This window comes from Diplotaxodon limnothrissa, linkage group LG1 (assembly GCF_057381915.1).
Source record: "Diplotaxodon limnothrissa isolate DT_005_m linkage group LG1, D_limnothrissa_male_GT1.1, whole genome shotgun sequence".
Lineage (NCBI taxonomy): Eukaryota > Metazoa > Chordata > Actinopteri > Cichliformes > Cichlidae > Diplotaxodon > Diplotaxodon limnothrissa.
Genome location: NC_140596.1, coordinates 25573373 through 25713546, shown reverse-complemented (window position 1 = coordinate 25713546; position 140174 = coordinate 25573373). Strand labels below are relative to the sequence as shown.

General features: G+C 42.1%; 14 protein-coding genes across 16 annotated transcripts in view; 7 read left to right on the top strand and 7 right to left on the bottom strand.

The window, feature by feature from the left end:
• The window catches only part of pros1 (protein S), an 18900-nt gene extending 12407 nt beyond the window's left edge, over window positions 1-6493 (bottom strand). The window contains exons 1-8 of one of the 2 annotated variants that reach the window (XM_085347206.1): window positions 6261-6493; window positions 5573-5730; window positions 4670-4694; window positions 4499-4582; window positions 4294-4416; window positions 4035-4160; window positions 908-1036; window positions 590-830 (exon numbers count right to left, since the gene is read on the bottom strand). In XM_085347206.1, coding sequence (XP_085203332.1) covers window positions 590-830; window positions 908-1036; window positions 4035-4160; window positions 4294-4416; window positions 4499-4582; window positions 4670-4694; window positions 5573-5730; window positions 6261-6339 — 965 coding nt within the window. In that variant the 5' untranslated portion in view covers window positions 6340-6493. The remainder of the gene's footprint in view (window positions 1-589; window positions 831-907; window positions 1037-4034; window positions 4161-4293; window positions 4417-4498; window positions 4583-4669; window positions 4695-5572; window positions 5731-6260) is intronic. The other variant, XM_085347129.1, reaches the window with a different exon arrangement.
• Window positions 6494-7990: 1497 nt separating this feature from the next.
• rasa3 (RAS p21 protein activator 3) lies at window positions 7991-47386 on the bottom strand. Its single transcript, XM_085355936.1, has 24 exons — window positions 47199-47386; window positions 33702-33819; window positions 31822-31925; window positions 29805-29899; window positions 26775-26851; window positions 21603-21683; window positions 21407-21479; window positions 19712-19785; window positions 19505-19609; window positions 19218-19374; window positions 18973-19121; window positions 18779-18893; window positions 18605-18679; window positions 18405-18528; window positions 17919-18025; window positions 17295-17372; window positions 17080-17157; window positions 16735-16808; window positions 12163-12269; window positions 11083-11165; window positions 10748-10956; window positions 10554-10657; window positions 10277-10460; window positions 7991-10145 (listed from the first exon to the last, which is right to left on the bottom strand). Exons 1-24 carry the CDS (start codon window positions 47251-47253, stop codon window positions 10070-10072), a joined length of 2502 nt encoding a protein of 833 aa, XP_085212062.1. The 5' UTR covers window positions 47254-47386; the 3' UTR covers window positions 7991-10069.
• Window positions 47387-58063: 10677 nt separating this feature from the next.
• Window positions 58064-71787, top strand: tpp2 (tripeptidyl peptidase 2). Of its 2 annotated transcripts, XM_085346822.1 has the most exons (29): window positions 58064-58295; window positions 59180-59308; window positions 59413-59508; window positions 60013-60117; window positions 60495-60619; window positions 60757-60920; window positions 61008-61162; window positions 61255-61331; window positions 61416-61543; window positions 61680-61928; window positions 62025-62140; window positions 62232-62403; window positions 62511-62668; window positions 62757-62833; window positions 62917-63023; window positions 66675-66829; window positions 66934-67050; window positions 67151-67251; window positions 67327-67423; window positions 67520-67657; window positions 67792-68036; window positions 68427-68505; window positions 69452-69490; window positions 69905-70056; window positions 70146-70242; window positions 70344-70474; window positions 70987-71236; window positions 71358-71477; window positions 71572-71787. In XM_085346822.1, exons 1-29 carry the CDS (start codon window positions 58131-58133, stop codon window positions 71659-71661), a joined length of 3834 nt encoding a protein of 1277 aa, XP_085202948.1. In that variant the 5' UTR covers window positions 58064-58130; the 3' UTR covers window positions 71662-71787. The 2 variants fall into 2 exon arrangements, with proteins under 2 accessions (XP_085202948.1, XP_085203023.1); XM_085346897.1 differs by lacking the exon at window positions 69452-69490.
• Window positions 71788-73637: 1850 nt separating this feature from the next.
• mettl21ca (methyltransferase 21C, AARS1 lysine a) lies at window positions 73638-78586 on the bottom strand. Its single transcript, XM_085347066.1, has 5 exons — window positions 78503-78586; window positions 78308-78414; window positions 78075-78235; window positions 76502-76619; window positions 73638-76430 (listed from the first exon to the last, which is right to left on the bottom strand). Exons 2-5 carry the CDS (start codon window positions 78402-78404, stop codon window positions 76045-76047), a joined length of 762 nt encoding a protein of 253 aa, XP_085203192.1. The 5' UTR covers window positions 78405-78414; window positions 78503-78586; the 3' UTR covers window positions 73638-76044.
• A 2211-nt stretch (window positions 78587-80797) lies between these two features.
• mettl21e (methyltransferase like 21e) lies at window positions 80798-84270 on the bottom strand. The gene is made up of 5 exons (XM_085346969.1): window positions 83960-84270; window positions 82136-82308; window positions 81922-82039; window positions 81728-81825; window positions 80798-81627 (listed from the first exon to the last, which is right to left on the bottom strand). Exons 1-5 carry the CDS (start codon window positions 84009-84011, stop codon window positions 81298-81300), a joined length of 771 nt encoding a protein of 256 aa, XP_085203095.1. The 5' UTR covers window positions 84012-84270; the 3' UTR covers window positions 80798-81297.
• Window positions 84271-84338: 68 nt separating this feature from the next.
• ercc5 (excision repair cross-complementation group 5) lies at window positions 84339-94669 on the bottom strand. The gene is made up of 15 exons (XM_085346706.1): window positions 94472-94669; window positions 94168-94343; window positions 93961-94076; window positions 93686-93787; window positions 93304-93370; window positions 92945-93088; window positions 92606-92810; window positions 91412-92293; window positions 90449-90723; window positions 88527-88646; window positions 87734-87947; window positions 87104-87248; window positions 86394-86594; window positions 86232-86316; window positions 84339-85287 (listed from the first exon to the last, which is right to left on the bottom strand). The coding sequence occupies exons 1-15, from the start codon at window positions 94557-94559 to the stop codon at window positions 84763-84765; spliced, it is 3345 nt and encodes a 1114-aa protein (XP_085202832.1). The 5' UTR covers window positions 94560-94669; the 3' UTR covers window positions 84339-84762.
• A 484-nt stretch (window positions 94670-95153) lies between these two features.
• On the top strand, window positions 95154-98995 carry blzf1 (basic leucine zipper nuclear factor 1). Its single transcript, XM_085355926.1, has 7 exons — window positions 95154-95219; window positions 95517-95615; window positions 95924-96384; window positions 96617-96816; window positions 96926-97054; window positions 97204-97441; window positions 97544-98995. The coding sequence occupies exons 2-7, from the start codon at window positions 95597-95599 to the stop codon at window positions 97727-97729; spliced, it is 1233 nt and encodes a 410-aa protein (XP_085212052.1). The 5' UTR covers window positions 95154-95219; window positions 95517-95596; the 3' UTR covers window positions 97730-98995.
• A 324-nt stretch (window positions 98996-99319) lies between these two features.
• On the bottom strand, window positions 99320-101071 carry trmt10c (tRNA methyltransferase 10C, mitochondrial RNase P subunit). Its single transcript, XM_085355914.1, has one exon. The coding sequence runs from the start codon at window positions 100899-100901 to the stop codon at window positions 99384-99386; it is 1518 nt and encodes a 505-aa protein (XP_085212040.1). The 5' UTR covers window positions 100902-101071; the 3' UTR covers window positions 99320-99383.
• Window positions 101072-101353: 282 nt separating this feature from the next.
• Window positions 101354-104766, top strand: txnl4b (thioredoxin-like 4B). Its single transcript, XM_085355903.1, has 3 exons — window positions 101354-101529; window positions 101614-101765; window positions 103930-104766. The coding sequence occupies exons 1-3, from the start codon at window positions 101398-101400 to the stop codon at window positions 104093-104095; spliced, it is 450 nt and encodes a 149-aa protein (XP_085212029.1). The 5' UTR covers window positions 101354-101397; the 3' UTR covers window positions 104096-104766.
• Window positions 104767-105474: 708 nt separating this feature from the next.
• Window positions 105475-109569, top strand: mrpl16 (mitochondrial ribosomal protein L16). Its single transcript, XM_085355891.1, has 5 exons — window positions 105475-105688; window positions 106803-106874; window positions 108098-108246; window positions 108809-109102; window positions 109241-109569. The coding sequence occupies exons 1-5, from the start codon at window positions 105619-105621 to the stop codon at window positions 109430-109432; spliced, it is 777 nt and encodes a 258-aa protein (XP_085212017.1). The 5' UTR covers window positions 105475-105618; the 3' UTR covers window positions 109433-109569.
• Window positions 109570-113512: 3943 nt separating this feature from the next.
• Window positions 113513-123619, top strand: cenpq (centromere protein Q). The gene is made up of 8 exons (XM_085355885.1): window positions 113513-113596; window positions 113688-113730; window positions 113819-113930; window positions 114076-114144; window positions 116945-117074; window positions 120803-120922; window positions 122685-122756; window positions 123428-123619. Exons 1-8 carry the CDS (start codon window positions 113513-113515, stop codon window positions 123617-123619), a joined length of 822 nt encoding a protein of 273 aa, XP_085212011.1.
• Window positions 123620-124820: 1201 nt separating this feature from the next.
• Window positions 124821-127192, bottom strand: LOC146639851 (C5a anaphylatoxin chemotactic receptor 1). Its single transcript, XM_085355872.1, has 3 exons — window positions 127185-127192; window positions 126123-126256; window positions 124821-125776 (listed from the first exon to the last, which is right to left on the bottom strand). Exons 2-3 carry the CDS (start codon window positions 126234-126236, stop codon window positions 124844-124846), a joined length of 1047 nt encoding a protein of 348 aa, XP_085211998.1. The 5' UTR covers window positions 126237-126256; window positions 127185-127192; the 3' UTR covers window positions 124821-124843.
• A 3550-nt stretch (window positions 127193-130742) lies between these two features.
• LOC146639850 (uncharacterized) lies at window positions 130743-133298 on the top strand. Its single transcript, XM_085346605.1, has one exon. It carries the CDS (start codon window positions 131039-131041, stop codon window positions 133244-133246), a length of 2208 nt encoding a protein of 735 aa, XP_085202731.1. The 5' UTR covers window positions 130743-131038; the 3' UTR covers window positions 133247-133298.
• A 4404-nt stretch (window positions 133299-137702) lies between these two features.
• Window positions 137703-139808, top strand: LOC146639849 (uncharacterized). The gene has a single exon (XM_085361841.1). It carries the CDS (start codon window positions 137703-137705, stop codon window positions 139806-139808), a length of 2106 nt encoding a protein of 701 aa, XP_085217967.1.
• The last annotated feature ends 366 nt before the right edge of the window (window positions 139809-140174 follow it).

Here is a 140174-nt window from a genome sequence, read left to right as displayed (position 1 = left end):
TTGCTTATCATGACTCTGGTTTTACGCACAATTTAAAAACTGGTATATATCACCTTGTTGGTTTGTCATCTTAAGTGTCATCTAACCACGACTACTTTATTCTTCCTCAGTCAAACACCAGCACTCATGCGATTGTTTTGCCCCCTAGCTCCAGGTGTTGCGGCAATCACTGCTAGAAAGTGATTGCCCCGCGCGGGAGCGTGCGCAGCTGCTTAAAGCTGTAGCGTCCAGATTACTTATGTAGGCAGCTACTTCCGTGCAACTGATATAAGATGCAGTAAGCTGAACACAGCTTCAACCGTCTGTTTGTTGAAAAATAGTAACCGCATTTTCTTGTTAGTAACGCTAACGGCGTTGTAACGACAGAAATAGTAAGTAGTTAGATTACTCGTTACTAAAAAAAAGTAACGCTGTTACTTGTAACGCCGTTATTTCCATCACTGGCTATGAGACCCTGTTGATTCAGGGCTGAGACAACAGTGAAAACCTTTAGCATAAAAAAGTAACATCTTTGCACTACATGTATTGTGACTCTTGGTCCTCTACATTAATACGTGTGTGTGTTTCTGTGTGTGTGACAAACACCTACTTTGTGTTCTCCGGCAGGCGGAAGCGCAGGTAGATGACAGGAAGGCCTGCGAACTGCTCTCCCAAGTAAAGCATCTCAGGGTGTTTTTCCTCAAGCAGGTTGAGACACACGGGGATCCTCTTGCAGTTCTGCCTATCCTGTGCCAGATGCAAACCCTGGCGACCATCGCAGTAGCACAAATAGCTGCCCTGAGTGTTTATACAAACCCCCTTGCACACGTTCATCTCACACTCGTTCATGTCTGCAATGACAGGTTGGGAAGACTTTATTAGCAGTGACCCTTGATTCTGCGTCTGGGTGATAAATTTGAAAGCTTACCATCACATGTCCTGGAGGTGAAGTTATATTTATATCCCACAGGACATCTGCAGTCGTAAGTGCCTGGTATGTTGACACATTCAGCTTGCCTTCCACAGATGCTGTGGTATAGCAGGCATTCATTGACATCTGGAAGGTGTGATGGGAAAAGTGACGATGAGCAAACAGAGTGGTTGGAATCTGAACTTCAGAATAAGGAAGTAAAGTGTCATTTTTGCTACTCGGATGAAGTACAATTAATACACATAAAAGACAATCTGATTTCTTTTAATGTTTCAAATGAAAAACACACTTTAATGAATTGCCTTACTGTAGTGCAAGCAGAGATACAGACAGGTGAAAAAGAAGGATTTCGTAGGTCTCTGTGCAGTCGTTTAGTAGAAATAACTTGTAGTAATTGTTTTCTGTGTTTATCAGTTTCTCACATTGCTGTGAAGGAATTTGGGCCATCTCTTCTTTACATCATTGCCTCAGTTCATTCAGGTTTGTGAGCTTTTCTCTTAAGGTCCCGCAGCAGCATTTAGTTAGGTTGAAGTCTGCACTTTGACTGGGCCATGGCAGCACCTTGAGTCTTTTTAAAAAAAAAAAACATGCTGTTGTTGATTTGCTGCTCTGCTTGGGATCATTTCCCTGTTGCATGACCCAATTTGGACCAAACAGTCCCACATTTAACTCCAGATTACTTTGGTACACAGAGGAGTTCAGAGCAGACTTAACGTCTGCCAGGTGCCCAAATCATCTCCCCTCCACAACCGTGCTTGACAGATGGTGTGAGGTGTTTGTGCTGATATGCTGTGTTTGGTTTTCTCCAAACATGATAGATAGATAGCATAAAGAATAAAAATAGTATACAGTAAATTCTGGCCAATGATCACTCCAGCCTTGTGAATATTTTTTTTGATCCTGAAACAGAGTGCTCTCTGCCAATGCAAACTGAACACTCTCTGAGAGATAGTCAGCAATCCAGGAGACAGTGTCAAGGTCCCTGGGTCTTTGACACAGGTTCTGGGCTAGTTGCTGTTTTCTGGTTTTGTATTTCGATTATTTTGTATTTCAGTTTTTACATTAGTTGATAAGTTTATTAATCACCTTTTAGTTTTCCTATTCTGTCTTTCCAGTCGTGTCTCTGTTTCCTATCTTCTGTCTTTGTGTCAAATGTATATATCTTAGTCCTGGTCTCAGCATTAGTTATTTTCTGTTTTATTTTGATAATGTACATGGGATGAGAGAATATGCTAAATTTTGCTTCTCTTTTCTCATTATCCCTGATCAGCGTCATCTGTGCCACGTTTCCTCATTATCCTCAGTGTGTATATTTTGTCTAAGTCTCAATCCAGTTAGTTAGTTAGCTGTTTTTCTCTGTCAGGTTTCCAGCATTAAATAAGACTCTGATTTTTAGGGGGGGGGGGGGGTTCTGTTGAATAATGCACTTTGGATCATGCCTCCCTCATGTGACAGACAGTAGATGATGTGACACTCATCCTAAAAAGTGTCTGACTCAGGAGAGATGGTTAAATGGTATTAAAGAAACTGGAAATATCAAACAACATGATTCTCCCAATGCCAGTGGAAGTGAGCATGCTACAGCAGGTAAATAACAACATCCTCCATATGAGGCTGGTAAACAAACTGAAAAGGCTCAAACGCATATTTCACTTGAGAGCTAAGCCGGGCCAGAACCAGTTCTCCAGCATTTTCATAACATGTGACATCAAGGTACATGGTCTGATGTTGTTAAGCCCTGATGGAGCAGCTTTCATTGGTACTAGTACTACACATGGCGTCTTTCTTCCACGGCACTAGAACCTTTTGAAGAGGTGAAGAGATGCTGCAGGATGCCAGACAGCCAGACAGCACAGTGCATCAGGATCCTGGGATTGATGCCATCGGAGTCTGCAACCTCGCCTTGATGTAGCTGTTCCAGCAGTGGGGTCAGTTTCTCTGAGCGTTGCACGGTCTGAACTTGGGTTGAATTTGGTCACATTGTGCCAAACGTCTGCTTTTACAGAGTTTTCATAAAACTGCACAGAGTCCTTTGAAAACTTCCATTTTCACATAGCTGTATGCGCACAAAAGCTGCTTTCACAGATGTACTGGTTACTTTGGGAGGTTAACAATACACTTCCACATGCACACTTCCATTACATACTTATTTATTCTATATTTGCTACAACGACTATTGAGTATTAATGCAAATTAAAGACAGTCTGAAAATCTCATCATGGTTTCTCAGAAAGGGTAGACAGTGACCCCTGTGACACTATTTTACAGGAATATAAACATTTTCTAAACAAAAACGTAGACTGTGCTCAAGTATGGGAAATCTTATCACAGTGGTGATAAGATTTCTCTCTGGGGAGCTCAAAGATTCTTTTGGCATCTCCGGAAAAATGGAATCCAAAAATTATCAAAAATTTAATGCATATAAGTAAATAATTTCTAGTTATCGTAACTGGCAGATTGATTTTGATAAAATATCTTGAATCCCTAAATAATAGGTTATAATAACTGATTTCTACTGACAGGCTGTGTTATCTAACAGTCCATCAAAAAATAAATAAATAAAGAGGGCAAATTTATCAGTCTGACTCAGTACATGTTTGTGAAGACTTTGAACTCAACATGCAGTGGTCAGCCTGAAAGACTAACAGTGACTAGATTGCCCACACACACCAAAACAAGATGCAGAGAAATCAGGCAACGATAAGCACGGACAGTTTAAGCATGTTTTTACAGCTCTGAGCTACGAGCCTGCTGGTGTGTTTACAACAATCAGGATGAACCATCTTTTCAGATGTTAAAAGCTTTCCCCTTCCTCTTACATAAGGAGTCACCTCAGGTCAGCTTTGCAAAAAACAAGTGGTGTGGCCCCAGAGGGTAACAGCTGGAGGAGCTGATCTTTTTTTAAAATTTGTTTTGCAATGCATCCATATGAATAAATAAAAAAGAAAGTAATTAGAATTATATCCTGTATGCTCAGCTGCCATGTAAAACTCTGCTGGTGACGTGTCTCCAACAGAGGGACCGTAAAAAACAGAGCTGGCACACACGTGACACAAACAAGTGTATATAAGGAAAATCAGTTAAGCCTAATTATTATTAAAATGACCATCCAGTAGAGTCTTACCCATGCAGTTGATGTTGTCGGTGAGTATGTAGCCTTCTTCACACATGCAATGGAAGCTACCTGGGATATTCTGACATATTTGATTACATCCGGCATGAAGTTCAGGATCTGAACACTCATCGACGTCTGCCCAATCGATACGCCGCACAAAAATAACAGCAGCAGGTTCCATAGATTAGGAATGAATGATTGCTGGATGTATTTTGGTAAAAAATGATGAAAAATGTTTAAAATGCCAAAAGACTAAATGAGAACTCACCTTCCTCACAGCGCAGCCCCTTCCAGCCCTGCTTGCACACACATGTGAAGGCAGCCATGCCGTCCTCGCAGCGCTCTGAACCCTCCTTGTAGCATGGAAACGGCGTGCACTGATTACTGATCTCTGGTTTTGGAAACAGAGCATTTGACAGCTACAGAGAAGTGTAACAGGCATATAAAAAGCTTAGTTTGAGGTTTAAGCTCACCTTTCACACAGGCACGTAGGTTAGAGGGGATGCCGGCATCTGAGTGCTGGCTATTTATGCCGACACGGTGTGAACCCAGACACGCTGCAGAAAAAAATGAGCGTTTATTTGAGACAAACAGTTCAAAATAGACAAAAATATTAAGAAATGTGATTCATTTAGCAGACTTACCAACATATTTAGGGTAAAAGTATTCCTGCAAAAAAGAAAAAAGGAAAAAAAAAGGCTGTTGATAGTTTGGTATTTACTGATAAGGACAGAAAGGAGAAAATGCAGCTGCATCTTTAGCTTTTACTATTTTACAGCAAGAGCCCAAACAGATGAGACGGAGACATTTAGAGACAAAATCAGAGCAAGAGATAAGGCTGAGATGGTTTGGACATCTGCAGAGAAGGTATGGTGGATATTTTGGCAAAAAAAAATAATGACTAGGGAGCTGCAGGACAGGATTAAAAACACAGAGAGGATTTATGGATGCAGTGAAGGAGGGTTGATGTGACAGGGGAGGATGCTAGGGATAGGGTGAGATAGAGGTACATGATCCTCTGTGGTGCCCCCTAAAAGGAGCTGAAGATGAAGAAGCAGTAAATACTTGCAGTACATATCTTTTTTCCCCTACTATAACTGAGCTTTTTCTTTCTATTTTGTACAGTATTTTATTCTATTTTGTTGGTACTTTATTCTATTGTATATAGTATCTCGTTCTTGCTGTATAGTATGTTATTCTATTTAATCTTCTCCTATTCTATTGAGTTTTTCTTAACTTTTACTGCTCTTAAACTTGTACTTTCTGTCGTGACCAAAAAAATTCCCACGTGTGGGACTAATAAAGGTTTATCTTATCTCTTATCTTAAACGACTTGGAGCTCCCTAACCACCGATTACACACCCTCGTTACTGTGTTACTAATCACGTTCATTAAAGCTCTGTGCCTTCATAATGTCATTAGTAACACATGCTGGATAACAGCCAAAAATCCAATCCACTGTTATAATTTTTGCTGCTTATTTCATCTTCTTCTTCACTGCCATCTAGTCACTTCAGTTTGACCTGGCTTTCCCTGTCAGCTCTCACCGTCTCCGGTTGGTTCTCAAAGATCTCCCTGGCCTCCTCCTTGTTGCACAGCTCCTCGATGCACTCCCTTTCCAGGTTGCCCTTCTTGCTCTCCTCAAACATTGAGTAGGCCCTCCTGTGCCTGCTCAGGAACTGCGAGGCTGTGCTCTGGCTCAAGACTATGGGAGACACAAACACTTATGTGTACAGCGCATGCATGTAGCACATCTTTTAACTGTGAGCTCTGTTTTGAGTCCAACAAACCTATTGCTGGTTAATATAAACACCTGTAACAACATTACAATAAAAAGAAATGACTGATGCCCGTAGGAATTAAAGCCTCCTCTGTCATGACAGCTCTCCCGAGGCTTCTGCCTAAATGGATGAAGAGGGCAGCTTAATTTCATTTAGATGAATTGGCCCGAAAAGAGGTAGGGAGTGTTATTGCGAAACCGCCATTTCTCAGAAATGACCCCTAGTTGCTGTAACAAGCACTTCACGTTGTTTTCCAAGCATTGTTTCATGGTGAACAACGGAGCCATGTGACCCTCACATATGCTAAAAGTGATTACAAAAATATTGAAGTCCTGAAACGGTTCCCAGCTGGTCTCATCCAGTCTGTGAACTGCTCTCTTCAAACTGGGACATTCTGACTAAACACTACAATCCAGCTCAACACGTAAAACCGCAAAACCTCAAGCGTACTTACACCGATAAGCATCGACCAGCGTCACCAGTAACACGAGACAAGCCAGGGGTTCCCCAAGAGCCCTCTTCTTTCTCCACATAGTCGAGCCGTTCCTCCTGCTAGGCCACGGTTTGGATGCGAGTAGAGACTGGCTGAGCGGCAGGTCCGTTAGGGAAAAAACTTTATTCTTCCCGAAAGTGTTTTTCGTCGGGTGAGATGGGGGGAGCACAGGCAGCTGCCAGCAGAGCGGGACACGGAGGGGTTATGTGTGTGTGTGTGTGTGGAGCGTGAGGAGAGGGGAGGCAGCTAGGGAACGCTGCACGCACGCTCACGCGCTCTGTGCCGTTATTTTTTCCCCCGAGCGTGCGCGTGCGGCTCGGCTCAGGCTGAACTCATGCAGAAAATAGGTTTACTAAAGGAGGCCCGGGACACACTGTGTAGGTAAATAACCACAAAACTCTGTGCTGAACAGGCTGCTCTAGTATCAGGAATAGTTATAATACTTTTAATTATTCTTAAAGTCCAAATTATCATTAATACCCCCCCCCCCCCCCCACCGCGCGCACACACACACACACAAACGTCACGCCAAAAAAGACGAGAAAAAAATGGCGCAAATGTCTCGCCGTTGCTAAGCATCCAAGAAAAGATGGCACTGCTAAACTACTATAAATGTTTTTTTACTTATTATTATATTATTTCACTAGATTATGATAGATTATAATTTTGTAGATTATAATATGTAGTAGATTTTTTAAAAAAAAGCTGTATATTAGGTTTCACATTGCCACTTACCTCACTTTATAATTTCACGTGTAACATTAAAATTATCTGTTATGGCATCAGGTGAAAGATTCCTACTTCGTGTTTAAGGTGGGCCTTTTTTGGAGTGTAATGTGCTCTGAGTGCTAATAATGATAGCAATAACGTCTTTATCAGTGAGATGCTACAAGATTGGCATACTTAGGCAGGGCAATTCTAACAAAACAATATAAATCTGCTAATGTGAGTTTGTACAGTAGACTTTACTGATAAGTAATAAATGACACAGACACCAGATTTGCATTAATAATTGTTTCATTTGGTTACTCGGGGGAAAACACATCACATTTTCACCATTCATTCAATTGTTTTATGTACACAAATAACAGGCTTATTTTAATACTTTTAAAATATTTGTACAAAATACACTGTTCTCCCTTTTATAATATGTGTTTATCTGAAGAGGCATCTGACTGCAAAACATCAGCAGATGTGCATTGTTAATTTGTGATCACTTGACAGGCTTATCGAGGGCTTGTTAATATTATTGCATGCTGAAACACCGTTATTGCATAATTCATTCCTTTTATGGGTATCGGGGTTGGAGGAGTCATACCCACACCAACTTCGCTGGGAATTCTGGGAAGGTTTGAATGAAAGTTATAATAAATATGAGTTTCATAAACCTGTAGGGGGAGGAAAACCTGAAAGAGATTAAACCCAGGCTGCTCTCTTAATATTTTTTTACTGTTCATAAGACATCTGGGGAGAATAGATTGGCAAAATCTTCTTGAAAAGAAACAGTGATTGTATATGAGAGGAAAGAGGGGATACGCTACGTCAGGCCAAGAGTGAAGTAACAGTGTCTTCAGTATAATTACAGGCAGTGATCTGCCTTTCCTGACCTGTAACACTGTTTGATCAATTGGCAACACAACCCATCATGTCAGTCACATGTGTCCACACTGACAAAAACAAGCACACACCCACATAACAGACACACACACACCTCATCCAGCTCAGATACACAGCAAAATTTCCGTATGACAAGATAGAAAACAGAGTCAAATTGTTGAGTCAAATTGTTGTCCTTATTTGACCCACCCAAAAAACAAAAACATATAATTGGATTAGTTGCTCAGCTGTTTTACAAACAGTACAGTTATTTATTTTTTTAATATATTTATATATATATTTCAAAAATGAACTTTAGAAAAGTGATAACTGGCACTGTTTGGGATCCTGTGACCATGGGGGCGAACACCCGCGAGGCTACATAAGCACATACTTGGATTCGGAAAATACAAAAGTCGTGGTTTGTAGTCGCTTGCAGAGGCTGCTGTCTACACTTCACATGCACTGTCGGAGTGAAAGACAAAAAATGCGTCCGCCTTTGCGAAAGCGTGGGACAACACAACACAGCTGGCTAGCAACAATAAATCCTGTACCTTCAATAGATGGTGAGGCGCTTCACAGCAGGTAGCTTTTCAGTGGAATGCATATAAATAAGAGTTCAAACGACAAGGTATGGAGGGAGTGGGAGGCTAACTCACAGAAACAAAAGAACCACATTATTATTAGGTAACCAGCGGGGCAACACAATCAGTCACACTCTATCCATTTCACAATTACAAACTAAGACAGGTTAAAATGTTAGTTTGTGTAATAATTAGAAGTGTATCTGAAAATAAAACATCCCTGTTAATGATCTCATTTGTGATAGCTGAAGGGGGTAGACTGGCTTTTACTTATTTTCCTGCTTACACAGGAGTGAAACAGGCCTCTGAGTTAATGTCAAGCTGTGGGGCCTTAGCCCAGCGCTGTGTGTCGGGGAAAAGTGTCTTTCCATTTCATCATTAAAGCTGCTTTTCTGACATTAATTATATTTATCCACCATAAATGGACAGTGAGTGATGAAAATTGTGTCTTATGACACAAAACAGTTGCTCTGCTGTAGTTATTAAAGCCAGTTTTGTACTGGACTACACTGTACTCAGCGTTCTCTAATATTCTGTCTCCCTTTCTGTTTGTATCAGTATAACATACAGTAGTCCACTACACTGTACAGCTGTACCTGTAAAAGGACTTGTTCTGTCACGTGCACATTTTCTGCATCTAAAGAAACTGGTTTTGAATGATGTAATTTAAAGCATAACCTGTGCGGGCAAGGGGAGGGGGAAATGCCAACCTGGGTACTGGTTACATGACGACCAAATGACAGACCAAAGCTTTAAAAACAAAACGTGGAAAACTCTTTTAAAAGGGTTTAAAATGTGGGCTAAAACTGTGTGTGGAGAGATTTTCGGTAGCTTAAATGAAGTCACTTGGACTGTGAATGGGCCCGACGATCCCTTTGTTTGTTTTTTTGTGGCTCTCCCTGAACTTGTATCCCGAAGACGCTGGGGGGAGAAGCTTGAAAGTGAAAGGTACACAGGTATAACATCACCCGCAGAGGGGATAAGCTGCAGTCATTCCTTCTCGTCTGGAGCTTCGTCCGTCAGACGGCATATGAAAGGTAACAATTTCAACAACATTTAAAATAACCGCACACAAATCAAAGAGGTAAAAGTCGCTTTCTGAAAACTGTGCTGTGAGGCTTGTTCGTCCGAAGATTTGGAGGCGATTAAAGTGCGTGCTGGTCACTGTCAGAACTGTCCAGTGAAAACCTTTGTTCTCTCGTCACGTCATGTAAAGGAGACGGTTACCTCTTCACTCATATCCCTCCTTTCCTCCACAAGTGCTCCTCTTTTTTCTCCTCTCTCTCTTCTAAAAGTGAGGTCTGTTTGTCCGAATGTGGAGCGATGCACTTTGAGAAACTGCAGGTAGGTCCATATACGCGGCTCTTGGAGTTTGGCAACGAGTCGTAAAGTTGTCATTTTCTCAAAACACGATCAGATCGGGGTGAAAGGTTGCTTTGCTTCCACAAGCGTCTTAAGGAAGTTATTTTAGACAAGGGAAATGCTTCAAAACTCAATACCAGACACAGAGCTCAGTTTCAGTGGATTTTTCTGCAGTAGAGAAAAATATGCTGGTTTTGTCCATCACAGAAACCGGATCCAGGGCTGTGGCTAGATGGAGTAGGTGGAGCTCTCAGACTGCTGGCGGATGTAGCACTGGAAACTCTTGTCTCCAATCGGATGCTCTCTGAGGACAAAGAAAAGGGAAAAAAAATGTGACTGCAGTGTTCTGAACTAGCGCCTCCACTTTGTTAAAGATACAATAAATGCATTCATCTATAACTTAACCTCCTAATACAACACAAGCAGTGCACGTACTGGCTGCCTATCTTTGTCTTCTTGAACTTGTCGCGTTTGTACTTGGTGTGCTGCTGTTCCAGCGTCTGCACGGCTGAAATGATCTGCTTCAGGGTTTTGTAGGTCTCCTGGGGGTCGTCTATGACGAAGGTGGAGTACTCCTCCTGCTCGGGGCCGTCATATACCGACTTACTGCCGCAGGCCTCTGCAGCGGGAAACGGAATGAGAGACGGAAATGTGAAAAAACACAAATGTGGGAAGTTTGAAAAAAAAAAAAAACATGCGCTTGGCATTTAACCTTGCATCTTGATCAGTTTGGTCATGTATGTGCTGAACAGAGAGTAAATCCTCTCGGTCTCTCTGTCACCATCTACATCCAGCTGGATGTTTGCCGGGAGGCCGCTGAAAAAAACGAAGCGTGCATGGAATGAGAGAGAGCGGAAACAAAGCACAGGAATGTGAAGCTGCGCAGATGTTAGCAACTTTATGTACCCGGTGCAGGGCGTACACCCGGGAGCCGTGTCTGCTGAGAGCTTGCAGCACAGCCAGTGGCCGTTGAGGTAGGCTGAGGGGTGGTAGGTGCTCAGGCGTTTGCGGTTGCACTGGCTGACTTTGGTCAGGATGTCGATCCAGTCGCGCGCCTCTACGCAGTTATTGGCCTGGATGTAGAGCGCCCGCTCTGGCTGAATGACCTGGAACATCTGAAGGAGGAGTGTGGGAAGAAAAGAGTGCAAGTTAGGTAAGAAAGTAAACACTTGTAGGAGAGATTTGGGCCCAAATGCTCAAACCCTCAAATATTTCACAAGGGCTCACAGGGGGTTCCTTACATTTTTCATTTTGAAAGACTCCTCCTCCAGCCGCTCTACAGCCAGAATGTTCTCTATGGGAATGCTGCAAAGAGCTCCCTCACCTGGTGGGAACAGGAACAACATCAGACATGGAACTGTTGAGGTAATAACAAACTGGATTGTTATGACTGTCATTGAGATGCGTAGTATGGTGTAAATACACATTTTATTTGACCTGTTCCGTCCAGCTTCTTTTCTTGTTAGGCTTTCTGCTTTGTGGCAAATTGTCGTGATAAGGAGTTGTAGTATTTTCATATGGACTTTTTTTTTTAAAGAAAAAAAATTGTTTTACTCATATCGTAAGTTTTTAATCTAACAGTTAAAAGAGACAATTGGCTACCATTTCTAAGATGTTTAATTTGTTACACTTTACACCCATGCAGATTGTTGAGATCAGTTTTAACATCAATTATAAGCTTGTGACTTCTCTTTGTAGGATGATATTTCACCTTTCTTCATTACGTAACCATTTAAAAATCAGAAAGAGATCTACATATGTGGAAGATCTAATACAAAAGATGATATTAGAAAGCACAGCTGGTTTATTCCACATCAGTTCATGAAATGAGTTCAGCCTGCCAGGCCATGTCAAGATGTTGTCTAGGTATGAATGTGAGAGTGAATGAATAGTGGTATTGTAAAGCGCTTTGAGGGGTTCCGAAAAGCGCTATATAAATGCAATCCATTATTATTATTATTAGGTAGGATGATGTTTGAGCAGCTCCCAGAAGATAATTTTAAGCTATATTTCCAAATCTCTATCTCTATTTTTATGGCCTTTATAGACTTTTATCAGCAGGATGCACTCATAGGAAGTCATATGGTTTAACAAAGGAAGTTGATAACCACCATTGTGATTCCCATTTTTCTAAGTAGTATAGCCCTCTGCTTAAGGAATTTGAAAACTGCTCATGTATGTGTGTTCAGTAACCTAATATCCTCCACATATGTTGGATGATGAGTATGCAGATTTTGTCCCATGTCCCCACCATCCTGATGATACACAATCAGGTGAGTAAACAACGTTACTGGGATCACGAGCAGATCACAAGAGCGCACCTTTCGTTCTGTGGTAGGTGAATTCGTGGTTGGTGAGACGAAACCATCTCTTCTTGAAGTTTTTCATTCCAAACCGGTTTCTCCCCTGGGCTCTCTTTATCATGAACCTGTACAAAAATGGGAAAGAAAAATACGAGATGAGCATTTTTATTTCTTCACGCCGGAAAGTGTGCTACCTAAATGTGTAAGACGAAAAGCTATTTGTAAATGCCATTTTATTCACTTAAAAGGGATCGGCTGCAGTCCTCTATTAATCATTCCAGTTACATGCTGGCAGTTATTTGAATTAACTGCTGCTGTACATGTTTTTTTTTTTTTTTAAGTACAGTACAGCTCTCATAGATCATGAGCCTATGAGTCAAAAAATGAGATGGGTCAGCAGGTAAAGGTACCAGTGTTTTTGCATATTTTACCCCAGTACCAACAAATTGTGCATAAATCACTGACTAAAACAGGATTCTAGTGATTTATTTCCAGCCTTCCATATAACCACTGATTTCTCTTTATTCCATTTCATTATGAAAATATACATGCTAGAGATGAAATGCAAGAAAAATGATGCATGACATCATCAGCACTCATTTTTTAGGGAATAAGCCAATCAATTTCTTAGTTGTTTAAAAGTTATTGTATTTTTTAAAGTTTTGTAAAACTGTGTTTACATGTCACTCTCTTTTGCGCCTTAATGCCATCAATATGATGTAAATATCCAATATAATGGATTAGATATCTTCAAGGATGTATTCTGATTTCTATAAACTGACATTCACATTCAATTAAAGGAACCAGTGGTTGCCTGTTGCTTGAAATCATTGTATTAAAATGTTTCTAATGTTTTGTGAAAGACACAATTCATTGTTAAAACATGTAAAACCACTGGTATGCTCCTTTTAAGGATAGTAAACAGCAGAAGGTTTTCATTTTTGCGTTTTAGGGGCCAAAGGTCATGTGAAATACAAAAGCACCAACACTTTCCCACAACACAATTCGAACTCTTTACTACAGAGTGAAGAACATGCTGGTCTCACACCTGCTGCAAGCTGTGTTGGAAACTCAGTTGTGTTTAGTAGCGATATGGTCACAGTCTAGACTCTAGAGTAAGGACATAAAGGGTCAGGATGGGGGCAGATATGTGATCCAAGAAATGCTCACACAGTAGTCCACCTGACAGACATGTCAGGTGGAGTCAAAACCCCTTTGTCATCAACAACTCAAATTTTAAGTCAGTCTTTACTATTTACTTGCCATTTATCAGTCAGCTAATACATTTATCAGTTATTGGTCACTATGTCTAGTAATGAATTTTAGCTGTTTGTTGTGTTTAACAACAAACTGTGTTTACTTATTTGCACTGTTAGCAAACAATTAAGTTATATTTAGCTATTTTGACTGTAAATTCATACTTTTAGTTAACAATTTCAACAACTAACCATATTTTTAGTTAATAATTTCTAACCATTTGGTCATAATTTAAGCTAACACCCAATTTAATAGCTGTTCATTATGTTTAGTGACCAATATTATCTTTTTGTTTCATGTTTATCCATACCATTAGCTAATAATTAATTTTTATTGAGCTAATTTTATAAAGTTATTGCAATTTTAAATCCGGTTTTAATTAACACTTTCATCATGAATCATTTTAGTCAAAATTTAACCATGATTCTATTTAACAGCTATTTAGTTTAGTACCAGTGTTTACCAAAAGCTGTGCTTGTTAATCTGTACCATTTAGCTAACAATTGACCTTTAGTTTAACTGTTTAGCATGCTTAACCATAAACTGTGGTAACTTCATATTGTTAGCTAGCGTTTAACTTAAACTGAGGCATTTTAACTGTAAAGCCATAGTTTTCGCTAACGATTTTAACTGCTAACCTTTTTTTTTTAAACGAATCATTCCCAACCTTTTAGTTATAGATTTAGCTATGACTCTATTTACCAGCTACGTATTGTGTTTAGTGACCAGTGTTTGACTAGAAGCTGTGCTTGTTTAACCATATAATTAGCTGACAACTAACTTTTATTGAGCTAACTTCACTATAAATCAAATTTTTAGCTAACAATTTAAATTGCTAACCACATTTTTAACGACTGACTTGACTACCTTTTTAGTCATATTTTAGCTCACTCCATTCAACAGCTATTGATTATATTTAGTGACCAATTTTAACAGTTTTTCATGTTTAATTGGAAACTTTGCCTTTTTATCTGTAATGTTAAGTCAGAGTCTTACTCAGTTGTAGCTTGCTATTTTAACTGTAAATGCATATGTATAGCTAATAAATAAAATTGCTTAATCTTAATTTTGTCATATCCAAAGTTTCATCATTTTATAGCAGTATCCGGTTGTTCAGTCTGACGTCACTAGCCGTGTCTGGACCTAAACTCCGCTGCAGGTCCATATATCAATCGATCACTATGGCATTACTGAGAGTTGAAAAACTGTCTAAAGTCTTTCATCTTTAATAAAATGATCAGCGTTCTGCTCTACCAGGTGTAACAATTGAGTTTAACATCCAGGCATCCATGAAAACGGAATTTATGACATTTAACGGAGTTAGAAGTTAGCAGGGAGTTAGCTCGCTAGCTTCTAAATACAATATAGCATGTCCTGACTGCGGGGTTTTGGAAACAAATTAAAACGTACAGCTCTGCTATCACTTCCAACATAAATGAAGACAGAAAACTAAACAGCTAGCCCAACTGAAGTTGGGCTAGCTGGTATATAATGATGTGCTACGTGACCGCTAGCGACACAGCTATGTTAGCATAATATAAACAAGCTAACTTTTTTCCACTCGATAAAAGTTAACGTGAGCGTTCTCGGTGGTCAGGAACAAATGTAATCGCATGGCAGGATGCTGTAAAAGGACCAAACTTCAGCCAGGAGAACAACTGAGATAATCCATCCATAATACGAGGTTAGTCATTCATATACTGCTGCATGGGCTGGGCTGTAGTTACATCCTAAGGTTTTAAAAACTGAGCTTAAATAAATGATTAGCGGTAATAAAAGCTGAGGGAGGTCAACAGTGATCACTGACTGTTTTAGGAGCTTTTTGAGATTAAATAGAAGAAAATACATAACATTAAACATGTTAACAACACAAAAGCCATATTAAACGCAGACTACTTTAGGCCCGGAAGTAGGATTCATCGCGTCATCACTGAACAACCGGATAGCATTTGCCAATTTATACTTTTTGCAATTATTTTAGCTAGCTATTTCCCCTTTTGACAATTACTTTGAATTATTTTTTACTATTTTACTATAAACTTTTAACTAAATGAAATATAAAATATAATTTTTGTTTTGTTTGCGTTTTAACTTTAATAAAATACACCCTCTCGTGACATACTGTACCCTTGGTTAACAATCACTGCAGTAACCCACCCCTGCGGTCACACTAAGCATGTCTGGCATTTGGAGGAACAACAAATTATGGCCATCAACACTGGTTACACTTCCTAAGTAAGCAGGCTTAAATGTGTACACTTTACTTTATACCATTACAGCCAGTGTATTCGTCGGTCTACTGCCATGTAAATGCAGAAAGATTAAAATCCAGAGCAGATAATAGTTTCAGATAGTACAACAAGACAGACCACTTGTATACAGGTCAGATATAAAGTAAAGTGCAGCAGCATCTACCACAGCGCATGATGTTGGTGGGAGAAAAAAAAATACCCGGACTGATTTAGGTGGGGACACAGTGCACAAACAGTAGGGGGGTCTCAAGGGGCAAAGCCTTTATATAGAGAATCTCTTACCTGCCCTTCGTGCCTTTTGACCCCTTCCCATCAACCCTCTTTATAGTGAGTTTTACACTCCTACGCACAGTTGCAGAAACAAAAGAGGGTGGGGATGCTGGTGAGTGAATTGCTGGCACAACTAATGTCAAATGGAAACTCTCCTCCTCTTTAATGCCTCATTAGAAACATCAGAACAGCCAACGTGTCAGCACAAAAGAATCTGTTTACTACCTCAGATGGAGCTTTTCCGGAAATGTTTACTTTAAGGAGTCAGGTATGTAAAGGCTGAATCTGCTTCACTGTAACGCAAAGGTCTAGTCTGACAGTCAGATTAGGTTAGTTTTGCATAAAGACGGGAAATGGGGGATCAGACTTATCGGCTGCACATCCATGATGTGATCTCACGTTCCACCACACCCCAAAGACGGATTGAGATCCAGGGAGGGTGGAGGGCATTTTAATATAGTTTAATACAGTGAACCCATTGTCATGTTAAAGAAACTAATGATGATTTGAGCTTCATTACATGGTCAAATATGGGCAGCAGCCTCCAGCAGTCATCAGAAGATGGTCAGATCAATGTTTGATGTATTGTGTGTTTAGAGACGCTCTTTTGCATGCCTTGATGTTGCCGTTCCATTGGCTTAAATTAGTTCTTGATTAGATATTTGCTTTAATGGACAGTTAAACTGGTATACCTAATAAAGTGGCCACTGTGGATATGACCACCTATCTAACGAAGAAGAATCTCGGAGGAGAAGTATTGGAGCTGTTTATAGTCTGCATCTTAAAAAGTTTTAGAAAGCAGGCTCCTTACCCCTCTTTGAGCATGATTGGCGTCTCAATGCTCTTTTGATCCCATTTTCCAGACGTGGAGATCAGATCCAAGAACTGTGGAGGTTAAGCGTAAGAAGGCCATCAATCAAAACGTTTATTGCTGTGGTAAAAGTCTGGGTCGGGCTCATGTGCCATCCCAGTTTTTTTATATCTGTAAAATGAATGCTTTCACATCATTTTATTCACTCATTTATTATCTGTTCATCTGTGTTTATTCTACTTGTGACACGCAAGACTAAAAGACTATTTGATCGTGTGTGTGCTGACAGGCAAAAATTCACTGAATGCAAGAAACGTGAAAGAAAATCAAAGATCAAACACTCACATTCTTCACAGCGTCTGCATATTTCTGCTCGTTGAAGTAGTCGTAAAAAGCAGCCATGTAAGACTCTTTGAAATTGGCCTTGAAGGACACAAAAAAAAGTATGTAAAGAGACAAGAGGTCAGCATTTTTGAACACTTAGACTGAAATACAAAGGAAGTCCAGCTCAGAGACAGGAACGAAAACAGAAAAACTGCACGCTGAGCTGAGAAACTCACAGATTTTGACTTGGCAAGACTCCCCAGGGTCTGGATCGTCTTAGATATGAGGGTGAGGGTTCTCGAAGTGGCAGGGTCCTGAGGGCAGGAAAGGGCGAATAAAATAAAATTCTCAAGCAGGACCAGAGCACAAAAAAGTAAAGCAGGAATGTTTAAACTTGGTTAGCTCTGAATCATGAAATAATTGCCAAAAAAAATATTTTGTTCTTTATTAAACTTTTATTACATTAATAAAAATGAATAATATTTGCTATATCTGGCTCATAAATATAAATAAATATGGCAAATAATAAATCTGTCAGCACAAATAAAAGTGTAAAGCTCCAGAAAAAGATCTGGTATCTCACTGCAAACTTTTCTGTGTTTTAATTGTTATTGTTTATCTACAACTTAGTTATTTTTGTGTACTATAAAGGCAGTGGTGGAGGTCTTTATTAGTAGGAAAGGCTGTAAAAACTATTAAAAAAAAACACAGTTAAAAGGTCCAAATCCATGCCTCCCCTTCCCATTTTCCAAAGCCGTCCAGTGGGTCAGACTGGGGTCTTTGCTGGACCGATTCTGGCCCCCAGGCCTTATTTATGACACCCCTGCACTAGGCGTTAAAGGGTTAACCATCAAACTCACCGGATGGTGCGGTCGTAGATGGAACAGGTTTGGAGAGAGGATGGCTGGAGCGAAAAAACGGAGGAAGATGAAACTGCTCACTGCTGTGTATCGGACGTCTTGGTCAACTAGAGAGCAGAAAACAGAAAGTTTTGATTAGACCTGTTCTGAAAGTCCACAACTTCACAAAAACAGGACTGATGCAGGATATCCACACAAAGAAAACATGTAAAAGCTTCTTCGTTCTGAATGAATGCAGTGCCATGTAATGGCCAACAGGAGGCAGCACAGTATAAGAGACACAGTTCATAATGTGTTACAGATGACCTTAAGGGTTGTAAAGGAGGTTTAAGTGTTTAACAGAGCATAAAAAGCCTTTCTGTTTCTGAGTGAATAGGAAAAAAAAGTGTCCTTGGACATCTTGCACATCCTTTACCATCCTTTATTTCCTGTTTCATATTAGCAGCTTTTTTCATCCCCCTCTAAGCCATTCATTCTCCAGGTTACCTTGGAAACGAGTGGCAGCAGACTCTCGCAGAGAGAAGAAGATATCACACATGACGGTGGGACAGCGAACACCAGAGGTTGTGATAACGTTGAAGATGCGGTCTACATAGTGACGAAGGTTTTCCTGAGGTGTGAAGAGCAGGAGTCAGAAAACACGCACCGGCACAAACTAACAGACTTCTTTGGTTTCTCCTTCTTACCCTGTTCGTCTCCAGGTTTTCTGACTCTTTGAGCTTGACGGGGTCGATTTCACAGGGCTTGTGTTCAGTGCAGATCTGCGGCGAGTTAGAAAAGCGTGCGATTATTATTTCATGAGAGATTTTTCAAACGTAACTCGGGGAAATGAAAAACGTGTTGACATCAAAGTGTCACACCTCATCTATAATTGGCTTGAGCGTGACTTGGAGATAGTGCATTCCTGCCAGCTTCATGGTCTCATCGATGCACTTAGAAGTCAGCGAGTTTCCCCTGAAAATGGTGTTTGGATCCCTGCGAAAAGAACAAAAAAGTGAGAATTTGGAGTGAAAACAAACAAATACTGGTCTAAAAGTTGTAATGAGTCACTCACTGTGTGCGGTTAATTTCAGCATGAGCAATGGCGCTGATGAAAGGCACTATTTTGCCGTAATGAAGAAAGAGACGCACGAGAGGGATGGCGGCTTCTTGCTTCTCTCGACACACCTCCCCGAGAGTATGAGCTGTGGACGCTGAAACGGGCTGAACACAGAGGAGGGGGGTTGAGAAACGGCGGTTAGCAGCACGATTAACAGTACTTGAGTGGGGGGGAGGGGTTAGCAGAGCAGGTGCACACACCTCGACATTAGCGGAGTGCAGCAGCAGATCTCTGAGCGGAGTGTAGTGTTCGGAGGGGAAGACGTGGTCCTCGGTGTAAACGATGTTCAGACGCAGAGAGCCGAGCTCATCAACCTTCACAGACTTCCCCCCGTTCTCCCTGGGCTGCAGAAAGTACCTGCACAGGAAAAAGTGTCGTTTTATAACATCTTTAAAACTAGACTGGATTAAAAACGGACAGTTGTAACATGTAATCCTAAAGCAAGGACTGGGTGGAGGGTGGAATGTGTGCCCTGTTTTTTTCTCACCATGCGTCGTGTACTCCGGCCTGACCCAGGACCCGCAGGGGCACACGCACACCTCCCAGAAACTCATCCCCAAACTTCAGATTGCTGGCGTTCCACAGGTCCACCCTGAACACAAAGAGCATGGAACCGATCAAACACCAGAGAGGCTTGACGCCATGCCAAGTTCAGCGCTGATCCCGGCACAGACAAGACAGCAAACTGACTCACCTCAGCGCCAGTTTGTCAACATCCTCCTCTTCAACGTCAAACTGCCGCTTTGTGTAGCTCAATGGCCGCGTTACCTAGAAATGGAGAAAGTTTCAATTTGTTTACATCCTATTTAAAAAAAACAATTTTAAATCATTTTGGGTGCAAAAGAGGATCTCGCTCACGCTGGTTTGGGGCAGTAAGAAAAGACATTTTGAAGCAATGAAACAAAAAATCTGATCACATGACAGAAATATGATGGATGGGCTATGTTAGAGCGAGGGGGGAGGTGCTGCCAGCTGAAAGCATGACAGGCAATGCACAGTTGTGTTCATGTGGTGGTTAGGAATAAATAGGACGTTCTTGTCGGCTAGAAATCAATGGGCCAGATTGTTTGGTTTGTCTGAATCAATCACAGTCTTGTCCTGCTGTCTGCTGGTGCTGCAACGAGGAGGCCACGGCAGAGTAAGTTCCTCAGCGAGAAGGAGGAGCAAACACAAAAATGTCAGAGTGAGCGAGGGTTAACGGGGTCAGTGTGATAGGGGGTGTATGAAAAATATCTTTACATATAAGCTAATGCAAAGAGAGTGTTTTTTTTTCCAAAGAACATTTTTCTAATTTGTTCACATGTAACGTTGCTAAGCTGTGCTGCCATGTTTTTTTTTCTCTCTAAAAAAAGCTTTTTTCCTCTTGGATCATTGCAACACTCTGACCTTGGGGTGAATTTGCTGGGACGTCCACTCTTATAAAGATCGTGGCATTGTGCAAACATAGATTTTCCAGAAAGGCAAACAGCTAAAACTTCTGCTTTTAAAGAGGTGATCACACTTGCTGATGATCAGTTAATTGAGTGGATTTAATTAACGGCACCTTGATGATACTGACCGAGAAGTAAGGTTGTACTTAGTCTTTCACATGAGTGCACGAAATCCCGTGAAAACTTTCTGTTTCACATGACTGTAGCTTGTTGATACTAACTATACATTAGCTTGTTAGCATTTGTTTATTAGCCACGCTTGTTTTTGTAAAAGTTACAATGTCTGCTTTATTTCTACAATTAGTAATCACAGCTCAAACCCCCCCGCCCCCAATTATTTATCTTATGCCTCCCCTCAGTTCCTGTCTTTTTAATGCCTCGCTGCCTGAAAGCCCACTTTGGAAGCAAACCTGCTCCTAAACTTCCAGCAAACATGCCCGAGTGAGCTAACAGGATATTATGTCAAAAACAGAGTGATAGCAAACACCTGGCATTGCCACACTGCCCCAAAGCCTTGGAGTCAATAGCTATGAGGGCTCTACGTAGTTATGCTCTTCATACAGACCACAATTTACTATCTTAGATTCTAAAAATCAATAATTCAGCTCGTGTTTAATGTATGTGAAGCCTGTGCAAATACCACTGCTCATTCAGTGGGAGGAACATATGAGGTTCGAGGTTTTTCACTAGCCATGAAAACCTCTAACTTGATACAAAAATGAGGTGTTGTTCACGAATAGTTATCAGTAATTTGGGAATAACCCCTCCCCAAGTAAAACACAATAGTTTAACTCATCAATAACCTCGTTCAAGTGTAATAAAGAGAATTATAAGGTCAATGGCCTTTCAGAGGAACTGGGATTGTGAATCAGGCCACATTTTACATGAAACTGGAAAATTGACAATTACACTTATTTGTATTGTTAATATATATATTTTTTCATTTCTTGACACACTACCTCAAAATAGAAAACCTCCTCAAACTGTGGATTGTTGGTTTTTCTCTTCACCTTAGTCTTCTTGGCTTCTGACCTGAGCGGTAAAGAAAAGCAGATGGAGATAAATCATCCACATCCATGTATATTCAAAGCTAAACGTGATAAAGTTGTACATGCTGACTTCTAAAATCACACTTAATTGTGTAAGATCTCACACCTTGAAGGACCTAGCAAGGACACGGCAGCGTAGGGGTCACATTGGCCGTTGACAATCGGAAGACCTTGGCACTCCAGTACTCTGCAGAAACAGACCAAGTGAACATCAGCGAATGAGCACACACACACACACACACACACACACACACACACACACACACACACACACACACACACACACACACACACACATCATAGTCCTACAAGTTGTGTCACAATAACAGCTGTAAAAACCCAGATGTTCTTTACAATATACTAATTATTTTAAGTTCAGGTGTTCTAATCTCCAATCCTTAATAAAAGAGGAGTTGGCTCAACTGTTTCCTTCATTTAAAAATAGCAGCAAAAGAAAAAAAAGGTGAAGGATGAAGAGATCGCCAAATACCAATGGTAAAACAAAACCGTCTGAATATACTCCTGGAGGACTCTTAAAGCCCCATTACACTTTACATAATCAGTTAATGATATTACTCGTAATAGGGTCATGAGTACTGTCAAGATCATTGAGAGCTGACACCCAATCTCCCAGCCCTGCACACCCAGTAAGAGCCTCAGACCTCTAGTCAACCCGCCTATAGGATAAGAACAAAAAAGAAGCTATTATCAACACAGAAATAATTGCTATTGTGCACGTAGCATCCGACCACATATGCAAGTTTCTGTGGAGGTAAACAACCAGCAAACAACCTGCATGCAAAAAGTAGATGACTGTGCTTTTGTGATTATTTGAGTTTATTCTGGAGGTTCTCAGTATCTTAGTGCTAAAAAAAAGACTCAATACAGCTCAAAATTCATTTAAGAATCAATTTTTTCTAATTTGAAGACATTAAAGAAATTTACCTGAATACACCTGCATATACTTTTTGAGATAATTGGTGACATCTGAAGCCTTTGTGAGAATTTAAGGATGTTTTTCCTGCTGGTCAGGCTAAATACAGTTTAACCCATGATTAATGTCTTTAAATCACTCCTGTGCCTTTCCTGGAGAAAACGTCCATTCAGCTTTACCCACGGACTATTTAACAACAGACAATGTGTCACCACTTCCTGTCATTGTGCAAAGAAAAAGCGAGGCCAACACATCTCAGAAATGGGTGCTGACATCTTGGGCTGGTGATGTCATTTGAAACAAGAGTTTTCTGGGCATACACGTTCCCTGTAGACTTGTTTTGCTCTTAGCTTGGTTTGCACCAGCGCAAAGTGGCGACTTCAGGTCCACCTGTCAAGAATGTGTGGCTTTACCAGGTTGAAAAAAAATCCCTCAACATCTTAAAATAATACAAAACCAATTACATACATGAATAAAACTATTCTTTTTTTAAAAAATTCCAATCATTGCCATCATTCTGTGTGAACGTTTCATTTAGAAAAATAGTTTGAATGCCAGCAGCTGGCACACAGTGACCATCGAGGCATTCTGGGACAAATCCCCCACCGGGCTGTGCTGAGAAACACATGAAAAAAAAAAGATGTAAGAAAGTAATTCCCTCTGAGCTGTTTGGCAAGTGCCTGTGCCAGTTTTAAATCCAGCGCCATTCAGCAACTACAGTCACGACCCAAGCGTCACTTGTGAGAAGTTACAGGAAAATAAGATCACATTAAAACCATCAAAACTGTATCTTTAGGGAAATAGACAAAGATTTAGTTTAGAGGAAACTAAACACAGGAAGGCTTTTGGTCCATAAGTGACACCCAAGAATTGTGATTTTTCTAAAAAATATGACATTTATTTCACTTCTTTCATTATAAATAAACACACTGCATTTTAAAGTAGATAATATAAAGATTGTTTACACTTTATAGTATAAAAATCTATGATCGCCACATTTTATTAAGTTATTGACATCTTGCATATTCTAATTTCTCCCCTATGGTATAATGTAAGTATATTTTTCATCTTATTTGTGTGACGTGGACAGTTTATATGCTACAAAAAGCAAGCTGTTAAAAAGTTCCCTTTTAAAGCACAAAGAACTAAAAACTAACCGAACGCTGGCTGAGTACACTAAAAAAAAGGTCAGGACGAAGCGGTAAAATGATGTTTCAGAGTGATTCACTGTAATCTATGTCTATGTGTCACCGCTGTCCTCCTACCCCATGACATCATGCTGTAAGGAGATTAGCATCCAAACAGGACACCCAGCGGGACGAATCACTTCCTGTGTGTCACCACTTGTGATGCACCACTAGTCACAACACATGATGAACCACACGGCAAATCACAGAAGCGCTGCCCGCAATTGAATAGACACACATGTATGCACACAGATGCGCGTGCACACGCAGGTCCCCTAATAAGGAATAAGAAGTGGGCTGGGTTAAGCATCACTAATGCCAGAGCACTTCCTGGCCAGTAAGCTTGTTTATATAACCCTTGTTTGGCCTACAATCCTGGCCCCACGCTACCTCATCACTGCTGTGAGCTCTGGCATGCCAGACAGCGGTGGAGATCCGGACTTTTTTTTGGTTGTTTTAGTCCACATTACTCATATTAGGTTAATGTGCTTCACCGCTGCACCCATGCTTCCTGTCAAAAACAATATCACTCAAATAAAAGAGAAACTAATTACATCACAGCCCAGACAAATAGAGTGGATGTGATTATGAGTCAGTGTCTCTGATGGCTACACCACTGCGATATATGAGAGCAGGGACGTTATAAGGCACTTGTTATCTCCTGATGTCCCCCATGGTTTTACACGACCAGCTCCAATCTGCCTGTCAGTGTCTCGAGTCATCAGTTTTCTCAGCATTTTGTTTACCTGTCTGTTTCCAAACAGGGCCCACAAGGAGCCTGCATGAACTCTGATACACTGCCTCAGGGGACTCTGAGTCAGTGATATTTGCGGTTGCAAGCTGAGAGAAAAAAGAAAGAGAAATGGGGAAAAGAAATACTGAAGGTGGAAATTAGAAACAAGCGAGCACTACAAACCGTTACTGATCCCTAAAGGCTCGAGGCTACATGTAGCACTACATGTAGATATTACTGAGAGGTCAGATTGAGGCATCTAGAATACAGCAGTCAAGATCGACTAGGGACAAGCTAGAGACATAAGCAGTACGCTAAAGTTGGAACAATTTGTGAAGGCAAATTTTAATTCATATTTGCGCCTTTAGACTGAAGCCGTGAAGGATCATAGATATGTTTTATCACCTGAAAATGGGTCTTTTTAAAAATAAGTTTGTCCTACAGTGGCCACCGTAGCTAGGGTTATGCACTTGAATTAAGTGGGGTAAAAAACAGAATTCGGTTAACTGAATCTGCAATCTACTGACATCTAGTGGTGAGATTTTCCCCACTGTACCTTTAAGTCTAGCAATAACCTCTGGGACTAAAAAGTGTCAAAAACTGCAGTTCCTCTAATCACCACTTGAGGCTGAGTCCCACATTGAAATGTCAACTCTACATTAATATACTTGTATCTCAATACTTAATAGTATGTATTAAGCATGTATTAAGATGCATTTTTATAGCCCGATATTAAAACACAAAAAAAAGATTTTATTGTCTCAGTGCAAATGTTCCCCACTCATAAATACAGTGGGAATTTATTCTTATAACTCTCAAGTCTAAATATTGTTATCTAGACAGCTGTTAAGTCTTAGAGTTAAGGGCATAGTCCGTTTGACTGACAGGCAGCTTCCAGTTACTCCAGTCACGCTTGACCTCTCGGTTTGTGGTGTTGGTGCCTTTTGGAGCATTTATAATTAAATTACCTGACAAATGATATGGTTCGCTTGGCATTAATTAGCTGGTATCTGTTTCTGTGAAACCGACCTGCAGAGTGTACAGATACAGCTTACCAAACAAGCTTGTTTTTACTAGCTTATACGTCAACTCACCAACCTCTAGTTATTAAAAAAGTACACAAAATTAACATGCTGACACTGAGGCATTAAAATGCAGAGTTCAGAAACCAATGCATGATGTCATGGTGGCTATGTCTGTTTTTATATCCTACTTTCAGCTTTCAGCTCTACCTAATTCACAAGGACTTGCCACTGTTACATTTTTACACACTATGTCCTTCCTGATACAACTCCCAAGGGATTTGTGTCCCCTAGAGTCAAACTCAGGGCTATGGAGCCACTCTGTCTGACTTCATATAAATTCAGACAAGATAAGAAGAGATCTTAACTCTGGGAATACTCTAAAGTAATAAGACTAAAAACTTTGAAGCCTTCTTCTTATTTTGTTTATACTTTTGCAGTAATTTTAATAAAACGTAATACAGCCTGCTGCTTCTGCTTCTTTTTTTGGGTGATAGTGGTTTCTTAAAATAGTTTAAACACCACTTGAATTGAGGAATTCATTCAGTATAAATCAGCAGGCTACACACTTACTTCATAGTTGTAGTCCTAAACCCTCGGGGGGTGTGGAGTTCAATCAGAAACATATCTGACTTTGTGTTTGAGGTATTCTGCTGTAAAATGAGTACTAACGTCTGCCAGCATGTCATGTTTTTCCCTTTGAGAGATGGGAAGGGGGTTTAAATTGATATAACCATCATCTGTGTTTTTGTGATTTATGGAAACTGAAACTAGCTATGTACTTGCTTTTAAAAAAAGCCCCCTGTGTGTAGCATCAAACAAAAACTACACAAGACAACAACGTGCTTAAAATGTAACTCTTAGTAAAAAACCCACACGGGACTCAACTCTGAAGACGTGAATGAAGCTGGGTCTCCAGTTTACAACACTTTAACGGTAAATTAATAATGGCTAAGACTTTTTTGCTTAATGGACAAGGCTCTCCCCGTCTCTGCCGTACACGTGTCTTTCTAGAGAAATCTGACTAGATGACCTGCTGCTTTCCACTCTAAGCTCCTTACCCACGATGTGCACTGGGAACAGAGCCACGCTGGCTCGTCATCAGCCTGTACTGCTACACGCTACAAAGGCTGAAAAACCAACAAGCGCACACAGTCGTAAGCGTAATAATTCATCCATGAGCACAATTATCATTATTCATCGCTTAAGTTTACCAGTCACATGTGAATACAGTCACATTTTCAAACAACAAAGGGCCATGTACAAAAAAAGTGTCTTTGTCACCGCCTGTTAGCACCATAGTGGTACAAAGAAAGATGGTATGGCAATGCGGGTAAAAAATGTACATTAAATCCAAGCATTTTTTGCGTGTTTACGTGTTTGTGTGTATGAGTGGCCTCACCGTGTGGCCAGTTTATGGCTGATGACGCCACTGTCCGTGATGACTTCACTCAGACGAAGCTCCAGGTGCACTTTTCCCTGCATGACACAAAAACAGAGACACCTGTTATTAGCCCATTGTTTGTCCACTGAGAACACAGCATAAAATTCAGCCCTCTGCAGATTTTTACCCTGATGTGTGTACAGGAAATACAGTTGGTTTGTGTAACAAGACAAATTTCTGCTAAATCTGAAACTGAAACCGACATGCAATCTGGTGCAAACTTGGTGTTTCTTAATCTTATCTAAGGCGTGAAACAGTTTCTCAGAATAGGACCGATCCATGGAGAGGGAGTTTCATTCAACACACACAGAAATACGGAGTAATTTATCTCTAATAAATCCCCACACAAAACAAAAACACACAATCATGAACAAGTGGAATTCCTTCAGTAACAGAGACACTGTGAAAATAGCTGAGCCTGAACATCATGCTGAAGTTATTCTTCCTCTGAAGTGATTGGATTAATGACATGATGACAGTGCAGCGATGCAGCTGTCTAGAAAAACTTCATTAATTAACAGCATCAGTATGCAAACCTACAGGCGTTGGCTCTTTCTGCACGATTCAAGCTGAGAGAACAAACACACGCACACTTTACACACACATGTGCACACAGGCAAAACAATGTGTCCTCTATTGAAAAGAGAAGAGAGACACTCTATCTTCCTACTTCATCTGATCCATCACATTCACTTTTCTCTCTCTTGTCTCATTCTCTCACACATCCTTCCTCTCCCCAGCTCCTCGCATGAATGTCTCTCTGTTTCAGACCACTGCTCTAGGGCTACACACACCCATCTGTCTGCAGATGTTACTGTTCACTGTTCACTGTGTCTCACACTCTGTGTGTGCATGTGTGTGGGTGAGTGACACTGCTGAATAGTGAATAGTAGAGAATACTGCACATGTAATAAATAAGTATGGTGGACAAGTGCTATAAAACGAAATCTGTACATATCATAACAACAAGTTGAAGACCCTACAATATTAAAACGAAAGAAACCCCAACAATCACACAACCCCTCTGCGAGCAAGCACTTGGTAAATGTGGGAAGGAAAAACTCCCTTTTAACAGGAAGTAACCTCCAGCAGAACCAAGCTCAAAGAGAGTCATCTGCCGCGACTGGCTGTGAGCGAGGGGAAAGAGGACAAAGCAACTGACAGACACATCAGTGGTAACAGAGAGACTGCAAACAGTGCTACACTGAACATTAAAACGACCCTTTCATACAGCGCTGTCCTTTAATCTTCCCGCAAACACTTCTTTTATCTTTGTCATACAAGATGAGTCAATGAAAACAAAAACCTGCAGTCCAAACATAAGCTCTCACATCTGTCAATCAGCTGACATTTAGCCATTAATTTCATTCATTCATGGCAAATAGAGAGCATAGAGTAATATTATAAAAGCTGCACGTTAACTCTTAGAGGTGAACAAATGTTTTTTATGTAGACACAGAGACGCAGGTGACTTTGACCCTCCAGTCTCAAATGTTTCAGGTGCACACACAGTCTGTTTGTTTGGGTTCTGCCCCAATTCAGACACAAACACACAGATGCACTACATCTATACATGGTGGAGGGAAGGTGTAATATTTAAAAGTTTTGATATGAGTACATTTAAAACACTTGTATTTCCGTACCAAAACAGTGCTGTTTAGTACCTTATCTTCAGGAATATGATTTTTAAGCAGGGCCCTTTTCCCTTAAACCAAACAGCTTATTAAAAGAGGATTTACTGTATGAATAAGTAAAGTGACACAAGTTCTTAACATTAGGTACCCTAATTGATATTAGATTAAGGACAGACCTAAGCTAGTGTTTGCCACTATAGCTCACAGGCAACCCATGTATCAAAAACTAGTGTCTGCTAATGTTGGCTAAAGGCAACTAATATTAGCTGAGGTGCCACTATAGCTCACCGGGTTGATCAGGTGACCCATGTACTGAAGGCTAATGTTTGAAAATGTCAGCTAATGTTAAAAAACTTCAGCTAGTGTTAGATAAAGTTAGCTAACATTAGCTGGGCTATCAACACATAAAATGAAGACTGGTAAGTAATGTAAATTCATGTTTGCTAAGTTTAGCTTGAGGTACTGTTAGCGAAAGTTAGCTAACATTAGCTGGGGTACCACTGTGGCGCACCTGGTTGAGAAGGTGACCTTAGCCTAGTATTCAGTATTGAAGGCTAATCAGAATTGATTCTGATTAGCAAGCACTAGCTAATGTCAGCTAGCCTATTCTTTCAGGTGCTCTGTTATTCACAGGGGCGGTCGCCACAGCAGCAGGAACTACATATTTGATTTGTCAGATTTTTTACACCAGATCCCCTTCCTGATCCAACCCTACCAGAGATTTGTCTCTATACCTGGTCTCGAATTGGGGCTCTTTCATGTGCTGGGTTAAAATTTTAAGACTTTGAGACTTTAAGATTTTACCTGACAATGTGTTTGCCACCAAGTGTTTAGTTTATATTAAAAATCAAAAGGAATAAACTCACATCGAAACAACAGTGGCACCAACAAATAAAAGGAGGGTGATAATGAAGCAATGTGGGCTTACAATAATCTAATACAATGTCTTTTTTCACACTATGTTTTTTTGTGAAAATTTTCAAAGAAGCTTATCAGTGTACGGGGAAAAAAGGGGAACATGACTGTGCAGCTGTGTGATGGGATTAATGCTGTGAACTGTTAAATTTACATTAAGTGGAGAAATTAGAAATGCTATTATAAGACTGACCCAAATAAAGGGTTTCTCTTACCAGTGATGATTTATGGTTTAGGTTTGCTTTGAATGTTGACTGACATTAAAAGTATTTAATGCCAGCTTTCAATTTTAACTGTACACATTTTTAGGGGAGATATAAAAACCCTTTAAAGCTGTAGAAAAAAACAACAACTAGAGATTGTACAAAAAGAGAGGAAGAGATGAAAAGTGCACACTTAGTTTTGTTATAAAAGTATGTCTCCGTGTCTTTGTACTGACCTGCACCTCTGAGTCAGCGCTGACAGGTTGTAGCTGGAACCAGGTGTCTTTCCCGTGATATTTCTGCAGGTCCTCTTTCTTCACGGCAACCTTGCCTACGCACATGTTAGCACACAAAGATAAATGAGCTGAAAAACACAACTCACTTCATGCATCCCAAAAAGCCTGCGTACTTCAGTGTGACGTAGATCGTGAATGCTTGACAAACTCTTACACAAATACTTACATGTCTGCTCATGTACTGTAAAACCACATGCCAATTGCTTTTTAATGCACACAGTCACCTGGCACAGAAATACAACAACGTGCATTTCAGTACCCTGGAAATGACTCCAGTCATTTCTTTTCTGAAATCAGTCAGAGCAGGGGTTTGCAACACCCACAGACATTAACACACATACCCACACACACATAAATTTTTCCATTTGTGTGTGTGGTGCTTGAGACCTCACACACACCCACGCTGCATATCCAAACCCACCAGTACACACTGACACACCCAATGATAGAAACATCCGCCCACACAAACAAACACACACCTTTGACACGTATTTGTAGCCAAAACATTGTTCTGCGATAAAGCAGTCATACCCACTATACAGATACACATATATGATGGTGTATATATATACATATATATATATATATATATATATATATGCAGTTGTGGTCACAAGTTTACATACCATAATCGTGGGCATCAATGTTTCACGATAATTTGGGGGCTTTTAACGATTTGTTTGAACTGTAACGATCATGTTTGACTTTAGCTGGTAGTTTGTCTTTGCCAGCAATAAAGGATTTGTTTGACAGCACTCATTGGATTGATCAATACTGAGAACAATGGAAATGTCCAAGGAACTCAGTGAAGATCTAAGGAGAACTCAAGATTTACACAAGTTGGGAAGGTCTCTTGGAGTAATTTCCAAACAAGTGCAAATTCCAAGAACATCAGTTTAAAAACTGAATGTCAGTACAAGTTATTCTGATGTTTCACCTCAAAATCCAAACTGCCAACCTCAGATGAGAGGTTTTGGGCAGAAAAAAAATAACATTTTAAAAAGGAAATAATGCATCCTTAGCTGTTGCTGTAATTGATGGTGTTTGAAAAGGTGTCCCAACCCAGAACAGAGAGATCCTGGATCGTGGGAAAAACATCAATGAAACATCAATGAGTCTGTACGTTGCCATGGAGACAGACACTGGTACCTATTGATGGTTCTGTAGAAATAAGTATGAGAGACCAGTCGCCCACGATTGCAAATCAAAACACAGGAAGTGAAGCGTGGTTGAGTCTGCGGTAGGTGCTGGACTGGATCAGTGGGAGGGACGCTCTTGTTCCGCTCTGACTGGCTGTTTCCCTTTCATTTAACAGCTGATGTGCTGAGCATGGAAAAAGGTTAAGTCAGCTAAATGTCAGCTGTGACCTTCACTAAGGTGCTATTTTTGATTTTACACCCTCAGCACAAATGAATGGTTTCACCAGGTGCGTGCATCCACCTAAACAAACTTCCTTGCAAAAAGAATAACGACACCACCGCCATGCTTGCATCGTTCTGCATTATGCTCTCATGCAGCTGTTTTTGTTTATTTAAACCTGTAAAAATCTCGAGTTGTGACTCTGTCACTTATCTGGCTCTGCCTGCCTACGATGGAAGCGCCTAATCAGATACGGCTAACAATTTAACATCCAATCACAGGACAATGCCTAAAAACAGTGGGAGGTTTGAGTAAGAACAGTAAAAACCTGTGGTGAGTATATTTACCATGGCCCCCCACGCAACATATAACTTGTTTGTCTGTGTTTACACTTATACACTGAGCTGCTGCACTGAGGTTTGTCTCAGCATGCCTGCTCTGGGACAGAGGACAGAGAGCTCAACAGTTGAAGCAAAGGGTGGGTGGGTGGGGTGGGTTTCACACTACAGAATTTTGCCTTGGTTTCAGAATCGTTACGCCCGTAGCGAGAGGTGAAACGGTGAGGTTTTTTTATCGAGAGGAGCAGTTGCCTACTCACCGATACTGGAGTCCCTTCTGAAGACATCCCTGTCGAAAATGTAAAAGGAGAGGTGCCTGAAGCTACGCGGGATCTCGCAGTAGAAGTCCTCCCCGTAGAACGGACTGCAGGAGAGAAGAGAGGAACTGTGATCAGTCTGATAAAGCAAGCTGCACGACTAACACAGATGGCGAGATTTTGAAAGTTGAGAGAAGAAATTCAGGTCACATGTCTGCAACATGTTCTGGACAAAGAGATATAGCAAAATGCAGATTCAAGTCACGAATGCAATGAAAGGCTTTGGAATTATTCAAAGAAAAAATGATCGGATCTTTCATTATCGTGAGAAACTATTGGTTTAGATAGAGAAGTCATACTGAGAAAGACAGTGTGCAAGTTTTTCTTGGTATTGTGAAGGCAGTGGGTTTCAGTACCACTGTACCCCTTTACAGCCTGTTGTGAACCATGCCATTTAAGTGGTGCTGCATTATCTTCGACACCAAATAACTGCCTTTTAATTCATTTATTTCATCTTTGTCTGGAAACAGCGTCATATTTTAAAGTAATACTTTCACTACTATAGCAGTATTTCAATGTAAAGTATTCTATGAAATACAAGATGTCGTGCTTGGAAAGTAACAAAGCAGCCTATCAAGTTTAAAGTGAGCTAATTGATGGACTGGTTGGTTAATCTGCAAACTATTCGTGCCTCCACAGTATTTTTCAGTGTTGTCTGAACTGGTGTGTCTTAGTTGGGGTAAGGTAAGGGTACATTCCCCTCTGTGTAAACATCACAGCCACATTTATTTTTCTTTCCTTGTTCAGCAGTGATTGATTTTGTCAATGAATCACATGAGACAATGAAAATAAAGCCCTCGCGGGCTAAGTACATTTCGACTCCATCGATTTAGTCTCTGCTTTCCCTCAAGTGTGAGCAACAGCGCAGATATCATAAAGTGAAAATAATAGTAGTTTATTGGTCTGAGGAACACCGGCTTAGTCTGTTTAGATGGCTCATTTTCTCCCTTGGCGTTGGTCGTATGTGAAGATGTGACAACCGTAATCCCACTCAGATGGTCTCAGTCTGATGCCAAAAAAATACAAATATTAGGACATCTTTCCTATATTTTATCTTGTTCTCCTGCCCTAGATGCATCTTGACAACAAGCAGACTGAATGTTTTCACGTCGTTTGTAGTGACGCGTTTCGGTTGGCTTGGAGTTTTCTCTGCGTGAACAGAAACCAAACCACAGGAAAAAGCTACAGATTACAAACTCATCCACTGGTTGAGACCAGAACAAACTATAGGTCATATATATGTCAAAACATCTTTAGGCCGTACTGAGGTTTTGCAGACATGTGACCACTAACCACATGTAACCATGTAAACGTCTGATATTTTAGATATGTAACAGTCATTGTGACAGTATAGGTTTAAGTTAACAAGTCACACAGGTCTGGAGACTGGTCTGCAACCGGCAACAACTGTCGCTAGGGACAAATGGACAATATTTCCTGAACGGCTGACTTAAAACTTTTTGTGATTTCTTTTGTGATGGACACTGCACAGCTACTCTCGGAGCTGTAGTGAAACTGTGCAGCAAACCTGGAAATGGAGGAGGTTCGCCTTCAAAATAAAAGTTGTGCCTTTTAAAACATGTTGTCTTTGAACCATCTCCACTATGGTGGACACGCTGACATCAGGTGAGACACCTCAATCGTTTTCCCTTTCCAGCTGCCATTTTTAATACTCTGGTGCTTCTTTTTGTTTAAATTCATGATCAGCTTTGCCTTTAGGTATTATTTAAATGTCGCAACTGCATATTTCTGTAACTACACACCAAAAAGTTTAGAAGCAAAGTTAAAAAGACAGAAGTAAAAATGGACAGGTGGGCCTGTACCAAAGTGACTTCTCCACAATCTTGGTCCTGAAGACTTCCTCTTGGTCCAGGTTGACTGTGCAGTAACAGTCCCTCATCTTGTTTGGCCCCGGGTACGGAGGGATGTTTTTTGCTTCTCCTGCACAATGAAAAGAACAAAGGAGGCATATTAAGTAGGAAAAAAACAATGTGTTTATTCAGGCTACAGGTCATTATTTATTAAAGAACTAGGAAAGGGTTGAAAAGAAACATTATGTAAAGTTTGTTGTTTTAGAGATGAGTGTATAATAATGGATTGGATTTATATAGCGCTTTTCAAGGCACCCAAAGCGCTTTACAATACCACTATTCATTCATTCATATGAAGGAGGGAGGAGGGGTCCAGAGCTGGTACAGTGTCCCAACGCGCACTCTCATTGTCATTACCTAACCACATCCGACACCATGTATAATGAGCTTAGCTCTGCCAGGGCGGCTGTTTTTATGTGCAGATATATAAAACCGTGGCCTCAGAAAACAATGTGCGACATGTGAACGCCGTGTCCGCGAGCATGCCTGTGTCTGTGATGTAACATCTGTGAATGAATGAATCTGCGTGGGACACTTCCTGTATGTCAAACATGTGTGTCAGCACTCCCTTTAACAAAAATGTGATCCAGCCACCCACCGAGACACACAAACACACAAACCGGAGAGGTGGTACTCTGGTCCCGCAGGGCATATTTATTCTCATTTATGAAGACGTGCATCCACTTTAGCCATTACCCTCTTTACCCTGGGGGGGACTCACAGTGTTAACCATCATTGTGAACGTCTGCTTGAGTAACGCTTCATTGTCTGTGTGGTTATCTGACACTGCTAGCATACGCTGCTCTGTTATTTCTGGCTTTAAAACGTCTTCACAGTAAGAAGCATTAGTTTAAAGGGCGGGTGATGCTATTTGATAAATTGACACTTTCTCTTTAAGGCAGTACTTCTCTTTATCCACATTTCTGCCTTTTACATTACCTTACCTCATATTTAGCATGTCTCCTTATGTTTTTATCCTTTAAAGAGGATCCTATTAAAGATTTCTAGAGCCCCGATGAGGAACTCCTCCATCATCCTGCGTCACTTTGTATTTATCTTGGGAGTGAATCCACACATTAGGAACCACTGCCTTATCATATGATACATAACAATATAAACTTTGATTACATTTACTGCACCAGGAAACACATCAGAGATACTAAGCCAGAAATCTCCACTGCCGGGTTTCCGACCCTGCGGCTGACCCTAGGGGGGAGGGGAGAGAGTTGACATTTGACACCAAATAGCCGGGCGTGAAACTGCAAAGCAGATGGCTATCTTCAAATTATTTTTCCTGTTTGTCAGTATGGCTGCACATTAATGCAGCAGCCCCACTAAAGTTCCACTCAATCAGCCCTACCATAAATACTAAAACATAATTCCCCTGCTGGCATTATATAATCAAGACTTCCCGATAACCGCATCTTATCACAGAACCAGGAAGGTGGGGCAAGATGTTCCACATTTCCTTCAACGAATCCCACAAGGAAAATTCAAAACAATCAGTCAAATCAATGATTTGCTGACAATGCAAAACACAAGATGTGTCCTTTGAGCGTTTTCACAATGCGCTGTTGTTACTCCCACTCGTTTTTTGTAAAATAGATAGCAGGCAAGCAGCCAGCTGCAAGGAAGATACGATCTGGTGCCTCCACCTTCAGTCCGTGACGCTGGATAAACCTTAAACCCTCGCTGAGACAAACAAAGATGGTGAAGTGCACCCTGTGGGGTCTGTAATACAACACGGTGTTATGACTGCTTCTCTGGAGGCTGATTCGTACACTGCGTGATTCGTGCACTCAACAATTCACAATAACAACATTCATTCACAAATTAAGACGACACCTGAGCTCTGGAACAGGACACACGCAGCACCGCTTTGACGTATTGATGCAAACTATACAGCTCCATCTGCCTTTCAAGATGATGTAACTGCCTCTCATCTCTGTCTTTATCCCTTTACTTCCTACTGTCATTAGAGCTCCCTTGCTTCCGCAGCTCTCATTTATTTTCTCATATTTACTTTATCGCCGTCCCGTAATCCTCCTCATTCACCCCGAGCACCCAAATTCCCTCCAATCTCCGTTTTCCACCTGCTTTCATTCACGAACTGCAAGATTGCAGATTGCACTCATCCTGGTGACCAGAAACATCATGGGATTACCACAGCGTTCCCAGTGAGCGTGCTTAAAGCGTGCAAATGTGTTTAATGACTCAACTTAGTAAAAACAAAAACAAAACCAGCACAGATTAAATCAATTTTTTTTAAATCAGTCTTGAGATAATTCAAGGGGTTAAAAGTTTCAAATCATGAGGTCTTACAAGTAGCTTGTAAACAGTGTTTTTTTTTTTTTACAGTAAAGTTAGTAACTTTACATAGATGACTCAATATAAGCAGGGCAAAGTCTCATTTTTATTTTTAAGTTCCCACAATAACCAACAGGATGTGCAAAATGATTTTGGTGACACTACTCTGCCCAAATTGCATGTTTTTGCAGTATCTAAGTGTTGCACTTTGTAAACAGACTGTGCAAAGTGATCTAACAGCGAGTCTTTCCAGCGCTAGATGGTGGGTAACAACCATTTTAATCAAAATGATGCAGTAAGTGGAGAACTGAAATCGTCCCACAGCAGCTAAACCACCAAAGATATATCATCCACTTTCAACTATTTATGGTTATTCTGGACAGAAGCTGCCAACACCTTTTGAATCTGATTGTGGGTTGAAAGATTGAAATGATGGTTTGAAGCTATATGTAATATGTGGACTGTATATGTAGACAATCTGGGAACATTAGGTAAAAACACAAAACTTAATCACTTGTGCGGTCAAGTTATTTAGAATAGAGTTTAATGTTCATACAAATTAGAAACAGCATAATGGGGGTGTTGACACCTATGAGTTCAACATAAAGAATATAGTTCTACGACTGCCAATGTGTCGTATCTCCTGCACATATTCAGGTCAGGTGATTACTGAAGCCTCTAAATGCAGCTGTTGTGATTTGGCGCTATATAACTAAAACTAAATTGAACTGAATTTAATTAAATGAAGGCAAGTTCGAAGTGTTCCTCATACAGCCATCTGAAACTGGCACCAAAAGTGAGTTAATAATATTTTAGTGTGAAAACGCACATCTTTTTAAGTTGGCATAAAAAACTGTTTTCGACGCACTTTAGCTAGCTAGCTAGCTTACTAAGCTTACTAGCTTCACTTTGGTAATATTCCAATGAAAGTTGGAGCCAGTCTAAAGGTGTGATTCTAGGATTTGCAAGCTTAGCTACCTGCACATTGGCTTCATTTTCCAGACCCTGATTGATTAGTAGAGCCTACACATTCCTGAGGAGCAGCCTGTCAGATTAAACATGATACAACCACCAGTCTCTAGAAAAAAAGCGTCCACTCCTGGACTGGTTAGCGAGTGGCTGCTGAGAGAAATCGGTCACAGTGAGGGTGGTCACTAGCAGATTGTCACAGTCACCCATAGTTTACATGGAAGACGCTGGCTTGTCTGCAAACGCTCACTAACTACTAGCCAAGCAGTAGCATAATTTGAAAAACTGTGTTGCAAACCTGAAACTGAGAAGACCTTGCTTCAAAGTAAAAAGGTGTGCCTCGATGCAAAATCCAACATGCTTCACAAGGCACAACTTCTACTTTGAAGGTGAACTGGCAGTTTCACTATAGTTCTGGGTCTTGGCTCATTCATGGTCTTCCATGAAAAACATGACAACCACGACAATCCACTAGTGAACAAAGCAATCTGAGGTTTTCCCCAACAGGAAATACACATTTTTACCCAGCAACCTGTGGTTGCCAGGGAACAATGGCCAGTCTCCAGGCCTCTGTGGCAGGAGCTTGAGCAATCGACTTCAGAGCAACTTCCTCCAACCTCGAGCAAACACTCCCCAACTGTTTGTCAGATGGTCGGGAACCAGTCTCTATCCCTTTGTGACTGGCGCTTTTATCACTTGATCCTACGCTGTCACACCCATAATGTCCAAACCTAGCATCTCATGATTAGCGGTCACTCGACTTCAACATCTCGATACTTAACACTGTGCAAGCAAGCAAACACACAACATCAGAATCAAGCTTGAAGAAGAATCTTCTTGATTTCCCACCTTCGGCCTTGCATACTGAACAGCCTGAATACACTGTGCTCGAGTGCCTGTAAGCACATCAGAACAGTTACTGCTTCCAGCTGCGTTACTGTGCAATTTACAAGCTAAAATAAAGGCAGCTACAATAAAGGATCACAGTGTTTCCATGCTGTGCTTTACTGAGGAACTAAATGAAACTGGCTGCTGCCTCAATGCTCAGAAAATGATCGTATGCTCTATAAAGACGACATGATCTGTAGTAAATACGCCAAACCATCTGTCTTTACCACAATTAGAAGTACAGTGTGACAGTTTCCTGTTCAGGAGAGGAAGAAGCGATGGACCGTTTTATTTATCTGGATGATGACCAGGAGAGTTTGTCAGCCTGAGAGTGGAGCATACAAACTCCACTTTTAGATATTTGTGTGTATATGTTTGATGGCGAGTGAGTGAGCCTGTTACAAAAGAAAAGATAAGCCTCTTCAGTAACCTGCCATTCATCATGTTAGATTAAAGACTTTATTATAAAACCAGAGTCTGTAATCCACTGTCTCAGCCTGCCTATCATTTTCTTCCTTTTATCCCTTTTCTCTTTTGTTTGCGTTTTTATCAGTGCAGGACTTGTCTTTCACGCCTGCTTTCGTTTTCCCTTTCAAGATAAACTTTAACCTGATTTCACTTTCCCTACATCTCATGCTGCTTCCTTTTTTTTTTCATCTGTTCATTTTTCAACTTCTCCAGAGCTGTGTGCGCGTGTGTGTGTGTGTGTGTGTTCTCTCGCGATTCATAATAAGCAGAAAATATGGAAAGAAAACCAACAACAACAGCAGTTTTTGTTTTCTTTTCATCAAGCATCACCGCAGCTGCCCTTGGAGAATATCCTGCCCTAGTATCTGAGCAAAACAAGCAAACACACACACACACACACACTTTGCACGTGTTTCTGTGTGCACGCAAAACAGGGGGAGGCACTGAGCTGAGATGACAGGAGAAGAGTGAACAGCCGAATGAGACACTTAAAAAGAAACTTTACATTCCTGCAGAGGAAAGAAAAAAAAACAACGGAAGAAATGAGGAAACGGAAGTCGGCGAAGCCAAAGCGATGGATGCAGCGAATGTTCGGCTTTCTCCTTCTGTCGACCGGTTTCAGTCGGCCACGCTGTGGCGTACAGTTACAGACGCACCGCTCGGCTCGTTATTCTAATCCCCTCTGACACGAACACACTCGAGGATACACAGGCGCGAATGCTTTGAGTCGCCGTGGGCTCAAGTAGCAGGCCTGGGAAACGCAGGCTTTAAGAAAAGGAAGGGTGTGTGTGTGTGTGTGTGTGGGGGGGGGGGTTGTTACTGAGAAAAATACAAGCAGTGTACTCAATCAAGGGGGAGAGACGAGGAAGACTGCAGAAAGAGAGAGAGAGAGAGAGAGAAGTCAGCCAGATAGAAAACTGGAGAGCGGTTAGCTTTGGAGAGAGCGACAACAGGAAATGAGATGAGGAGAAAGGAATTTCAACTGGATCCAAGGCAAAGTTTAAAAGCGGCGAACAACCCAGTTGCCCCTGAGAGTGTGTGTGTGTGTGTGTAAGACGGAGAGAGACACCGTGAGAATGGAAAAGAGTGAAACTCATTTATATTATCGCTCTGTCTCCGCTCAGTTCCTTTGATGCTTCTGGGTAGAGAGTCAAAACGAGAACTGAAACCAAACTGTAAGACATTACAGTCTTTTCTGACTAAACATAAAAACATTACGCCCGCCCACCCACACACACCCATACGTATGCAGGCCTTTTTGGTGGATCTCCACAGCTGGCACTTTGTTCTTGCAGGAAATATTGCTTTATAATTGAAACCAGAAGCACAGCCCACATGTATTTTTAGCATCAGTTAATCTCCCAATCAACTTTTTTAGTATCTGATTAATAATTTGCCCTATAAAAATGCTCACTCTATGACTTTGCACTTTCAACGACAGAGGTTAAAGCAACAGTTGGGGGTGGGACAGTTCGGCACAAACGAGGCCCGACACTTGGCACAGTGCAACTCCAATGCTGACCGCGTCTTTCAAAGTTAACCTCAAACTGGTCCTGAGCTGTGAAGTCATTCTGCACACTGGGAGAATGACCTCATGTGATGTCCAGCAGCCTGAAAGTCCTATTCACGTGTGACAAAGAGAATAAGCAATCTTCTCTAAAACTGCATCCGTGCTTTAGCTATAACTGTCCAAGGTGAGCACTAATCAGTACGCCCAGTTCAGAGAATAAACACGGCCCAGGAGCAGATTACAGTGCAGTCAGAAATAAGCCACACAGTCAACAACAGGTAGCCACAATTACCGCTGCGAACCTGCACCAGGGCATCCTGAAACCCACAATCAGTGAAAACCTGTTAACCTTTTAAGACAGCCGTTTCGTGCTCGTGCTTCCGCCCCACCAGTTTCTTTGCGCTGCTGAAACCTCACCCACTCTGAGGTTTTTACAAAAGGAGGGGGCTGTTATAAGTCAGCACTGCTGCAGAGAGATTTACTTTCATCTAAGCATGGAAATCACACTTGAAGAATCAGCTTCAGGTAGAGGAGGCTACAAGGGGTGTGGTAGATAAGAACGGCCACTTTTTAAGCCTACGTGGGCTGAGGGTTTCATGCAAAAGTTCCACTAAACCATATAACAGATGCACTTATTTTACACTCGGCTGTAGCCACATGTATGGCTCTGAACGTGTCGTTTTATCTGCGTGAAAACATTAAAATAACATTCTCTGGGATATCGACGATGAATAACTCTCGGCTGGCCGTCTTTTGTCAACATCCAGTCATGGTTGAAAAAAAACTCCTAAATTAAGGTTGAGCCACTGTTGAGCTCATGTCTCAACGTCACCTGGACATCCAGACTTTTACAAAAAAAAGAAAAGTAACAAGTTTCTGCAAGAAAGACTCGATCGCACGAACTGTTGGCTCTGAGGTCCACACAGATATTTGCATCATAGGGTTTATTATGTAACATCAGGAGAAGACATGAGGTGGTTCTAATGAAAAACTGAGAATTCCTGGTTCTGTCTGAGAGTTCTTCCTGTTTAAAGGGAGTTTTGCTTTCACAATGTCACCAAGTGCACCCTGAACCATCCATTTATGAGGGGCAACCAATCACAAGCCTGCCTTAAAGGGAGCTGCAAGGGGGCTGGGAGTACTTGTTTCAGACAGATGGACTAAAGAGCTGCGCCAAACCCCAGTATTAGATAAATAAGTATTTCCAAACCAGGAATCATAGGTGTGGAAATGAACGTTTAAATCATGAATGAGACGATTAGTGCGAATTGAACTGTCTGTCCATTGGATGACTGTACCGCACTAGGAACTGCACTTCTTTAGGTTTGCAAAGACGTTTCGAGGTGCTTTCAAACGCACTGCAGCTTATCACAAGCTGCCTCCCATGAATCCAGCTGAGCTGTCTTATCCTGAAGTTTCCACCCAACCAGAACAGCTGCTGGAGGAGCATACATGGAACAGCATGGAAAACAAAGGGAGTTTATGGTTAAAGGCTGCACAGCACAGACTGTGTGATAAACCAGGATTCAGTTACTGATCAAACCCAATCTCTTTCTGCCGCTGCACAGAGCTAATGGTTACACAGATTCGTAAGTCTCAATGGAAAACTTGACTTGAGCGAAACAAAAATACACAACTACAAACATGCACACACACACACACACACACACACACACACACACAACTGTGCAGGGACAGTTAGGCTTAAATTAAGCTCCGATCAGAGACCTGATGCGTTCATTCGGTGTCACGTCAGCGTGTAGCTGCTGCAGAGAGCTGCTTTCACTGCTCTTTATTTCCTTTACGTTCTGGTCAGTTTAACCTCAACTCTGCCTCCGGGCTTTTTATCCGTTCACATAATTCTTAGAAATCTCTGTGTTTGTTTTTATGACTTCTAGAAAAAAAGCAATTAAACGGTGTAAAACGAGCTCTTACCCTCCCACCCGTTATTTTTCCACACACGCAGACTCACAAACAGGCTTGGCAAACACAAAGATACGTTATCTTTTGCAAGCACAGGAAGGGAGAGCGAGTTGGGTGTACGTCCCCGCATGTGGCAAGTTGACATTGCCGGTGTTGCCAGGGGAGGAAAACGCTGTTGCAAAACCAGATTTAATCAGCGTGTGTGCAGACGCCTGCCACACAAGTTCAACTTCACACGAAAGTCGTGACAAGAGGACACTCTGTGACACGGGAGTTTCTCTGTCCACTAAAAGCTTTCACGCTTAAGTCACTGCTTGCTGGTAGACATCTTCCAGTTCCACGAGGCATCTGAAGGACACGCGGGAGGAGCCGTGCTCTCCAGACCTCTATTTACCCGTGCTGACCCTGCATGCGGGGCCTACGGCAATGCTTCCACATTATTCCCCATTCTGTTTTCCCATGGAGGACACATTACAAACCGGATTATTCCACCAGCCTAAAGCCACCTACACTGTCTGCATCTGAACAGGTCAACACACACGTTTACAGCAGCAAACTTTTTTCCAACACACCTCGCCTTCTAGGACAAAATAGTGGACTGTGCTTATGCAGTGTATTAAGCATCTACTGTAGATGAATATCATGTAATAACAGCACCAAACTGATCTTGTTACTTCCATTAAACTAAATCAGATTTCAACGCTGCACGCACATGAACTGTTTCTGACCCCACACGCAGCCACCCGTCACTCCGCATCTCCTATTCAGTCTGGACAGAATGAAGTTTGGGAAACTCTGTTGGCCACCTAGCAAGAGAAAGGCAAAGCGAAGGGAGGGGAGGGACGCTCTGTCACTCCCAACCAAATTCTCCCTCCCAGCCTGAGCCTCTTGAAGTCAGCCGCACACTCCTGTTTCCTGGACCGCCACCGCTTTTTCTCCTCCAGACTCTGTGCAGTTTCTTTCACTATGTGTTTTTTTTCCCACTTCCAAAAATCACACTTGTATTGTTACGGCGCCATTAAGCAGTAACACAACAGTGCTGTGCCAACCAACATGAAGCCTATGAAAACAGTTCAGGGTGCGCAGCTTATGCGGAGAACCGATTCCAGACCAAACCGGTGACTTGCACTATGACACAATCAGCCAATGACCGCACCGTGAAAGGATTTAAACCAGGGATGTCAAACGTAAGGCCCGGGGGCCAGAATCAGCCCGGAAAAGACTCCATTCAGTTCAGGTTCAGTGCTATTAGCAACGTCTTGGTGGTTTTCAGCTAATTCTATACACCCCATAACCCACCCAGCGCTGATATGCATGCAAATTAGTATTAGTTGATGAGTACAGGAAGCACTGAACAGCTGAGGAGACAGATATTTATTAGGTGATGGGAACCAGCTCCACATAACCGTTAATGACTGTTACGCACGACCCCGGCGTGGTGGTCGAGTAATCCTCTTGTTGTGTTTTTATCGTCACTCTAGTTAACCTGCTCTCTCAATTGTCTGATTTATTCTTAGCGCCGATTGGCTGCTGAAGGCTCACCGACGAATAAAAATGTTGCCAACTGGCGTTTCGGGCGTTCGTTCCTTCCGCCTCACCTCCATCGGCTGTTTTTTTTCTGCTGCTTTTACAGCTTTGTTTGTCAGCTATAGGTTGAGTTGGGAGTTACCGGCGCTACTGTTTTCAGTTTTGTTTGTTTAGGGGACCTATTGTGTGTCACTTCACAGGTTTCTTCCTCTTTTGTTTGCTTGAGCCGGGACTCCCGGTCCCTTTTTTTCTGTTTGTCCTTTGTAGGTAACTCCATTTTCATTATTAAAAGCTTACTGAATACACGGCAGGTTTCTGTAAAACACACATTCAGGGAGAATTTTGGCAGTGCTCAAAAAAAGGCCACAAAAAAAATCTACTGTCACACTTTTAAGGATTGTTATTCCATATTTTCTTACAGAGTATTTTTGCACAAGCTTCTTCCAACGCTTTACTTATTGTGTAGATTGTAAATTGTTATTGGCTATGGTGATAACTTTCCCTGATGAAGCTGTCAGAGGTGTACGCAGGAATGCAAACTTCCAAATGAGTCAAATCGGTAGGTCGGTCCAATTGCACTGTGTTTGTCAGATTATGTTCATAGCAGCAACAGACAGGCCAAACGCACAGATGTTGTTGTTAATTAGTGCAAAGTCCCAACTCCAGCTGTGCCACTGAGAGTTCCCATCTCTCCGAGCGCCGACACAGACACAGCCGCCGACAGACGGAGCGCAGCCTGCTTCTGTACGTGAGACACCACCTCTGTCCCTTTCTCCCTGCATCTCACTACATCTGCTTTGTATTAGCTTGTTGCCATGCAGGAAAAAACACAATTCTTTTGTAGTCTAGTCCAGCCAATCAGGAAGACATTTGGGGGCAGCTTCCTATTTCCTGCCTTTCCCCAGACAGTACAGACTCGGGCCCAGTAGCCCCGTTCAGTTTCCGACATTCGCGTGTTCCTCCAGGAAACTGAGACGAGTCATCACCTGGAACAGCGTTACAATAATAAGTCCTTCTTTCTCCCTCGCTGCCTCTGGTCTTCAACTATGTGGCAAATTTTCAGCTCTGAGTCATCAGCAAAATGTCTTCTCACGCCAAAGGAGAAGACTTTGATGAAAACAATGTGATGCAAGCGTTACACAGACATTACTGGGAGCAGAGCGCCATGGGAATCGTACTGATGGCAAGTATGACTGCTGCTAGGCAACAACACAGTATAAACTCCACTGTCATCACTGTTTGATGACACAGAAGAAAAAGGACGAAGGAAACATTGGGTCAGTGCTCGGAAGTGATGAAAACGCACAGTAAATGTTCCTCATGAGTGTCAGTAATCATGCCTCACTGGCAAAAGTTTACAGGGTAACACAGCTCCACTTTAGATTACATACACTTTATACCTCTGATGGAATACATTTTGCAAGCCGATGTAATACAACTTCCAACTAATATTATTTTTATGTGTTAATTTCTGCTTTATTTTCTCAATTAAGGTTTAGAGAGCAGTTTGGTATATAAAAAGGCATGGGTAAATGGACCTCAGCACATGTAAATCCATAATAAACACATTATATTTCAGAAAAACAGTAAAAAAAAATCCAGTAACTTCCAGTCCAACAAGATGTCCAACAAACAGTCAAAAACCCTTGAGTGTAGCGAGTGTGTATCAATATCATCCAATATTTGTCTATGCAGCAGTGCTAACATTTACAAAAGTTTAAAAAAAAATAGCCAGGAGAAACACCCTTCGACTATGTTACCAGTGACCGCATGGTTTGTCCACCAGGGGGAGCTCTGCAACTTCCCTGTTAGGAACAATTGACTTTGGAATGCTACAAACAACAACCAGCTGATCTGAGGAGAGTCAGGCAAAATTTAAATATTTAAACAAATAACTATACATAACAAAATCAAGGAGAATGTGTTTTTGCTTTGTGTCTGAAAAATAAAGAAAAATATCGGCTGATATATCAGGATATCGGATTTTTAAATCGCCAAATATCGGTATGTCTAAAAGAAAGCTCATATTATACTGGCTTTTATGAAACCAACTAACAGTGAAATGCTGACTACACATTAATATTAATGCCTAAGTAGTTCTTCAGTAATAAAATACAACATGTTTGTGTATGACACTCACAGCGGTCCTGTGTCTGCATTTGTTTTCAATACTGAAGATACATTCAGGTCTGGACTTTAACTGGTAACAGTTTTCTTTTCTTGAATTAAAGGATATGAGTCTTCCACTTCTTTCTTTTCTTGCATGAGCTGTAAGCAGACGTATATCTAGGAAACACATCTGTGACGGGAAGAGTTGCTCCAGTCATTCGGTTTTCCTGAACAGGAACTCAAAGCTGCTGGCCGGCTGAACACTCATTCAGAAAGTGCAGCAAACTAATGAGACCATAGTAATTTAAATATTCCAACTCTCCCTTGAGTCTGAGCATAGTATCTCACTGGGAGTACTTCATAAACTTGACTCAGGTTCTTTCTCCAACTTTCTCCTGGGAACTCACTTGGAGGTTGGAAGCTTGGAAACAAAGCCTAACTTCAACTGAGAAGCTGACAACCGGAGAGTTTTGTGCCCAGAAATACTGGCTGGCACACAGCTTGTATGTGTGTTTATTGTAAATTTTTATCCCCCCCACCCCTCCTTCATCCCTGTTCATCCCTTCTGTTGCATGTTTGGAGTCAAAACAAAGTGGACAGCACAGACGGGATGAACTGGGTGCCAGATGTCAGTGAAAAGGACCCGTGATAACAGTTAGAGCACACAGAGGAAATGATTGTCTGCTCCCTGTGGTTTGATGTTAAAAAGGCAAACATGTGAACATGCTGTCAAACAGGTCAGACTGCTGCGGCATTTTGGACCACTTCCCCTCGCAAAACAAACGTCACAGTCTTCCCTCTGATGACACCTGAAACGTGTATTCAAAACTTGCTTTGCAAATCCAGTTTATTGTTAAGTATTTTCCAAAGTTAGCAACAGTCCCACAGATTCATTAACAAAAAAAAAAGAGCAAGTACACATATAAGACTGTTTTGCACAAACAATTAAAGAGTAATAAAAATGAAAGCAGGACTGTTGTTATAGCCGGTATTATCAATTCTTGCGCTTGATATATGCGGGCTTACATGCAGTTACTACTATATTACAGTTAGACAATTACATTAGGATACTGTCTTCTTCAATAAAGCACTCACTGCACGAGTCCTCATGGCTCCATTCACAAGATATGCGTGCACCACATACCTCCTAGAAACCGGGGTTACCCACTGGAGACTAGCTACAATTCTAAATATAGAAATCTGGGCTAACAATCAATAGCTAGACAGTCATGCATAAAGCTTTTTGGAAGGGGGCGAGTGCAGAGAAAGCAGGGATAAGGGGAGGAGGGGTGCAACAACATGACTGGCCGGCTGCAGCTTAGGCGAAATCAAGGCTTACTTGAGATACATAATACTATTATTAATAATAACAATAATAATAATAATAATAAAAACAGCCGGATGTTTGGTGTGCAGCCACACAGCTTGCTTCTAATCGGTTCAAGTCCGCATGTGGAGACTTCTATCAAACGCACATGATCTGGGTCCAAATGCCAGCTGCCAAATTCCCACAATATCCCCCAAAGCTTTGGATCTCTGGAAATGTCCCCCCCCCCCCCTTAACATTTTCATTTTTGTAATTAGCCTGTGCGCTGGGAGGAAAAAGCGTGTGATTTGAATTACAATACCAGGCTGAACAACACAGATCCGAGTCCCTCCAGCCCCTCACTGACTGCCTGCTTCACCCGTGAATACGGGGCCATCCATTGAGGCGCTCAGGCTGGGGGTAGGGATTTTTTTTCTCTTACCTATTTTTATTTTAACGCTCTGGAAAACCCGGAGACCTTCCTCTTCTACCGCCATGCTTTCGCCGTGGCACTTTCCTTTATGACGACTAAATGAAGACGGTCCTCCACGGTGGTCGGTTCTGGCCTCTCCAGCGCACGGATATTCCAGGGGTTGTGCACATCTATGCTCCCCAGACGGCGATCGCGCTCCGGCTGCTGGCTGGCTCAGCTCTAACAAGCGGACTCAACCTCAGACCAACAGCAGCAGCAGCAGCCGCGCTAGAGGGGGTGTGGTTTATACGGCTCCGCCCACTAGTATATGCTGGGTGAACAGTGCCGGGCGATTGAAGCGCAGCGGAAGCGTTTTCACCAGGAAAACTGCTGTAAACAAAAGCTTTAAATTTTACATGTAAAATAATATTAACAATAAATTTGAATCGGACATATTCCTTCTTTGGAATAAGGTCTTAAAGGGAAAATATCACATTGCCTTGCATCAAGTTAATCTCACGTGTCCCAAAGACTTTTATTTATTATTATTACATTTATCATGTTTACATTTCAGCAGTTGCCCACAGATGACACCATCTGAGAGGCATGAGCTGTGATTTTAAATTATTTTTCATATTGTATTCACTCAAGTAAAAGCATGGTGAGTATGGTGAAAACTGAAGTGCTGATTCCACTTCTTTACTCAAGTAAAAGTGAAAAGGTACAGGCTTTAAAATGTGCTAAAAGTATGAAAGAAACAAGCGGCTCCTCTGGAAGCTATTTTTGTCATATCCATAGAGCAATACAAATAAATTAATGCAAGGGAATATAAGCTTTATTTCAACTTAAGTTCTAATTCTAATGAGTTCTTGGATATATTTTATGTGGAACACACAAAGAAGAAAAAACAAAGGGAATAAAAGAGCAAAACAAAACTAACTCTGTTTGTTGCTGTCTGTGCTGCAAGCGGTGTCGCCACACCTAAACAGGAAGATGAATATCGTCAGTGGTTGAAGTGTGACTTGGCATGTAGGTTGTAGCGGTGTGGCTTGGGGAAAAGAACCACTCAGAAACAACTTAGTAATTTGTATTGTGAGCTTCAGTACATTTTGTGTATGGGCTGTAAAGAGCTGCTCACAACTGAATTCAACAAGATTTAAGGCGATGTTACAGGAAGTATTGTGGCTGATTTCCAAGACACGGTCCTAACAAACCTCTGGCAGACTGAGGCTCAGCGAGGGGCAGCCAGAAACAACACACTGTGGAGGAGAGCCAGAGATTAATAATAACTAATAATTAAATGCAAAGTGGTGTATAAAAGTAAAAAGTGAAGAAGAAGAAGAAGAACCACTCCAAAAGCCCCCAAAAGCCTAGGCCAGTGTAACTACAAGGGGAATTCAGGGTCACCTGATTCAGCTATAACTATATTCTTTATCAAAAAGGAACAGTTAGTCCTAATCTTAAAAGTAGAAAAGGTGTCTTTCTCCCAAAGCCAAACTGGGAGCTGATTTCACAGAATAGGGGCCTGAAAGCTGAAGGCTCTGCCTCCCATTCTACTTTAAATACTCTACAAACCAAAAGTAACCCTGCAGTGTCAGAGAGAAGAGCCCTAATCGGGCCTGATTATTCAAGACCTTCTGTGTGAGGAGAAGCCAAAAAGGGAGAAATATGCTCTCCTTATCCCTGTCAGTATTCTTGCTTGAGGAATTTAGATCAGCTGAAGGGTTTTTCAGGGAGTTTTTAGGGAAACCAGATAATAATGAATTAAAATTGTTCAACCGAAATGCATGAACTAGTTGTTCAGCATCACTCAGAGATTTTTTTTAAATCTTAGGAACGTTGCGCAAATGCAGGAAAGCATATTTGTTTACTAGTTTAATAATAACATGGCGTGTTATTCCTCACTTAACTCAATAACTAGTGAGAGAGATTTTCCTAATCCCGTCAAAGCTCAGAGTGCTTTGTTCTTTAATGCTAATGTAAATGTAAATCATCCAGAGGCTTACAAAGGTAAACGTATGTTTTCAGTGTTCTGGTCTGGATGTTATCAATTCATCACTCATCCAAGTGACTTCTTCAGTGTGAGGAGGTTACACAATAAAAGAAACTAGCACCGTTGCCTAACAATGACTCAGTTTCATGATTGTTAATATGCAGATCGCCATGACCACCGATCATTGGTACCATTCAGCGAGAGCTGGGGAATGGCTGCAAACACAGCATTGTAAGATGGCGAAAGATATATTTTCGCATAAATGACCTCCTTGCTTTCCAGATCAAATCAGAGCTCCTTTTTAATGCTTTTATTCAAGAAATCTGGCAAGTTTATTATTCCTCGTATCAATCTGACACATAATTTATTGAAAACCATAAAAACTTTCTGCGGGTTTACAAACACAGGAGTGACAAATAAACATTTTTACACATGCTTTGCAATTCATAGTTTTTATTTTTATTTTCCCCATTTCAGAACTTCCTTTAATTTCACATTCCTTCCTGGAGCAGCTAAAAACCCAACAATATTTCCCCCTAATCCAAATTACCCAAACTCTAAATGTTGATTACCTGAATGCTGATAGCATGGCTACTTCTCCTTCCTGTCCAGGCACATCCTCGTCACTGAAGGAGTGGCCACTGGCCCTAATATGTAAACAAACTGCAGAGTCCCGTGACATCTGATTGGAGTAGCGTGTTTCATGTGTTCTGATACTCCTGACACATAAGGCCTTACCAAAGGTTTAGGCAGAGGTTGGCCTGCAACATTATTGATGTGCCTTTGCAGCTTTTCACAAATTTTAAGCTGGGATAACCACATTTACTTCGGGCCTGGGGATGGTGCTCTGTGTTAACAGAGCCCTCTTCACCACTTCTTCCAGCTTACGAGGCTGTGATTGCAGCTATTCCCCAGCAGCACCCTTTAGGGGTCACCACAGCATTTCATCTTCCTGCATCTAACTCTATACCTTACATCCTCCTCTGCCAGACGAGCCCTCTAAATGTCCTCCATCACAACATCCATGAACCTACGCTGAGGTCTTTCTCTTTTCCTCCTGCCTGGCAGCTCCATCTTCAACATCCTTTGTGCAGTATATCAACTATCCCTCCTCTGCATATATGTAAATCATCTCACCTCGCCTCCTCAAAACTTAAAGCCAAGTATGATACACAACATTTGTGTAGACAAATTCCCTGCAGAAAACTGCACTGCCTCTTCACCTTCTGTAGGCATTAATCACTCCTCATACATTTGTGCAACACCATAAGGGTGGGTAGAATTGTAATTAACTGTGAATGGGAAATGTGAATGATTTAAAAATAAGACCAGAGCAAATCTAGGTTGCCCATGTGCACTCATGCACATCCGGCTCTGATCTGTCCCCCTTTCTCTGTTGTTAACCCATCGTCTATGAGTGTCAGCTCTGCATAGAGCAGCAGGAGCCAATAATGAATCTCTCCTGATTTTTTACTACTAAAAACAGCAAAACAATCATTTCTATAAGCAGTAAAGGACCACGGATTAACTTTTAATGACAGCACATGCTGCATATCTATGGTATTATGTTTTAAAATCAGTCACATGTATGCATAAAAATTTAAGCTTTACACAGAGTAAGTCCTCAAATATCATTTTGGCTTTCAGAGCCTGAACTGAGTGCACCGCAGTGTTTCATGCAGTTAAATATGGATTAAGTCATGGATTTCTTTTTGTCCTGTCTCTCTCCCCTCACCCCCAACCAGTCACAGCAGATGACTGCTCCTCCATGAGTCTTCTTCTGCTGGAGGTTTTGCCCTGTTAAAGGGGAGATTTTCATTCCCACTGTCGCCAAGTGCATGCTTAAAGTAATTTTTATTTTTATTTTGGGGGTTTTCTCTGTATTATTGTAGGGTCTTTACATTATAAATATAATATAAAATATTTGTAATAAATATAAAAAAGAGAAAGACCATAAATGATGAAAGAAAAATGTCCCAGTCACAGTGCATAGAGTCCGCATACACAGCATTGTTTAAAATCTGTACATACATGAATAAAATGCCATCAGCTGATCTGAATCATCACCAAAGTCTATCAAAACATAATGTAAAACATAGCCTTGACGACTGGAGACATTCAGCTGACATGGATTACGTTCACATTTTTGCCTCCAGGGCTGTTTCCTAAAGCATTTTATTCAGCGTGTAGTCCTTAAACGTTAAATACAGGTTGGGTGAAAGTTAAAGATGATCGCAGACTGGTCCTTGTTTTTCTTGTTGACTCTGACGTCAAGTTTAAATATAACAGATGGATCCGTTCAGGTGAAAGACACATCATCGGCCCACGCTTGAGCCTACTGGGCCACGCCCCTGAGATCACTTTAACCACATTCCTCAAAATAGAACGGCGCTGGCCCGCGCTGCTCTATAAACCCAGCAGCCCAGCCCAGCAGAGATGTGGGGCTGAAGAACAGAGATAAGATAAGATAAGATAAGATAAGATAAGATAAGATAAGATAAGATAGAACTTTATTAATCCCTCGGGTGGGTTCCTCTGGGAAATTCGACTTCCAAAAAAAGCACAGCAACGACCAAAGTTACAGTTACAGAACTGTTATATATATACACACACACACACACACACACACACACACACACACACACACACATATATATAAATACAGAGACAATATAAATAAAATATACAAAGGAGATAAATAGAATAAATAGGAATAAAAAATAAAAATACAAGTGAATTGCACATTTCAAGTATTGAGTCTATTGCACTGTTGACTATTTACAAAAAGTATTGCACAAGGTATTGTACAGTGAGGTGAAGAGGCACTACAGCTTAGTTGTTCCCCCCTCCTTTGTCCTCCTGTTTCCCCTCCCTCTCCCCTCCAGAGAGGAGTTAAACAGTCTGATGGCGTGTGGGACAAAGGAGTTTTTAAGTCTGTTAGTTCTTGTCTTGGGGAGAAGCAACCTGTCACTGAACAGACTCTTCTGGTTGTTTATGGCCGTGTGCAGAGGATGCCCAGCATTGTCCATAATGTCCATCAGTTTCTTTAATGTCCTTTTCTCTGCCACTGTCACCAGAGTGTCCAGCTTCATGCCGACCACAGAGCTAGCCCTCCTGATCAGTTTCTCCAGCCTGGATGAGTCCCTCTTTGCTGTGCTGCTCCCCCAGCACACCACAGCATAGAAAAGTACTCCAGCAACCACTGACTGGTAAAACATCCTCAGGAGCTTCCTGCAGATGTTAAAAGACCTCAGCCTCCTGAGGAAGTACAGTCGGCTTTGGGCTTTTTTATACAGGTGCTCTGTGTTGCATGACCAGTCGGACAGTGTCTGCAGCAGGAATAGGAACATTTAGCTGCAGTGTTTCTGCTCCTGGCCGGTGTGCTGGGATTAACTGTGACTACTTTAGAACAGCTCAAAATCTAATAAGGCTACATGTCTCATCAGCCTGTTAGCATGTTAAACCCTCATCAAGATTAGAAATTACACACACACACTGGAGTCAATTTGTACTTGAGTATTTTAATTTTAAGCTACTTAGAATTTATTTGAGTAGATTTAGATGGCAGTAGTTATTAATTTCCTACATAATTTGAAGGCTTTATTTTCCAATTACTTTGTAATACCTCTCCAGGAGGACATAGGTGTATGTGTGGAAAGATTTGGATTTCTCCAAAAAAATATACATGTTTAACTAGTTATTTCAAGACCATCACAAGTGTAGTTGTGGGTGTGTTCGTCTTTCTCTCTGTGTTAGTCCTGTATAGGGCTGCCACAAACGATTATTTTGATAGTCGACTAGTCACCGATTATTTTTGCGATTAGTCAACTAATCAGATCATCATCCATTGGACGTAAAACGTACAGATTATTGCACCAGCATGCGTCTGCTCTTATATAACTATCATTAGCTTACAGCTTGTGTTTAAGATATGTGCTAACTAAAAATAAAGACAGGATGATAGTTTATTCAATTTTAATGAAATTTGCAGATTGTTTCAGTGGAGTTTAATAAACTCAGCTGTCTGCTCCTTGCGATCTAAAATATAACAGGACACCGGAGGATATTCGAGCATCTCTTTAATCTCAGCCAAACCGATTTACTCAGGAACAAATAAAATACTAAAAAAAGCCAAACAATAACATTTTAAAGTTATCCAAGTGACTTATATATCATGTTTAACCTGAGTAGTGAAAGACGGTGGTGGGTTTGAAAACGATTTGCCCGGAGTCCGGTGTTCTCGCAGGCTCTAGTGAGCCTTGCTCCCGGCTAGCTATCAAGCTGGTAGGTAACAGACGTCTCTGAAAACGTCGGAGAGCTTTTGAAAATATGTGGTGTCTTGATAAACTGAGCAGATATTTGAGGTTTACACAGCTACATTCTCGCCTGAAAACATGTTAAACGTTTACTTTGTGGCCCAGAAAGAATACCGTAATAAGAGTAATATTAAAACTAACTAGCTGCCGCCATTGTTGAAAACTGAGCTGGGCTGCGCTATGAATTCTGGGACGCAGCTTCTTCTTCTTTGGGGTTTAACAGCAGCTGGCATCCTTGTACATGCAGTGCTGTCATCTTCTGTTTCAGTCCGTTATGACACTCTTAAATCCTGCTACTTATTCCTGCGTCTTTTGGGATCTTACAAAGCTTCAAATGACGCGTCGACTATTAAATTAGTCGTCGACGATTTTGATAGTCCACGTAATCGTGACTAGTCGACTAATCGTGGCAGCCCTAGTCCTGTAATAGACTATTTGGGGTGTAGCCCACGGCTGTAGCCTTGGAGAAGCAGTTAAAATCGATGGAAGGACTTTTCTTGACACAACACAGCAAAAATGAGGGGAAAAGTGCGAGAAATTAACACAGACTTAGTATGCAGTCGAACTTTGTTTGGTCTTTTTTCTTCACTAATAATCATCTTCAGGTTTAGTTTGTATCTTTTTGGAGCCACTGATCCCCAGCCTGGGAATATCTGGACTTTACTTCTGCCTCCATGAGGTACATGTATTAGTGGGAATACAGCAAATTGCTTACAACATGCTAATAATGTCAAAAGTACAGTACTCGTGTTGTTAGGTATACCTACTGTATGCAACTGCTTGCTTAATACAAATCAGCCAGTCACATGGTAGAAACTCAGTGCATTTCGGCTAAGTTCAAGCTGAGCATCAGAATGGGGAAGAAAGGCGATTTAAGTGACAATGAGGAAATTTTGAATGGCTGTTTTTCTGAGTATTTCAGAAACTGCTGATTTACTGGGATTTTCCACACAACCATCTCTATGGTTTACAGAGAATGGTCTGAAAAAAGAGAAAATATTCTGGGGAAAAAATACATTAAAACAGGACTATGAACTATTCCAGGTGCCACTTTGATCAGCTAAGGAGAGCAAACTGAGGCTACAGTTAAAATGGGGTCACCAAAATTGGACAATAGAAGAAGACTGAAAAAACATTGCCTTGTCTCTGTTTCTACATCGACATTCAGATAGATAATAGGGTGAGAATTTGGCATCTCAAAAATCTTTGAGAAAGGTTTCCGGCACCTTGCTGAATCTATGCCATGATGAATTAAGGCAGCTCTGAATGCAAAAGATACTAGGAAAGTGTACCTAATAAAATGCCCATTGAGTGTACATTTTAGTACAGCACTCAAAAGAGGGAGGTAGTTTTTCTTGCAACATTTTCTCTACATTTTCCTGATACCTCTGCACTTCTGCTTTAGTGAGAATTTGAATGCAGGACTATTACCAGAATATTACAGTGAAGATTTTTCTTTTCTTTAATAAACCATCATCATAATTAGCAAATACGCAATGATGCATTATTATGACACAAACCAGTCAGCATTATATAATGTCTTTAATATTAGCTCCGCCTTTATCATCTGCAACTGTATGTGCGTGTGTTTTAATGCATCAAAAACTACTGGAAAATGACTCACACGTAATGAGACTGCCCCCCCCCCCAACTCACTGAATGTACACATTGTGTCTGAGGGTGAATACCAGTGACGCAGTTTACAAGAGCATTTGCCTGCATTTGAATAGCGCCTCTAAGAGTCTGTGGCTATTTTCATAGATAATAACCATGGTATTACCCATGTTGCATAAATAACCTCTGAAGATAACTACATTGCAGGGAAACTCGCCTGCTAGCATGTGAGGTAATAAAATACAACTCCTTTAAGTTGCACATGTCCTGTCAGCTGCATTTGAGCATCTAGCGACAACGAGCGATTTGGACTCCCCAGTAATTTATCACAGCAGATAACTGGAGAACACTGATACCGTTTTATGCAAAGATGTAACAACTGAGTTTGCTCACTTTGCTCACTTAGAACGAAATGAGCAGTCTCTATTTTTTATGGTAGCTTCATTTTTATTGACGAGATATAAAATATGACTAAAGAAAAACATTATATAAAAGCTATAAATTGATTTGCATGTCGCTGAGTGAAATATGTATTGAATGCCTTCAGCAGAGACAGAATTCTGCCTGCTGCAGATTGGCTGCGTGCCCATGTGGCACACAGATTACAATTCGTCAATCAATCAATTACACATGCTCCTGATCTCATATCATTGTGTGTATGATGCACATCTGCTCACAGAATCAGTTTCTTCCATTCTACCCTCCCCACCACTGCGGGCAAGACCAAAGAGCTGTCAAAGGACGTCAGGGACACGATTGTAGAGCTGCATACGGCTGGAATGGGCTACATGACCATCAGAAAGCTTGTTGAGAAGGTGATAACTGTTGTTGGAAATGGAAGAAATATAAAATGCCCATCAACTGCTATCGAACCGGAGCTCCTTGTGAGATCTTGCCACACAGAATGAGGGTGATCATGAGAACGGTGGTGCATTACCCCAGACCTACACAGAAGGAGCTTGTTACTGATCTGAAAGCAATTGAAACACAGTCACCAAGAACACCACTGGTAACGTGCTATCGTAACTGATTATCTGTTTCTCTCTGTAAAAAACGAAACTATCATAAAAATGAGAGACTGTTCATTTCTTTATAAGTGAGCAAACTTACAAATTCAGCAGGGTATCAAATAATTATTTCCCCCACTGTAAAACTACAGTGCAAGAGTCACAGGTCGCCGCTATCAAGACATTTCATTCAAAGTTTGTGACGCATCTCCAAACCTGGAGAGGGAGAACACCGTTAGTTTGAAGCTCAATGCACGGCATCACATAGGAAAATACGACCTTAAAGATGTTTATGACGTGCATTATTTCAGTTCAGCTAAATGGTTACGCCCTTGTGGTAAACCACAAGAGCGTGTTTAACTGCAAGTGTGTGCATGTAAGTGTATGTCTCTGCAAAAGGTATAAAACTGAGAATCTTACAAACCAACGATTTTATTAACAGAAAAAAAAAGGGTGGGGGGGGGGGGGGTGGGGGGAATATATATATACAGTATATGCATCCTGTTCATGACAACAAAATATGACTGCAGGAGTGTGGTTATCTCTGTGTGTTCATATGTGACAACGATGAGCCATTGACAGAAAGAGGAAGAGAAGACAGATGCTGATTAAAGGCAGATTAGTGAAACGATCCTAAGTGTTAGTTTTTACGTGCAAACCAGGCATCATAACAGCATCTGAGGGCGTTGGCACACTTAAAATAACAAAGACTAACCCTTCCTTTTGTGGTTTTTTCTCCCCCCTTTTTTAATAACACAACCACAAAGATTAACCTACAGTCTAGATATGTGAATCGATGTGCTATAAGTTGAGAGAGAAAGACGTGATATTGAGTTGTACAGATGGCGATTGACGTGGAAGGTTAATCCTGGTATTAGAGAGAAGATTTAAAAAAAAGCTCTATGAATACAGGATGAATCAAATCTGAATGTATGTCATTTGGTATGTGAGAGGGAGACAAATAAAACTTTCATTTTGTAACTTTTAATTTCTTCCTTATTCTCAGCACTGCATGTGTCAGAAAGAAAATAGAGAGCAGCACTTTTGTTGTTGGCTAGTAACAGTGTTACATTACAGAAAAACTAATAAAGAACACGTGCAAAAATATGAATAGCCCTTAATCCATCTTTCACAAATTTAATGACTTTAAAAACAACAACTGGGTGCTGTTTCTTCAGGATTTTCTCTAATCTACGCAGGGTTAAAATTCTAAAAATGTATATGCGCATACATTGCATCCATAGCCAACAAATTACAGATTGCTGTCCATAGGCTTGTTCAGATGGTTTTGTTGCCTTCAGTTCACAAAGCAGTAAATCATTATTAAAATCGCTTGGATTGTGGTTTAGTGCAAGCCTCTACTCTCCTAAGGGTGATGTTGATGCATTAAGACTTGATTTAATAAACCCGTTTGGGAGGATAAACTGTGCAGAGTTCCTACAGAGCACAAATATTTAACTGCAGCAAACACTCAGCGGTAATACAGCACCACCCAGTGCCACTTTTCACTAATGACCCAGGATTTACAAGATGCATGTGACAGCGTACAAGTCCTGCTCACCTCTACGGGTGGCCGATGAGACCTTTGCTCAGGTTGACCTGGAGATGACGTTTCACAAACACAAAAATGATCACAGCCAAAAATCAACTTTTCTGCACACACTGCAGATGCTGATACACCTCTGAGTTTTATCAGTCAGCCACCTCTGTGTGTGTGTGTGTGTGTGTGTGTGTGTGTGTGTGTGTACGTACGGGGATGTTATGAAGGATGTGAAACCTCTTGGCTTTCATGCAGTCATACACTGCTCATTTACACATCTTGGTTTCCAGCCAGCAGACAGTTCACATGACAGTAAAAACCCAGTCCAGACTAAAGCAGATAAGTTAACAGGCTGATAAAGGCCTGCTCGTTGGCCTGGGGTTACTGGAAGTACTGCCCCTTTAACCAGCTCTCCTCCCCGTCAGTCCCACACGCGTACTGTTGCTCTCTTCCCCATTTCGCTGCTTTGTTTTCATTGTCGCTCTTCCGATCATGGCTGCTCATTCTACCGAAGAGCCATTCCCCTTCCACGGGCTGCTCCCCAAAAAAGAAACCGGCGCTGCCTCTTACCTCACCCGGTTCCCCGAGTATGACGGCCGAGGGGTGCTCATCGCCATCCTAGACACCGGCGTGGATCCCGGGGCCCCCGGCATGCAGGTAGATCTGACCGGCTGCCTCGTGTTAAGCTACGACCTAGTTGGCGGAAGCTAGCGAAGCTAAAGGGCCGACTCATTCACTTCATTGGTATACAACGGCAGCGGCTAGCTATCTAGCTAGATACTTAGCATATGTGGATACACCAGTAGTTAACTTAACGCCACAATGACAACCATATCAAGGCAAAGCAGCTAGTAGTGTGTGTTTACCCCTGCTGTCAGAGTGTATTTCCGTGCTAATCTGGCGTACAGTTAGCCAGTAAGTTAAAATGTGTGCTAGCATGACAGCCTGGAAGCTAGCCGCTGAATTATTTTCGTGGGTTTTTTTTTTGGGGTTTTTTTTACCCCTCTTTATTCCAGTGTTTACACTATTAGATTTACACGCTGACTGGATGTAGCTAGCTTAATAGTAGCAAGGCAGAGTAAATTAAGCGTATTTGGCGTTTTGATAAGTGATCCGTAAACTCTGAAACTTTATCCAAACTGCCAAGTCACAACGTAAGAAAATAAGCCGACCAACACAGTGTTAAACACTACATGTTAGTCTAAACCTGCCAGTGCACATGTGTAAGTCTAGCTGGGTAGCTTTCATAATACATTGAGCTTATTTTCTGTTCTCTTGCTTCAGTCATGCTTGAGGGGCTGAGACTGAAACTGACTGCTTCTCTGGTAGTAAACAAATCCTCATGTTAAAAAACACGAGCTTTTTCAGGTATCATTTTACCGGCTGAGTTACTTAGCTGATTTATGGATGACGATTCATTTTGTTTGCTGTCCACACACCCCTCCCCATTCAATGTAAGATACCAGTTATGATTTGCACCTTTTTCTGTCTGCATTCTAGTGGATTGCTGATTTCTTACAAATTTTTTTTTGTTCTCTTAGGTTACAACTGAGGGGAAGCCAAAGATTGTTGACATCATTGATACGACAGGCAGTGGTGACGTGAACATGACCACTGTGGTGGAGCCTAAAGATGGGACAATCACCGGCCTCTCTGGCAGAACACTCAAGGTCAGTATATAAACACCTCAACGTACACAAACATTAAAAACATTCCTTTATAGGCGCTCTTTTACATCTGTTTCACACTGCATATTTTTTTTAACATCGTCCAGATCCTTCCTGCTTGGGTCAATCCATCAGGGAAGTATCGCATTGGAGTTAAAAATGGCTACGAGTTCTTCCCCAAGGCTCTGAAAGAAAGAGTACAGGTAGGAAGAGGTGACATTATTACTTCATTTTGTCTGACACAGTGTTGAGCACAAAGCCCAGTACGCCTGACACGTGGACAATTAAGCTTGGACATGATAGCAACTGTTCAAAAGACTCATGGCATTGGAGCTTCTGGCCACCTGAGTCACAGACAGGCATTTTTTCCTGATGTTTCAACACTTCAGTCAGCTTTAGCGATAACACAGAAAAACTTGCTGAATTGTCCTCTTCCCTCTCATAGAAAATCCATCTGAAATCAGTGAACTGATAGGATTTCTGACCTTTATTCTGAATTGATTATCCATACTTGGAAAGTTTTGTAAAGAGTTTATAGCTTTTTTTCATATAATACACCCACCTGATGAATGAATGATGGGAAAAACATAATTGAAGTGTCCCTGTTGACAGCTCCTAAGCTCAGATTATTTCCTGAGTTGTATGTTAGACTGTGTGTTGTGTTGGAGAGTTATTGGATTTTTTTTTTTGTGGTTTTTGACTACTAGAAAGAGCGAAAGGAGAAGATGTGGGATCCGCCACACAGAGCAGCACTCGCTGAGGTTTGCCGCAAGACGGAAGAGTTTGACCTCGCTCATCCAAACCCCTCACAGGTCAGACCTGCTCCCTTGAGGTCATTTGAGAGAGAAAAAGGCAACGTTTATGTTAGAAAATATGTACATTTATAAATTCATAGAGCGACTTGGAGGAGAGAAAGTGAGAATGGCACAAATAATACATTTAAAGAAGTGGGATTGTGGGCTGATTATTGAACAAGAATGGTGATAAACAATTTTGAAAGATCAAAATCGGAAGTGACAAAGAAAATGGAGCAGCAAGAATAGCTGCTATCACCAAGAGGAATAAGGAGGGAATGTGAGAGGATCTAACGTATTGGGCTTCATTTCTTGCCTTTTCCAAGTGTAGTTAGGCACCCTTTACTAGCATGGGATGCCTCGACTGTATCTCTCATCTTTCAGTCTCTCCACAGATTGAGAAGTTGCAGAAAGAAGAGTTGCAGTGTCAGTCAGAGCTCCTGGCATCGCTAGAAAAGAAGTACAGTGATCCTGGGCCTGTATATGACTGTGTGCTTTGGCACGATGGCGTCACATGGAAGTACGGCCACCTTTAATTTTCTTTCCCCTTCTGTATCCTTACAGTTTTTTGTTGTTGTTGTTTTTTTTTTTTTTACCCTTTCTTTTCACAACCTTCCCTTGTTTACCAGTAATCTATTTGTGATTTGTTCCCTTTAGGGCTGTAGTTGACACTTCAGAGTGCGGAGAGCTGTCCCAGTGCACTGTGCTGAGCTCATACAGAGAGTCACATGAGTATGCCACGTTAGGAACTGTCGAGATGCTTAACTATTCTGTTAATATTTATGATGACGGCAACACGCTCTGCATAGTCACCAGCGGAGGTGAGCCATCCCAGCGCATTAGATTCCTAATATGCCTAATAGTCGGGTATTCACACATGATCTAATGCTGCTTGTGCGCTCCTAAAGGGGCTCACGGGACACATGTGGCAAGCATCGCAGCAGGCTACTTCCCAGAGGAGCCCGAACGTAATGGTGTGGCCCCGGGTGCCCAAATCCTGGCTCTGAAGATTGGAGACACCCGCCTCAGCACCATGGAAACAGGCACAGGGCTCATCCGCGCGGTATATTCCTCAAAGTCCTGAGAATATAGATTTAAAGAAAATATCTGTATATGTTTGCACCATTTTATTCTTTATTTGTCTGTCATTTAAAGATGATTGAAGTAATCAACTACAAGTGTGACCTGGTTAACTACAGTTATGGGGAGGCCACACACTGGCCCAATTCAGGGTAAGTACATGGAGAGCAGGCGCTGCCTCTGTAGCTCCTCGTTGCTTACTGTTACTCATTTGTCGCTGTCTTTTTGTCCTTCAGGAGGATTTGTGAGGTGATCACTGAAGCTGTGCAGAAACACAACGTGATCTTTGTGTCAAGCGCGGGAAATAACGGCCCCTGCCTCACTACAGTCGGCTGCCCAGGAGGAACCACCAGCAGTGTTATAGGTACACGCTCGGATGAAACCAGTGCTTCTCAAACTGTTAAGCCTGCAGTGGGTCCTGGACCACGGATTGATAACCTCTGGATCAAAACATCTGTCCAGCCATGCTTGGTTTCATTTTTGCTTTGTTCATTCTGCAGGAGTTGGCGCATACGTGACGCCAGACATGATGGTGGCAGAATACTCCCTGAGGGAGAAGCTGCCTCCGAACCAGTACACCTGGTCATCGAGGGGTCCCAGTACCGACGGGGCCCTGGGGGTCAGCATCAGCGCCCCTGGCGGTGCCATTGCATCCGTGCCCAACTGGACCCTTCGTGGTACCCAGCTGATGAACGGCACATCCATGTCATCACCTAACGCTTGTGGCGGCATCGCACTAGTCCTCTCAGGTGGGTCTAGTGAGATGTGATAATTCAGCCTGCTGTGTGTAGAGAAATGTGTGTGAATTCAAAGCTGATGCTGGTGTTTGCTGTTTTGTGAAAAAGGATTGAAACAGAACGGGATCCATCCCTCAGCTCCTGCTGTGAGAAGAGCGCTGGAAAACACTGCTCTGAAGGTTGATGACATCGAGGTGTTTGCACAGGGCCATGGAATAATCCAGGTACTGTGATTGTAAGACTTTCAACCTGATATTCTGCCATTTCTTTCCCTGATAGATGTTAAACAAATGTATCGTTTTGTCTTCCTCTCAGGTGGAAAAGGCGTTAGACTACCTCACTCAGCACGCCTCTTTACCCACAAGCCACCTAGGCTTCTCGGTAAGTGTGGGAACACAGAGAGGCATCTACCTCAGGGACCCAGCCCACGTTCTTGGACCCACTGATCACGGAGTTGGAATTGAGCCCATCTTTCCAGAGAACACAGGTACTTTCATACATCATGTTTTTATTTATTTATTTTTTTGTTCTTTTTTTTTTCTTTTTTTCTTTTTTTTTTTTTAAGAATGTAGCTATCTTCTTCTTCCATCACAGGAAACTCTGAGCGAATCAACCTGCAGCTTCACTTGGCGCTCACGTGCGCTGCCCCGTGGGTCCAGTGCCCCTCCCACCTCGAGCTCATGAACCAGTGTCGTCACATTAACGTCCGCATCGACCCCGTTGGACTGAGAGAGGGAGTCCACTACACAGAGGTGGGCACCACGTGAAGGAGAGAATGAGTCAAAAAATCGAGCTCATGTGTCTGTGTGCACTTACGTTCACTTTGAATTTGTCTTTCAGGTGTGTGGGTATGATACAGCAGCTTCTACCTGTGGGCCACTATTCAGAGTTCCAATCACAGTTGTTATCCCTGCCAAGTAAGTCAGTACATGCTTGCCCCCCGCTCCGCATAAGAGGTTTGTGTGTTTCTCTGTCTGATGGATCTTCTCTCTTCCTACAGAGTAATAGACAGTCGTAGTCATGAGGTGTGTTTCACAGACGTCCACTTTAGACCGGGCCAGATCAGACGCCACTTCATTACTGTTCCTCAGGGAGCCTCCTGGGCAGGTTGGTGTCTCTCTGTTTTCCACTGACACTGTGCTAACGCTGGGCCTGATCTGCCTCCCTTTAGAGAACTGGCCCACATTAGCCAAACCCTAAGTAGCAGAAGTTGGACTAATTTCCATGGGGAAGCATCATTGCTTGGTCTTGCGGGATCACTCCTATAGTTGGTTCCAAATTTGTGCACAGCAATTTAGTGGTGCCTTGCAGGTACCAGCTTTTTTTTTTTTTTTTTGTGCCCAGTACCATTCTATGAACGTTTCTATCATATCTATACGGTCACAGTGATGGAAGCTAATATTAAAGATGGTGAAGGTTAAAAAAATGAGATTGGGTTTGGAAATATAGTGTACACCAGTCACTCAACTACAGGGAGTGCAGAATTATTAGGCAAGTTGTATTTTTGAGGAATAATTTTATTATTGAATAACAACCATGTTCTCAATGAACCCAAAAAACTCATTAATATCAAAGCTGAATGTTTTTGGAAGTAGTTTTTAGTTTGTTTTTAGTTTTAGCTATTTTAGGGGGATATCTGTGTGTGCAGGTGACTATTACTGTGCATAATTATTAGGCAACTTAACAAAAAACAAATATATACCCATTTCAATCATTTATTTTTACCAGTGAAACCAATATAACATCTCCACATTCACAAATATACATTTCTGACATTCAAAAACAAAACAAAAACAAATCAGCGACCAATATAGCCACCTTTCTTTGCAAGGACACTCAAAAGCCTGCCATCCATGGATTCTGTCAGTGTTTTGATCTGTTCACCATCAACATTGCGTGCAGCAGCAACCACAGCCTCCCAGACACTGTTCAGAGAGGTGTACTGTTTTCCCTCCTTGTAAATCTCATATTTGATGATGGACCACAGGTTCTCAATGGGGTTCAGATCAGGTGAACAAGGTGGCCATGTCATTAGTTTTTCTTCTTTTATACCCTTTCTTGCCAGCCACGCTGTGGAGTACTTGGACGCGTGTGATGGAGCATTGTCCTGCATGAAAATCATGTTTTTCTTGAAGGATGCAGACTTCTTCCTGTACCACTGCTTGAAGAAGGTGTCTTCCAGAAACTGGCAGTAGGACTGGGAGTTGAGCTTGACTCCATCCTCAACCCGAAAAGGCCCCACAAGCTCATCTTTGATGATACCAGCCCAAACCAGTACTCTACCTCCACCTTGCTGGCGTCTGAGTCGGACTGGAGCTCTCTGCCCTTTACCAATCCAGCCACGGGCCCATCCATCTGGCCCATCAAGACTCACTCTCATTTCATCAGTCCATAAAACTTTAGAAAAAACAGTCTTGAGATATTTCTTGGCCCAGTCTTGACGTTTCAGCTTGTGTGTCTTGTTCAGTGGTGGTCGTCTTTCAGCCTTTCTTACCTTGGCCATGTCTCTGAGTATTGCACACCTTGTGCTTTTGGGCACTCCAGTGATGTTGCAGCTCTGAAATATGGCCAAACTGGTGGCAAGTGGCATCTTGGCAGCTGCACGCTTGACTTTTCTCAGTTCGTGGGCAGTTATTTTGTGCCTTGGTTTTTCCACACGCTTCTTGCGACCCTGTTGACTATTTTGAATGAAACGCTTGATTGTTCGATGATCACGCTTCAGAAGCTTTGCAATTTTGAGACTGCTGCATCCCTCTGCAAGATATCTCACTATTTTTGACTTTTCTGAGCCTGTCAAGTCCTTCTTTTGACCCATTTTGTCAAAGGAAAGGACGTTGCCTAATAATTATGCATACCTGATATAGGGTGTTGATGCCATTAGACCACACCCCTTCTCATTACAGAGATGCACATCACCTAATATGCTTAATTGGTAGTAGGCTTTCGAGCCTATACAGCTTGGAGTAAGACAACATGCATGAAGAGGATGATGTGGACAAAATACCCATTTGCCTAATAATTCTGCACTCCCTGTATTCATATCATTGAATTCAGGCGTTCCAGCCGCTTCCATGATCACAGGTGTGTAAAATCAAACACCAAGCCATGAAGGCTACTTTTACAAACAGTTATGATAGAATGAGTCGCTCTCAGGAGCTCAGTGAATTCCAGCAAGGTATGTGATAGAATGTCACCTGTGCAACAAGCCAGGCGGGAAATTTCCTCACTGTTACATATTGCACAGTCAACTGTTAATTATAGCTTAGATCCAGTGAAAAGATCTCGTAATGCTTCAGTTACTGAGTCAGCAGAGCATTGGTGACTTTTATGCACTGTGAGCCTCAGCTGTTGGTGACTGCTCTCTATAACTTTAAGCGGTCTGCCACTTCATGGCTGAGTTGGTGCGTTTCCTAAATGCTTTTACTTTGCAGCAGTACCACTCTTCGCTGATTCTGTAAAATCTAGGATGGAAGAAATTTCTGACTTGGTGCCGTGGGCCCATCCTATTACAGCACCACAGTCGAATTCAGTGAGCTCTTTAGAATGACTCATTCTTTCACAAATGTTTATAGAGGCAGACTGCATGGCTGGCTGTTTGATATTGTTTTATATATCTGTGGCAAAGGGAGTGAAAGCACCGCAACAATTAGGTGTGTAGCCCAACATGTTTGACCATATAGTGGATATCTTGATTGCGCACGCCTCAGAATAATTGAAGAATCTGATTCTTCTTGTTCTTGTTCTTCTTTGTTCTTCTTGTTTTTGTTCTTCTTCTTTGTTCTTCTTGTTCTTGCTCTTGCTCTTGTTCTTGTTCTTGTTCTTGCTCTTCTTCTTGTTCTTGCTCTTCTTCTTGTTCTTGCTCTTCTTCTTGTTCTTGCTCTTCTTCTTGTTCTTGCTCTTCTTCTTGTTCTTGCTCTTCTTCTTGTTCTTGCTCTTCTTCTTGTTCTGCTGCTGCTGCTTCTTCGGCTGTATCCCAATTCAGGGTCTGCAGCCTTAAAGTACGCAGCATCAACGATCCTCAATGGCCACGTACTCAAAGACCGCTAAGGCCGGAAGTGGGAGGCTTGTGAAATGGGATGGTCTAGCCTCCGTTGCGCTGCGCAGGTTGCCTAGCAACCATGATACTAATAGCTGGATACGTTTCATACAGCATTGTCTGACAGAAATGAAGGAGAAAATCTTTTGTTTGTTTGTTTGTTTGTTTGTTTGTTTGTACATGAGCTTTGATCATTCTCTGATTAAGATCAGCTATTGAACGGCGTATATTTTAAAGTAAAGGCTTTAAGACCAAGTTAGTACAAACGTCACTAATGTCACATAACTTTGCCGACATGTGGCCAACAGTAATGTTTTAATGTTCTTCATTATTAAACATTTGCACATAAATAAGTGACATAATATTCAGTACTTACTTAAAGTTTACTCTTCGGGCGCCCCTTATCCGCCGTTTTTTTTCCCGGCAAAATTATCCACACCACCGCCGCGCTATGCATTCTGGGATATGTTGGGCCACGAAGTCTACACCGCCACGTCCTTAAAATTCAGGGAAATGAAGGACGCATTTGAGGACCGCATTTCGAGCAGTCTTCGAATTGGGACAGCCTTCGTCGCATCGCTGTGACGTAATCGGCCTTAAAATGCGGCCTTTAAGGCTGCAGACCCTGAATTGGGATACAGCCTTCTTCTTCTGCTGCTGCTTCTTCTTCTTCTGCTTCTTCTTCTGTTTTTTTAACCTCTGTTCTTGTCTCTCTCTTGCAGAGGTCACACTGACGTCTCATTCGGGAGACGTCTCGTCAAAGTTTGTTCTCCATGCAGTGCACCTGGTCAAACAGAAAGCCTACAGAGCAAATGAGTTCTACAAGTTCTCGTCACTATTGGAGAGAGGCTCACTAACTGAGGCTTTCCCTGTTCTGGTGTGTATATTTATATTCTCTTGGCTTGGATTCAACATGTAAATTATGATGTGGAAAAACAAAACAGTGTGGATAAGCACTGTGCTTTATAATCTCTTCTCCAGTCAGGTAAAGTGGTAGAGTTCTGCATTGCACGCTGGTGGGCGAGCCTGGGTGACGTCACGGTGGACTACACCATCGCCTTCCATGGGCTCAACACGTCTCCGTCACCCCTGCACATAGTAAGAACAAAGAGAACAGCAACAGCAGGAATTAAGACGCTGCTCAGACCGTATCGGTTCTCTTCTGTCTCTTTTCTGACTCTGGTTTGTGACTGCGCAGCATGCCTCGGAGGGAGTGACGAGTTTCGAAGTGTTTTCACCACTGAGATACGAAGAAGTGTCTCCAACTATCACCCTCAAGTCGTGGGTTCAGCCTCTGAGGTGAGTGTAGGTGTGCACAATTTGGTTCTAACTTTAGTTGTAGCTCCTTTATTGAGCCCATTGTCTGTTTTGTAGGCCCTTAAGTTCAAAGATAAAAGCGTTGGGGATGAGGGATGTTCTGCCTGATAACAGACAACTCTATGAGATCGTGCTCACCTACAGCTTTCACCAGGTAAAACCACCTGCACAACATATGAAGAGGAAAACGTAGCTTTTTTTCTTTTTTTTTTTGGCCATGTGTGTATAATCTTCTCCTGCTTGTTTTCAGCCCAAGAGTGGAGAAGTTACACCCAGCTGCCCAATGCTGTGTGAGCTGCTGTACGAGTCAGAGTTTGACAGTCAGCTCTGGATGCTGTTTGACCAGAACAAGAGACTGCTGGGCTCTGGTGACGCCTATCCACACCAGGTACACATGAAGACCATGCCACAAGGAATGCCTGTACACGCATTTCTGAACCGTTCCTTCATACCTGCAGGTTGTACCTGCTTTATGATGATGGGAAAGTGGATTTTAAAAAAAGAAATGTTTTATTTTTACAGTATTCTTTAAAGCTGGAAAAGGGAGACTACACTATCCGGCTGCAGGTCCGCCACGAGCAGTCCAGTGAGCTGGAGCGACTTAAGGATCTGCCGTTCGTGGTTTCTCACCGTCTCTCCACCACCCTCAGCCTGGATGTCTACGAGACACATCGCGCTGCCCTCATGGCCAAGAAGAAGGTGAATTCTGTCACCTTGTCCCCGGGTGCCACACAGCCTTTCTACGTCACAGGCCTGCCAGATGACAAGTGAGTCAAACCCACCAAGGGGCCAGACATATTTAGTCTGCATATCCATGCTCCAAAACTCTTTATTTCCTGTGGCCTTGCACCGCAGCACCATTTTTGGTCTCTAAATAGATTTGGTTGCTCTTTACACGCAACATTTCATTTCATCCACTTCAATTACCACAGATACTCTCTGTGGTATGCAGCTGCAAGCTCGTTGGCTAATGACTGACTCGTCAGTGAGCATGTGGTGTCACAGTCAGACCAGGTTTTTGTAACCATGATGATGATCATTATCTCTAGACTTCAAAACAGGACCACAAACCAGTGTGAAAATACTTCACCTTTAAAATATGAGTCTTTATTTATAATTCTGAATTTATTCTCTTTCTTCCTTTACTTTGTTTACAGGATCCCGAAGGGAACGAGTCCAGGATGCTACCTTTCAGGCTCTCTCGTCGTGCCCAAGAGCGAGTATGGCAAGAAAGCTGTGAGTAGCTTTGTTCTTTGTAAACTTCGATACTTCAAAGAAATATGTGGTCCTGCTCATCAGGACCCAAAGTCGTGCTGGATTTCACATTTCCTGCCAAGCATTCACTTAGATGCATTTAATGTGAAGCCGGCAGGACTCGCAGTCCTGAGGATCAGAAAACACCGGTGCTCGATTGCTCCCCTCCACGCACAAACCTGTTGAAGTTGAAGCCTGATATATTTTTTTTCTCATTCATTTGGCTTCTGTTTCAATCCAGAATCAATCTAATGTGGTAAATGCGGCTCTCTCACACATTGAATACAGCTGAGTCCGATTGTTTGGAAAATTTGGAAGAATTTTAGTTGGAAAAGACAAAGATTTTTTTCCCAACTAAATTAATGTGAGGGGGATTTGCTACTTACCACTGGGCCTGGGGGCTGTTTGCAATAACCCTGCCAAAATTTGCTCTACAATTGTTTTGTTTTGTGTGCAGAGCCTGTTCTCTTGGTTTTTCTTAGTTTGCAAGCACTCACTTTAACTTCCCTAAAGACGCTTCGTGAATCAACTCTTAATGTCTTTCTTTCCCTTTTTTTTTTTTTTAATTTTTTTATTTTAAGCTTGTGTGTGTTCGTGGCTTTACTTGGTGGCTGCGGCGCAAAAGACTTCAGTTTGAACTCTAGCAGCCATTTACAGATCAGTGTTTTCCACTTATACTTATATAATTATCAGAACCTATATAGTTCTGATAATGCACTGATTGCATTCAGTTTTCCCTGCTGCAGGAATAAAGGAAATAAGTAGATCAGATGTGTTTAGATTTAAATCTAAGACCACACGTTTAGTGAGCAACAGGTAGGTGTGCGGACTCTCCGAGTCTGCCAGTGAGGATGAAATAAAGAGAGAATCCTTTTTTCTGGTGTGCTTGTGTTGTCTCTTCCTTACTGTGTGTTATTCTGACCACCAGGGGCAGGCCTCAGCAAAACGACAAGGGAAGTTTAAAAAGGTACTGGATGAGCTAGAAACACTGTACAACAGAGCGTCCACTGCTCTCCTACCATCTGGAAATGGCTTACTCTTTGCCTTAAGCTAGGATTTGTTACTTCTGCTTTATCATTTCAAAGCATGTCAGTATTTCTGTTCTTTGATGCATTGTTCGACAGAGTAGTTAGTTTTCTGGTGGTCAATACAATTATCTTTTTAGTTATAATTGAAACTTTTATAACTGGGTATTTTTTCCTTAATTTAAAAATCAGTGAAACGGGAGGATTTTGGTGCTTTAAGTTAGCAGAGGGTGAGAATTTGGGATATGATGATGGATTATGTTGAAGGTTGAATGACTTTATTTCGACTGAGCTGGTTTGTTTGTTTGTTTGTTTGTTTTGTGCGTGTGCGTGTGTGTGTGTGTACATTTATGCAGGATGTCGTTCCCGTCTTCTACCACTTAATTCCTGCTCCCAACAAAACAAAGAATGGAGGGAAGGACAAGGACAAGGAAGGAGAGAAGGAGAAGGACGTTAAGGACGAGTTTGCAGAAGCTATGAGGGATCTGAAGATTCAGTGGATGACCAAGTGTGTGCACTTTCTCATCTCTTATGTCCGCCAACGCTTCAACTCGGCTTCATTTCTCGCTCATCCGTGTGTCACCTTTTACTGTTCAGGTTAGATTCCAGCGCTGTTTATGACGAACTGATGGAAAACTACGCCGACTACCTGGCACTGCATGTGCAAAGGCTCCACCAGCTGGACTCGGAAAAGGTGAAAGAGGAACGGGGAATGTGCCAGGAGTCGTGGGACGGAGTTTAAACTGTGCGACCTTGTTGACTCACAGTCATTTTTTTCTTTTGTTTACGTTTAAGGAGCGTGTGAAACGCCTCAAGGAGGTGGTGTCAGCAGCAGACCTCGTCATCTCCCGCATCGACCAGACAGCCTTGGCTGTTTACCTCACCATGAAGACGGACCCACGGCCGGACGCCGCTTCTATCAAGAGGTATGTTGCTCCAAGGAGCAGCGTTAACACCACAAACTAGTTTTAGTAAATATTTCAGTTTAGCTTAAGCATGAACCCCTGAGAAGGTGTTCCACACATAACAAATTTTATTAGTTTAGTTTGTTTTTGGCAGCTCAAACAAGAGCTCAACTCTTCAATCCATTGAAAACCTACTAGAAAAAAACCCTTGATGTTGTTTTGTGACCTGGCTCATATTTTTCTGCAAACTCCAGGCATTCTGTTCTATAAACAGGCATTCTTTACCTTAGTTGTACATGAAGTACATTTTAGAATTTAGGCTCCTTTATTTGTTTGTTTTTTTATAAAAAAAAAAAAAAAGAACAATAATAATAATAAATTTATAAAGCGCCTTTCAAGACACCCAAGGACACGTTACAATAGGATAAAACACATAATGGAAAAATGACAAACTGAAGAACAATAAAACAAAAGCACAATTAGGCTTAACGTAGCCGTGCTGCTCTTGACCTCTGGTAATATTTGTGTATCAGCGACATGGAGAAGCAGAAGTCGTCCCTGCTCGACGCTCTGTGCAGGAAGGGCTGCGCTCTTGCCGACCAGCTCCTCCTGCCCCCCTCGTCGCAGGATGGCGCCGGGGCTGTCGCCACGGGGCAGACGGTGGCTGAAGAGCCTGCAGAGGAGGCGGCCAGCAGCTCTGATGACATCCTGCAGAACATTTCCAAAGCCCTGATGGATACATTCTGGGAGGTGCAGAAGTGGGCGGAGCTAACTGAGTCCAAGGTAAGAGAAGTCAAATTGGTGTTTGTTTGTTTTGGGTTTTTTGTTTTTTTTTGGGGTTTTTTTAAGATTTGGGGTCATGGCTAAAGTTTTCTTTCTGTGTTTCTTTGCCTTGGCTGCTCAGGTGTTGATGTTTTCATATAAACACGCTCTGGTGAACAAGATGTACGGGCGGGCTTTAAAATACGCCTCAAAGATGGTGGAGGAGAAGCCCAGCAAAGAAAACATGAAGAACTCCATCCAGGTACGGCAGCAGTGACGGCCAGCACATGATGACGTCTTTTTTCACTGCAGTGATTTTTAATTATTCTTTTTTTTTTCTGTTTCTCGTTCCTCAGCTCATGCGTCACCTCGGATGGACACACTGCGCTGCTTTCAGCGAGAACTGGCTCCCCGTCATGTACCCCGCCGACTACACGCTGTTCTAGGCAACGGCGCGCACACACCTGCATGCACGCTCGGGCAGCACAGCCACCCACGGTCCCATCACATGACAACTACGATATCATGTCCCTCAGGGTCACATGGTCTATGCATTCAACCAACCAGCTGCCTCCTCAGATTTTTTTTTTTTTTTTTTTTTTTTTAAATGTAATTGTTGATGAACACCAAATAAATGATGACGGCGAGCGTAAGTGGAGGGATCATGCTCATCCTGAAGTTACCTTTAAACATGTTGTCGAGCAGCCTCGGCTGTTCAGCAAGAAAAACAACCAATAAATGAGTTTTTAAGAGCCCTGAACTCTCTCGAGGGTGGGCTTGATCCTGCAGCTCAGTCGTCGTCCTTTATTTTGCTGTCATCCACAGATTTTTGGAGGCGTTCACATCCACCCCATTCTCAGCTGTCTGGACTTCATTTCACATGAAAAACCTCATTGTCTGGTGTAAATACTGTAAAAAAAACAAAACAAAAGGGCCACGACCCGGTTTATTAGCGAAGAAAACAAACTGACTACTCAAAGCTTGCTGTTATACTTCAGAGAGAAGACGGAGGACTCGCTGCTGCACACGTGCAGACACACGGCGCCTGATCCTTGAGTTAAAAGGGAGTCACAGACAGAGCTCAATCTCCCTTTTTTCTTTTCTTTTGATTGTCCAGCCCGCCTGGGTTAAAGCTACCATTTATTCTTGTCTGTCTCAGAACACACAACAGTTTTGAGGTGCCTTTCTTCATGTACCTTGACCTTTTCTGATGGGATGAAACACAGGTCGTAGGGGGAGGATTTGACCACAGGAGGCGCTCATCCGCTTTCACCCATCAACCTTCAGTGGTGTCGACGGATGCGTCGAAGCTCGTATCAGCAGCGCGACGAGCCGCGTGCTCGCTGCGTCACCGCCGCCTTCGACAACCACCTAAAACAGACCTCACTAACGTCACGATGCAGTCGCGGGCAGCGGTAGGATGTTCGGATCTGGTTTCATCGTAAAACTTTCACACAGTGTTAAGACGAGTTTCTGTGCAGCAGTCACGGCGTTGCACATGTACACAGTGTCATAAAATAATGTACATACACTCATAACTTACAGTATATTAAGATGCAATAGGTATATAACACAAAAATATTCTAATCGATGTGTTTTGAGTATATGCATGTCTTCTAGGATGTAAGGAAGCATAGTTTTGTGGAAGCGGATTTTCAGTTTCTATTTGAATGATTTTTAATCGCTGACTGTATCCTCTGATGTTGTTTTCATGTGTGCGTGTCTGTGAGTGAATATTATTTGTGAGGGTGTTTTTGTGTACATCGACATTTCTCCCAGCGAGACTGTAACGAAAGCCATTTAGAGGGGAGCTGAGCATAAGTTTTGTTTTTTGCTTTTGAGGACTAACACAGTGCTTTTGTCCAATTTATCTAATTTACACAGACCTTAAATTACAGCTTCTGCAAGTTGTGATTTTTGTTTTTGTTTTTTTTCTTTGAACTTAATAGGTCTGGACATTTGCCATGTGCCACATGTTTCTCTACTCAAAATAATCCAGGCGAGGTTGGTGCCTGAGTAGAGCTCAGAGTTTATGATACACAATGCTCATCTGCTGAAAAGTGCGTGTGTGAGAAGTGAGTGAGGTTTGCAGCTAATGTACATTTTATTTTCCTCTCCTCCTTACCTTGGAATGGGCGCGGCTCTGAGGCTTTGTGCATGCTTTTTCTTCATGTAGTGACGATGTGATGTGTAAATGGTCGACGCTGCCGTGTGCAAGCATAGGAAAACGGTGTAGATGGAAAAAATGCTTCTAAAAATAGACAAACCTCACAACATGCTTCTGAAAGCTGTTCAGCAAAAATTCAAAGGGTTGTATTTAAGGGTGTATCTAACATGGACAGATCTCCCCCCCCCCCCCTTTTTTTTTTCTTTAAATCCATAAAACTTAAAGTATGATTTCTGTTTCATCACTTTAACCAAAGAACGATTTTCCACGTTAAGCTGTTTAATCATCGCTGCATGTATGAAGGCATAAACCATATCGGAGAGGAGGTGGTGGTGGTGTCACGCCCCACGTGTGAAGATGAACCCTCACCCTCCGGTGTGGATTTTGTGACTGTTTATGGTCTCATCTTTCCCTGATGTTGTTTTAAGACCTCTCTCAAGTGGAAGGTCCATGCCTACGAATGTAAAAGCAGCTGCTTTCGAGCCTCTTGTCCTCAAGGGGAGCAGAAAAATCTCTTCTGGGGGTGAATCGGTGGTCACAAATCATGCTTCTGTTTTTAGCTTCTCAGCAGCAGTCTCAGGTTTCTCTGCTGGAATCCATTTTTCTTTTTTTAAATCTTCTCTTTTCTCCTTTTTCTGGAGTTTTGGATTGTTTTTCAGACAGATGTTGCGTTCAGGGCTCTGCTATCAACAATTACACGCTGCCAATGACAGTTTCACTTTTAAAATAATTTTAAAAAGGCCTTAACGTTCACCACAGGACTTTACCGTCCACTTCATGGCACCAAACAGACGTCTCATATCCGTTGCTCTCACTCTGCTGGTGTCGAGAAAGACTTCAGAAAAGCTTCTTACGGTTGTGTTTATATTTATAGTCATAAAATCTAGTAAATGCCAATATTTTATCAAATGTTACGAGATATGGTTGTATGCTCTTAGTATTATTTTATACCTATTCTTCCTTGATGACGTGGGAAAGACCCCGAGCTACTGTCACTATTTTGTGGTCACATGGAATAAGTCACAATCAGAAAAATGACACTGAATAAAAATATTTGGAAGAATTCACGTGTTCACTGAGCATCACTTGCACATACAGCAAAAGAGACTTAAAAACGGTACAGCTGACATGCCAAAAAAAGACATTTCATAGCTTCTTTATACTTACTGTGGAGGGCCGAGAGAGCCGAACATGAATAAAATAAATACTTAAAATTGGGGGAAAAAGTTCAATTTCAATTCACTTCATTTAAGCCATTTAATATTTTTTTCCTATTTTAATGACATTCTAAATATTTGACTTGTTTGACATTTGTCTACTTCCAATTTTAATTAATCACAGTTCTTTAATGGTGTGTTTAATATAATTCCTTTTGGCACTTATGGCCCTCCATACCCCACAGCCCAGTGAGTCCTGTTCAGATGATTTGTTTTATCCCAAACACAGTATATTTAAGAGAAAATCTTTACATCTGCGAAGCTGCCTCTTATACTACCATCTGAGGAAAAAGATGGCTAAAAGTCATCTTAAAAGACAGTTCAAGTCTAAACAACAACAAAACCATCTGCATTAAACTGACTATTTATAGGCCTTCAAGGATAAAAAGTCTGATTTTTTGGGGGGAAAGTGAATATGTTAGGTTGTTGGGAAGCCGATCACCCATTAAAACCAGGGTATGTAGAAGAGCATCTCTGAACACACAGCATGTCAAACCTTGAAGCAGTAGCAGAAGACCACCACTACTCCTGTTGGCTAAGAACAGGAAACTGAGGCTACTCACATGGATTCACCAAAATTGGACAACAGAAGATTGTAAAAACGTCTGGATTTCTGCTGTGATGTTTAGGGTCAAAATGAGATGTAAACAACATGAATCCTACTTTGGATCAATGGTTTAAGCTAGTGGTGGTGTAATGGTGTGGAGGATATTTTTAACAGCACAACTTAAGTATTGACTCTTTATGACCACAGTGTACCTGTCTTCTGATGTTAACTTCTATCGGGATAATCCACAATGTCCCAAAGCTCAAATAGTTGCAGAGTGGTTGTTGTTAACATGGAACAAAATCTCTGAGACGTGTTTAAATCTATCCCATGAAGAATTAAAGCAGTTCTGACGAAAAAAAAAGTGGGTCCAACCCAGTAATAAAGTGGTAGGTAAGTGTGTATTGACTCTATTTAAGTATTAATTACAAAATATGAGTATAGAGTGTTGGGGGATGTAATATAACTCTACAAAAGTGTACAGGATGTGTGTTATCAGCATGATATAGAAAATTTTCCTATATGAAGGTTATTGTCAACCAGTGTAACACGCACCCCCGAGAAAGTGTCTAATGAGTCTAGAAAGGACTGCACCATAGAAGGCAGATGATTTTCACAACACATTTTCAGCATCCTTGAATTTGGTATCCGAACATTTGTTTAGCAAACGTCACTGCCACAGCAGATCCAAACTCACACTCATCTCCTCAGATTTTTCTTTTATCCCCCACCAACATGTATAAAACAGCAGGTAACAAATTTTAGTTCAAGCTCATAGCAGCATTAGTAAACACTGGATCATTTCAATGGATCCATTTGAGTTGCTGGCAATTCGTACACTTCAATGGCTTATCCCATGGGAGTGTCTCAGGAAATCTATCCACACCTCTTTGGCCTTTCAGTCTCTACTTGTTGCCATGAAGATCTTCATCTCTCCATCCTCGGCCAATAAGCTTGTGTTAAAGGCCTTTTTAAAGTTCTCAGTGAAAGTCAAGTCAGACTCAAACCTGACCTTGTTGGCCCAGATTAGAGTTGTTCCCGGTTTGCAGAAATGCTTCATGGTGACCAGGAGCTCATCCAGGAAGTCATGATGGTAGACCACATCGGCTGCTAGCACGTAGTCGTAGCGGTAGACCGATGATGGGTAAGTGCGCTCCAGGTCATAGCCCCATGACAAAGTTGCTACCTGGGGCGTGTGTCTGCAGTGGCCCCTGGTATTCCTGCACAAATTGACCCTCAGGTTGTTCAGGACCTCTGGTAGGTCTGTGGCTGTGACCCAGCCACCTGAAAGAGAAATAACAAAACATGTAGAACCTCGCAGCTCTCTGAAAACAGCTTCATCTCTGCCTATGTACCAAGGAGTGCTGCTACGACAGACACAAGGCCGGTTCCTGCTCCGATCTCCAGGACTGCTTTATCCACGAGATTGATCTGTTCTCGATGAGTGTCCAGGTAATGACAGAGAGCCAACCCCTGAGGACATATGTACATATTTAATCTTCTCTTTATAATTAGCAAACCCTGTTCGATTTAGTTAATGTCAGCCTGTTTGACAAAGCGAAATAGACTAAAACCTCTCAAAAAGTAACACATTGACATCTACCAGACTGGAAAGGTTACAAAGCTGTTTCTAAGGCTTTAGGACTCCAGTGAGCCACAATGAGAGCCATTATCCACAAATGGAGAAAACTCGGAGCAGTGCTCAACCTTCCTAGGAGTGGCCAGCCTACCAAAATTACCCCAAGAGTGCATCAACGACTCATTCAGGAGCCCCCCACCCCCAGAACAACCGAGAGCTGCAGGCCACACTTGCCTCAGTCCAGGTCAGAGTTCTTGATTTGACAATAAGAAAGAGACTGGGCAAAGATGGCATCAATGGGAGAGCTCCAAGGAGAAATCCACTATCAACCGAAGTTTAACTTTTTACAACATTTGAATCCTGTTACCTTAAAGGTGATACAGAATTTCATAAAAGAAACATCATACCAACAGTCAAACATTCTGGTGATAGCGTGATAGTGCTTTGGAGTGTCAGGACAACTTCCTGTAACGGATAAAACCATGAATTCTGCTCTCTACCAGAAAAATCCTGAAGAAGAATGTCCAGCAATCAGTTCATGCCATAAAACACATTTCGGTTATGCAGCAGGACGATGAACTGCAAGACTCTATATCCATTACTTTTCTAAGCATCCTTTTTTGACTCCCTATATCAATTTTAAGCACTTTATATTCAAGTACAGAGTAGGATCATTCTTTCTCGATGATTCTGTCCCATATTCCTTCTGCAGCAAGCTCAAACATTCAGCCAGAGTCATTAAAAATTATTTTCAGCAACAAGAAGAACAAGGGGGACAGAGCATGTGTCTGACCCCCTTGTTCCAGCAACCAGCCTGCCAAGAACCTCAAAAATCTGTGGGCAGGGGTATCCAGAACTGGTGAGGTTGTTTTTTTGTTTTAGTGTTTACTGCAGTTGTTGAGGAGTAGAAGTACTGATGACATTTGTTTTGTATGTACCGCAAATTTCAGTGCAGCACTTCTCACAGCAGTTAATGTAAGTGATTAAAATACAAATTTCTTGCCAATATTTGAAGCACTTACATAAAAAAGTAACTAAAATTTTGACCCAATCAAATGGACTGCGTTATCTGATGAGTTCACCAAGTTTGTTGTGGAGATAATCCTTGTGAAATCTTCAGATTTCTTCACAGTTGTCACAAACACATTTCATGGATGCAAAGTCAGCTAGCTGAGCTTCTGTGTCCATCTGAGTGATGATGATGATGCAACGTGGTTGAAAACTTCACAAAAATATTTGATCAAAATGTCAAAGAAATACAGAAGGTCTGTGATACAAGACAGAAGCTGGTAATATTAGAGAAAATGATTGCATGCAAGCTTTCAAATCAGGGAAACAGTGCTACTCACTGCCGGCCATATCATGCCAGCATACGAGTCCAGAGCCTCTTGAATGATGATCTCCTGGCCGACATAGTTGTACACCTCTTTCCCAGCTCTGTAGAAGAAACATGGAGCCCAGGCTGGTCTCTGCTGCTTCCCTACAGATGACTGATCTGTTTGCGAATCATCTGAAAGATCTAAATGTCAGGTACTCTGATCTGATCTGAATCAAACACATAACCCACCAAGGGTTATCCTACCTTTGTCCTCCTCTTCACTTCCATTTGTCTCCTCATCTTCTTCTTCACTTCCCATATACATGGTTTCTTCCACAGAGGTTGTGGACAAAGTATCCATATAAAATGCTCTGCAATGTTAGACAGTTAACTGAGACATGAGTCCATGTAGGACTGTATGTTAAACAATCCTCTAAATATTGTAAGTGCCTCACATACCTTTTGCAAGCTTCAAATTTGAGAAAGATCTCAGGAGCCACCCGAATGCATCACAGAGACCTCGGACTGAGGTGTTATAGAGCATCCTCCAGGACACACCCATCATCATCACAAGGGCACGGTGATATTTTTAGAGCAGTACCCATGAGAAATAAACACAAGCAATATCCCGGAGCAGAACACACGTAGAAGCAGACTCACACAGACATGCTACAAAGACGAGCCAAAGAGGAAGCCAAAAGGAGAGAGAGAGACAGAATGATATCAGCAGGCTGAGGGTGGGGTGGGGGGGGTTTGTTGTCACCGGTACTTTTTGACTTCTCAAAGCTGGAACTTTGCAAAAACCTGCACGGTCTGTAACACCATACCCAGATGTATTAGGAATTCATGTTAAACCTGTAGAAGCTGGTATTTTTCTAACTTTTAAAGTTAAGAGATAACTTTACATTAACTTGAACACCACCGTGAGTTCAAATCAGTCCACGTATCGTTTATTGCGATAGTAAGTAGTCTAAAAAAAGTGGAGACACATGGGGCCAAGAGGGGAATCAAGGCCAATACATAATTTATGCTTGGCTTGAAGGCATCTTGGCAGAGAGCTCCCAAGTTTGTGTTGTTTCAATTAATGCCTGCTGTTAGGCAGTCAACAACTGTAACTCCTGCATAAGGAGGAAGAAAAAAGAGAGAGACCAGACATAAGAACATGAAACATGCCTGAATGGAGGACATCAGCATTATGTCCATTAAAAAGCTTTTAATAATTTTGTATACGCCTTTTAATTAGTAATTAAAGGGATGATCACCATGTTTCCTCAAGAGGTCAAAGCTCAAGCAGCACTTTTATTTCTTGATCGTTCACGTCTCCTGCAATCACCTGCTTTTGCAGATGAAAATGTGGTCTCGTCTATTTAAAAAAGTGACGTGTGTAACGTGGAACATGTCCATGTTGTGCCTGCTTTTCCTGCAATGCCCTCAACTGCTTCACCAGAGATGTAACAGGATCAGCCCCCGAGAAAAGAAGCAAGCTTCAGTAATATAAACCTCAGTTAGACCACCCTCAGTTGCATGAAGTACCACCTCCCCACCCTCCAGTTTCACCTATCGTCCAGCTAAATCCACTCACATCCTAAAACACGAATCCATCCAGGACCTTGGGATGCTTTGACACATTAATAGAAAGCATGCAGTGGTTAAGTCATTGCCCGGTTGTGCTACCGATGCCAAGCAGCCTTATTTGGATAAAAGATGGGAGTTTTTAAGCTCGATGACAGGCACCACAAGTCCACATTAATCTTCAGCTGTTGAGTATTTGTTTTTCTTAATGGTGGCTGTGACATTTACTGACACCAGCTTAGATAGCTGCTTTGTTAAACAGATCTTCACCTCTCCTCTACCTCCGCAGCCAAACTGCGCATATGCTCTGAGCTGGCAGAAAGAAGAGGAACGACCGGACAGAAATGAGCCAAGATGTGTCGGAAGATTTGGAATCAAAAATTAGGCATCAGATTTTATAGGTCACATGAATAGAAAGTGACGGGAACCTTCCTTTTCCAAAGCAGCTAATAAGGCTCATTGGGGAGTTTCCAAAACACAAAAAAATGTGTGCCTAGTATGTACTGCCCAGTATGGTTGTGATCTTTCATTTGACCTCCTGAAGTTGTTTGCTGGTGAAAAATTACCTGCAATTCACTGTAAACTTAAAAAAATAAAAAAAATGTTTAAAGTTTAATATTTAATGTTTTTGGGTGCAGGAGAAGAACCCAGAATCACCACCACCAGCCTGATACAAGACCATGCTCCAATGCTGTTCATGCCAAATTCTCATTCTCACCATCCAGCAGAAATGCAACTCATCAAACCAGGCAACATTTTTCTTCTGTTGCCCAATTTTGGAGAGCCCCTGCAAATTGTAGACTCAGTTTCCTGTTCTTAGCTGACAGGAGTGGCACTCAGTGTGATTTTCCACTGCTTCGAGGTTTGATGTGCTGTGCATTCAGAGATGCTCTTTTGCATATGCTGGTTGTAACAAGTGGTTATTGGACTTACCTACGGGTACACACCTTGGTTTCATCTGTTCAAAGGACATCGTTCATACCCAATTTTGCAAACCTAAGCTATGTTATCATGAAGAGGCTTTCTCCTGCAGTTCTTCCAAGCATACTTCTTCAGTCTTTTTTAAATTGTACTTTCATGAACTTCAACATTAAACGTGCCAGCTGAGGCCTGTAGAACCACCTTGGCTTGTTTGCAGTCTCACACACACACACAAGGTGCAGCCCCTTTCATATAGTCTTGATGAGTTCATATTTTTATTTAAATTTTCAAAGAAATAACTTTCATAGCAGCTAATTTTCAATCTAAAAAAGTTTAAAATAGAAAACATTAAAAACAAAAACAAAAAAAGGAGGTAAAGGTTGCAGTTTTCTATCATTTAATCCCAAAAATATAAAGCCTGACCCGAGGATGGTGATAGAGAACAAGTTGCATCCCCCTTCCTCATGGTCCCCAGAAGATATTTTATACAAGAACCATTAGTGTGTGTAATTTTATTAACCTTTAAACAGTCCGAGACACAGATGTGTGCTTCTCCAGTCCTTCCAGCAGTGATAAAACCTGATCGCACTGCACACATGAAGTCACATAGCAAAAGACCTCTTATTGAAAATCTCTGGGTTGTCAGAAACATTATTTCCCACATCACCAGTGCTGTGAGAAGACTGGATATGAGCAACGTGACCCTCAGAGGCTCGACTGAGCAAAAACACAAACACACACAGTAAACCCATCCAGTTCCTTCAGTGTTTAGCAGCCTCTCTGAGGTCCTTGGTCGTGCTGTCCCTCCTCCAGGCTCGGTACAGCTTGATACTCAGACTGGGAAGGTCGTACAGCTCCTCTAAGTGAAAACACTGCCGGAAGCGATCCACGAAGCTGTTCTCCGGATCCAGGCGGAAACGCATAGCCCACAAGATCTGAGTGTTTTCCTGGCACAGGTATTCAAAGGTGTCCATCAGCTCCTGTAGGTAAGGGTGGGCGTACACCACGTCAGCTGCCAGGATGTAGTCGAAGCGATGAGTGGCACATGGGAAACGCTGATCCAACTCCTGACCCCAGATCAGCTCAGTGACCTGAAAGCAGAGGTGGGTGGGTTGATTTACACACACACTTTCAATCTTTAACTCTTATGGTGATACTCCTGAATGTGACGCTTTAAAATATAAAACCCACTAGAGGGGTGTACTTGCACCGGCCCTTGGTGTTACGCGTCACATTGTACTGGAGATTCCCCAACACATCAGGTAGGTCAGTGGAGGTCACCTTAGCACCTGGAGAGACAGTAAAAGTAAAATTGAGGAATAACTATGGAGGAAGAGAAAAATAACTTAACAAGATTAAATCTAATCACTGGCTTGTGTGAGTACCTAACAGGCTGGACACGATGGTAACAAGCCCAGTTCCAGCTCCCAGTTCGATCACATTTTTGTCCAGCAGGTTGTATTTGTCTTGGTTGTTCTCCAAGAAGTGACAGAGCACCATGGCCTGTTAGAGGGAACCAAGTATATATTTTTTAAGTGACAGGGATCAAAATTATGAGCATACATCACATCTAAACTCAAGGACAATTTTTGGGCTCACTGAGGGCCAGAGCACAGCTCCATAGAGGTCTGTGGACTCTTTGATGAGGATCTCCAGACCAGAAAAGACGTATCCCTCCCAGACCTCGGGACCAGTAACAGGCGGGTGAAACTGCCGTGCCATTATGGCGCTGGCTAGTTCTGCATCCACAGCAGAACCTGCTTTGCAGGCATCTACAGAAGAGGCAGATATCATATTAACTGTGTTTATATAGAGATACTTCACAGTAAGGGAAAGCAGGATCATCAGACATGATGGACAAATTTTAGGTAAATTCTCTGATCTCATGTGTCTTTCTTCACTGGGATTACAACAGCAATTCCAAAAAAGATTAAATGCTTTGTAAAAATCCCCCAAACTCATATTGTATTCACAGTAGAACATAGAAAACATTTTAATGTTTTTTTTAGTAACATTGAACTATTCCATGAAAAATATGAGCTAATTTTGAATTTGAAAGCTACGGTACGGAGCCCCGCAAGGGACATGGGAGAAAAAAAATTACGATGAACTTTTGCGAGATCTCGCAAAACCTTTGCGAGATCCCGAGTTAGTTTTGCGAGATCTCACAAAAGTCCGGCTTAATTTTTTTTCTCCCATGTCCCTTGCGGGGCTCCGTACCGTACCGTAGAAAGCAGCATCACGTCTCAGAAAAGTGTGAATGGAGGCAACGAAAGGCTGGAAAAGCAAGTGGTACTAATAAGAAATAGATGGTGGGACATTTTGCGACTAATTAGGTGAATTTGCAACATGTTAGAAACTTTCTTAGAAAAGAAGTAAAGACGGGCCGATCACTGATTGGCAAGTGTGCAAATTTCAGATTAATGTTCCTAACATAAAATTGTGAGGACTTCTCATATCTCATCACCTGCAACATAATATTATCAAAAAAATAGTCTGAAATCTGGAGAAATCTCTGTGCGCAGGGATCAAGACTGCAAAGGCAGCACTGTGCTGGACAGTACCCTCCAGGAAATGCTAGTTTTGTTAAAGGTCACCGGTTCATCTGACCATGTGTTGCAACATCCTCTTCTATGGAAATAAGGCTGCTGTGAGGTCTATTTTTTGTCATTTCCAGTGTGTTTGTTTTTTGTTGTGACTGGTCTTTGACACAAATTACTCTTAGATGTATCCGCTTTAGGCCCGTGACCTGAAATCCCATGTTACACATTACACATTTTCTAACCCATGAAATGAAAGCCAAGGGACAGAACAAAATCACTTGAATTACAATATATTTAAACCTTTCTTTTCTCCAATGACACACACACACACACACACACACACACACACACACACACACACACAAAAAAAAAACATAAGCCAACTGCTCCATCTTTTATTCACTACAGAACTGCAGAAGCTCCAGCACAGGATGGCTGTTCTATGTGTGCAACACTGTGGCAGAGTGGGAGCAGAAATCCTACACTTTCATCTCACAGGCAATAATACAACAATAAGCAGAACTGCTGAAGTACTGGAGGTTTTTTTGTACTTTTAGCATCTCAGCTCATAATGCCTCTCTGATCCTGCTGCATTTGTTTGTAACTCCAGCCGGTGAGTCACATCTATTCAGAGCGTCTGACCCACAACTTCAGTTATGCAATGCTACTTTAGAGAAAAGGTCAGGGGAGCCCACCGAGCCACAATGCAAAGGTTGAGTGAGAACAGGGAGAGCTCAATTTAGAGCTCTGTGTGTGTAAATAGTAAGCAGATCTATCAGCAGAGCCACACTTCTTGCACGGTCTGATATCAGATTCATACTCGGTGCCACAATGCCAGCATTTATCATGTATTCTCTATATGTTTTTTTTAATGACTCACCTTTGTGTCTGTTTTTGGGATCATCCATGGTCTTGGGTTGCTGTGTCTCCATGACTAAGGGAAGAAACAGGACAGGAACGTCCAACGCAGGAGATCTGATAGCAGCCAAAGCAGTCCTTGGTTTATAATCAAGGCTGAAGTCTTTTGAATTTGGGTCACTGTGGATCCTGATCCCTAGGATTGTTAACGATTGCCTTCGGTGGTTTTAAGTTTCACACAAACAAAGTGTTTTCCAATTTCTTGTCCAGGACTCCCACACCGAGGCTCACTGTACCCGATATCTCAAGCTCTTTCTGGGCATGCTTAAACTCAAAGTGCATGAAGCAGTAACAGTGACTGACAGCAACAGCTGCACCGCCGGCTGCTGAACCGGAGCTGGAGAGGGAAGTGGAATAGAAATCTTTGATCTTATTCCAACAATTTAACTTGCAAGATTGTGAAGTTTCTTTCTCATCTGTGCAAAAGTTTAAGCGTGTTTGTTTTTTCAAGTCAGGGTAGGTAGAAGTGATAGCGCGGATAAAAAGAAGCTGAAATAAGACCTGAAAGAAGGAGTTTGAAAACCTGCATCTGTCTCAGTTTCATTGACACACGAGGGCGACAAATGACAGGTGAACATGTACCACATCTCAAAAATTTAATGCAAAATGAACTCATTGTGGTCACACAAACATCTACAAGCAGGAAAATAATTTTCTATTAATAGTTCATAGCAGTTTTTAACAAAATTCATGTTTCATAAAATGGAAACCCTGAGTTTATCAGACATGTAGACGTCAGACATTTGGGAGTACATATCAAAGTCCTCATGTCTTCTTCCCCCTGCCTTTTCCTCTCATGCTTCCTCTCCCTCTCGTGCTTTTCGCTCCGCGTCCTCTCCGGCTCCCCTCGAACACAGATCGGGCTGTAACCATAGCAACTCCAGGACCACCGTCGCTGTCCTCACCAGAGCTGCTGCTGCTCATCCTGGTTCTCTTAGGTGGAGTTTTATTAGACTGAGGAACAGACTTTACTGAGAGGGAGTCATGACTGGTGCTACTGCTATCTCTGAGAGCTGTAAGAGGAGATTCATCAGTCATCTCTGACCCTAAAAAGCCTCCTCCTGCCACAGATCTCCTCACATCTTTCTCCTCTCCTCCTTTATCCTGACTCCCTTTCTTAGACTTAGACAGGGAATGCGTATCGTCCTCACTGTCGTCCTCTTCCTCCTCGGCTCCTCCTTCCCTCTCTTTTCGCTTCAAGCAGGTGACCGCTCGGCGGAGTCGCTGACTGCGGATCGCCTGCTTCTCACGTTGCTCCATGCGGAAGAACGAGTCTATCCGCAGCTGAGTCTAAACCAAAGCAGACAAGACATGAACGATAGAAGGCTACAAGCCAGTTTAATTTATTGTTTCTATTATTGATTTTTCAAAAGTTACACAATCTAACTGGAGACATTTAACCCCTGAGACCCAGGTGGTTGTTTGATATGCACGGGTTTGAATTTACAGCATAATAGTACTGTTTAAGACTAAGACTTAACTAATGCTAGCGTGCTTACTGCTCTTAGCTCAATATGTAACCGTTCATTATTCTGATTCCTGCTATGTCAGCAATCAATAATCGTTAGCTAATAAAACATTTAGGCAATTATTTATTTTAGTTAACCTATCTTAGCTAAGCTAACATTTTGATAACATGCCAAATTATAACCAACTATCTGCACTGTTTATTGTATCTTTAGGTTTTAGCTTAACATTTAGCTAAACATTTTAGCCATTTTATGGCCATTTAATGTGTTTAACAATAATAATAAATTTTATTTTTGTTTCAAAACATTCTGGGACACCTTAAAATCAATTAAATAACAAAATCACAGTATGAATAAAATTGTTGATATGCATTTTAGAGAAAGGGCCCTAAGACAGAGCCCTGGGGAACACCACTGACAAGCTTGTAATCTGAAATGTATTTTTCCTTCTAGCTACCCATTACAATTGATCGCCTTCAGCTAACCATTTAACTGTTTACTCATTACTTTTAACTTGCAAATATTCAACCATTATGTTTAGCCTATCACTAAATTTCTTCTCACTTGAGGTTACTGAAAACTGATCTTTGGAGAAGCTGCTTCCTGAGTGAAGACTTCAAGAAACTGTTTACATGTGGAAAAAAAACACAAAGATTTTGTCTTGCATTTTCAAAGGTGTGCGCCTTTCTCTCCTTTTTTGACATTGGCCTCCGTGCCAGGTTATTGTTGCTTTGACATGCTCACATGTGGATGTAACCTGGTTACCTGCTGGGTGTTGAGCTGCTTGATCACAGGCTGAAGAGTCTCCTCTGTTTTCCGACTGCTCCAGCCAAAACGACTCAGGCAGAATGTAAAGCGCTTGTTAAGAAATATTCATACGTTCAGGAAAAGCAGGCAAACACATTCCCACAAACAGAGAAAGGATATTCTTTGATCATGTCCAGCTGTGGACGTCCCCAGCTGAAGGAGCTGCCTGACTGGTCAATAGTGGGGTGCAGGTAAGCCTGAGCCACCACAGGGTTGGGGAAACCAGGCTGCAGTTTCAGATCCCTCAGCTTCTTCTTAACTTTTGTGTCCCGAGGATCAGACGCCAGGTGCTTTTTCTCTTGAGCCTCTGACCACCAGTTACTACAGTTAAATTAAAAAAAAGAAAAGAACAAAGGCAACAACAATAAGAAAGAAAGCTCAATGCAGAAATAACATTTATATTTACTCATGGTGTTTTTTAGCACACAACCCCAATCCTAAAAAATATGTAAATGCAAAAAAAAAAAAAAAATGCAATGATTTGCAAATCTTATATAATAACATTATTCACAGTAGAACATTAAAAAAATGAGAAAAATATTGGCTCAATTTGAATTTGATGGTGGCAGCATGCTTGAAAAAATAAAAATTGGCACAGGGACATGTTTGACTCCAATGACTCCCACCCCCTCCCTAACACACTGGACAATCTGAAGAGCAGTTTCAGAAACAGGTTCCTTCAACCTCGCTTTCTGAGGGAACATTACAGGAGGTCATTTCTTCCTGTTGCTATCAGACTCTTTAATTCATCCACCTGAGTCCAAAAGATCACAGACATCCAGTACTGATTGTTGTCTTTGTCTCTTGCACACAGAAGCAATCTCACCCACCTGAACTGTATCAGTGGCTCCAGGCCTGGTCCTGGAAACTCATTCAGTATCTCCATGCCAGTCACGTAGCCGACCCCTGGCACACCCTCCGTGTAGTCACTTCCAAGCAGGTAAGCCAGATTTATCATTTTAGTCCTGTCCAGACCTGACGGAGGCGAGATTACAGGTTGTTAAGTAAACAGGAAAAATAAAGAAAAGGACAACACTGTAAGCAATAAGACTGTGCTGACAGCCTGTTACACAAGCACCTCTCCCTCATATGTACAATATTAGCTTATGAAATTCCTGTTGTGATGTGCCATCTTAGCACTATTACAACACTCCCATAAATATGACACCATTGCAGCTGCAACCACCAATAAAACTAAATCAACCATGCACGGAGCCATGTGGGTCAGTGTGCTGGTTTAAGAGAAAATAACTATAATGTGCCCATGAAAGAACATGATTGTTGTGTTTCCACAGCAATCATGTATGTAGATTTAATACATTTGATTGGAAGCAGGCTTGAATTCCATCCTTTGATATATATTTTTTCATATAACCCCACACACACACACACACACACACACACACACACACACACACACGCACACACGCACACACACACACACACACAGATTCACTGACTGAGCTGGCTCTGCAGGTCGCTGTGCTGGTAATGTTCGACATATTTGTCCTGGCTGAAGAAGTTCTTGTAAACGTGACGTCCTCCAAAGAGCCACACGTCCGAGTCGTCTGTAATGGTCCCGTGCGTGTGGTCGGCCCAATCGAGCGCCGCACACTGAGCCTCGGCCTCCATCGGAGCCACCAGATATGGGACGCCGAACAGCCGCAGCAGCTCCTGGTTTCAAACGGTCATTACTCACAAAGTACAATAAGATGATGTAGAGCGTTCTCAGTATCAGAGTTGGCGTTTAGGGGTTTAGGTCTCATTATGTCCCGAGATGTGTTAAAAGACTCTGATCTTAAAATTACAACCCTTTCAGCTCAACAGGCTGCGGATGTTTCCGTGGTCATCTGAGAGGTACTTCTGCTCTTAGCAGCTGATTACAGGAGCAGCTGACAGGATTAAAAACAGATCGCACACACTGAGCTTTTACCTCAGTGTGAATTTTATGAAGGAGAAAATGCTGACAGCATTTGGCTTTCAGGGGTGTGAGCGAGCCAGCAGACACACAGCAAAGACTGTGAGGTAGCAATGACTCTGGGAATGTCTGGCAGAGGTGATGCTGGGAAATGTATCCCTGCTGGGAGTTAACACCTGCTCTGATCTGTCAGATCCACTGTCAGCGCATTAATCTATTTACATGCTGGTTTCTATTTTTTCTAATTAAAGCGTACACATCAACTTTTTAAAAAACATATATACTTGTTTACGGTCTGCGTGTGGCTGTATGTGCTGATGTGATTTCTCTCTCACCTGGCTCTCCAGGTACATCTGCCCGGTGACTGTGTTGGCCATTCTCTCCTGCTGCTGTTTCTGCTCCCTCAGGTTGCTCTGCTCCACCTTCAGGGAGCTTTCCAGGGCCTCCAGCTCATCCTGCAGAACAAACACACACTTTTGCATGTCAACCTGCTCCTTATAGTCTTGTTTCTGTTTATGCTGAAGAATGCTTGACGTGCAAAACAACAACAAATAATTATAGATAAACCAGAAAGTCTGAAACTGTCATTTCTTCACAAACAGTAATGGATATAGCTGATAAGAAATCAAAGTACAGACATGACGTACGTGTTATTTTTGAGTTGCAAAACCTTGGTCATGACTCACTGAATGAGTGTTTGCTTAATAATATTAATACGAAAGGGTGTTAGTTGAGCATTCTCTGAACATCTGGTCTTTCCTCAGGAGACAAATCAACACCAGTTCGGTAAAACTTACTTACACGACCATCTCAAATTAATGGACTGGGTTTGGGGATATGCCCATCATAATAATTCCTTTTTTTAATGATCTGACAGTTTGATCTGAAGTGATCAGTATGATCGGAGTAGTTCTCTGTTAAAATATCAAAAGGATACCAGTCTTCTGAAAATTTCAGCACTGAAGAGCCCAAAAATGAGCCCTTAGTTTCACATAAGAAGAAAAAAGAAGAATTTTTAAACATCTTTGAAAAAACTGGTTCATCGCAAAGACAAAACTCCTAAACACAAACTTAACAACGTGGTGTATGCTGTACAGTGTAGCGAGGAATGCCCAGACCTCTACATTGGAGAGACCAAACAGCCACTTCATAAACGCATCGCACAACATAGAAGAGCCACCTCCACAGGACAAGACTCAGCTGTCCATCTGCATCTAAAGGACAAAGGTCACTATTTTGAGGACACCTGTGTTCACATTTTGGACAGAGAAGTCAGATGGTTTGAAAGAGGAGTGAAAGAAGCCATTTATGTCCACTGTGAGCGACCATCTTTGAACAGAGGTGGTGGTTTACGACACCAACTGTCTGTCATCTATAATCCAGTTTTGAGTTCCCTTCCCAGATGCCTTAACACCCACTCACATCCGGGGCCATCTGACCTCAGGAAATCACATGATAGGGTGGAGCCAGGCTTCACAGAGGGTTCACCCGAAACCCTGGTTGATTGTGACCTACACCCGTTTTCACACCTTGACTCGCATGATTAGATAGAGGATAAACAGGGGGTTCATGACCCCCTTGTAAAACATCTTCAAGTTCTTGTCCCTTCCTTGTGAGCTCCAGATAACTTGGTTTGACCAATTGAAAATGGTCAAACCAAATAGGACTTAAATCTGGGACTCTGGACCTTTTGACCATAGAACTGAAGAAGCTTCGCGGGTGAGAGGTGAAATGTCTTCAAGCAACTTAAAGAAGTCGGTGTTATTTTTGAGCTGCAAAACCTTGGTCATGAATCACTGAATGAGTGTTTGCTTAATAATATTAATACGAAAGGGTGTTAGTTGAGCATTCTCTGAACATCTGGTCTTTCCTCAGGAGACAAATCAACACCAGTTCGGTAAAACTTACTTACACGACCATCTCAAATTAATGGACTGGGTTTGGGGATATGCCCATCATAATAATTCCTTTTTTTAATGATCTGACAGTTTGATCTGAAGTGATCAGTATGATCTGAGTAGTTCTCTGTTAAAATATCAAAAGGATACCAGTCTTCTGAAAATTTCAGCACTGAAGAGCCCAAAAATGAGCCCTTAGTTTCACATAAGAAGAAAAAAGAAGAATTTTTTTACGTCTTAGAAGAAAGTAGGCCACGTGTGACTATATTTGTAGTACCGCTTGAGTACTAATGAATCATCAAGATGACTAATTTTCTGTCTATCAGAGATCAGTAAACTGCAGAATTACAGAAACTTACAACATCAAAGTGTTCCCATTCATTGATGGCTGGAGCTGATCTGGATTCTGTCTCCGTTTGCTCTTTCATCTCATTCTGTGCCTTTGTTTCTGCTTCTTCCTCTGAGTTCAGCGCAACAGTTGAGGAAATTTCTGCTAAACTTTCCTCTGAGTTTCCTTCTTCCTTTGTGTCATCTTTATGGACTTTATCTGGATGTGCTTTCTCTCCAGTTATCACGAGGGAATCATCTGCAGTCTCCTCTTTTGAGTCGTCTTCTGAGACCTCAATGAAGCTCTCTGAGAAAACAGGGAAAGAGCAGACTGAGATGACCTTTGCATTCCCATAAGAGAAAATGTGGCGTTATTTCTAACTGCAGTGACTGATATGTTCTGGGACCACGCGTATATGTGGAAAGCATCAACAACAATAGAGGATCAGGCTGGGTCGCAAAGCGGCTTGCAGCAGACACCTAATAAAGTGTCGGCAAGCAAAGGCGGCTTAATAATGTGCCTTATGGCAGATTTACCAACTAGATCAGCTGGGCCACCATCTGGCTTTTGCTGATGCATCAGGGCTGCACGACCTGAACAAACACTAACGCTGTTAGACCAAGCATGGGGTAACTGGCATAATTACACTTTAAAATCTGGTTAATACAACATTAAGCGACTGGTTTTCCTTGATGACTGAACCTACTCTGTAAGCTAGATAATTTAATCTTTACCCAAGGCACAGGACCAATTTGCAGGATGTCTATTTGACGTCCTATATGCAGCCCTGTTATTATATTATCCATACAGTGATCGGTTTTGTTCTGAGAAGTCAGGCTTTTCAGAAACCAACATGTCTCAGTTCAAAATTTTATATTAAAATGTAAAACCCTCTGCTTATTTAAACCTGTAAATCTGACATCTGGAAGCACAAACACACTACAGATTTAACACATTTTGAATGACTGCAATGTGAAAGACACCATTACTGTACCTTCTGACTCGCTTTCCTCGCTGCTCTCTGACTTCACTTCAGATCCATTTTTCTCTGGAGCTTCGGTGAACTGCTCTAAGAGTGCGGTGGGTCTTCCAGAGAGCTGAGGAGAGAGGTTTGTAGATACTGGGTTTTGACTGTTTGCAGCAGCAGACGCATCCTGAGGTGTGCGCTCTGGTTCTCGTCTATTAACTTGTTCTTGTTTCTCCACTCGTGCCCGACAGCTTGTCTTTATATCCTCAGACAGCTCTGCTTTCCTCATCTTATCTTCTGAGCTGATCTCCTTTGCTGCTAATCGAAGTGCTTTATTTCTCTCGCCAATCAATTCTTCCATCTCGTCTTCAGAGCTGCTATCTAACAACCTGTCTTTGTCACGTAAACTTTGCCCCGTGAGCTTCATATCAAGGCCTTTTTCTTTGAGTGAAGGTTTGGCCTCTTCCTCCGAGCTGCTGGTGACCGCTCTTGGGGCACGATGATGAATATTTGTTTGATTGGTGGGCGAGCTACTCTTAAATTCAGCAGCTCCACCTTCATCTTCAGCCAGAACCTGTTGGATTGCCAGCAGTGTGCGTGGAGACATGCTGCCACCATCCGTCTTAACCCGGTCGGACTTCTCCTCGTCGGAGCTGTCGTTAATCGCAGCCTGGATAGCTCTGAATGTCCGAGGTGAGGGCGGTGAGGCGTCTCCATCAGACGGTTTTGATGCTGAGGGTTTGGAGTCGCCTGAGGAGGTAGCTTGCGCTTTATCTTCTTCCTCACAGACAGGACGCCAAAGAGGCTCAGGTTTGTCTTTGGGCCGTCTTTGACAGCCTGACAGGGAGCTCCCAGCCCAGGGTGCAGCTGCAGGTTGGCTCTCGGGGGCTGTCTCACTCTTTTTGGTGCCTATGAAGGTAAAGTGGAGTGCAGTTTTATAAACTAACACAGAGGCAAGCTTGTACTTTTTCATTTCAGCCTTCTGATATGTCAAAAGAAAAGTAAAACACAATGATCCACCAATAAAAATCTGATAAAAAGAACTACATCATGATGTTTTTGAACAAAAAACTGTTTAAAATATGAACTTATATGAACATTACTTGTCTTCCAATGAACCTTTTAAATGTTCAGACATTTAAATGTGATTCGGAAAAGAAATCTGTAGCACTGATGATCTATTTTCCAGACAGTAGTGCAACAATCCACTGACTGCCTCACCTTTGATAAGGATATAGTGAGAATGGTCTTCTGAAACCAGCCGCTGTGCCTCCACGCTTTGCTGAGCTCCGTCCTGCTGGCAGACATCTGGAGCACTGCCCGCGCTCCGGTGGTTCATCTCCTTCTCCACACCCTCCAGACGCTGGTTCAGCCGGTTCCTCTGCAGCAGGCCAGCCAGCTGGTACTGTGAAAAGTCTCCGGACCGCTGAGAGAGTGAAGAAGCGTCAGGAGACACTGAAGCATGAGTGAGGAGTTATCCAGACCAAACTATTTCCATTTTAAAACATTTAAAAATAAAAAAAGCCTTAGCAATAACTGTAGCCTGAGAGTGAGATGTACCTCTGGAGGTTTGTGAAACATGGTCCGCCGTCTTTTAGAAAACTCTTTCATGTCTTTGAGGATCTCATGTTTCATTTCAGGAGGCAGGCTGGCAAAGTCCTCTGAGTTGATGTCCATTGAGTTGGGGTCTTCACACATGTCTCCCTGAGACATGAAGAACAAACTCACTTTAGTCAGTGAGGACAGTTATACAATAAACGTAAAGACAGTTACCCATATGTGAACAGAGACACAAGGCGATGAATTTTACTGGATATATAAAGAAGAGTTTGTAAAGGAAAAATTGCAAAAATATGTTAACATTTTGGGGAGAGGATACCAATTTGGTGCACTTTCAGAGTGCAATGACACCATTTTACCTGATACATGTAATAACTATCAACCATTTCCTCCTCCTCCTCTCGTTCTTCCTCCTCCTCCTCTGAGCTGTAAGTGCAACAGGAAAACATTCAGATGTTTGTTATTGCACACTATGTTTGATATGGCACTAAATAAAGACAACCATGCATTTTACTAATTGCTCCTTGGTTCATATGAACTGTTTGGTTATCTGAGAGAAGAGGGCAAGAAAACAAAAAGTTTCTAGTCGTGGATATGAAGCCATTTGCTTTCACAAAGCACCTGACCCTCCTGGCATGTCCACACATGTGGAGGAAAAGAGCTTTTCAGCATTCCGTTTACCCAGAAAAGACCCTGCATGGATTCTGACTAACTTATGTATGCAAGCAAGTGAACAGTAACCTGCTTTTGGCTTTCTCCTCTGCGGGTGGCAGTGCTGGAAGAACATACATGTCATCCACCTCATTTCTCCTCACGCTGGAGAGGCTGGGGAGAGGTTCCTTACTGGGAAGTAGGAAAGAAATGTGCGTTAATTTCAGGCCAAAGCCCTGACACTATAATGACTCCAGAAGGAGAGCAGAGGTATTTTTATTTTGTTGATGTCATTGAAGAATAGGAGGGTAAACATGGGAGGAACTATTTACTTCTGGTTTAGGGATGCTCCCTCTGTCCCTCACCTGTGGTCTCCAAGTGCAGCTTTGATAGCCTGTCTCTTCAAGAATGTTTTGAGCAGTTTCTCATTGGTGTTTCTGGACTCGCGAGTCAGCTCCTCCTTCCTTTGCCTCCTCAGAGCCTGCAGGAGGAAAACAAGGTTAAAATGAAGACGCTAAGCAGGAATCGCTTGCCTGCTACACAAACGCATGCACGCGGGCACACAGACTTACAAGGGTCTGCTTCTTCAGCAGCGGTGCATCCCCATCAAACACAAAGACTGGCCTGATGCGGAAGAAGAGTAGCTTACAGATGCGGTGGAAGAGAGTGAGCAGGTGGGCGTTCTGGACGCTGTTGCCTTCACGGTCCCTCACCCCTTTCACCGCCTGGTTCAGCCATATACTGATGTCTGAGGGGGGCTCTGGTTAAGGTTTCTGCTATGACTGAAGTTAGTAAAACCTACACACTGCTGAGACAGAAGAAGCAAATAATGGTGGACAGATCAAAGATAAATACAGCATTTCTAACTGAGGATACCAACAGCAAGGATCTTTCCCTCCAGTGTCTCGGGGTTGATGGGTTTCCCTGTGCTCTCCAATAGCCTCCACAGTCCGTGCACTCCCATGGTTAGCAGTCCAATTAATGTGTTACAAACTGAAACATACCGCCACAATGCCACAGTGCGCTATAAGCACTGAGCATTTGTCCTGAAACCCCTGGAGCAGAAAAAGGGGATCCCTTTTTAACATTTGTTGCAACTGTATTTTCATCCGGAAAGCAATTATTCCCTTCGTATGAAGGTTCCGGGCTTGGGGCGGGAGGGGTATCAATACTCTGTTACACCAGCGGTTTATCGCAGCATCTATTTCGGACCATAAATCAGCTGAGGCTTAAGAAATGTTAGTAGAATGATAGATAAACCGATCTGAGATCAGTGTGTTGTGACGTTGAGGGGAGTAATTGGGTGGAATAGTTCCTGGGTTACATCTGACAGGCTACGTGCGACCTGCGCTACTTTTTCGACAAAAACGATTATTTTGTAGATAATGTAACAGCTATTCAAGTTTAGGATTACAAAACAAAAACGTGGCTTAATATTTACGCAGTTATTTCCATCTGGCGAGCGGGTTAGAAAGGTGTATTGCTGGTTTAACAGGAAGTTTTGCCTGGGAGGTAAAAATCAGGGTAAAAATCTCACACGAAACTCGCGAGAGGCCAACTGTGTCCGGTGGCAAAACAAACAGCCTGGGGCTTACGGCTAGTTAAGCGAGGAGGATTCTACCCAGTATGTTATCCAATTATATCTGTGAACTCACTAGAAACGATACCAAATACACAGAAAAGCGTCTTGTATACTCATTATGACACAGCTAATGCTAATATAAAGCGAAGTTGTTTATCATTGACGCTGCTCTGCAATCGGCTAATGTTAGCACAGTTAGCTTCCTACCAAGTTACCGTTATCACGTTACGTTTTCAGAGCCTCAGCTGTTAACCCTGACCTTTGACTGGCGGTCTTCTTTAATCATTGGACACGACAGGTGTTAAAAATATTTCACTTTCCCCATTGTTGTTATTACAGGGCGAAGGGCCACCCGAGACGTCATCAAGACGTGGGTTTCACCCAAACAGACTACCTTTCACACCAACACCACCTCCACCATGACTGCTGCTGTTAGAGGTACGTGTGGTTTCTTTGTGCTCTAGTGTTCACATTTTACACACGGGTATTTGTAAAGTCAGCGGAAGTAAACTTGACCAAGAGTTGATGGAAGTCTGTCTTTTTATCGTCTTCATGCGTTTCTTGTGCTGTTTGGTGTTTGCGGATGAGCTTCTGTTTTTGTGAAACATAAACAAAGCTGACACACATAAGGATTAAAGCTTTACAACATTGTTAGGCATATGTATTCCACTGCACTGTCCACATGTTAGAGGAATCGGACTCAGTGCAAAGTGTGATCACAATTCTTGTTCCTTTTTATCTTCCAGATTCTGCCAGTGTGCCTGTCCGAGGTCCTGGCGATGGCATGGAAACTGAAAAACCGCCAGCCATCCTGGAGGTTAACACAGATACACTTCCACCAGGTCCATCTGAAGTTCCCCTCGTGAAAGTAGCTAGCCCAAAGCGCAGCCCCAAATCTACCCATCCAGCACCTCCTGCTGCCCCGCAGCCACTCGGAGTGCTCCACCTTGGGAAAGTAACTCGAGAGGCCTGCACAGAGGTGGAGGCTGTGAGGATCATGGTCCCACGTGCTGCTATTAGCCGGAGCAGCCGCACAGGAGCCACTGAGGCGAAAGGGGAGACCGGGCAACAGGCTGAGGAGCAGGGGTCTCCTTCGCTGCATTTAGTGGAGGACTGGAGAGGACAGCTGGTGAAGCTGCAGAACTCTGAGCGCAGGCTGCTGCAGGACAAAGAAGGCCTGTCCAATCAGCTCCGTGTGCAAACAGAGGTGAGGCTGCAATGAAACTGACACGCATTATTTAAATATCAGACACACTGAGGACCCTTTTTTTTTTAAAAAATGGTGAGCACAACAAAAATGTAACTAATATGGTTTGTTATTCTTAAAGCTTTTTTCTTTTTAATGACAAAGTTCTTTACAATACGAAGAGAGAAGACAGTTCAACTTCTCATTTGTGTTTTCAGTTGTAAAAGGAGGTTTTATCAAATTTGTGCGCTAGGTGAACCGTGAGCTAAAGAAGCTGCTGGTGGCGTCGGTGGGTGACGACCTTCAGTACCACTTTGAGCGCCTGTCACGGGAGAAAAATCAGCTGATTTTGGAGAACGAGGCTCTGGGCAGGAGTCTGGCACACACTGCAGAGCAACTAGAGCGAATGAGTATCCAGTGTGACGTTTGGAGGAGCAAGTTCCTGGCCAGCAGGTAATGGACAGTATAATTCAGTGGAAGATAAATTAAAAAATGTATGTGTGTGTATATATATTATCTGTGTTTTGCTGAATAAACTCTTGAATTTGTGTTGTCTCCTCAGAGTCATGGCAGAGGAACTAACGAATGCCAGAGCAGCTCTGCAGAGACAGACCAGAGAGGCACAAGGAGCAATTCAGGACCTGCTGTTGGAGAGAGAGGAGTTCTCCAGGGACATGATGCTCACCCACAGGTAAGATTGTGACTCACATGTAGTGATTAAATAAACTGGAGTGTCTATTATAAGAACTCTAAACTTAAAGCATACTGGAACTCAGAGCCCCTGATGCTGGCGTGAATGATGGCAGTATGTGTTGACGTTACCTGTTTTTGTGTTTTCAGATCTCTGGAGCAGCTCCTGGTGTCTCTGCAGTGGGGCAGACAACAGACGTACTATCCCACCTCACAACCCCTAAGCACGGGAGAGCTGGCGGTGGCCAATCACAAGCTAGCAGACGCCATCAACGCCCACCTGCTGGGTAACAGCGGCGGCAGCAGCACCAATGCCGCAAAAAGCAGCAGCAGCAGCGCAGCAGCTGAGCAGCTCTGCAGCACACCGGCTGAGAAGATGGCCGAGAAGGTGAAGGTTTTACATGTTTGTTTATGATAAATATCATATTTAATTTCTCACATTTGTAAGAAAATCCAGAAACTCACAGATGTCACTCACTTTCTGTCTCAGGTGCTGAAGAGTTTAGATCCCATTTCCTGCTCCGAAAACAAGGCTGAGTCTCCACTCAGTGACTCCACCCCCTCAAACTTCCTCAATAGTAAGAAGAGCATTGGCAGGTTTCACCCTTACACCCGCTACGAGAACATTACGTTTAACTGCTGTGAGCGCTGTACAGGAGACATCCTGGTGCTGTAGAGGTCACAGAGACTACCACAAACATCGTTGGAGCTTATTTCAAAGGACTGAGTGTAGTCTGAGGGTTACTGGAGCTTTGTGTTTAGTTGGAACAGCAGCAGACAGTTGCTGCTCTCCTGGTTGTGATTTTACCCTGACTGTTATTTTTACATTTCAGATGATGGTCGGAATATATATGGCTCTGTTTATTTTGTTACTTTTATTTGCTCTTTAACTGAATTCAGGAATCGTAACGCAATGATTAGACATTTCACTGGGATGTGACATCAAGGTGAGTCCGTGTTATGCGTTGAACAGAGATGCAAACATGCACGCTGGAAGCGATTCACAGCAGCGTGATGATCGGTGACCATAGTCACTGGCGATGGACATGGACAGAACCCAAGATCAGTTTTTCTCGACTTCCAGGCCAGCGACTAAAGTGACTACCTGTAAGAATGATTGACTTATTATCTGAAAGTATATGCATTTGGAGGTTACCTAGGCAACTGGAGCAGAGAATATATTTATTTTTAAAAAAGAAAGTAGAAATGTGGAGATTATAGTTTCAAGCCAAACAGCTGGCACGGCTGCGATACCTTCTACAGACGTCCTTGTGTAGATGAGTTAGTGAAACAACTTGATCATCTGTTGGTGTCTTATTGCATGTTGTGACTTACCTACTTTATTGCACCCAGGTGTAACCATTGGATATGCTTGCATCTGTCCATTGCCAGCCACTTTGGTTTGCAGAAATTCAGCCAACTCTTTCAAGTTTGTGCTTTTCTTTCTTCTGATCAGATGCAATGTTTTGCACCATCCTCATATTTATCACTACACTGTGTTTATGTAGTAACAGAGAAATTATTGCCTTATTACTGAATGCAATTCTGAAGTAACTCATCTATACAAGGCATTTTTAGAAGGTTTTAATTGCCACATTTTGACTTTACTCTCAAAATGATCAAAAACAATTTTTTCTTAATGTGGCACTAATACTCCTTCGGAGCCTCCAGTCTTTAGTGTGTTTTGAGGGTGTGCTGAGTTTTATTTGCATATTCCAGCTGTAAGTTTGATCCTGAGACTTGAAAGTATGTTGTGTAAATACCCCTCCAGTGAGCTGCTTCCACTGTGACTGTATATAAAGTGAATCAGGGTCCCTCCTATACTGCAGGAGCCACACTTCCTCTGTATAATGGTGCTACCTTATTTAGGAAAACACTGTATTAATATATTTTGTATATTTCATCATGTAAATGCATTAATATACAGTATTTTGGAAGTGGACAGATGGTACTACAAGAGCAAAAATGACCTTGACTTTTTTTTTTTTTTTCCTCTTCATTTAATGTCGTTTTTGTTTTGTCTATTATTATTTAAAAAGAAATGTATAAGGGCTGTATTTTTGCTTCAAAACACATTACAATAAAATAACTGGTAATCGATTGAAAATATGTATTTAAAACTGAGCTGTTTCTTTCATCTCTTTTGGAAACGACTGCTCTTTGCAGTAATAGTGATGGTTTCATCTGCAGTGAATGCACAACAAATATCTGTACATCCTTTGTTTTTCTAAAATAAAGACCAAAGTAGTTTCTACTTTTGCATTGTTGTCATTAAAGCAGCATTTATTCACTTTCAATTTACATTTACAAAATAGCAAAAGTTCGTTTTCTCACTCCTCATGCCACCACATCCTGTTCCTGCCTCCACTTTTTCTGGCTTCTATGTCACTCTTTAATGATGTCCGTACTTTGGTTCCAGCTGGTGTGTTTTCTCTGTCTCTTCCAGTGAACCCGGACTCTCTGTGCTCTTTGTTTTTAAATGTGTTTATATTTCTTTTCTCTCCTGACCTCGGTGGCCTGTCGCCATCATCTCTGGCTCTGTGTCTGGTAGTCTGCGTCTGTTGTTGGTGGAAGCCATCGTGCTTCCTTTTAGGCACAAACTGTAACGCCTCATCCCATCTCCCTCTATCCTTGAAAGAGAGCATAATGCGGATCATCTGATCCAGAGTCAGATTTTTGGCTCCCATCTCCCAGTGGAGGAACTCATCGAGGGGTAAACGGGCTGTGGCCAGCTTCAGACGCTTTGCATTGGCCAGCGATAAGCCTTTCTGGATCGAGCGGTCCACTAGAGCTCCGATGATATAAACCTTTGAGTGGTCAAAGGTGCGGAGGACGTTGGGCGAGTCTGCAGTGAGGTACACGAGCTGTTCGCGGGGGAACAGGTCAACGTGCTGCCGCTCAGAGGTGGAGATGAGTAGGCGCTCCCAAGTCTCTGCACCGTACCGTTGGAGCAGCTCCTTCTTGTAGAGTCCATCTGGCTGCAGGTTGCAGAAGTGGAGATGGTAGGGCTCAGTGGCACGCCGGTTTAGCCCTTCAACATCCATCAGCTGGGACACCGTGTTCTCGATCTCCCGTCTGGACATGTGCGACTCATAGCTCATGTCAAACACCAGCGGCTGACCGAACACCATGGACTGAGCGGACTTCCACGCCAGCAGCTTGTCCAGAGAACGGTCCCAGAATTGAAGGAAGAGTGTGTTTTTCAACCTGGGTCCACCCTCGCCCTCCCCTTCCTCTCCACCGTTCTCCAGTTCTCTTCTCTCCATCAAAGATGCTTCTCTCTTGGCTGCCTTCTGCTGCTGCTTCTCCTTACGGGCCTTTTTGTGGCGCTCCCTGATAGCCAGGTACTTCAGGTACTTCTTCCTGGAAGACTTGGTGGTGAGCTTCGCCAGTGTCTCCACCTCCTCATCAGTCATCTCTTCAGGTACAAGCTTTCCAGCTTGCTGCCACATCGCAACCAGATCCCGCATTGCCTCCAGAGAAGACCCGTCCTTTGAATCATCTCCTGGCTCTTTCAGGTTCTCATCATCATCACTTTCCTCTGCTTCATCTTGAACCTGCTTCTCATCAAATGCAGCCTGGGATCTCATCACAGACTTCCACCTGTCCAGATCTAGAGCCTCTGTTTCCTGGGTTTTACCTGCTTTCGTCTGCGCAGCATCTGTCCCCGCTGGGCTGATAGCACTGAGGAGGCGGATGGACACCGCGATGGACGCTCTGTGCCTGCTGGCCCTGCTGTTGCTAGTATTAAAACTGCACACTTGCCTCCCGAAAGCGCAGAATGACACAGAATGAGCGCATTTCCAAAAAACAGCACAGCCTCTGGGAGTGAAGAGCCGCAGCAACATCGCCACAAATGAAACGAAACAAGAGCTGCTTAGAAAACCAGGAGAGCCAGACTGTGTTTACAGAAGCGCTTCTCCCAGACTTCCGCTGTTATTCAAGTATTACAAGTAACGGCAACATTTCACTCAGAGTCCAGAACGTTCTCAGACGTGTGCTCACATGTGTTGACGGCCAGGCTTCTCAAACACTAGGGAAGAAGGTCACGGTGTCACACTATAATGTGTCGTAGAGGAAACAACGAGGTGGCACAGCATCGATTGTCTTTGTTGAGAAGAGAACACGAGCCGTTTTTAGCCAGCTAAATCTATACAATATATTTAAATGGTAATATGATATAATAAATTATAAACCACAGCTTATTTAAATTATTTCCACAGTGTCTCTAATTAAAGTTAAGGCGGATATTTGATGGTGTCGCACACGACGCAATGATGACGCACTTCCCTCCCGGAAGTAAAACAACCGTACAGGGGGAGACGTTAGCTCGTTAGCCTCAAAATGAGTTTGTTTTTGCCCAAATTAACGTGCAAAAAAGATATCGACGAAGTCATTAAAGGGGTGGCAGAAAAAGTCGTGGTTTTACGGTTCGGCAGGGACGATGACTCGGTGTGTCTGCAGCTCGACGAGATAGTAAGCTGAAACGGTGACATGAATGTAAATAATAACTGCTCACTCTCTACTTTAGCTCATGTGTCTCCTGTCTTTCTGTTGTAGCTCTCTAAAACGGCCCACGACTTGAGTAACATGGCGTCCATTTACATCGTCGATGTTGATAAAGCTCCCATTTACACGAGATACTTCGACATAAGCTACATCCCCTCCACTGTCTTCTTCTTCAACGGACAGCACATGAAGGTCGATTATGGGTGAGTGGACCTAGGGCTCAGAATGACATTAACCTAAAATCACTATAAGAAGACATTAGTTTGAAGCAGTCGAATAGCTTGAACCAGGGAAGTGACCCGAGTGATTATCGAGGGCCACTGAGCTACCCCTCAGTTACATTTTCCTTGCCAGACTTTCTTGAGTTTTTTTTTTGTTTTGTTAAACAAACGCTTAAAAGATTACTTAGCAAAGAAGTAATCTAAAACACACACACGCACACATTGTGTCTTTAGGCAGCAAAAACACCTTATGTGTCTCTGCTTATTTAATTGAATCTATGATATGTGCAAAAGATAACAGACATTAATTGGCACTTTTCACCTACAAGGTGTATTACAAATAGCTATTAGCTGAAAACATAGCATTTGTGATCATGCTGTGCAGTGTTCCCTTAAAATACATATGAAAAAACTGTAGGAAGTCAAGTTACACAGACTGGTGTTTAATAAGCCACCAAATAAGGCAGAAACCAGAGATTTTTTTGATGGTAAACTGGTCTTGAAGTACAGAGAGAGAGCTGTGCGGGAAGTGTGATTTTTATCATGGTGGAAGCAAAACTGCCAAAGTAAGAGGAACTGCATGGCAATGTGTATTAAACAGAAGTGTAGTTCTTATCTTCTTAGCTGCTGGTTCAATGAATTTTGAATAATGAATCAATATCACATTATTCAAATTAAGAGATTTGAATCAGGAAATCAGTTTTTTTTAAACCCACCCCTAAATCCAAGTATACCTGGATAGAGAAAAAAAAAAAAAAACATGGAAAATTATCAGTCATGAATTGGCCCCCCAAAAGCCCAGACCTTAGCATTATTTAAGCACTGTGGGGTCATCTTAGATATGTAGATAGATAGCCATTTACGTGCATATGCAGTGAGATTGGACCCTTTCTGACTGTACATACAAATCCCATACTTCACATTGGGAAGACATGTCAAGAGAGGTAGGATGGAAGCAATGAATATGCAATATATGATGGAACATGAGGAGGAAAAAGAACTCCACCCAGACTGAGCTACTACAGGACGACAGTTTGAGAACAGAAAAAAAACACCTCAGCACAGAGAGCACATGAGTCTTCACACCACCATATAACATAAAGGACGTGCATCGGAGCCGCTTGGAGGGGGAGGAGGGTGATTGTATATCTGTGTCTGATTACGTGTGTCTGTGTGCGTGTGTGTATCCTGTATCAACTGAAAAGAGAGCGTCCTTTCACCCAGTTCTAAGCAAAAGTCAGCAGTTCTCCAGCCGCCGCAGTTGGCCTTGAAGGATGTGGCCAGAGGGTCAAATCACAGTCCTGTTATCAGGGGGAGTTGTTCCAGCCAGCTTTCGGCCTTGAAGCCTTCTAAGCTGACGGCCGGGTAGCTGAATAAGATGATGGTTGTTTGGTTTAAGGTTAGAGTGACCGGGCTGCATTTGATTTCGCAGGTGATCTAATATCCATCACTGGTCCCCAGGTCTATCCAGTTCTCTTTGCAGAGCTGTGAGCTTCTCCAAGATCTTATCCATATTGCGTTCAATAAGCACGGTTTGAGTACTCATGGCTCTGCCCATCGCGTCGATCTTGACAGACAACAGAACATTCATTCCTGAAGGCTGTTTACAGATGTTATATAAAAGCTTGCCTGTCAGTCTGCCCCAGGGCAGCTGTGGCTACAATGTAGCTTGCCATCACCAGTGTGTGAATGTGTGTGTGAATGGGTGGATGACTGGGTGTGTAAAGTGCTTTGGGGTCCCTAGGCGGGACTAGTAAAAGCGCTATACAAATATTTGCCATTTGCCATTCCTGAAGGCTGTTTACAGATGTTATATAAAAGCTTGCCTAAGAGAGTTCAGGTTGTGTTGAAGAATAAAGGTGGTCATACCAAATATTGACTTTCAAACTCATTCGAATTTTACAAACTCTGATGCTCTATTTATTTTGACACGTTTCATTAACGTTGTATTTCCGTTCCTAATTATAAAGAAATAAGGGATTTCAGACTTTTTTCAAATTCATTTTGATGGCATGACTTTCAACTTAAGAATAATCAATGTCAATTTTGTGGATACATATCAACACATACCAAAAGTATAAGCTACTGCTGATGCGCAAAGAGTCAGAATAAGGCCAACAGTTGTTAATAATTGTTTGTCTTTCAGCTCTCCAGATCACACCAAGTTCGTTGGCAGCTTCAAAACCAAGCAAGATTTCATGGACCTGATTGAAGTGATCTACAGAGGAGCCATGCGGGGGAAAATGATCGTCCAGAGTCCCATAGATCCTCAAAATATTCCCAAATATGATCTCCTCTACCACGGGATTTAGAATCGGTGACTTTATTCATTATGTGATGGGCAAGAAGCTCTGCAGAGTAGCACTGACGGCTGCTGAATGAGTAACAAGAGACATTCAGACTTTGAACCACAAAGTAGCTGTTTGAGGAATACTAAAGTGCCTCTGATTTAAAGACTGTTGAACATTTATTCTTTTTTTGTTGTTGTTCTTGTTGTAGAGATCAAATTACCGACAGTGTTTTTGCCTTTACAGGGAGTGTAACAGTAAGGAGGATTGCGGGTTAGTAAAAACAGATATCAACAGAAGTGTTTTGCAAATATTTGATGATATAGGAAATGCAAACCTAAGGGATGTAAAGAGTTTGACTGCAGGGTAGTCTCTACCAGTTTTTAACAGAACTATGTGGGAGGCTGGAAAAACTGGAATGAGTTCAAATTTTACCTGTGTTAAGTAATGGCAGGTGCGCACTCTGTAGTGGGATTTGTCAAATGTTTCATAGTTTATTTTGTTAACACTAAAAAAAATTTTTATCAGTGAAAAATATAATTTTGGTGTTTTTTGTTTTTTTCTGCCTTCTTCACACGTTTGATAGGCGTGAGTTTTGATGCACTGTGTTAGCGTTTCCTGTGGTAAACCAATGTATATCAGCAGCGAGATGGCACATTTATCCACTGTGCATGCTCTGCTGTTATAATAAAATTTCAACCATCATTTTTCTCTGCGTTCTCTCGGCTCAGCCCTCCTGTTGGACAGGTGTCTGTCTGTGTGGAGTTTGCATTTTCTACCTGTTTAGAACAAGTTTCTTAGGATCACTGGTGTTAATGTAAGGGTAAGGTAATTAAATTTGATCTTCTGATGACAGCAGTGGACTGTGGTATAGTCCTCCTAGGACCTGGTGTTCACATATGTGGACATAACATTTTGGGTCCTCTAGACCAAAATACAAAATTTTGCTCTACAAGGGCCTGATATTCACTTACGAGGACATGATACTGCTACTGTTCTATTGAAATTTAAAACAAATATCCTCATATGTGCATCTCATTTTTTGTCAGAAAAAAAAAATCTGGTAAAAAATAAATAAATCTGGCAATTCTTTGTTTTTAAACTTCTCAGGTCCCAATCAGCCCAAATATCAAAGAGAAATTAAAAATGCATGCCATGAAAGAGTTCGAGTCTTAGGAGGTTAAGGTGGATTTTTACTGTGTCAGCTTCTGAACTCATGTGCTAAATGTGTATATAAATCAAATACCACAATAGATTTTGTACTTTCATGTGATATGTTTATATCACATTAAATATATCAGATTAATGATAATAATGACAAGAAAAAGCCAGAAAGAGGGCTGTAATACTTTTATTGTGAAAGACACGAACACCGGAAATGTTTCTTTTTGTGCCGGAAGTCTTACAGTAACTCCGCGATGGCAGCGACCTTTTGTCCAACGTGGTGTTTGTAGAATTTTATATTATTCACACACCTAAAATGCTCGTATATGTACCACACGGAATGACTGTTTGGTGTTTGTAGGGTCCATTTCAACGCTAACATCATGCTCTCCCTCATTAAAGCTGCTGCCGGCGGGCTGACCGGAATCTGTCAAACCAGCAGTCACCTACAAGGTAATACAAGCTAGCTAATGGTAACCTCATCATAACGTTAACCTCCAGGTAAAGGTGGAAACGGGGCATTTTGATTAGGTTACCGACATTCACTACTAGGTAGACGAGACTGCAGCTAAACTGTGTAAACCTTATTTTCCATGCTAACGTTACACAGTTAGCCCATAAAGAAAGGCAGTGTATGAAGACAGGATCCTGGCCAGGGTTATCAACTAGACGGGCAACCAGCCAGTAAACACAACAATTAAAAATAAAGAGTGAGTTCATTCGTATATCACAGTGCAGTAATGCACCGCTGTGCATTACTGTGTGTATGGTGTGGTTACTTTAAACCACACCATACACACAATTACACCAATCCATGGATGGGTGTAAGTAGGCTCGTAGAGAAGCAGTCACAAGACTACAGAGAGAAATCATGAGAGATGTTCTCTCTGGTGCCGATGTGGATCAGTGAGCTCACCACACACTAGTACAGTGACTGTAAGGGCACGGTGTCTTCCAACACATTTTCACTTGTTTTGCAGTTTATGAGTGAGGTCCTGCCTTAAAACTGGGCAACTGGGCCACTCACACATGCATACTACAGGATTTGGTCAGCTGTGGAAACCTTGCTCTTGCACTAAGTTTTTGAGCTGATGGTAAGGAGATGAGGTTTGGGGCTCTGAGGTTATTGAATCAGCAGAGCTTTGGCAATTTTTCACTCGGCATGCAGGACTTGGACAGGACTTGGACCCCCAAGGTCCTTAACGCTGAGGCTGATTGAAGTGATTAGACATTTGGCTACTGAAGCACTTCTATGACAGAAATGCCATATTAATTTTATTCAACAGGATATGATAATTACATTATGCCAAACAAGAAACCTGCAGTTAACAATAAGCTGCACATGTACAAAGAGCAGCTGACTTCCTGTAAAAGCTGGACACACAGTAAATAGATTTTCCACACAGGACATGACAACATCAGTTTCAGATGAAGACAAGTTCACCGCAGACTTGCTTCAAGCATATTTTTCGTAAATATAACAGCCTACACAAGTAAGACTTGTTTTGTTTCTGAAAACCACAAAGTTCCTCTTGCACAGTTGTCTCACGTGTGGTTTACTCCACAGGTCCTTTGCACAGCTACTTGAAAGTCCTCTCTGCAGGGCTGAAGACATATGAAATCCCTCCAGACTACAGTGGTAATTATTCATCTTCTTTTCACTTATTTGTGTCAGGCTGTTTAATTTTTATGGCTTTACACTGCTGGTCCAGAGTCATGCTTCATTCTCATTAAACAACCCCAACCATGACTTAAATCACAGCATGAAGCTTTCAAAAGTAACCCCAACTCTCAACCTGCGGGCCTTTATATGCTGATTTCTCCGCCTATTAAGAAAACCTGAAATATATTTATTGTTTCAAAAATCATGCAGAGGGATATACCAGATGTGCATGAGTCAGTAGTTATGATTCATGTGAATAGGGCTGTTTGATATAACGATTTATATATCGGATGACTATATAAAAACATCTATCGGTTCATTTTACGCTATAGTTTGTTTCATGGTGTCGCAAAATAAACTGTTTACGTCAATATTTTTTCATGGCTCTATTAATTTCTTAAAGTTCTCTCTTTCTCTTATATTTAATATAACCACACTACAGACGGACAAGCGCCTGTTTTTATGCGTTGTCGTTAGCAACAACAACGGTAAAACCACGGCATGTCCGCTTGTTTATTTTCCACATGAACCTTTCACAATAAAGCTCAAGATCCTGTTGAGACTTTTCAAAATAAACTGAATCATGTGAAAGAGTATGCAGCGTATTTACGGATGAGAAGCAAAAAAGCCGCCAGGTGTTAAAAAATAAACCTTAGACTCAAACGTTAGAACAGGCTTTTCCCCGCAGCACGCTGTGTAATAAATACTTTCTCAGTTATGCACAGGTTCAAAATTGAAAAGGTGAAACACGTTCATCTCACTGTAGATTTGGAAAGGTCACCAATCAGACTGCACTGCGATGTAAACATGAACAGTGGGAAGACATCTATAGTTTTCCTACAAACATTGCTGACATAAATGTGCCTGTAGCAGGGCTGTACAAATCTTTAGGGTTTGGGTTTCTTCTAGATGTGTCATGGCAACACAATTCACACTTTGCATGCGTCAATTCACTCCTTTCTGTTGTGAAAAGGTCGCCTCTGATCCAAAACACCCGTGGAGGAAATTGTGCCGGAGGTGCAGTTTTCACCATGAGTGTTGCGTGGACTATTAGTATAGCAGTTAGAGCTCCAATCCCAACCCTTCTCCACATAGCAACCTTTTTATTTGCATCCAGCACCCTCAGTTCTGGTGTTCAGTAGCAGGTAAATATGTAAATATGTGACATGTTCCTTCGTGCCTGTTTTTATCCTCTACAGATGTGGTGCTGCCAGACAAGCCCAAACTGAAGTTTTTGAACAAGGTGCCGAACTTAAAAAAGGCCAAGAAAGAGGCAAAGAAGCTGTGGGATATCCAGGGCCCAGCTAAATCTGCAAATACCTTCACCACGGGACAGTACGCTATTGTGGTGAGTGCATTTATCTTACTTTAGATATGGCTGACAGTAGTGTTGCATGTTTTACAGGATATGACTAAGTGCCTTGACATTTTGTTTGTTCTGTGCTGATCAAGATTTATAGTTAAAATAAAAGGTGACTCAACCTGGTTCTTTTTTAATTTTACTCAAGATATTTTTTTTAAAGTACTTGCTGGAAAAACTTAACAGTACACCTGCAAGTTAAATGAGATGAAACGGCACCTGTCTGTCACACAGCGGCCACAGCATGGTAACTTTAAGCCTTTTACACAGTTTAAATGAAGTGAGGTATTTGTCAGTTTGGCCCGGGTAGATGGTGAAAGTGAGTGATGGGAAACAAAGCCGCTTTTTGTACCAGAATGTTTTGTGCCGATGTTGGCTTCTTTAAAATGGGTTTTTTATGTGGATTGATTTCAGGGACTGCAGTTTTTGGCATTAAACTGACTTAAGAGTTGCTGCCTGGTTTAATCTGTGTGCTGCCATATGTTTTTTTAAATAGTTAAAAAATAGAGAATGACACTAAGTGACCTGTTTTCTCTGATCTGATATACAGGCCTTGGGAGGTGGGTACCTCCACTGGGGTCATATAGAGATGATGCGTCTTACGATCAATCGAAAGATGGACGCCCGGACCACGTTTGCAATGTGGCGCATCAACGCCCCTTACAAGCCCATCACGCGGAAAGGTCTGGGTCAGCGCATGGGTGGGGGCAAGGGAGCCATCGACCACTACGTGACACCGGTTCGTTACGGACGTTTGATCGTGGAGGTGGGAGGAAAGGTGGAGCTGGGCGAGGTCGAGCACATCTTGACTGAAGTGGCAAAGAAGCTTCCTTTTCCTGCGAAGGTGAGATCACAGATAAGGCATGCGCTGGTGGGAGAAAAAGTCTGAACTGTTTTCAGATGATGCGATTTGATTAGAAGTGACCGCAGTTTTTACCCACTGGTTCTCTGTGGTAACAGTATTCTCATGTCTTTATTCCAGGTAATGAGCAAAGAGAGTCTAGCAGCCCTGCATAAGAAACCAGCTGACATGGAGCAGAACAACCAGAATCCCTGGAGCTTTAAGAAGATCGCACAGGGCAACATGCTGGGCATCAGGAGGGTGCTCAGCCCCTTCGACCTGCACAACCACGGACGCTTCACGGGCAAATTTCACTTTCCACAGAGGGTGTGACACACCTGAGGGACTGAAATTTAATAGTGTTGTAATGTGAAGAAGATTTTGGAATTCTGAAATGCTCCATCTTTCAGTTGTATGTCGGGATCTTCTGTCATCTTTTTGGGTTTTTGTGTGTTTTTCCAATTATGTTAGCAAATATATCATGTTCTTAAAGTGGTGTTTTTGTCTATTTTTTTTGCTCATCACAGTTTATAAGGGTCTGTACTCCAAGAGTATTCGTCAAATGTTAGTGAAACTTGCAAACAATGATCACTTAATGGCTCTTCACCAAAGTTAGGTCACGTGTCATTTTACTGGAAATAAAATGAGAGTCGTAATGGTTTGTGAGCTGGCAGGCTGCCGTGCCACTGGCATTTTGGTAATGCTATGGCTCATTTTCAGTTAGCTGTTTAACTCAGTTTTGTCTAATAGGGGGAAATAAGATGTAAAGGTTAAACATTTACATGAAAATATAGATTTGAGTGTACAGATTACACCACATGGTGTGCGTCGGTTGCTCCAATATTTACAGTCTTCTTAAAGTGATTAGCAACACTTTGAAGTGGGGAACATGAAATCTCTGACTTGTGGCTTCTCAGCTCAGTGGTTAGCATTGATCCCTCACAGCAAGAGTCCTTTGTTCCCGTCTCTGTGGAATTTGAAAATATTCTCCCTGCTTTTATGGGTTTCCTCCAGCTTCAGGAGCTCTAATTCTTCCTGTCTTCAAAAGCACACAATGTTCATGCTCCCCCTCCAACACTGTGCCCTTCAGACATTCACTTGCTCACTCATTAATTACTCATTAATAGTTATTATGGCGAAACCACCGTCAAGGCACTTGCTTACTATTAGTTCTGAGGCTGGAGACCGTGGCAGAGCTGAAAATCTTATTTTCACTGGGAGTGACGAGAATGGACAACATTAGCAATAAGGGAAAGCTCAGACTGACTATTTGGAGAGGTAGGGTTGAGGACAGTGTTGCCAACTCCTCAGTAAGGAAAATCGCTATTGGCTTTCCTAAAAGTCGCTAGAAGTCGCTAAATGACGTCATCACCTAATTTGCATAATTGGTCATGCTAATGTAATTGTGACCTACGCTGTTGGAAAGAGAAATAACTTCGTGGAAGAGACATAAAGTGAGCAAAAAAAGTCCTAAATACATTTAGAATTTATCTAGAACTACAAATTAAATTTCTTTTAGCAATTATTGTTGTTTAATGTCACAATTCCAACCCTGCTCCTTTATCCGGGCTTCGACTGGCAAACGTGACCCGAAATAGGCACTCTGGTGGAGTTACTTTATGTGTGTGTGTTTATAAGTAGTTTTAAACCTTGTGATCCACAAAACAGCATAACAGTAAAAGAAGAACTGACTGCGTTACAGTCAGTGCGGAGCAGCGGCTTCGCTCATGCACGGTTCATTTGCAGTTTGGACGCATAGGTGTGAACATCTCCTGCAGCTGGGGGAGGACTGTCCTCCGCCCGTTTGCGCTTTAGCACGGGTGAGGTGCCCACGGCAGCATCGCTGCTTGTTGAGAGTAAGAGCAACACGCCCTTTCACGTCAAAAAGTCGTCATAAATAAGTTTCCAATAACACCAGGAAAAGTCGCCAAATTTGTCGCTAGTCACTTTTTAGAAAAAAAGTCGCTAAGGGGGTCTGAAAACCCGCGACAAAGTCGCTAAGTTGGCAACACTGGTTGAGGAGGAGTGTATTTAGACAAACAGTGCTTGACAAAATAAACGTGGAAATACTTCATTTTTACAGTAACCTTTACAAGTCAACCTTTTCAACGGAGAATGGCACTGTGTTTCTGGAAAGTCTTAGAGGCCTTAATGGGACATTGGATGTGGATACACTTCTATAAGAGTTGAATTGGAAGTTAAATATTTAGGTATAGTGATTTCTAAAAATATGTCCCGAAGAGAAGACAACAACATCTGCAATCGTATCGTCGACATGAAGAAATCCCTTAGTCGTTGGTTGACCAGGGATATCACTATATTTGGCAGAGTCATCCTTTCCAAAGCTGAAGGTATCTCTAAATTAATTTACCCAAGTCATTCTCTTTATATTTCTCCCCAAAATATTAGGAAAGCCAGCTCAATTATTTTTCAATTCCTATGGAAAAACAAAACCCACTATATTAAGAGATCACAGTTGGTTAAAGACTATGAGAAGGGTGGTGTCAGAGCCTTAGACTTTGAATCAATGATCGGAACTTTTAAGATCAACTGGCTCAGAGCTTGCTTATCTCAGTCTGATTCCATGTGGTTTCATACCCAGATCTTTATTTAAGGAACTAGGAGGAATTGATTTTCTATTAAAATGTGACTTTGAGACTAGTAAAATACCTGTTACACTCTCTAATTTTCACAAACAGATTCTTCATTTTTGGAAAATGATGTTTACACACAACTTTTCTCCTCACATGTCGACCCTATGGAACAATAGAGTGATAACTGCTAACAAAAAGACATTATTTATCAGGAACTGGTTTGAGAGTGGTATCTTGTTTGTAACTGACTTGCTGGATTTGAGTGGTGCTCTATTGGATTACGTGTCTTTCTCAAAGAGACACGACTTTAATTGTCCATTAAAAGAATACAGAAAAGTTTGCTGTGCTATCCCTTTGGCCCTAAGGCAGCTGATACGCAACACAATGCTACACTCTGAGGTCAATCCAGCGCTGCCAAACCTAAAAATTGGTAACTGCATCCTAAATGATAGTAAATGTAACAATAAATTTATCAGTGTGAATTTCAAATCTATTCTTTTCCAGGGGTTTAACTCAGGTAGATATTTGCAGGCCCTTCGTGGGGACCAGTCACTCCTGGAAAAGTCGTTCTCAAAATTCATTCAGTGGCCTGTCTCCCCAAAAGTAAAAGAAACTCATTTCAAGATAATTAATAATATATATCCTGTGTCTGAATTTTTAAAGAGGAGGTTTAAATTTGAGGTTAAACAGTGTGCATTTTGTGATTCAGCCTGTGAAACATTACACCATTTGTTTTTCTCATGTCCTGTGTCAGCTGCCTTTTGGTTAGAACTACACAGCTGGTTATCCCTCAAGATCAACGATATTCCCCAGTTTAATATTTCTGATATTATTTTCTATATGGCTAAACAACATCCATCTGTCTCTACTGTGATTAACATTGTCATCCTGTTAGGTAAATACCATATACATTGTTGTAAATGGAGGAATAGAAAACCATCCTTTACATGGTTCATCAATGACTTTAAACATTATTTCATGTCACTTAAAAAACTGAAGTCAAGCAGATTTGCCGCAATCCATGATGACATTTCCCATTTGCTACTGTTTTGATTATTACCTCTATTGTGTATCAACCTGTGCTCTTTTTTAATTCTTCCCCGTTAATAGTGTGCATTTTTTGTCTAGCCCCTCCCCCCATATCCTTGCTGTTAGTTTTGTTGTATTGACTGTGTTCTTTTTTTTTTAATCCTCCACGAGAGTTCATTTGCACTATAATGTGTTATGTTGTTTGTGACTGTATTGTTTCAATTGTTAAAAAAAAAAAAAATTTAGACAAACGTTGGGTGGCTGCCTTTTCCCCAAAATGGCGGATGTAGGGTTAATTTAGCCCCGAGTTGGCGTTCACAGGTAGCGATTTGGTCCAGGTTTTGCTCACATAGGGGTTTGTTTTAAATTTTTACGGAAGGTAATTAACCTTATCGATGTGCCAGTAAGTAAATAATTTAGTCAGACTTATCCCCGTCCCTTATTTCGGTCTTTGGACGACGGCAACATCGTTATTGTCTTGAACAGCTGCCTGACAAGCGACTTTCCGGGTTAAACCATCAATGCTTATGCGCATGCGAGCTGTGGAGTTTGAAAACAGCAGCGCGAAAAAGCAGGACGTCAATAACGCGAATTTTTAGATTTCAAATAATTATATTGTCTTTTAACTATTTATGATTTGTTTTATGCCTTTTATAATTAAGGCTTAATTGTTTCTCAAAGAAAACTCGTGCTCGTTACTTAAGACGCTTTTGGGAGTCAGACGTTGTCATGTTGTTTCAGCTACATTAGGTTAACGTTTTGGTTTATTTCGACGTTTTCACGAGCAAACATGAAACCCACACGAGGTTCTGACCGGGCCCCATCAAAAACACCCAACAGGAAAAACAAGGAAAAAGCAGAAACATCGAGTCGGGTGAGTAAGTACACTCCAGCTGTCGTCGTCGTCGTTGTTATCTGTAGCAGCTCAGGCTGACTTGTTACCTCCAACCCTTCATTTACTTTAGGACCAAGCCAAGATCATCCATCCAAAACCATCACAGACGAAAGGTTAGGAACCTCTTATACCTCTCATTCCACAGCAAACTGTGAAGTTTGTATTTGTTTGTATTTTCTAATGCGGCTCTTGTCTTTAAAGCTGAAAGAGGATCATCTCCTAACCCTAAAAGAGCTAAAGTGCAGGACAACAGGGCGCTGATGTCCAGGTCCTCCATCACTGCTCTGGAGAACATAATGGACTTATCAGTACTGTGAGTCTCACATCAGAAGTAGAATGCTCTTATTTTTAACCATAACCTGAAATATATTTCAAGCTGAGGTTTTCCTGTTGACATTGTGCAATATTAGCAAGAAAAATTACCTTGTAAGGACACTTTGTTCCCCCCCTGTTCACAGAGCAGCTCTTGCTGTGAAGCGGACAGAGAAGAAGGAAAGCCAGGAGCATCTGAAAAAAATGAAAACCATGTAAGCATTAAGTCTGAAATTACAGTTAAAGTATGTATAAATAAACAACATAAGTAAGTAAAATTCTTATTTATATAGCACATTTCTAGATAAAAAGATCACAAAGTGCTTCACAAAGTATAAAACAAAAACAGACAAAAGTTAGCAAAATGCAACAAGATGTGTTTTTAGTTGTTTTTTTAAAAGTGACCACTGAGTCCGCAGATCTTAAGTTCTGAGGAAGAGAGTTCCACAGTCTCAGCCTTGTATGCTGAATAACAAGTAGGCTCTGATCACAAGACCTCAGAGACCTACTAGGGACATAGGGCTGTAAAAGTTCAATGATGTAGGCTGGTGCTTGTCCTTGAAGAGCTTTAAAGGTCAGAACCAATATCTTAAAATGGACTCTGAATTCAACGGGGAGCCAGTGCAGCTGTATAAGCAATGGTGTTACATGAGAGTACTTAGATGTTTTTGTCAGAAGCCTTGCTGCAGCATTTTGGACAATCTGCAGACGTTCCAGGAAGTTTTTGTTTAGACATGTAAACAGTGAATTACAGTAGACCAATCGCGATGAAGTGAATGCATCAATAACAATCTCCAGGTCAGTATGAGATATTAAAGGGCCCAATTTAGAAATGTTTCTTAAATGATAGAAGCAGGACCGAACCAGAGATTTGACGTGAACATCCAGAGTAAGAGCAGAATCAAAGGTTACCCCTAGGTTCCTGATAGACGATTTCACAAATGTTGAAAGAGGACCAAGAGCATTCATTATGTTTGGTACGGTACATGTCTGTCACATACAAGGACTTCAGTCTTTTCTTCATTAAGTTAGAGGAAGTTGTCAGCCATCCAACTTTTGATGGATTCTAAGCACTCATTTAGAATCTGCAGCCTAGAAACATCTTCAGGTTTAAAAGAAATATATAACTGGATGTCATCTGCGTAGCAGTGCTAGCAAATGTCCTCAAAGGGGCTCAAAATATGCTGGAGAGGAAGTAGATATATTAAAAACAATAAGGGTCCCAGCACAGAACCTTGTGGCACACCATAGGACAGGGACGTGGAAGATGACCTGTACTTAGAGACCGCCACAGAAAAGTATCGTTCATAGAGAAACGAGGAGAACCACTCTAAGGCAGACCCAGATACACCAACCCAGTATTTCAGCCTTTCATGCAAAATGTAATGTATCGTTTTGCATCAGAATGTCACTAGAAACTCTAAGAAGGGCTGTTTCAGTAGAATGAGCTCTACGAAAGACAGACTGAAAGTTGTCAAAAATATTATGTTTGTCTAAAACATAATAACCACAACCTTTTCTAATATCTTAGCAATTAACGGCAATTAACCATTATTCACTATCTGACCTACATGCAGTTGGATATCTTTTTACGTTAAATTTAAGTCACACATGAAATTAAGTTTGTGTAGGTTGGTTTTAGGAACATGCGGCACTTGAAAGCGGCACTTAAACTTGAACGCCTGTCACATCACACGAACGTCACACGCCTTGTGTGATGTTTGCGTATGTTTGAACCCCATCAGTTAGCACATTAGAAGCCTTGCGGTGCTTTGTTAAGACCAGAAGAGTGGCTAAAGGTGTGGCATGGCTCACACCCTTTCATTACATCCCACATAATTACCTTGATGATGTTCAGATTGTGGCTTTGCTCCAGGCTTTGTTCCAGAAAGCAGGTCTAATGAAAAGTATGACTTCGGTTAACCCTTAGGTTATAGGTTATAGACTAGATTGCTCCCTGAAACAAAAAATTGGGTGTAACACTGTGACTCTGGATAGTAATTCAGGACTTATGGTACTGTGTTTGTGTCCGCAGGTATTTGCTTACACCCAGTTTATACCTTTGTGATAAATAAACAGTCATAACCGCAAACTCCTCTGATACCCTAAAACATATCCTGCACTGTAACCTGATGTGGATGCCCCTAGAAAAGTCACTACATGTCTCATCAACACAGCTCGATTCTACCTGTGCACTTCCATCTACTATTTTGCAGCATTCATGTTCTCAATATAAGAAACAATAATCATAGCTTCAATTCAGGGACTCAAAGAAGTTGTCACATACCTGTAAGGACAGTGAGGGAATGTATGAAGAAGTAGGAAAACTGTGAAGGACAAATATTTGCCTTTGAGAGAGGAAAAAAACCCCAGATGCAACCTATGTGGATGTGCCCCCCTCCCCCCAAAAAACAAAAACCAAACAAACAAACAAAAAAACCCCCCAAAAAACAACTGCATGTAGGTCAGATAGTGAATAATGGTTAAAATCTGGGCTAAACAGGAAAAGGAGCGACACCAGTGTTCAGCAAGAATGAGAACAAGCACCACAAAACATTCAAACAAATAAACAAAAAGCACGACAAGCTTAGATGGTGACTTTAGTGCAGTTTAAGATAAGACAGCTATTAGGTTGTTAGCCTGTCCCCATGCACTGAAACAGTTGGCATATGTTACTGCAGCAATCTCTATTTAATAAAACTGGTCTGCATATTTAGACACAACGCAGTGATCACTGATGAATCAGTTGTTGTGTTGTAACCGATCGGCCTTTCTGGAACCAGAAACTCAGAGTTCATCAGCTCAGTGTTTGTTTCACACAAAGCAGGGCCCTGCTCTGTGTGGGTGTGCATCACAATGATAAGGATTGAGTGAAAGTGGATGAACCCTCATTAAATTATTCATTTATAATCCTCTGTTTTATTCTTTTATTAATTCAGACATCATCATTTGAGAATTTTTTTTAAACTGCAGTTTGTGTTGCCTTTTCCTGATGTGTTTTCCGACCCATTTTAGGTTCCTGGCTCAGTGTGCACAACTCAAAGTTCCAGTGCAGAAACAAAAATATTTGGAGCACTCATCCAGGCATCACCAGGACGAGACTAAGAAGTCAGTGGTTGGAGAGAAGAATCTGAGCATCTTGAAGGTGAAAAACATAAAAAATGATTCGATTGCTTTGGAGGATTTGATTGGAAGCTAAACTGTCTCTTGGTGGAAAATTTATGTGGCCATGAACTTGATACATCTGTGCAAAAACCTACTGATATAGAGAGGTTTTCACATTTCTGCAAGTTGATATTCTGTTTGTTCAGCAGGTATGAGAAAAATGATTTGCACTGCCTACCTTATGGTTAGACTGTGGTCTTTGACACCATTGAGATAAAGTCTGTTTCATTTTGTGTGCTGTGGTTTCTCTGCTCTGAAGTAACACCTACTCAGCTCTCTGTACGTGAGAGCAGACGAAGGATGGGGTTAAAAAACAAAACAGGAATTTAACTGCTCACAATAAAACTGAATGATACAATTAGGTCAATATGTTTGTAAACTGGGACACATCGATTTTTTTTAAAAATTTTTGCCACAGTACAACACCCCAGCGAATTTTAAATCAGCCAATCAAGACTGAAGTGCAGACTTTTAGCTTTAATTCATTGTTTTAACTGTTTATGAATTGTAGCCATTTTTATTTTTTCAGAAGCTCAAAAATAATATAATGTTTTTTTTTAATATTTTATTTTTAGTAATATAATGATCTATTATTTACATGGACGAAAAACCTTTGCAGTCAATGAGGGTCTGAAGTGTAGAACTAATGGACTGCACCAGATGTTGTGTTTCCTCCTTTAAGATGCTCTGCCAGTTTTTGTGTTCAGTAATTGAAAGCATGCTCTACTGTGTTCATTTATCTATTGAAGAATCTATTTTCTTTAGCTTGAGAAACTGTTGGGTTGTTTTTGCAGTATGCTTTGGTTTATTATCCATTAGGGCTGCAGCTGTCATTAATTTTAGCAATCTATTGATAATTCCACTGATTTAATCGAGTACCGTAATTGTCGGGCTATAAGCCGCTACTTTTTGCACAAGCTTTGAACCCTGCGGCTTTTAGTCAGGTGCGGCTTTTCTATGGATTTTCCATGATTTTTGTGATATCGTAAGACGATTTGTTTTGTTTGTTCCGCTGTTGTACGGCACTACGTTGCCTGGCGGAAGGATCGGGGTTCAAGAGTGGTATGTTAGTCACATGTCCGTCCGCCAGGCAACGTAGTGCCGTACGAAGTAGCGCGAAAAACAAACTTCAAAGTAGCGCTAGCATTCAGCGGGAGGCGTGGATGACGAGCGGCGATAAACTTGCGAAAAGCAAGTTATGCCCAACTCCACCGGTGGATTCTGACAGCGTGGAAAAGTGCGAAAACATCCACGATCACCAACGGATTTTGAAGGGCTGGACTGCTGCATGATGGAGAGGACACCGCCACAGCCCTTCTGAGGGTGTTCGACTCTGACACTGACAACGAGGATTTCTTTGGTTTTGAAAGTGACAACGAAGGAGAGAAGCGGAGAGTGGATGACGAAGCCATCCTGAGCCTGTTCGTTTCCGACATTGGAGGAGAGGACTTTGGTGGTTTTAGAGCGCAGGAAGAAGAGAAAGATGGTGAATGACTGACTTTTCTTCTTGTTAAAGCCGTGTCACTGCACCTGAGCCTAAAAGGTAGGCCGAATCTATTTTTCTGGTGTGCTGTAGGTTACTGTTATGTACTACATGTGCAAATATGTACCCATAACTTGTTTTTCAAAATATTAATAAAAGGGGTGTGTCTCCAAACAGCCATCTCTTTCCTGACAATTCCCTTTGTGCATATTCTCTTACATATGATAAGTCAACATTGAAACACCTGCGGCTTTTAGGCAGGTGCGGCTAATGTATGTACAAAACAGGATTTTCCCCTGATTTTAGCTTGTGCGGCTAATATTCAGGTGCGCTTTGTAGTCCGGGAAATACGGTAATTGGATAAGAAATAATTTTGTCTAATGAGGAATAACAAATATTCAAAAGAGGAAAAACACAGGTCTTTCAAAATCAATGTTTCTTTTTTTAAAGATTAATGCAATTTAATTAACACAGTATTTTATACTATTTCACGTTCAATCTGATAATGTTACGAAACCTTAAAATTAATATGATCTAGTGCATCCCATGCCCCCTTTTGGACACGCCAATGTTTGCTGCAGGCATTGCTTCCATGTAAAATAAGACTGCTTGAATCAGCCTTCAGAAAGCTGTATGATTTAAATGTGTTATTAGGCTAAGTTAAGAGTTCATCTGCATATTTTAATACAACTTCTGGAGGCTTACTGATTTTCACCGTGTAAAAGAAACACTGATGGATGGAGCAGCTACAAAGTTTGCTTTTCTTCAGGTCGGAGTTTGTTGATCAGGTGCTTCGATCAACAAACCAACGTTGGAAACACGTTTTCTTTCACTCTACCTAAGCTTACTGTCTCAGTAATGGCTCTGCCTCTTTGCTCTTCACGGTGCGTGGGTTTTATGTTGTCAGACTTCCTATATCATCGTCAGATTTGATACATTTAACACATCAGAATGCTACAGAGCCACGTGTTAAAACGAAGCATCAAAGCAAAGAATTTGTGTTGAGGATTTCTTCTTTTTATAAGCGAATTACTCGATGAATCGTTGCAGGCCTGGTTTTCTATTTGCACTGTGAAGGTCTGTATGATTCGTTTTTCTGCAACTGGCTCAATCTGAGCAGAGAATATAGGCATGTAAAGTTAGACGATGGGGTGTTCTCCCCGACTATCTTCACTATAGGGATGTGTATATATGTGTGTGGTTGCACAAGTATGTATATAGACCTGTAAATTTGTATCTTTTGACTTATTACTGGGGCTATTAGTATACACTATTAGTTACTAAATAGTGGAATGGGGTGGGATTAAACAAGCTTATGCTTCTTTCTACTTTTTTTTGAACATGTAAGTTATTTATAATAATTGTTTTACATTTTCCTTTTGTTTTGCTTCTTTTTTCTCTTTTGTGGTTGTATACTATTTTAACATGTTCAAAATTAAAATACAATAGAATACACTAAAGAGTTCATCGTGCTGCTGCTAACAGCAGTCCTATTATCTTTAAGTACTAGTGACCCATAACACACAACACTCTCCACAAATTCATCAGACCATGAGCTGTTTTTCCTCTCTCTGCACCCATTTTTACTTACTTTTTTTTACGTTTTTAATTTGTTTTGGTACAAGTGCATCTTGGTGTTATCTGTGTAAAGATTTAGTCTGAGCTTTTCTTGTTCTTGTTCACCTTTCTGTAGACCAACAAGGTGCAAATTACTCATTAAGTTGTCTCTTGATTGTTGGTTTTGACGATTATATGCTTACCTCCTCCAGAGTGTTCTTGACTTGGTTCAATGATTTTAACCATTAAAATAATTCTGTCATCATGTCTGTCATTTGTACCTATTTTCTGTGGACATTTAGACCTCTTTGGTGGTCAGTGCATTCATTATTCTGTTTTAAAAAATTATTGTGATTTGGTGCCTTACAGTTAAAAGTGAGTCGAATTGAAATTTCGAGCCTATGAAAATGGGGAATATGTCTAAAAATAATTCTTGAATTAAATATGAAAGTTTGGACTTTAATCATGTGTTAATTAATTGGTTTAAAATCCACGGTGGAGAAATTGTCTAAAAGTCTATGAACATAACTTCTGCCTTTTCACTGAGATGTGACAGGTCATAGAAAAAAAATAACATATCATGCTAAAAACAAAAAAAAAAAAACCAGTCCTAAAACAAGAGAATGGTATCAGTGGTTTTACATGAGGGCTTCTTTTTGACTTTGCAGGAAGACTTGAGGGCTGTGGTTCGTGCACTGGAGAGGCTGGAGGAGGAAACAGAGTCTTTGCAGCACTCATGCAGTCAGCTGAGGGACCAGTTAGAGGAGGAAGAGGAGAAAGCTAAAGAGGTGCAAATGATTTCACACAAGCACACATACTTATTTGTCTTTATTGCAACATTCTCCAATCACTGCTGTCCTGATTTTAATTCAGGTGTGAATTTGACCTTTTTATTTTAGTGAAAATCTGCTACACCAGCTGTTATGAGCATTTATATGATGCTATTAATATAAACACGCATTTATCTATTAAAGCATTACAGCATTGTCTGAGTTTTTCATGGCTGAATCATCCTCTTCACACTAAAGTTATCACCTCAAAACACTGAGGAGTCGCAGCAGATGTGAATGTTGTCATTTCGTGCCTCGTGCTATCTGATACAGAACATTTAACCATATTGGCCAGTGTCAATGCCTCAGGCTCATTGATATATTCTTGGAGTTGTTCCTGAGCAATTTTTGTGGTCCTGCTGTGAGAGTCAGCTGTCATGGCAAAGGGCACATCCATGTTGGGAATCTCATCTTCCACTACATCCCAGAGGTGCTGTATTAGAATGAGATCTGGGGACTGTTGGGGCCATCTGAGTACAGTGAACTCACTGATACATTTAAGAAATCAGTTTGATAGATTTGCGTTTTGCAACATCTCGCGTTCTTCTGCTGTAAGCAGCCATCAGAAGATGGTGGTCATAAAAGTATGGACATGCATCAATTCTCACACACGATGTCTCTGTAGCGTTTAAATGATGCTCAGTTGGTACTATGAAGTCCACAATGTGCCAAGAAAATATGCTTCACACCATTACAACCTTACCAGCCTGAACCTGATGGTTCCATGCCTTCATGTTGTTTACTGACCCTGCCATTTGAATGCTGTAGCAGATATTGATTCATCTATCCAGGCAACTGGTGAGACTGTGAACTGTAGCCTTGGTTTCTTTTTCTTAGTTGGCCCCTGTTGTGGTCTTGGTTTGACGTGTTGTGTATTTAGATATATTCTTCTGCATACCCTGATTGTAACCAGCGATTTAACCAGGCTGACTTTATTATCATTTTCAAGCAGTCTTAAAATAGCAATCAAGTTATTTAAAACACTCTGGCCATACTCCGTTGACCTCTGGCATCAACATGGCATTTTCACCCAGAGAACTGCTGCTTATTTTCTGTTTTTCAGACCATTCTCTGTGAACCTTAGAGATGGTTGTGCGGGGGAAATCCCAGCCGATCAGCAGTTTCTGAAATACTCAGATCAGTCTGGCTACGTTTAAGTTTGTTTATGTTAACAAGCAGATGAACAGGTTTATCTGATAAACTGTTCATTACCACCTCTGGTGTGTTTTTCAAATTCTGAACCTTTTGTGTCGATTTATTTCTTTGATCTGAATTTTCCCTTTTTGAACGTTACTCTCTTCTTTCTTTCTTTTTGCCTTTCTTTTGCAATAGACTATGGAGGTTCTGCTACAGGTTTTATTATATGCTATATAACTATGTTTTAATGTGACATACATTACAGTAAATGGGTCATTTAATAATAGTAGATGTCACAGCTGAAGTGACCAGAAAATCGTGGTGTGAACTGCAGTTTCGACACCATCATGGGGCCGTTAGACAGGTTCGTCTAGACGTTTGTTACAGAATCACCATAACAGTGAATTTTTTGTGATGTTTGGCTGAAATGTGACTATTTTGTGGCTGTTGTGAAATCTGACATAACCTATTCTGGAGAAATATCAAGTATTGCCTGGAATGCTACACCAGAGCCATATCGAATCACAGACTCGAAGGTTTTTAATGATTTACTTCAAACTCACACAGTTTCTGGTCTTCACAGATTTTACGAATAAGTGAACGAGCTGTTCTCAAACTTCCCTGTCTTCCTTCTCAGAAAGGTGAAACATTGGAGGTGAGTGTTGTTATTTTAAGAGCTAGGCACAACCAACATTTTCACACTATCTGAAATGTGCTTCATTTAACCAAATTGCACAATATTACTTATCACTAAAGGTGAAGTTCATTTTGTTCCTTTCTTCTTTTTTTTATGAATAGCATTTCTAAATAGCTTAGCAGGCACTTCCTCTACCATGTAACAGGAAAGCCTGTACATGTTCTCTGTGGTGCAACTTCTGTGAAAAAACATGAAATTCATGTTACGAAATGCAGAGAGAGAGAGAGAGAATGTGACTTTTAGGTTCTGTGTTATCTTGGTTATCTACTCAGCTACAGAATAAACCCTTGTTTTTGTTCTAGCTGTTTTCACGAGTCATATCACTCATACGTTTTACCTGGAATTAGTTGAAAAATCAACCACATGTCACAGGTCATGCTGAGTGTAGGTCATCTGAAGTCACTACAACCTGCAAGTTTCATACCTGAAAATTACACCTGTGCCACTTTTTGGCACCATAGGACTGTAACAGTTATCTTTTCTCTGGTTCTAAGCCTTAAAAACTGTACTTGTATCTGCGGTAATGTGTGTATACCCACTGCTGATTGATCTGCTGCCTCTCTTCCCTAGGAGAAGACCAGATCATTTAAAAAAAATCAATTTAAATTGCCACTTTCTATTTTCCTCAGGCTCTGCTGAGAAAGTTTATACCAGACAGCGATTCTGCAGCCACAGCTCGGAAACTGGGCCAAATTCTGCAGAAATCGAAGCCAACCAAGGATGACCAGGTGCTGCTTGCGCGGGCACGTGAACACGCCGATCGGCTCTTCCACCCCGGCTGCGTATTGAATAGTAGCGCACTGAGTTTTGAAGAAACGTAGGATTAAAGAAGAGGTTTAAAGATTTGCTGCTCAGTATTTATTGGGTTTGATACTTCTTACTTCCATATTTGTGGTTGTCTTTGTGGAATATTTCTGCTTACCATGCTTCGCTGGTATTGAGTTTGCATCATATTCCTGTTTTCAGCTACTTTTTTCTTTGTTTTTTATTAATTATGTGTTCTGTTATGTGGATGTTTTTTGTCTTTTGGTGGACATAAAAGCCTGATATCCAACTTCTGTGGCAAGTTTAGGCTAAACAACTGAAAATTAAATAAAGTCACAACTGAACAGTGAATTAATTAAAATCCTGCTGCCTAAACTTTTTTTTACAGTGGAAGATTTAGTGTGCGCTGAATAAAAACAAGTCCAAATCTTGCTGCTGCTTGCTGCTTGATGTTTTGCAAGCCTAGTGAGACATTCAGCTAACTAAAGCTACTGGAATGCGTTTAATCTGGAAAACTTTTGGTTTTAACAAATTTGGAGAATCTGCTCTGTGCTGGAAACAATAGCATTCTTGAAAGGATTATGCAAGGTATGGGTTGTTTTTTCTTTTTAAGAACTCCATGTAATAAAACTTACCCTGCAGCCAGGAAGTTGGCATCGAAATGATGTTGTTTTTTTCATTGCTGTGCATGTTGCATAAACCAGTGAACAAGATGATTCATGAATTCATTTCCCCCTAGAATAACAACCCTGCCATCAGCATGTTCAGACAGAGGCAGCTTCTTGTTAGGAGCTGGCAGCAACAGCCAAACCCAAATCTCCTTTTCATGAGCCAAATATGCTCTTTTTGGCAAAGCATAGGAGTAATTTCTGTTTGTTTGTTTTGTTTTGTAAATGAAACTTTTCCATTCCCATTCTCAAAAATTTTAATAGCCTATTAAAATAAAAAAATAAAAAAGTATGTGTACATTCAAAACAAATCAATAACAGTCCAGATCCTTGAAATACATGGTCCAGATAGGATCACATCTCTGCAAAACTGTCAAACTAAAGCAAAAATCATCATTTTATTTACAAGATTATGTGTGGTTTTCACTCATAAAGAGGACACTGCGGTACATTCACTTGTAATAACTCAAACACTTCTACTTCTGTATTTACACAACTCACATTTTAAAGGGGGATGAATAATTTCCACAAAAGGAGAAATGCACATGTTAAAAGAAATGCTGAAGAAATGAAGAGTTAACATGCTAAATTATTACATTATTGGCCTCCCTGTTACATCTGCGAGTTTTTCAGTGACTTCCTTCGTATGGACTCTGAGGAGTCATCATTGAAAAGTCGGTCAATGGTGGAGACCAGAGAAGCTTTGATGGCACGGCCTAAGCCTCTGGCAGCAAACACGTAAAGCACAGGGTTCAGGGCGCTCTTGATATACACCAGGTACAGAGATATGTATTTACCATAGCTTGCTGACTGAAACAGAGAGTGAGATTTGGCCAAAGCCTGTACAAATCGACAAACAAAATAGGGGACCCAGCAGGTGAGGAAGAGGAGCATTGTGAAAAAGAGCACATGGTACATCCTTATCATCTTGCGTGCCATTGAAGGAGTGGAGGAGGTGGGTGTTGGAGGTGAAGCTCTCCTAATAGTGAGCAGAACAGCCAGGTTACTTCCCAGGAACACCAGCACGGGCAACATGAAACCTGCTAAAGTTTCGATTACGAACAAAGTCGTATTATGCCCTTCACTCTCATAGCAAAGGTGTTTCCCAGATTTCTCCTGCAGGACAGCGAAGTAGAGGTAGGGGCTAGACAAGATGGTAGCTATCAGCCATATGAGACCACAGGCCAAAGGGACGGCCCAAGCTGGCCGTCGCAGTCGAGCCCACACCGGCCTCAGCAGGCACAAGCATCGTTCCAGAGCCACAGCGCAGAGGAGGAAAGCAGAGGCGTACAATCCCAGGACCCGCAGGAACATGATGATGCGGCAGAAGGTGTCCCCAAATGGCCAGCTGTAGTTGTGAATGAGAAAGCCCAACATGAGAGGGGTCCGCAGGATCAGCACCAGATCGGCCAGGGCAAGGTTCAGGACATAGACACGGAAACTGCTGGCAGCGCGTGTCTCCTCATTACTACCTCTACGCACCACATGACGATGACTCCGAAATCCGAGCGCCCAAACCACGAGCCCATTCAGAGGCGCGCCCACCTTGAGGTACCAAGACAACCAGGTTGCAGTTAGGCTCGGGGAAACAGCAACTTGACATTTTGCAGGAATTCATTTATTTGCTTGTTGTGAAGACTGAACCTACTGTTCATTCTGTGAAACCGATACGAAGATGGAGCTGGTCTTATTTAATGAGCTCTGGTGGCTTTTTCAGCCTTTGCATGACAATCGTCATTTACATTGAACAGGCTCCCTGCCTGTTGTAGCTGCAATACATGGAGCATTTACTCCACATGTATATATGTAAGTGGAACTGATACTGAATGTGAATTTTACATCGGAAACGATTCATGAACTGAAAGTAAAAAAAAAGGAGAAGATTTCTCACCAAGAAGATAAGCAGCGTAACTACAATCTGGGTTCCTCTTGAAGCCTCTGCCTGCCAGGTGCTGCTGTTGGAGCTAGATAGGTTTTCCACCTGTGTCCCATTCATGCCAGCCATCGGGCCGATACGAAACTGGGCTGTAATGCAGCACGTTAGTTAAATACAGAAAGTACTGCGGCTGTTTGTCAATAAACAATTTCATCACTGATGGAGAAGGAAAATATGCAACTGTTGCACTGAAAGACAGATTTCACATATGCTGGTTGCCTAAAATGTTGACAAGCTGATGTCCACACCACACAGCAAGGTGACGCCACAAACTTCCTTCTGTACGTTTGCTCAGCTTTGCATTGTTTCTTAAAGTTACGTTCCTTACTTAAAAATAGCGAATGAAACAAAGTGAGTGCAGCGCTCGAGTCTGAATCACCTGGGTGGGTGTTTTTAAAAAAAATCATCTATCACTTAGGTGGCATTTTCTAATCGGATGAATAATCATAACCACTGCACGTAACCACTGTACTCTAACTTTGACAATTTTGTGGGTTTTGGTGCAAATGTCAGCTTTTATCTCAAGAGGCAGTTTGACTTTATGTGCTGCTTTTTGTTTCCATGGCGTGAATAATAAAAACATGAAAGCACAGCATGCACGTCAGGTGCAACAGCAGTGATTAACGAGAAAGGAATCTGCTACACGTACATTCAGGCAACCCCGGGGTCTGCTATTCTGCTGCTGCATGCAAACATTCATGTATCAGTGAACTTATCTCCCTGGTATGGATTCATTTTTTTCAAAGCAAAAGCGAATTTCTGCTTTCACAAATCACAAAAAAATTTCCTTTTTCCATGTTAAGTATTAAAAGCAATGAGCAGCATTTGTGCTGTAACTGACTCCAATTTTAGTTTGCTGCCCGTACTAACCAGATCAGTACCAACCTGCACCAGAGTTATCAGTAGCTGTGAATCAGTGGAGATTAAACACTTTGAAGTTGGTTGTTTTAAAAAATAAAATTAAAATCTAAAAGCAGGATTCAAATTAAAATCTAATTCAAAGACTTCTTTACTCACCTCCTTTACTTGAGTTGTGGGTGGAAGAAGTGGAGTAGCATATCAATAAAAAGGGAGTGCCTATCTGCCTAACTCTCTCTCTTTCCTGTCTGTGATTGCAACACACAGACACACACTCCTTCCTATAACCATATTTACAACATCTTAGAGTCAATCATCATTTTCTTCTGATAGTGAAAAGCCATTTCAAGTGTTTCCCTCCGGCTTTATCAGCTGCTTTACATGAGTAGTTGTTAACCTCAGAGGCATAAAAGGTAAAAACTGAATAAGATAAAACTGCCACGTCTCTCTTTAAAAAAAAAAAAAATTGCCACAAAGTTGTTTTTTTGTTTGTTTTTTTCCATGAAACTTGATTTCTAACATTTTGGTGGGCACTTTGTTTTTCATAGCTGGCAGTGAGAGGAAACGTACCCCAGCTGCTCTTGAGCTGCCGGTGCCGCGTTCAGATATTCATCAATCTAGATTTCGATTTGCTTTACTTCCTTTTCTATTATGTCTGTCACATTGTTTTGCATTTCTTTGTGTGGAGTGGATGATAAGATCATTTTTAAACACCCGAAAAAACAGTTTTGGACTTGATCGAAGCTTTCAGTCTATATCAAAACAACAACACACGCTAATTTTAACAAAACACAACAAATGAATGTTGTTGAGCCAAAAGGATCTGTCGTTATAAATGAGGAGAGCACAATCAAACTGAAAATGCTATTGAAAAATAATTTTAGCTAATTCGTATTATTTTCAGCTGTGTTTGTGTCAAGGGTCAGCTGCTTTAAACTTATCAGGGACACTGGTTTAATACTTTGGCCGGCTGGTTGATGAAGGTGCTCCTCACAGCAAAACACTCACGTGATAATTGAAAATTATTTATCTAACACAGCTTTCTGCTTTCACGAGACGCTCCAGATCACGCCTGTGCGTGCCATTTGACGTTTGTTTGCAGTGGCCGGGTCTAAAGCTTCCCTGAGGTAGGCTCAGTGTGTGAAAAGTGAAGTAGACACACATTAAAACTGTACGCACCCTGCAGGAATGTCAAACAGGAATGTCAAATTCATTTTACATCGTGGGCCACATACAGCACATATAGTTGTTTCATGTAAAGTGGGCGGGAGTGGTGGTAACTTTTTATGATAGTTCATTGCACAGACTGATCTGTAATTATGAAAAAAGTTATTGTTAATTAACTACGGAGTCACTAATAGTAGAAAAACAGGAACTTCACTGAAATTAAATTTTTTATCTCTTAGTTAATCAATTTGGTGTAATTTAAGTACGGCTGAGCATGAGCAGTTTTTGTCAATAGAAAAAGATGTTAATGAACAACTTATAAAATTTCAGTTAAAAGTTCAAAATCTATGCATGTCTTCACATTTTATAAAGTCAGTGGGCCAAAATCAAGTCTTTGATGGGCCAGTTCTGGACCCTGGGCCTTATGTTAGACACCCCTGGTACAGAAGTCTTATGGGAAAGCGCATGGCTCTTTAAACAGCTACTTTAAAATGGTATTTTATTCGCAGGAGTTCGCCACAGAGGATAGCTCTGCATGTTTTTGATTTATTTATTATTTTTTATTACACTGGATGCTCTTCCTGACACAGTCCCCGAGGGATCTGTGGCTCACTTGGTTATAAAACCTCTATAAAGACTTTCCTGATGAGTTTATGGTCTCGCTTAGTTTGAAGTCTCTTTGAGTTTAACGTGAGGTTAATTTTACAAATTTTGCTCTCGTTTATACTAAAATCAAAGGTACAGCAGGACATGCTTTAGTATGTGGCTACTTTCTAACTGATTAGTTGCCGCTGTGTGAGTGTGCAGTGTCCTCTGTTTCTAAGTTGCTCATGGCATCTAGTTTTAAAATGCCAAGAAATTTGTAATAGCCAGATTCTCAGTTTGAGGCTTGAAACTGAGACCAGCTATGGTGACTGTGGCACTGAGAACAACGAAGTGAGTATATCAGAGGGACAGCTCAGGCTGACGTTTGGATGCGTGCAGAGGAGAGAGTGTGGGACAATATTTTCCAGGTAGGAGAAAAAGAGGAAGACCGCCGAGAAGGTTCATGGTTGTAGTGAAGGAGGACATGCAGACGGTTGGTGTTACAGAGGAGCATATTAGGGATAGGGTGATTGAAGGAAGATCATCCACTGTGGTGACCCCTAAAGAAGAGGAAGAATGCTAAAAATTGGGCCCAGTGTTTGACTTTATTATATAAGTTTTCAAATTACAACCTTCCAGATATCAAATCTCAATCTGGACAAGCAGGGTCCTGAAGAAAATATAATCTGATCAAACATTATTCAGCTTTAAATATTGTTCAGCTTTAAAGTTACTGTGCAACTGTGTAATAAAAATGTGCTCACGACTTTGGCCTTGAGAGCGATAAGAAGCGATCGCCTCATCCTGCAGGTGCAAGATATCTGCAAGCGAAGAGACTAGAACACCCAAGGCCGATTTCCTTTTATGGAGTTGTTTTTCTGCTAATGCAGCACTTTCCTCACAACCCCCTCCTGTAAGTTTTAGAGAATATATACCTATCCTCACAGCAAATCTCAGGAATCTCCTGATGTGAGCTGTGTTGAGAGATTGTCTCTGTCTCAATAAAAGTTCACTGATTCCCCATCTGCTGCAGGTGTCCGGTTGTCTTCATTCTCCGCCAGCCTGGTTAAGTCAATTCCTCCTTAACATCTAAAAGAACCTATTTAATGAAGGAAGACGGGTTCACTTTGTGTTTAATATTATTCTATTGCTGTTGTTGTTTTTTTATATCCTTCAATTGGCGTCACGAACAGGATCCGCTCCAGGTCAACTGGAACGGATGGGAGGACATCGGCCGTGGTCTGAGTGAACGGAGTTTGGACAAAAGCTGTGTGCACACAAAAACAAGGTAAGCAGACCTTTTATTTCTGCTATATTGAACATTATAAAAATACTTAGTGTCCAAACTCCTAGTAATTCATAACCAAAATTGTCTGGCTTACTTAAGGCTTGTTGAGAATCAGACAAGTGAATAAGAAATAAGTGAATAAGAGATAAGTGAATAAGTGAATAAAGATAAGAGTGAACTGAGGTCTGACCACGGTTGCAGCCGACGGGTTGCTCTCCGGTGTCGGATAAATACCTCAGTGCAGGTCTGGGACCTTGAAAGGGTTTATTAGTAACGCCTTTCTAAACAAATTAAAAGGTTAAAGGCCTTGAGAATATTTTTTAGTAATATTCTCTAAACTACAGAAGGGTTAGGAAGGCCCAGAGGACTTTATTAGAAAAGATCCTCTAAAACTTAAAAAGGAGAAGTACTGGTTGGAGTCCAAAGGAGGGGTCCCTTTGATCAATAGGAGAAAACGGATCTCTTCTTAAAACCCCGATGATTTCAGTGTTTTAAATGTTTTGATGTTCTGTTTGATATTGGACACACATAAATACACGCTGAATGCTTGCTGTGGAACACTGGGCAGGACAGTTTGGTTCTCCGTTGTTCACAGATTACACAATTAAAGGAACTAGGTTCCTCTTTTGGTTAAAATAATACACCACACATAGAATTTTTTTTTTTTTTTTTTTTTTACACATTTATTACATACATAAGGAGGGTAATGAGTGACTGCAGGTAATGTATGAAGTGTGAATGAGACGTGTGAACAAGGTGACAACCAACTAGCACCCCTATCAGGAAGCTCTAGGCAAGGTTACCCGCCAGACTCCGGTTTGGTAGAAGCTTGGTAACACCTGAAGGGATATTTCAGTGCTGACTCACCTTTAAAGCAGCGCCCCAGCTGTTAGTGCCTAACAGAGGCAGAAACCCAGCTGGCCCAAATTCTCCTTTAAAATCAATAAAAGAACACTCCTCCATTGACAGTAAAATGGATGGAGAATTAGATCGAGAAACTAATGATGATGGTTGGGGTCCCGGTGTTATTCTTAGCACATTGGGAGAACAATTAACATGTGTTGAGACAGTCATCAACTCCACACACCAGCCTAAAGAAGCAAAAAAGCAGAAAGAGTCATTGAGGAAAACAGCTGAAAGGTTAATGAAAGAAAAGGGAAAGGACGAGGGGAGTAGTGGTAATTGGGGAATAATTTGGCAGAATAAGGCTATGCAGGCAAAAGAGAAAGAGGAAGAAGCCAACTCAGCAGCAGCAGGTGCAGGTGTGATGAGCGGGGTGAGACACAGAAAGGAAGCAGATAAGCACGCAGGCCGCAAAGTTAAATTTAATCACTGGGTGTGTTTATGGGAAACTGCAAAACCACACATGAAGAAAAATAGGTCTCAGCCACCTCCCTATTCTGCCTCAACTCCTCCCTCAGCAGGCATATATCCGGTACTTAATATCTCTGGTGGAATAATGACTATTGGAGAAGAACCGCCCGTAGCTCCAACTCCCATAGATACCAAGCATTTTTGCCCAGGAAGCTCCTCTCTGTCGGCGACATCCTCAGCTAGTAGTAGAGCCCCCTCTTCTATGTCCCAGTGTTCTGGAACCGGATCTGAGGGCCTAACTGACCCATTTGCGAGCGCACCATTTGCGGTTCGAATGAACAGACAGGAACCCACTGAACAACAATTAACTGATCTAGAAGCAGCATTACGCAGCTGCTTAAATGAACATAGGTCAGTGGTCCAGGTGAATAATCGTGTTGCGTCAGCCCCCCTTTCCCGGTCCAACCCCTTTGCCAGCACTCCTGTCGCTGTTAAGGGAGATCTGACCGCTACTGCAAAAACTGAGCCTGGCACTTCACCAAATGTCACAGTTACCATGTCTTTGGTGGGCCGTCAGGATCCGGAAACACAGATGAGTTTAGCCCACGTTTTTGCTGACACTGCTACCCCACCAGGCGGGGGAAAAACTGAGGATACTGATGATGAACTCAGTGACCTTAACAATACACCCCTCTCTACCTCTCCCAGTTTAGGATATCAGACTAGATCTAAGGGCCCTGTGCCTCAGCCTCCAGGCATGTTTCCCCTGGTCCAGACTAAAGCGCAACGTACACCAGTGTATCAACCTTATTCATTCGGAGATGTCCAGGCCCTAGTGGACAAACTCCCTGACATAATGGAGGGAGGGAATGCCTGGTTGGCTGGTTTGGATAAATACACAGCTGGACAGGACCTCGCACTGGGAGATTTTAGAGCTATTATAACTAGGTGCACATCCCGATCTCAGGCAGCGGACCTGGAACAAAATGCGGGTACTACCATGCATGAGAACGAGGTGCCACTGATGCAGGCCTTGAGGTTTATTGGACCGGCCCTGCGCAAACAATTCCCACCCAAAAATCAAGGCACCTTACAGAAATTTAAATGGGAGGGAAAGCAAAATCCCACCCATTATCTAAATCAGGCTGTTGAAGACTGGGTGAACCATACAGGTCATCACCCCAGTAGGACTTGTTCACAGAGCATGTGGTTTAGAAGGGCGGTGCTGAGGGGCATTCCGGAGTCAGTAAGCCAGAAAATGGAGGATAATCCTGATTTGCAGGACTGTGACTTTGCAATCTGGAAGAAACATTTGATTTTTAATCTTAACAAAGTGCAGATTAAGTCTGATGATAAAGCGGAGAGCGTCGAAGATTTACAGTTGCAACTGTTGAAGGTTCAGCTGCAGAAAGCTAAAAACGACCTGGGTGGAAAAGGTGACAAGCCTAAAAAGCAGCTTGTGGCCGCTGCGGCTCCCCCTCCTGGTCCAGTTGCCCCTGATTTGTATCCGAACCCATGGCCAACTGATCCACAGCCCCCCCAGTATGGTGCTTATCACTCCCCGGCCCCTTATGGGCAGAGAGGTTCCCCATTTGGAGGAAACAGAGGTGGTTTCAGGGGAAGGGGTCAGATGGGAGGTGGTAGGGGAGGCCAGATGTATGTTTGTTTCCGGTGTGGACAACCTGGACACTGGGCTAAAGCGTGCCCTTTGAACCCGGCTGCTGGAAGAGGCAGGGGAGCCCGTGGTGGGCCCTATCAGCATCCTGGCCACAGAGGTGGACCTCGTGGTGCTTTAGTTGAAGTGCCCCCGGCCCCACAGATGCCTGTGATGGGGTGGGAGTACTACGAGGGTGGTCCCCAGCTATAGGACACCCCACAGACTGCCCAGGACGGTGAAGGGACAACGGCGGACCCTATGCTGTCCATAACTGTAGATAGAAGAAGAAGCAGCTTTTTAGTGGACACTGGAGCTACGTACTCCACCATTAAGGATGTTGCTCGTGAAAGACTTACTGACACAGTGATTACAGTGGTGGGCATATCTGGGGAACCTAAAACTCTGCCTTACACCGTGCCCCTCCCCACAACGGTTGGAGATCAGACTTTGTTACACAGCTATGTGTGTTCAAAACAGGCTCCTGTGAATTTACTGGGAAGAGACTTGTTGATTAAATTAGGAGCCACAATACTCTGCTCTTCACAAGGCCTAACTGTGACTCTCCCTACTGGGGTTGTGCTTCCCTGTTCTAATGGGCCAGAGGGAGGTGGTCAGTTTCTACTGCAACCCTCCTCCTGTTTGGCGGACTCTGCTGACATCTACTGGGCATTATTGGAAGTTGAAACACCTGCTGAACCAGGAGTTTGTACTGCTTTTCAGCAATGGCGGCCGTGGCTCTCACTCCTACATCCTTATGTCCCTCCCCCTGACCCACCTCATGTTACACTGTTTTATGACAGGCATGACACCACCTGGTACCAGCACATGTTCCAAGAGCAGTGTGAGGGGCGGGCTTGGTCTCTGAACATGTCGTGCATTTTTGCGGCACCGGAGGGAGTGGCAGCAGCGGTTACTTTTACAACAGATCAATTACAGTGGTACATGATGTCTGATGAGGCAGCTCCCCATGTGTCACTGGCCTTACATCCTGGACACCAGGCTAAGGAGCTGGGTGGAATGGTTAAACGTTCCCTTGCGGCCACTGACTGGACACCTACAAAACTCCCACAGGTTTTGTTTTCTCCATCTACCAAGACATACCAAATTTTAAATGATTGCTTTAATTCCTCAACACTGCAACATAGAGTGGTCAGCGGGTCACATGGCAGAGAACACACAGACCACTGTGATGCTGCGCCTTTACTCGACTCTCTTCCAGATTGTTTGTGGTCCCATGGACCCACAGATGTAGGTTTAGTTGATGTGGAGCCAGTCTCTTTTCAACTGTCATCTGCTACCCCTTTGTGGCAGCCTCAGTACCCACACAGACCGGAGGCTGAGGCTGGGATTGCAGAAACAATTTCTGGTTTGGTCACTGCCGGTGTCTTGGAGCCCTCCTGCTCTAAGTGGAACACGCCCATCCTACCCGTTGAGAAAAAAGGCACGGGGAAGTTCAGAATGGCACATGATTTGAGAAGGATTAATGCCTTACTTGGCACTCCTACTTTGCCTGTGCCTAATCCTTATGTTGCCTTGACCAACCTCCCACCATCTCATGCCTGGTTCACCTGCATTGACTTGGCTAATGCCTTTTTCTGCCTCCCACTTCGTGAGTCACTGCGTGACATTTTCTCATTTACATTTAGAGGCCGACAATGGCGTTACACTCGCTTACCACAGGGATTTGCCCTCTCCCCAGGACTGTTTAATCAGTGTTTGAAAGAACTTTTACAAACCAGCCCACTACCATCTGACTGTATGTTAATACAATATGTGGATGACCTTTTGCTGTCTGCCCCCACGGCTGACATCTGTTTGGAGGCCACCAGAGTGGTACTTCACCACCTGGCCAACACAGGTTTTAAAGTGAGCAAAAACAAACTACAGATTGCAAGAAAACAGGTTTCTTTTCTAGGCCGCATGGTCTCACAGTCCGGTATTTCCTTGTCCCCAGAACACAGGAACTCCATTTTGCACCATCCAAAACCTCTAACTGTAAAAGACATGTTGTCATTTTTGGGCCTGACTGGTTACAGCAGGACCTATGTCCCAGACTATGTTGGCCTTACTTCCCCTTTGCGCGCTTTGGTAAATGAACAAGGCATGAGAAACCTCTCTGCTCCCCTCTCATGGACTACAGAAACAGAACAGGCGTTTATAAAGTTAAAACAACAGCTTTCTGTCGCCTCTGACCTTGCTGTGCCAGATTATGCTTTGCCTTTTCATCTTGATGTTTCTGGAACTGGAACCCATATCAATGGTATCCTGTTCCAGAAAAAAGGGGGAGAGAGAAAAGTGTTGACATATGTAAGCGTAATGCTTGACAACACTGAAAAACGCCACCCACCGTGCACACAACACGTTTCTGGACTTGCAAAAATCATTCAGAAAACAGCACACATAGTGATGAACCACCCACTAAAAATTTTGACATCACACAGTGTGGTGGCCTACGTCTCCTCACAGGCCTTCACACTCACTTCACTCAGGCAGAGACGCCTCAGTACCATTTTGGAAGCACCACACATCACCTACTCACATGAAGGCATAAACATGGCTGATCACATGGGATCGGGGGAACCACATATGTGTGAAGAGGTTGTGCAGGTACAGGAGAAAATCAGGCCAGATTTGCAGGCAGAACCTCTAATGGATGCAGAAAAAGATTGGTTCACAGATGGATGTTGTTTCAGAACTGAAAGTGGAATGTTGAAGGCTGCATGGGCAATAGTGGAACAGACAGACATGAGATGGAAAACAGTGAAAGCAGAGCAGTTGACAGGACAACAGTCTGCACAGAGAGCTGAACTGAGAGCGGTGATTGAAGCCTTAAGGATGGGAAAGGGACAGAAAGTGAATATATACAGTGATTCAGCTTATGCTGTGGGAGCAGTGCATGTGGAGCTCAAGCAGTGGCTAAGAGCTGGTTTTTTGACAGCCAGCGGAAAGCCTATTAAACATGAGATAGAAATGAGGGAATTAGCGGAAGCACTGTTGTTACCTGTTAAGGTGGCAGTGGTAAAATGCAAAGGACACAGTGCCGGACTAGACTTAGTGGCATTAGGTAACAAACAGGCCGACTTAGTAGCTAAGCAGACAGCTGGTTACTTACCCTCCCTGATTATGGTAATGGACCCAGAAGCCACACCCCCTCCAGAAAGACCACCCATACAACTAGGCCTAGCCACAATCAGAGAGTTACAGGACAAAGCCAGCCCCCAGGAAAAATCATTATGGGTAACAAGAGGGGCCACAAACACAGATGTTTGGCGTGGCCCAGATGGAAGGCCCATTCTACCGCCAGGGGTCAGACAGACAGCAATGGAAGAGGCACATGGAGTGGGGCATGTGGGACCTGCACAAATGATGAGGAACTTAGCCGCCTGGTGGCACCCTTATCTAAAAGACATGACAAAATACATGGTTAAAACCTGTAAGGAGTGCAACCAATTTGGAATCAAGCCCGCCTTCAAGCCAATAGCAGGGTACTTCCCCATCCCACTTTGCCCAGGGAAAGAAATAATCATTGATTACACAGACATGGTGGACAGAGTAGGTAGTTACAGGTACCTGCTGGTGGCTGTGGATGCATTTTCAGGTTGGCCAGAAGCCTGGCCGACAGCAAGTGAAAACAGTAGAACTGTGGTGAAGTGTCTGATTAATCATTATATACCACAGCATGGGTTTCCCGAGGTCATAAGGTCGGACAATGGTTCACATTTCAGGAACCACGATCTGCAGAGGGTTGAAGCCGCATTAGGTTTGAAACATAAGTTTGGCTCAGTTTACCACCCCCAGTCCCAGGGGAAAGTGGAAAGGATGAATCAAACTCTAAAAACTAAATTGGCTAAAATCTGTGCACAGACCAAATTAGATTGGGTTAAGGCATTGCCTCTTGCATTAATGTCCATAAGATGCTCAGTAAATCAAACCTCTGGTTACACTCCATTTGAGTTGGAGCATGGCAGGCCTTTTCCTGGCCCCTCCTCTCGCCTGTTAATGTCGGATGAAGCTGATTCAGACCTCGATCCGAGGACATATTATAACATGCTCCGCAGTTTTGTTGCCCAGTATTCCTCACAGGTCGCTGAAAGAAACCAGCAAGAGCTGAAAGAGGCGGCTACACCTGGAATGGACTACGTCCTCCTGAAAGTCACAAAGAGAAAGTGGGCTGAGCCTCGCTGGACAGGCCCTTACCGCATAACAGAGCGGACCTCCCACGCTGTCAGGCTCGAAGGGAAAGGTGACACCTGGTTTCATTACACACAGTGCGCTGCTGCCACCGAACCAGGAAGAACCTTGAGAGAGGTGCAGAAGGACCTGTCAGAAGGAGCTGCAACAGCATCACCAACCACTTGAGGGAGCCAAAACTCAACCTACAAGCCGGCTGGTTACAAAAGGGGGTGTTCTTCATACTGAACTAAACATTTTTATTTTTCTATTTTTAACATCTTTTATGACTTTGCTTTTATATTGGCTTGAGTTTTTAAGATTTACATTTTACATTGCAATAGTTTTAACCGCTGAAAGCTCATTTAAAGTTGTGTCACTGATACTTTTTGTTGCTCTTTAACTCCTAGAACACGCCCTTGGCGAGGTGGGGGGAACTGGACCACCTTTCTGTGCCCCATCATCCTCTATTAGACGACATCCAAGCTAAGTAAACATGTCTTGGCCCTTTCCCCCTGAAATGACAGGCAGGCAAAGATGTTGCGTCTTTGTTTGCTTCCTGGCCCTGGGTCTCATTCCCATTGGCATAATCCTGATCTGTGAAGGGCCCCCGACACTTCTGACACCTTCAAGTTCAAAAGCTTCGCCCCTTTCTGACAGTCCCAATCTGACAAATGTAGCCCCTAGGGTCTTGCCCACCACTTCCTCTCCAGTTTTGCCCACGCCCGATCGATTTAGAAAGAAACGAGACACGGTTACCTCCTGTACCCCAAGTACGACTAGAATGATTACTCTCTGTGTCCCCAACAATAAAAGTTGGGTAGTTGAAATAGATTTCGCTAGCTTCCCAGTCACTCCCGTCACCAAAGACCAAGGGGGGGATCTTTTTAACCTTGCAGTACATCTCTCCTCCTCAGTGTGGTATATAACCCTGGGAGGTTGGCATCAGTGGAAGTGGTCCAGTTTAGTGTCAGAAACGGACCTCGATTGGTCCAAGCACTCTAGGGGTCAGGCTTTGCACTGGAGAAACCAAAATATGCTCAGAATAGCAAAAAAACCGGATCTTTCAGGCTTAATTTTTACCCTAAAGGATCTGGCCTTGACCTCCTGTCAACAATTTATACTTGCCCCTTGGACTGATCGCACCGCCCTGTATTGGCAAATGGAAATATGCCCTAGCGTTGGTGCAGCTCCAAGCTCTGTAGTTAAAGATGATAACCCCACCTTTAATGGCCCTCCGGTGACATATACAAACGGGGGGAGAAACGGCCGAATACGCATTGTAGACACAAATAAAATGTCTAAAGATGACCTCTTCCAAATTCTAACCGGTATTTCTGGAGCAACAAACAACTGGTTACTACTAGCTGAACAAGCTGCTGACAAGACGGCTTCCGACTGCATAGTTTGTATGGGAGCCCGCCCCACTTTAAGAGTTGTACCGGCGCCAGTCAATAGTGCATGCCTCCTGCATCTTATGAACAATACAAAACGAGGTCATTGCTCATATCTGGAAAACCACTTTCCTAAAACTCAACGCTCGGTCTCTAATAAACCACCTTTCTTTTCTTCAGATGTAGCTGTGAACAATTTCACTTGTATTAACCTGACTGGCAATGCAGTAAAACTAGGTAGCTTGAACTCTTCTTGGTGCACTGAGATGACGGTTATGAAACCAAACTTCCGACCTACGGCTAGGGCTGATTTGTGGTGGTGGTGTGGCAAAAACAAGTTATATGATGGTTTCCCTCGGGATGCGTCAGGTCTTTGCGCTCTCATAACTCTTATTTTACCTGTTTCAGTCACTCCAGTAGATCTCTCTATAGAAGTACACGAAGTTGGCCTCCCATCCTCCTCTGAACGCCGCTCTAAACGTTCTCTAATCCCAGGTTCAGCTCATAATCCAACCTATATTGATGCTGTAGGTATACCCCGTGGGGTCCCCGATGAATATAAACTGCGAGACCAGGTTAAAGCAGGATGGGCCTCGATACTTTGGATGGTTGAAATAAATGCGAATGTAGACAGAATTAACTACATTCACTTTAATGTGCAACTGTTAGCTAATTACACTCGAGATGGTTTTGAAGCTGTGCATGCACAGTTATCTGCCACTTCCCTAATGGCTTTCCAAAACAGGGTCGCAACGGATTTTCTCCTCGCAGAAAGAGGCGGAGTCTGCAGCCTTTTTGGTCAGGAGTGCTGTACCTATATCCCCAATAACACAGCTCCTGATGGTTCCCTCACTAAAGCTATTACTGGTCTCACAGCTCTTACTGTTAAAATGAAGGAACACTCGGGCGTTGATACTGCCATGTGGGACTCTTGGCTTAACATGTTTGGCAAATATAAGGCCCTTGTAGCTTCCATCCTAGTTTCCATCTCAGTTTTTGTTGCTGTCCTAGTCACCTGCGGTTGCTGTTGTATTCCATGCATTCGATCCCTGTTCCAGAGACTGATTGTTACAGCTTTCACTCCTGAGGATAAGGATCTCGCCCGGCAGATGCCTTTATTGGCTAGTCAACTTCCCACCTCCTCGCCAACGGATGATGAAAACTCTGATCGTGAGGGTGACGAACATTATCGTCTTTCTCTTGTTTAAATGCTTCTAGAATGGTTGTTTCTCTGTGGTGTTTTGTATTAGACTTGTTATTAATTGTTTCCCTCACCCACTTCCTCTTGAAGGATATATCTGGTTGAACTGTGTCTGGTCGGGTTGTGAGGGTTAAGCGATGTTCTCAGGGTCTCCGGACTTAAGCCTGAGCGAATGTGTACTCCCACCATTGGATATAAATTGTTTTTTTTCCATACCCCTTCCTCACGTTTTACCATATTCACTTTTGAATGTCCTTAGCAGTTACCGTTCTGGGTTTATTTTATGGTTGATTTATTCTTTCACATTTTCACGTTTATATCTCTCATTATTATAGTATACTCTGTACTCTCCACATTTTTATCATTACTTATG

Coding starts and splice junctions, on each gene's coding strand:
- LOC146639850 (XM_085346605.1), top strand. CDS start 131,039: ATGGATGGAGAATTAGATCGAGAAACTAATGATGATGGTTGGGGTCCC.
- cenpq (XM_085355885.1), top strand. CDS start 113,513: ATGAAACCCACACGAGGTTCTGACCGGGCCCCATCAAAAACACCCAAC. Junction 114,145..116,944: donor CTGAAAAAAATGAAAACCAT/GTAAGCATTAAG, acceptor GACCCATTTTAG/GTTCCTGGCTCAGTGTGCAC. Junction 117,075..120,802: donor AGAATCTGAGCATCTTGAAG/GTGAAAAACATA, acceptor TTGACTTTGCAG/GAAGACTTGAGGGCTGTGGT.
- trmt10c (XM_085355914.1), bottom strand. CDS start 100,901: ATGTTGCTGCGGCTCTTCACTCCCAGAGGCTGTGCTGTTTTTTGGAAA.
- tpp2 (XM_085346822.1), top strand. CDS start 58,131: ATGGCTGCTCATTCTACCGAAGAGCCATTCCCCTTCCACGGGCTGCTC. Junction 60,620..60,756: donor CACGATGGCGTCACATGGAA/GTACGGCCACCT, acceptor TGTTCCCTTTAG/GGCTGTAGTTGACACTTCAG. Junction 62,669..62,756: donor AGGGAGTCCACTACACAGAG/GTGGGCACCACG, acceptor TTTGTCTTTCAG/GTGTGTGGGTATGATACAGC.
- mrpl16 (XM_085355891.1), top strand. CDS start 105,619: ATGCTCTCCCTCATTAAAGCTGCTGCCGGCGGGCTGACCGGAATCTGT. Junction 105,689..106,802: donor AACCAGCAGTCACCTACAAG/GTAATACAAGCT, acceptor TTTACTCCACAG/GTCCTTTGCACAGCTACTTG. Junction 106,875..108,097: donor AATCCCTCCAGACTACAGTG/GTAATTATTCAT, acceptor TATCCTCTACAG/ATGTGGTGCTGCCAGACAAG.
- blzf1 (XM_085355926.1), top strand. Junction 96,385..96,616: donor AGCTCCGTGTGCAAACAGAG/GTGAGGCTGCAA, acceptor TTTGTGCGCTAG/GTGAACCGTGAGCTAAAGAA. Junction 96,817..96,925: donor AGCAAGTTCCTGGCCAGCAG/GTAATGGACAGT, acceptor TTGTCTCCTCAG/AGTCATGGCAGAGGAACTAA.
- mettl21ca (XM_085347066.1), bottom strand. CDS start 78,404: ATGGATACTTTGTCCACAACCTCTGTGGAAGAAACCATGTATATGGGA. Junction 76,620..78,074: donor CTGGCATGATATGGCCGGCA/GTGAGTAGCACT, acceptor ATATGTCCTCAG/GGGTTGGCTCTCTGTCATTA. Junction 76,431..76,501: donor TGTCGTAGCAGCACTCCTTG/GTACATAGGCAG, acceptor TTTCTCTTTCAG/GTGGCTGGGTCACAGCCACA.
- mettl21e (XM_085346969.1), bottom strand. CDS start 84,011: ATGGAGACACAGCAACCCAAGACCATGGATGATCCCAAAAACAGACAC. Junction 82,309..83,959: donor TCCCAAAAACAGACACAAAG/GTGAGTCATTAA, acceptor CCTCTTCTGTAG/ATGCCTGCAAAGCAGGTTCT. Junction 81,826..81,921: donor CATCGTGTCCAGCCTGTTAG/GTACTCACACAA, acceptor CTGTCTCTCCAG/GTGCTAAGGTGACCTCCACT.
- LOC146639849 (XM_085361841.1), top strand. CDS start 137,703: ATGTCTTGGCCCTTTCCCCCTGAAATGACAGGCAGGCAAAGATGTTGC.
- LOC146639851 (XM_085355872.1), bottom strand. CDS start 126,236: ATGGCTGGCATGAATGGGACACAGGTGGAAAACCTATCTAGCTCCAAC. Junction 125,777..126,122: donor TTACGCTGCTTATCTTCTTG/GTGAGAAATCTT, acceptor TGGTACCTCAAG/GTGGGCGCGCCTCTGAATGG.
- ercc5 (XM_085346706.1), bottom strand. CDS start 94,559: ATGGGAGTGCACGGACTGTGGAGGCTATTGGAGAGCACAGGGAAACCC. Junction 94,344..94,471: donor GGGAAAGATCCTTGCTGTTG/GTATCCTCAGTT, acceptor AGCCCCCCTCAG/ACATCAGTATATGGCTGAAC. Junction 93,089..93,303: donor ATAGTTATTACATGTATCAG/GTAAAATGGTGT, acceptor TTCATGTCTCAG/GGAGACATGTGTGAAGACCC.
- txnl4b (XM_085355903.1), top strand. CDS start 101,398: ATGAGTTTGTTTTTGCCCAAATTAACGTGCAAAAAAGATATCGACGAA. Junction 101,530..101,613: donor GTCTGCAGCTCGACGAGATA/GTAAGCTGAAAC, acceptor TTTCTGTTGTAG/CTCTCTAAAACGGCCCACGA. Junction 101,766..103,929: donor CACATGAAGGTCGATTATGG/GTGAGTGGACCT, acceptor TTTGTCTTTCAG/CTCTCCAGATCACACCAAGT.
- rasa3 (XM_085355936.1), bottom strand. CDS start 47,253: ATGGCGGTAGAAGAGGAAGGTCTCCGGGTTTTCCAGAGCGTTAAAATA. Junction 19,122..19,217: donor TGCACTCCGCTAATGTCGAG/GTGTGTGCACCT, acceptor CTCTGTGTTCAG/CCCGTTTCAGCGTCCACAGC. Junction 18,894..18,972: donor GCTGAAATTAACCGCACACA/GTGAGTGACTCA, acceptor TTCTTTTCGCAG/GGATCCAAACACCATTTTCA.